Genomic DNA, 144,179 nt, shown 5'->3' on the forward strand with positions numbered 1-144,179 from the left:
TCACGGCAAAGGGCACCAAAACAGAACAATCCAATTGATCAGGGAAATCACATAGCAGACAAAGAGGCAAAGCTACATGCCACCAAAACCAAAGACCTGTCTTGCACACTCTCGTTGATGTTATTAGCACTGCCCCTCAGTTCCCCAAACTACTCTTTAGAGGAAACGCCTTCTTTACCACAGGTGGGGGGCAAAGATCAAGAAGGTGTGGATTTTTAAAACAACAAGATAGTGCAGCCAAAACAAGTGAAACTAGATATCCTCACTTCCTTACATAACCACTTCCATATCAGCCATAAACTACTGACCCAGCTACTCTCTCACTTCATTGCTCTTCCCAACCTTCACAAAATTGTCAGAAATCTCAGCATACTGCCACATCTGCCAAACAACTTCACCCCAAAACTGCCTCAAAAGCCCCACATTCCTACTCATCAAGCATGCAGACAAACACCCGAGCAGGATCAGCAGATAGTTTTCACCCACATGCCCCCAAATGGGCAAAATACTTGTTAGTCTTCGTTGATACATTTTCAGGCTGGGTGGAAGTCTTCCCTAGCACCTTTGAAAAGGCCGAAGCTGTAACCAAAGCCCTAGTAAGTGTAATCACTCCTTGGTTGGCCTTCCCACATCATTAACATCAGGTCACAGTGCCACCTTCATATCCCAGGCAACCCAAGGGGTATGAGCTGCTCCTAACATTACTTGGTAATCACACATTTCATATCGACCCCAGTCATCAGGCAAAGTAGAATGCATGAACAGCCTAATCAAGATGCACCTCACTCAACTCATGATCCAAACTCGAACCACCTAGATAGATCTTTTACCTGTTGACCTCCTCAAACTCCACTCTGTCCTTCATAAACTCCTCTTCTTCAGCCCCCTTGAGATCATGAACAGTCGACCCTATACATCTTAGGAAATTTTCCCTCTCCCACCTCACTCTTAAACAACTATCTCCCCATTTTAAACCAACCCTGACACATAATTGGACAGCATGTCCAATAAAGTCTACCTCAACTGTCAGTAGAGCCCACATCCCCATGCTTTGCTCCAGGAGAGCGGGTCTATCTAAAAGTCTGACACCCTTAATCTCTCCAACCCCCGTGGACTGGTCCCTATCTAATATTACTAAGTACCCTCACAGCAGCTAAACTGGCCACATCTCATTTTGGATTCACTTTTCCCAACTTAAACCCGCACCACAACCTCCAGAAACCAATTCAACCTACCTTCCTCACTTCCCCAACTCTAAGCAGCAAAGAAACACCTACCACCAACCACTGCAACTGCGAAACTCAAGAGAATTTGGAGCTGTTATTTTGCAAACTTCCAGGTGAGACCAATCTTACTTCAAATCCCTAATATGTCGACAGTCTATTGGGTGGCTATAATTGTTTTCTTTGTACTAACCTTTACCTTCCTTCTTTCTCTGATTCCTTCGGCTATAGCAGAGAGTGCCCCCCTCCCCCCATATTGTGCCCACTCTTCAGCCACTGCTTTATCTGGTGGCACAAAATCGTAAAGCTCATGCTCACAGAGTTCTTCAAAGATTTGTCACTTCTACTCCAAAAATTACAAACTTCCTACCAAATACCCATTTACGTTTTCCAACTGTTGCTGTGCTTCTCGACCTCTGCCTCCAAAAGAGATTTCTTATCATACACCCCTGAGCAAATATATTTCTTCACTTTTATCATTCTCAGAATCGCTCACCAAAATTAAAATGAACTCCCCATTTTCACTCCACAGCTACTCCTCATCCTGTGTACACATGCCCCTCAGAATACCCTACTCCTCCTAGCCAACCAAACAGCTCAAAATCTCAAAATAGCCTTGTCCCAACCCATCCAAGCTACCCAACCCACCCATCCCACCCCCCAGTGGCATGGCACCTGCACGTTAGTCTATGCTGTCTCCTGGACAGGATATACCAATATCTCAGCTCCCCTACCTCCCTTCTATGTCCTTTCATCTCAAAATCTAAATGTGCAATACACATCCCCATAATAATCACTCTTGGGCTCATGGGAACCACTGTAGGAGTCACCTTTTTAGGTCTCTCTCAACACCAATGCCCTCAGTTAGCCACCACCCTCGTGCATAGCAACAGTCCCTAGCCGAAGTAGTCCTACAGAATAGGAAGACACTTAATGCTTTAACAGCCACCAAGGTGGCACTCATGCCTTTCTAGGAAAAGAGTGTTGCTTCTACATCAATCAGTCAGGACAAGTTCAAAGAGTTATCAACAAAATAAAAAAAAAAAAAATCAAAACTTTAAAAATCCCAATTCCGCAGGAGGTTGGGTACCTTGGATTATACCTCATTTCATGTCTTCCCTTTATGGACACAGCCATCTTCGGCCCTTGCCTCTTCAGAACCTTCTGCAATTTCATCCAAAGAACCATGTGCAGCCTGAGACATACATGTACAACGTTTTACTGATGAGACAACTCACCTGCACGCCCCTAATTCCAAATTCTCAAGAACCCCGCACCTACGCCAAGCCAGAGAGAGAGTGGCACCATCCCCCACAACGTCCCACAACAGCAGGAAGTAGCCAGACAATCATCGCCCACATTCCTGCTCTCCCTCACCATATCAAAAAGAGTTGGGAATGTTAGCCCCATTTGACAAAGTAGCCCACCCGGGACATAGCCCACCCATGACCCCGGTTGGCGCAGGTCTCCCCTGCCAGGATGAGAGAGCTCGAAACCCCGCCCCTAATTCAACAGGATGTACTAACCTCAAAACCAACCATGAGAATATCACGAGATTATCAAACATCTTGTTTAACCTTGCGACACGCCCATTTCCCCTTCCCCGAAACCTCCCAACAGGGCAAAAGTCAGTAATCTTCTACCCGACGTCCGTGCTCCAGGTCGAAAGAATCTTTCCTAACTTGGGCGGGTGGGTTGAAGTCTCACTTTAGGTCCCCACCATGCCAAAGATCTCGTAAACTACTCTGCTTCAACTTTGGTCTGTCTCTAAGCCACACTGAACCAGGACCTAATACTTTTCATGTGTTTATTAACCATTTGTATATATTCTTTGGGGAAATGTCGCTTTATATCATTGTCCCTTTTTAACTGGGTAATTTCTCTTTTTATTATTGAATTGTAAGAATTCTTTAAATATTCTGGATACAAGTCTATTGTCAGATATATGATTTGCAAATATTTTCTCCCATGACATGGATGGTCTTTTCACTTTTTTGATTATCTCATTTGCAACACAAAACTGTGAAATTTTGATGAAGTCCAATTTATGTTTTTTTTTCCTATTGTCATTTGTGCTTTTGGTGTCTGATCTAAGAAACCATTTCCTAATCCATGGCATGAATATTTACTCCTATGTATTCTTCTACAAGTTTTATACTTTCATAGAATTGTCAGAACTTTGTGTGAATTGTCCATCTCCTCATTTCTAACTGCTGACAAGTAATTTACCTCCCTTTATATTTTAATGCTTTGGGGACAAAATAAAACAAGACTTCCTGTTGGATTCAATCTTAAGTCAACAAGTTTGAGATTTTTGTATCGTCTATGAAAGAGAAGTGGACAAGTTCTTACCTACTTACCTACTAGCTGTTAGTGATTTAGTTATTTTTATAAATAATTTGAAGCCACATGATATTTTAAAAAAGATTTTCCTCTTTTGAATTTGAGAATATGGAAAACACTAATGGAATCTTGTAATTACCATGATTTCTCATGATCAAAAATCAAAAAACAAAATATGAAAAACTTACATTACTTACTCTTTCCAATGGAGTTTCCAAACTTCAAGGATTGAAAAATTAGACAAAGAAAGATTACCAATAAATGTAGAAATAATTCATTTAATGCATTGATGTCATTAGTATATTACTGTTCACTGTAAGCCATTTAAACTGATACTGGCATTCTATCACACCAGCTAACACTCAAAATGGACATTCACAGTACTTCTAAAAGACTTTAGACATTTACTGAATAAAAAGCCCATATTTTCTAAGCAGTGGGAATCCCTGAATGGGTATAAAATTGTGTTTTATGTGTCAGTATGTTAGGTTTATGTGTGTTTGTCTTTATTTTTTCTGAATAAGCTGTGAAAATGAGTAACATTCAGCTGTTAATCAATATCTCCTGAAAATAGGAAGAAAGAAAAAAGGAATCTGAATTAGCTGCTGTTGTTAATAAAATTATTGGGGTTTTCTTCATCATAAATTAAAAATGTTTTTAATGTAAAAATGTATTAAGTTAATGGACTTACTGTTTTACAGCCCTTGTATTAAAGAAACTCTGTCATGGCTGTCTTGGAAATGATAATCATTGCTGTTTTAATATTTTCAAACTGGGGAAATGTATAACATACAAAGCTGTCCACATGTCAATTTATATCACCAATGAAATGAAGAAAATCAAATGCATTAGAGGTTTGAACAAAGGCTATGACCTAATTTAATATCCTGCTAGAGGTGTAGAGTTGACACTATATACTCACGTATTAAAGTTTTCTCTGACTTCTAAGAATCTATGCCACTAAAATCACCTGTCCAGAAGAGAATGTTGCAATTTTTGATGGTCATATACTCTTCAATAGTAATATACTATGGTGATACCCTAAAAGATATGTCCATGTTCTAAATTCTTGGAACCTGTGAAAGTTGACTTACTTGGGAAAAGGCTCTTCGAAGATGTAGTTAAATTAAGTATCTTAAGATTAAGAGACCACCCTGGATTATCCGGGTGGGAATTAAATCCAATGACAAGGGTATTTATTAGAGACACACAGAAGAAAAGACAGACACAGGAGAAGGTGATTTGAAGACAGATGCAGAGAATGCAGCTAACCCAAGGAAACGTGCAATTGGAAGAAGTTAGAAAAGGCATGGAACAGATTTCCCCCCGGAGCTTCTGTAGTGAGTGCGGCTCCACCAACACCTTGATTTAGGACTTCTGACCTCCAGGACTGTGGGAGAATTAATTTCTCTTGTTTTAAACTACAAAGTTTGTGGTAATTTGGAGGTCCCAGGAATGTAATAGAGCCTGATAGTCATATTTCCTCATTCCCACATTTTCCACTCTATGTATTTCCTCCAAACACAAAAAAGTATTAATAAAATAAAAAGTGAAACAAAAGTAAAAATAATGCTTTCTTAATTGCAACATTGTATATTGGATCCTGGTGCTATAAAGGACATTACTGGTAAAACAGGAGAATTCCAAATAAAGTCTGTGGCTTAGCTAATACTATCATACCAATGTTAATATACTAGTATCACTAAAATTGGGTGAAATCATAAACAGAGAAATGTTAATAAATACCTTCTCTTCCATAAAATATTGTTGGAAGATCCAGAGTAAATAATAAGTAAAATAAGAATAGACTTTAAGAAAAATTAAATTATGCTATATGACAGTTTTGGTATATAATAATTAGAAATAGTGATATTCTGAATATGGATCAATTTATGATGTTCACTAGATTTCTTTACATGATCCATTATGGGAATGATTTGCTTTATGAACTACTGAATACAATATGTAATGTGGAAAATCTATACCTATGGGAAAATTTTTTTTAAATTTAAAAAATTAAAAAAACATGACAGGCAGTTGTTTTAATGGGGTTTAAAATAAAACCCTAAGGTAAGGTGACAAATATAGCATCCCATGAAAAAGTCATTCACTGAATAATTCTTAGCCAATATTGCAGAAAATAATTTTAAGTCAGGAATACATAAAACTCTGTAGGATATAACCATTTAGATAACTTTATAAAAACAAGATCTTTCAAATTGGAATTGTTATACTAGCATTCAACATGATGGAAAAAGACAATGAATATCTCCTATATCCACAGAAGTATATTGGTTCTATCAAGGTAGAGCACTGAGTGGAATGATAAAACTGAAGAGGAGTCTAACATTTGAATTTACAAAGAAGAAAGAATTCCAAATTCAGATTTTTCTGTGATCTCAAGTAGATATGTTAGGCTACACAGCAGATACATTTGACAAAATAAATACATTAATCTTTTCCTTCAACATAACAGATTTTTCAATAATGAATTTTAAAAAGTACTATTGGTTTCTACTTCTGCTAAGAATGGTGTAAAATTCTATCACACTATTTTGGCTTAAAAATATGTATATAATTTGTAGTCATAATGCAAAAATAAGCCAACTGAAGCACTCTAATGTGAATTCCCATTGTTGTGGCTTTTCATCTGAGGGCAATTGCAGTAGGCGCAATGTGCAAGCTGGCAGGATCGCTGATGGAAAAACTGTAGCTAGGGATGTCACAGGTTCAGAGGAGAGTGCAGCAATCAAAGAAAAGAGAAAGAAGTGATTTCCAAAATATACATCTCTCAATGGTCCCAGAATCAATCCTGTAAAGTATAGATTCAAAGTAGCTCAGCTAAAGACCAAAGAGCTGAACTAGACTGGAGCTATTACCAAAAAAAAAAAAATTGCAATTCAAGTCCAAACAAGGTAATTGCCTGCTAAAACAAAAGAAATAACACTCATTTGAGATGAATAACAGAATCTATGTTCTCTACCACTTTTTAACCTTATCAGTATCTAGGATATGATGCAAAATTACCCAACATAGAGAAAAATGAAACCCATTCTCAAGAGAAAAGAAAATTACCTGAGGTCAAGCTCAAGATGAATCAGATGATGTTGGAAGTGGGAGAAAAGGGTTTGAAATTGGCTCATATAACTTGCCTCAATTTAAAAAAGGTTAAGTGTACGCTTACAGAGCTAAAGGATGGAAATTATTGGCAGGTAAACAACAATGATAAAGAACTAAATGGAACTTTGAGAATCAAAATTATAGTATATTAAATAAAATTTCCTAGATAACTGAATATCTGAATGTAGATGACAGAAGAAAAAGTAAACTTGAATACAGATAGAAAATCATTCAATATGAAGAACAATGAGAAACAGGATAGAAAAATGTGAACAGAACTTCAGGGGTCTATTAGATAATACTTTTATATAATTGTGTTCCTTGAAGGTAAAGAGTGAAGGAGCACAAAATTCTAAAGAAATGATACCAAAACTTTCCTAAATTTGATGAAAGGCAAAAATTTAGATACAGGATACTATACTAAAACCTAGCACAATTACTAAAAACCCAAAAGCCGACACTAAAAAACACATCATTGTCAAATTGTTAACAGTGAAAGGTGGACCAAAACTTCACACTATCAAGAAGCATGTGAGCACACACATACATTACACACTGCATAAAAAAAAGTTTTATTAAAGGCTAAATTCATATCAGAACCCATGAAGGCCAGAAGAGTATAGAACATCTTAAAAGTTTTTAAAGAATTTTAAAAACCATCAGTACTGAGTATCACTATTAGATTTTTGGAGCACCTTCAAAGTTTTGGAAGAGTTAAAAATAACAATACTAGATGTTACTGTTGACTTTTGGAATAGAGGCGCTGCCTACAGTTGGGCTTTTTCTACTTCTATGCATAAGGAAGCCTGCATGCAATGCACCGGGCTATTTTATTTTAAAAATGAACTATTGTTGCATTGAGAAATTTAGACAATATTCTTCATGCACACCTTATTAGATGACAGAAGTTTAGCAGCTGTAGGTAAAATTGTATAATATTAGATTTTCATTACCTTCTATTCACTCTTGCTTTCTCCTATCCTGAAAAACTTAATGACAGATAAAATTAATTTAAGAAATGACATAGCTGCTCCCAGAGTTATTGTAACTTAAACCTATATCTCTGTGCATGGAAAACCTTATTTTGTCCTATAGGATAAGAATTTCAGGTATCAATGCCAAAGGGAGAAAATATGAGAAGAGAAAACAGTCATTTCTTAAGCCCCTGCAATCATTGCACATAAACAATTGCATTTTCCACATATAAAAAACTACCATGTTCAATGTCAAAAGAGCAATGCAATATAGAAATGCTAGGATATGCATTAAAAAAACATACTTATCTACAGATACTGTCTATCACTAGTCCAGCAAAGTAACGGTTTAGTGTCTCACACACACTTAAACACATAGACACACACAAACAAATTCAAGCAAACACACGTAGTTATAAAGATAAATTTGTCCTGGAGGTGTAAGCAGTTTGAATACATTATTCAAATCAAACAGTTGTATATTCTGGAGGAAAAATTATGTTTGCATCTCAGGTGAATGCTGCCAGTATTTATAAAATAGTTGCATAATAGCCATTAACCTGCAGCAGACATAGTGCTAAATACCATTTCGATGCTTAAGCTTTTTTTTATTTACTCTATGTGTGTCTGAAGACCCACAAGGTCAGAACTATGGGAAGCTGTCAAGGAAAGTTAGAACGTCTGTGTCAAAAAGACAGAGTGTTTTCCGTGGAAATAAATTTGGAGACAGAACAGATCTATACAGAATATTTCTTTCTGATAGCCTTTTTACTTTCTGCTGACTTGCAAAGGCTCTCTGCTTTATGATTTGAATGACTTGCAAACCTCTTCAGCTACCAAGATAAAATAAATAAATAAACATGGGAGTCCATTCTTTGTTTCTTAAAGATGTTTTCTTATTAAACATAATGCAGGCTGCATGTACCATCACTTTACAGATTTTCTTCAGAAATCCTTGGGCTATTTTTGGATTTTTTCATTTTTTCAGGGTTGCAGATATGTTGTTTAGGTTTCATTTAGAATGGCTGTGGGATTTCCTCCTTTATTAAGAGGATTCCAGAAAGTTGTTTCCTAAAAAAGCCAATTACACTAAATTTTGATATCAGGAACTAAAGAGCAGTGTGCATTCATAGGACAAAGGCTCAGACAAACATTTTCAATGATCATTGCTTGATGTTACTTTTTGAGTTTTGGGAGAGAGCCATGCAGCCTGTGTTTCAGGTCTCTCTACCTCAAACTCATCTGTGAAGGTGTCTACAGGTATACCATTCATGCCAGTTCTCATGTAGCAGTAAATAGGACATAAAGCAGCATGAAAATTTCCACAAGGGTAGAATATTCAGGAAAAAAGGACAAAGGTTAGGACTATCTGGAAAATTAGCAATCACATTTCAATTTATCAGTATCATCAAAATCAATTCTGCAAAGAAAGCTTTTTTCATTTGCTCTGTTATTTTTATGGTGACTTGAACTTATTAAAAGTACAACAGTTTTACAAAAAAAAACATTTTCATATTTTCACATATTACATAGGTTAATATACATTATAGTTAAAAATAAGAAAAATTCACAAGAGGGCTTCACAGTTTATAAATAAAATGTCTTTTTATTTATATCGTCTGCCGATTTAATCTTTGCCAAGGTCCTATGATGTATACAAGATAGATAATCTTATCCCCATTTTAACGATGAGAAAGCTAAGGCCCAGAGAAATGTTCATTGACTCAAGTTTTCAAATCTAATATGAAGTGGAACAAGAAATAAAATTGATCTAATTTTTCTGATTCAAATTCCAGGGCATAATATAAAAAAGTTGGGCTCTAAGTTTGGATATATTTTGCTAGAAACTTTAATCTATCATTCACTATTTTTTTATAAACTTTTTTTTTTAAGATTTATTTTTTATTTATTTCTCTCCCCTTCGCCATTGCCCCCCCCCCCCCTCCCCAGTTTTCTGCTTTCTGTGTCCATTCACTGTGCTTTCTTCTGTGTCCCCTTGTATTCTTGTCAGCAGCACCCGGAATCTATGTCTCATTTTGTAGTAGCATCTTGCTGCATCAGTCTCCATGTGTGCGGCACCATTCCTGGGCAGGTTGCACTTTTTTTGCACTGGGTGACTCTCCTTACAGGGCGTACTCCTTGCCCGTGGGGCTCCCCTATGCGGGGAACAACCCTGCGTGGCACAGCACTCCTTGGGCGCATCAGCACTGCACAAGGGCCAGCTCCACACGGGTCAGGAGGCCCTGGGTTTGAACCGCGGACCTCCCATGTGGTAGGCAGACACCCTATCCATTGGGCCAAATCCACTTATCTATCAGTTACTATTAATAACTGAAAATAAATTGTATGATAGCTCTCTGAAGCCCATATTTATCAACTATTAAATGGAAATTAAAAATATATATCTTACAGAATTGTGGGGCAGATTCAATGACCTAATGGATGCAAATTAGAAAATATTTACTCAACTACCATAGCTATCACCAGTATCACTGGCATCATTATCATCAGCAGCAGCATCACTGTACACTGACCTAATAAATAGACATGTCTTTCATTCTCTCTGACTGGAACTATTCTTTCTTGTTAAGCCAGGAGCTCCAGGGTAAATCAGTGTTGCAGCTTTTGTAGCTTTTTTTGTGCTCTCTAGCACTTAGCACAGTGTATAGCAGTCTTCAATATTTGAGAAGGAACAAATAAACCTCAAAATACATGATTTGATGAAGTACTAGGTGTATTGCATATATTCTTCTCTTTCTAAAATAATATTAAACCATAGTTAAAATTTTATAAACATTGAGTAACTATAATTTATTCTATTCACCTTTTAGAGTTTTTTTTTAGAGATTTATTTTTATTTATTCCCGCCCCCCCCACGCCCCGGGCCCTTGCGGCTTGCTTGCTGTTTGTTCTGTGTCCATTCCCTGTATGTTCTTCTGCTTGTCTCCCTTTGCTGCATCGTCTTGCTGCACCAGATCTCCATGGGCATGGGCCATCAGCTCTCTGAGGGCACAGGCCAGCTTGCTTTCACAAGGAGGCCCTGGGACATGAACCCAGGGCCTCCCATATGGTAGATGGGAGCCCAATCGATTGAGCCACAGCCGCTTTCCTAAGTTTTAGAGTTTTAAATTGGATTACATTGATTAAGTCTGACAAATAACTTTGAGATTCGAATGATCTGATGTCATAGTTAACTTACTTCTCTCGAGTTAATACTTAAAGAGGAATCTGTAGGAATTTTTCATTGAGCTTATGACTATGAAGATTTGTCATTATAGTTGTTCCTCTTATAATTTATTCCTCTTTAGTATTTCATCACAAATACAAGTACTTAAATACAAAGTTATTCAAATATACATAGCCACCCTTATTTTCAATTTTCCACTAAAGTCTCAGATTAGCCTTTTGTGGTCTCTCTCCCCTAAATGCTATACAGTTCAGTCTTAATAAGTTTTCCACTTTAGAACATTTTTGTTATCTCTCCCCAATTTGGTAATTTATTTTTAAATAATATTTTTCCCCTCAAAATCAACACATTCCAATATTTTTGAGCACCTATAATGTTCCAGACATGTGCTAGAAGCTGGGAATACAGAGATAAATAAGACCTGACGTTTATCATCAAGAATGTAATTGTAATGTGACATAAAGTAAATATTTGATTGCAACGAAATTCAGGCATGGCAAGGTTATAGAAGAGAGAAAGGACAGTTCATCTAAAGTTTTGAGATAGGTAAAAGTTAGGAGTTGTAGTCCATGGGAAAAGAATTAAAAGGAAGTCTTTCCAGTGAACACATCCTGTATTAGTAGATTTTAGGATAAGAATGAGTCAAGGATTTCCAGGAAGACAGTGTCAGAATAGGTAAGCCAGGCTCAACTCTCTCACAAAAACAATGGGGGAAAGGCAAAAGTCTATCTGAATGAGCTGCTTTGGGGATCTGCAGACCAGGCGAGTGCTGCACATCCAGGATAGAAAGGGAGGGAGAGACAAAGAGGCCAAAAGAAAACCATGAGTTACTTGCCCCTGTGGTTGGGACTGGTATGTATACCCCTCCCTCAAGGCAAATAGCCTCTGTAAAACCTCTGGCTCACTATAGGCAACTGAATGGGGAAAGAAAGTTCTCCTCACTGGGAGGAAGAGGGGTCTGATAGAGGGTGAATAGTGGCTTCTATTCAGTGAGTTTGGCTATATGAGCCCCCTTTGAATCTGAAAAATACCTCAGCCAGCACTGAAGCTGCCCCCAGGGATATAGGAGGGGCAATATGATCAGGCAGGCTATCATGCCCAACCACCCTGGGAGAGATTGGAACTAGTTGAGAAGGAAGACAGGAGAGAGAGACAGCAAACTGTTAGAAGCCCAACTCACCTGAGGGAAAAGAGCAGGAAGAGCCAGATAAGGTTTCAGAAGCCTACCTAACTTGAGGAGTCAGTGTAACTCAGTGGAGGAATGTCTTCCTCACATATACTAGGTTCCTGGTTAGATTCCCAGTATCTCATAAGAGAAGGGATCCAGAGAGTGACCCAAGGGGTTGTAAAGCACCCAGCTGTTACCTTGTAACACAGAACTTATAGACTGGTATTTTTTTGTTTTAGGTTTTCTATCTATTATTTTATATCTCTTAATAGTGTCATTTTATTTTTTATTCTATATTTTAGTCTCCAAAACCAGGTATCTTTACTGTGGATGGTAAGCTTCAGGGTGATTGATTGATGAACTGGCAGCCTGAGATGGTTCCTAGAGGCTTAAGAGGGAAGCCTACTTTTCTGGAATTGTTTTTTGTTTTTTCATTGTTTATTTCCTTTTTTCCATTTTCTTATTTTTTCTCCTAGTTTCTCTATTTCTTTTTTATTTCATTTTTCCTTTTCTCTTGTTTTTCTTTCCTTCCACCATCTTTTGTTTGGTCTTCTTTTTCTTCTTCTTCTCATCTTTCTGGAGCTTTATTCTATTTTTTTTTCTGATTTCATTTTTTCTATTCCAACATTTTATTCTTATTCCCTTGTATTTTTTAAGACTTCTCACTTTTATTACTTATTTTTTTCTGTCTCTTTTATGGTTCCTTTTCTATTCTTTTTATTATTATCATTATCCTTTTTATCATTCCTTTCCTATTCTATGGTCTTAATATTTTTTCAGGATAACATGGACAACTAGAAGGATATAGAATAAGTGGAGGCAAGTGTCAAAGAGGAACCTTAGCACAAAACAGAACAAAATAAAACCCTGGAGTAGAAGGAGAAGCTATCCATCTGATTAAGCCCATCAAGAAAAACAAATGCCTAGACACCAACAAAAAATACAAGTAATACTAAGAAACAGGAACACATGGCCCAGTCTAATGAACTAAAAAAAGGAGGAGATGCAGAACATCGAATAACTTATCAAGGATATCCAAACAAATATCATGAATCAACTTAATGAACTGATGGAAGAGATAAAGGATAAAAAATGTTGGAAGCACAAAAAAGGCAGATTTGAACAGGCAGAGGAAAGAATTAGTGATGTCAAAGATAGTATATATGAAATCAGACAGAACAGATAGTTTAAAAGATAGAAAAAAGTCAGCAGGGACTCAGGGAAATGAATGACAATGCAAAACACACAGCAACACACACATGATAGGCATCCCAGAAGGAAAAGTGAGAGGAAAGGGGACAGAAGGAGTGTTGGAGGAAATAATGACTGAAAATTTCCCAACTCTTTTAAGGGATATGGATGTATATGTTCAGGAAGTACAGTGGGCTTCAAACAGTATAAATTCTACCAGGCCTACCCTGAGACATATACTTATCAAATTGTCAAATGCTCAAGACAAAGAATCCTGAAAGCAGCAAGAGAAGAGAGATCCATCACATACAAGGAAAGCTTGATAGGATTAAGCACTAATTTTTCATCTGAAACCATGGAAGTGAGAAGGCAGTGGTATGACATAGTTAAGGTGCAACAAGAAAAAAAATTGTCAACCAAGAATTCTGTATCCAGCAAAGTGTCATTCAAAATGAGGGAGAAAATATTTATGTAATCTAAAGTTTCTTTAAAAAAAAAAATTTAAAAATAATTACAAATGAGGGAGTGTTCAAAATATTCACAGAAAAACAGAAATTAATAGACTTTGTCAACAAGAAACCTGCCCTTCAAGAAACAATGGGAGTTCTTCAGGGTGAAATTACAAACAGGAGAGAGAAGGTTGGAGGAAAGTGTAGAAAGGAAGATTATTAGTAAGAATAACTAAAATGATACAAAGGGAAATAAAAAAATATGACATATATAAACCGAAAGAAAAATGGCTAATGTAATTAATACCTTGATAGTAATAACATTGAATGTTAATTGATTAAACTTCCCACACAAAAGACACAGATTGGCAGAATTGATAAAGAAATATGACCCCTCTATATGCTGTCTACAAGAAACCCATCTTAGACACAGGGATGCAAGAGGATTGCAAGTGAATGGTTGGAAAATGACTTTAAAGGCAAACAGTAACCAAAAAGGGCAGGAGTAATGTATTACTCAGTCAAAGGCATACTGATGCAAAATACCAGAAATTAGTCAGTTTTTACAAAGGGTGTTTAATTGGGGTAGAAGCTTACAGCTTCAGGCTATAAACCTTAAGTTATTTCCCTCACCAAAGTCTTTTGCCACATGTTGGAGCAGGATGACTGCTGATGTCTGCCAAGATTCAGGCTTCTTGGTCTCCTTTCTTCCTGGGATTTGCTTCTCTCTGGGCTGAGTGTTCCTCTCTTCCTAGGGCTTGATTCTCTTTCCTCTGTGTGCTTACTTCCTGGGGCTCCAGCATCGAACTCCAACATCAAAATCTCCAACTCTGTCTTTTGCCATGTCTTTTATCTGTGAGTCCCCAGTCACCAAGGGGTGAGCACTCAACACTCTACTGATGTGGTCCAATCAAATCACAATTATAATTGAATCATGCCTAGGTACAGACCAATTTACAAGCATAATCCAATATCTATTTTTGGAATTCATAACTATATTAAACTGCTACAAGTAACTATAATAATATTGGAAAAAATAGAATTTAAATGCAAAACTATTGTAAGAGACAGAGAAGAACACTATATATTAATAAAAGAGGTAATCTATCAGGAAGAAAGAACAATCAAACATTTATGCATATAACCAGGCTGCCCCAAAATACATGAAGCAAACATTGGAAAAATTAAGTGGAGAAATAGATGCCTCTAAAATATTAGTGGGGGACTTTAATATACCATTATCCCCACCAGGCTGAACATCTTGACAGAGGGCCAATAAAGAAACAAAACTTGAATAATATGTTAGAAGATCTAGACCTAATAGACATATGCAGAACATTACATCCAAATACAGAAAGATATACATTCTTCTTGAAGCACATGGATTGTTCTCCAAGATAGACTACATGATAAGTCACAGACCAACTCTCAAAAAATTCAGAAAGATTAAAATTGTTCAAAGTAAGTTCACTGAACACAATGGAATGAAGCTGGAAATTAATAAGGATAAGAGAACCAGAATAGGCACAAAGACTTGGAAGTTAAACACGCTCTTAGATAATCAGTGGATCAAGGAGTAAATTGCTAAAGAAATCAGTAATTACCTTGCAACAAATGAAAATAAGAACTCAACATATCAAAACCTATTGGATGCAGCAAAAGCAGTGCTAAGAGGGAAACTTATAGCCATAAATGCCTATTTGGAAAAGAGAAGAAAGAGCTAAAAATCAAAGACCAAACTGCACACCCAGTGGAATTAGAAAAAGAACAACAAACTAACCCCAAAAGAAGTAGAAAGAAGGAAATAAAGATTAGAACAGAGCTAAATGAAATTGAAAATAAGAAAACACTGGAAAATATAAAAATCTGGTTCTTTGAAAAGATTAATAAAATTGACAAACCCTTGGCTAGACTAACAAAGAAAAAAGACTTCCAAGTGAATTGGGAGGTCATTCCAGATGTTACACTTATGCACATCTCTGCAAGATCTCATTGAATGCCATAGTAAATATTGCCTCAAATAGTGGGACTCCTGGGGCTCTGGAGACAACCAGATACTATAAGCAGGGCAGACAGCTCAGGAGTCTGGCGCCCTGTCAGTGGGTCCTACTTTGGAAGTTATGCTACCCAGTGTTGACAGAGTTGGATTCAGTTGTGGTTTCTTTATACATGGCTCTTCTGCCCCTTATATTTGAACCCATGGTTAGTACTAGAGTTGATAGGTTTATGTCCAAGAGACTTAAATCTTTGGTCTGTCCATATGCCAGTTGGGCCCTGAATCTCAGCAGACTTATAACACCTCTCTAGTTCATTGGACTCATCCAGGCAACTAACAAGGAAATAGTGATGGACAACAACCATCCCAGGGAACAGAGAGAGTCTAGAACTGCAAGCAAGATAGTCCCATCAGTCTGCCTAATGGGATCTAAGGTCCCTCTCAGTTAGAGGCAGAGTGGGCATCACCATCCCAGATTCCTCAGGATTCAGGAATGAACCATGGACTAGAGTAGACTTACTGGTATTCTACTATAGATTTATTGTGATTCTAGCAATGGAAGAACTTTTATCATTGATGCAGAGGCAGTGGCCACTGGAGATTCTGAGTGGAGGAAAAGGGGAAAAATAGGTATAATATGGGGACATTTTTGGGACATTGGAATAGTCCTGAAAGACACTGCAATGACAGATATGGGTCATTATATATCTTGTCATAACTTAAAAATTGTACAGAAGAGAGTTTAAATTATAATGCAAACTATAATCAACACACACATTGACAATGTTCCAATATGTATTCATCAATTTTAACAAATGTACCACACTAATGAAGGATGTTGTTAATATTGGAAAGTATAGGAGGGGTAGGGAATGGGGCATAGGGAAATCCCCTACATTTTCTATGTATCATTCATGTAATCTAAGTATCTTTTAAGAAATTTTTTAAATTAAAGAAAACATTGGGATGAAGCAAAAGCAGTGCTGAGAGGGAAATTTATAGATGTCAATATTAAAAAAGAATAAAGAGCTAAAATCAAAGATCTGACTACATACATGAAGAAACTAGAAAAAGAAAAAAGCTAATCACAAAGCAAGCAGGAAGAAGGAAATAAAGCTTACAGCAAAGATAAATGACATTTTAGAAAAAATTAACAAAAGCAAAAGATGGTTCCTTAAGAAGATTAATGAAATTGGGAAACTCTTACCTAGACTAACAAAAAATTAAAAGAAGATGCAAATACATAAAATAAAAAACGAGGGAGGGATATCACCACTGAACTCACAGAAATAAAGAATATCATAAGAAGACACTTTGAAAAACTATATGCCAATAAGATGGATAACTTAGATGAAATGGACAAATGTCTAGAAATAAACAAGCAACCCACATTGATGAAAGATGAAATTGATGAACTCAACAGACCAATCACAAACAACAAGTTTGAATTAGCAATTGAAAACCACCCAACTGGGACTGTGGGAAAATGGCATCAGATTAGTCAGACAAAGCTCAGCTCTCTCACTAAAGCAATGGAAAAAGAGGCAAGAGCTGCCCAAGGGACCTGCTTTGGGGGTCAACAGACAAGGAGAGTGCTTCACAACACCCAGGAGAATGAGGGACAAAGAGATAAAGAACCTGAAACAACAAACTATTAATTACTAAACCTCCCAAAGCTGGGAAGAGCTCCTCTTCCCCACAGTCAACATATTAAGTGGGAATAAAATCCAGGGTACTGACTACAAAGAGATCTGGACTCTTCCTTCATGTCAGCTGTTACAGGGAAAAGGGAGAGGGATGCTGGTACTTTTCTTGAATTCACCAGCAGAGTCTGCTTGGAAGCTCTGCTCTGACCTGACCAAAACAAAGGAAAACAGAGTAATACACCTCCATGGAAAGGTGCACCAATGAGTACCTTCTGCTAGCCAGTCTGGAAATTGCATGGACAAAAACTGCAATTGGGTCTCTCTGTTCTATAACTTCTGGGAGAAAATCTGTGATCCATTAGTGAGCCCTGGCATAATTTTTATAACTTCCTGGGCAATTTTAAAGACTTAGGATAAGTTAAACCAAATATCAAAGAAGATATTGAAAAAATAGTAATAATGGGCAAGAGAGAAATTGACCATCAGAGTAAATTCATCTACATATTCAGATATCCAGACATCAGCAAAAAATGAAAAACCATATTAGGAAACAGGCAAAGTAACACACCAAATATCCTGAAGAGATACAGTATTTAAGACAATTAAGGGATAATCACACAATTCTCCTAAATCAATATAAAGAATGGAAAGAAAATATGATTAAAGAGATTAAGGATATTAAGAAGGCACTAGGTGAGCATAAAGAAAAATTTGAAAGTCTGCAAAGAAAACTAACAGATCTTATGGGAATGAAAAACATGATGGATGAGATTATAAATACATTAGAGGCACATAAAAGCAAATTTGAATTACTTGAAAAGAGAATTAGTGATTTCAAAGAGGAAATATCTGAACTGGAAAAAAAGGAGAAAAGAAAGAGAAGAGAATGGGAAAAATGTAAAAGGGTTTTAGGGAACCGAATGACAACACAAAAAGCAAAACATATGCATTATCAATATTCCAGAAGAACAAGAGAATGGAAAAGAGGCAGAAAGAATATTTGAGGAAATAATGACTGAAAACTTCTCTACTCTTATGAAACATATAAATATCAATTACCAAGAAGGACAACACATCCCAAACAGAATAAATCCAAATAGACCTACCCAGAGACACCTACAAATCAGAATGACAAATATCAAAAATAAAAAGATGATTCTGAAAGCAGCAAGAGAAAAGGAAATCATCCATATGAGGGAATCTCAATAAGATTAAGTGCCAATCTCTCATCAGAAAACACGGAGAAGAAAGTGGTATGATGTGTTTAAAGTACTGAAAGAGAAAAACTGCCAACCAATAATTCTGTATCTGGCAAAGCTGTCCTTCAGAACGAGGGTGTTCAAAGTCTTCACAGACAAACAAAAGCCAATAGGATATGTAATCAAAATATCAAAATTATAAGAGATACTAAAGGGAGTGCAGCAAACCGAAAGGGAAAAACAAGGGTGAATGACCGGCAGAATAGTGTAGAAATTAAGATAATTAGAAAGGGTAAATTAAAGGGTAAGAAGATAGGCAATACAACAATATGACAGCAGAAAGCCAAACTCAAAATGGAGGAAGTAATGACTTCACAGTCACAGTAAGAACACTGAATGTTAAAGGCTTGAACAACCCAATCAAAAGACATAGACTGATAGAATGGATTGAAAAATTATGAGCCATCTATATGTTGTCTATAAGAGACTCACCTCAAACATAAGGACACAACCAAGTTAAAAGTAAAAGGTAGGAAAAAGATATTCCACACAAATATTAACCAAAAAAGAGCCAAAGTAGTGATACTAATATTGCACAAAATAGATCTTAAATGCAAAATTGTTATAAGGGATGAAAAAGGTCTTTATATAATAACAAAAAGGACGATTCAGCAAGAAAAAATAACTGTAGCAAATATTTTGTGCACCTAATATCAGTGCCCATAGATACATGAGGCACATGCCTAGAAAGCTAAAGGGAGAAATAGATGTCTCTATAATAATAGTTGGAGACTTCAATACACCACTCTCAGTATTGGACAGAACATCTGGACAGAGGATAAATAAAGAAACAGAGAGCTTAAATAATATAACAGATGAACTAGACCTAGCAGACATCTATAGAGCACTGCACCACAAAACATCAGGATATACATTCTTTTCAAGTGCCCATGGATCCTTCTCAAAGATAGACCATACGTTGGGTCACAAGACACATCTCAGTAAATTTTAGAAGCTTGAAATTATACAAAACACTTTCTCTAATCTTAATAGAATGAAGATAGAAATCAATAATGATGAAAAAAGGGAAAATTCATAAATATATGCTGATTAAACAACACACTTTTAAATAATCAGAGGGTCACAGAAGAAATTGCAAGAGAATTCAGCAAATATCTTGGGATGAATGAAAATGAAAGCACAGCATATCAAAATCTATGGGACACTGAAAAGGCAGTGCTGAAAGAGAAGTTGTAGCACTCAATGCTTACATTAAAGAAGAAGAAAGAGCTAAAATTGAAGACCTAACTGCATACTTGGAGGAACTAGAAAAAGAACAGCAAATTAATCCCAAACCAAGCCAAAAAAAAAAAAAAGAAATAGTAAAGATCAGAGAAGAATAAATGAAATCGAGAACAAAAAAGCAATAGAGAGAATGAACAGAACTGAAATTTATCCTTTGAGAAGATCAACAAAATCGACAAGCCCTTATCAACTGACAAAGAAAAAAAGAGAGAAGATACAAATTAAAACCAGAAATGAGAGGGAGAACATTACGCAGAACCCTCAGAAATAAGAGAGCTCATAAGAGGATACAATGAAAAACTGCGTGCCAAAAAACTAGAAAATGTAGTTGAAATGAATAAACTCCAGAAACACACAAACCACTTACACTGATCCTAGAAGAAATAGGAGACCTCAACAAACCAAACTCAAGTTATGAGATTGAAACAGTCATCAAAAACCTCCAAAAGATGAAAAACCCAGGTCCAGATAGCTTCATAGTTGAATTCTACCAATCATTCAATGACAACTTAATACAGATCTTGCTCAAACTCTTCCAAAAAATTGAACAGGAAAGAATGCTACCAAACTTATTCTGTGAAGCCAACATCACCCTAACACCAACACAAGATAAAGATACTGTGAAAAAAGAAAATTACAGACCATTATCTCTAATGAATATAGATGCATAAATCCTCAACAAAATGCTTTCAAACAGAATCCAAAAGCACATTAAAAGAATTACACACCATGATCAAGTGAGTTTTATCCCAGGTATGCAAATAGGTTCAACACAAGAAAATCAATTAGTGTAATAAACCACATTGATAAATAGAAGAAAAAAACACATGATCCTCTCAATTGATGCAGAAAAGGCATTTGACAAAATACAGCACCCTTTCTTGATGAAAGCACTCCAAAATATAGGAAAAGGAGGAAGTTTTCTCAATATGGTAAAGTACATGTGTAAAACTTACAGTTAGCATTGTACTCAATGCTGAAAGACAGAAAGCTTTGAGATCAGGAACAAGACAGGGATGCCGACCATCACCATTATTATTTAATATTGTGCAAGAAGTTCTAGTTAGAGCAATTAGACTAGAAAAAGGAATAAAAGGCACCTAAACAGGAAAGGAGAAAGTAAACTTTCACTATTTCCTGATGACATGGTCTTAAACCTAGAAAATCCTGGAAAATCCACAACAAAGCTACTAGAATTAATAGATGAGTTCAGCAAACTGGTGGGATGCAAGATTAATATGCAAAAATCAACAGTGTTTCTATATACTACTGATGTGCAATCTTAGGAAGAAAGCAGAAAAAATTTTCCATTTGTAATAGCAAATAAAACAATCAAATATTCAGGAATAAATTTAACCTAGGACATAAAGGACCTATGTTCAGGAAACTACAAAAGAATCCAAAGAATACTTAAATAAATGGAAGGACATTCTGTGTTCATGGATTGGAAGACTAAATATTGTTAAGATGTCAATGCTACCCAAACTGATTTATTTATTTATTTATTTTACTTTTTATTGGTTTTTCTGTAGGACTTTTCTTTTTTTTTTTTCAAATTCTACTCAATTTATTCTTTTTTTTAAAATAATACATTCAAAAAATATGAGGTCCCCATTCACCCCCACCGCCCTCACCACCACTCCCCCACAGTAACACTCTACCCCATCATCATGACACATACATTGCATCTGGTGAGTACATATCTGGGCATCGCTGCACCCCATGGCCTGTGGTCCACACCATAGCCCACACTCTCCCATGTTCCATCCAGTTGGCCATGGGAGGACATACAATGTCCAGCAATTGTCCCTGCAGCACCACCCAGGACAACTGCAAGTCCCGAAAATGCCTCCACATCTCATCTCTTCCTCCCATTCCCTGCACCCAGCAGCCACCATGGCCACTTTTTCCACACCAATGCCATATTTTCTCAATTACTAACCACAATATTTCATGAATAGAATATCATTAAGTCCACTCTAATCCTTACTGTATTCCTCCTTCCTGTGGACCTTGGCTTGGTTGTGTCCATTCCATATCTATGTGAAGAGGGGAATTAGATTCCACAAGGATACTGGATGCAATCCTCCTGCTTTCAGTTGTAGGTACTCTAGGCTCCATGGTGTGGTGGTTGACATTCTTCAACTCCATGTTAGCTGAGTGGGGTAAGTCCAATAATCAGAGTGTAGGAGCTGGGTCTGTTGAGGCTCAGGGCCTGGCTATCATATTGTCAGTCCAGAGATTCAGATCCCCTAGATATATCTTAAACCCCAGCACCAAATACAATTCCAGTAAAGTAGCATGAAAGGCTTGTGAAAAGAGATCCCATCTGAGTCCAGCTCCATCATGCAGAAACACCAGCTCCAGAGAAGGGCCAACTGACATGGCAGTGAACTCCATCTGCCATGACCATAGAACCTGTGGGTCTCTTTAGCCCTCAAAAGAACCAATATTTGGGGTTGTATCTACTTTATCTGTCTCTGAGACTCTGCTCAGGTGTGCATAAGGGCAATCCTTCTGACAACCTCCAGACTCTTTTTTAGAGACTCATAGCCATATAAACTCATTTGTCCTTTCCATTTCCCCCTTACTTTAGGTCAAACAACATTTTTAGCTCCTGTTATTATATGTAGACAGGGGTATTCTGCTGGTCCACGTTGAACCTTTAATTCAAGGTCATTTTCTAGTTACGTCATCAGCTGGTACTTGGTAGTGATCCCTCAGTGCCAGGGAGGCTCATCCCCGGGTGTTATGTCCCACGCTGGGGGGAAGGCATTGCATTTACATGCTGAATTTGGCTTCGAGACTGGCCACATTTGAGTAACACAGAGGCTGTCAGGAGGGAGCTCTTAGGCACAGTGCTGCTCTAGGCCTTGTTCTTATTTCAGGTGTATAGGCTCACAAGCATAGTCATTAGTAACAGGGGCTCACTGTTGGACCCTCATTCCTTCCTGGTCATTGCCATTGCACCTGGGGGACTGCCACTCCTCCCCTAGGGACCACGACAGAGCTCCCCCTGGGCAGGAACCCAGTACCCCCCCCAGCTGTTGTTTTTAATTGTTTCCACTATGAATATATCCAAACATTTCCATGCACCCTGTATAATTCCCTGTCAACCATACATTGCCTGTCAATAACATCCCATACCAGTATTCCTCCGCTGCCATTGTTGAACCACTCTGTGATCCAAAACTTCCTGAAAAGTGAAGCCCAATATAATGTCAGGTTCCCTTACTAGTAAAATGGAATATAGCAATGAGTTTAAAGGTTAGATATAGAATACATATTGATTTGGAAAAATTCTACATCCTATCTTTTTCTTTTCATTTTTCCTAATTATTGAGCTTCTCTTCACAGGAGCCCTAGATCACAGTAATTCATATATACAATATGTAGTACTCCCACATATCCATTATAAAACCTTTTCCCTTCCACAGCGATCATCTTTTAACTTATTCATATCATATTTACTGAAACTGATGTACAGATATTGAGACAATAGCTTTCAAACAAGGTAACATTTGTGTTTACATTGTGGTTTATACTTTAGGCTAAACAGTTTTCTAAATATTTTAGTTATCCTATCTTTTACAGTATGGTTTACATTATTAGTCTGTCATGCCCTATATGTTTTTGGTGTAGTATTACATGTTTTATATCCATCCTTGTGTACCCTTGTGAAACATTTCTTTTGCCCTCACATTTACTTTGGTTCCATCTATTCAATATCTATTTCCCCCTCCCCTAGGGGTCCACAGTGAGAGTCAATCTTCATTTATTGAGGAGCCATGTTCAGAGATACTTGCAACAGTGTTGAGGGCTTGACTTGCTCAACTTCCCTAATGCCCTGGGAGCCACCCTTTCTCTTGAGAGATACAGTTCCCTCTATTTGATGGCATTAGTCCTCCCCAGAATGTGGGTCTACCTTCACTCTCATTATATGGGTCTCTACCCAATGGTATAACCCACTCTGGCAAAATGAGCATTCAGATATTCCCTAGGAGTCTGTCCTGCATCAGAATATCCCCTTTAAGTATCTTAAACAGGTAAATTTCTTAATTGTATTTTGAAAAGGTTTTCTCAGCATTATACTCTCAACCAACACCTGACAATCTCCTATGTTCATATGTTGCCACACCCTCCCCCCAATTTCTTGGGCAATATTACCCATCTGCCCATCCCTAGCCCCCCTCAAACACCCAAAGCCCCACCCAAAGGTAACCGTATGGCCCAATTTTATCTCTTCCTTGTACACATACTTACCTCCAGCTTATCATAGATTTCACCCATGTAGATGTCAGCTTACATCCTTCCTCTACCCCCAAATTTCCTGTAAGCCTATCTTCCAGTCTCTCTGAGACAGCTTGCTTTTTTCATATCATTGAAGTCATGTAGTATTTGTACTTCAATGCCTGGGTTGCTTCACTCAACATAAGGTTCTCAAGATTCATCCATGTTATCACATGTGCTTGTATTCTATTTGTTCTTTTTTTTTTTTAAGATTTATTTTTATTTATTTAATTCCCCTCCCCTCCCCCGGTTGTCGGTTCTCTGTGTCTTTTTGCTGCGTCTTGTTTTTTTGTCCACTTCTCGTCGTCAGCGGCATGGGAAGTATGGGCGACACCATTCCTGGGCAGGCTGCTCCCTCCTTCGCGCTGGGCGGCTCTCCTTATGGGTACACTCCTTTCGCGTGGGGCTCCCCTACACGGGGGACACCCCTGTGTGGCACGGCACTCCTTGTGCGCATCAGCACTGTGCATGGGCCAGCTCCACACGGGTCAGGGAGGCCCGGGGCTTGAACCGTGGGCCTCCCATGTGGTAGAGGGACGCCCTAACCACTGGGCCAAAGTCCGTTTCCCTGTATTTGTTCTTAAAGCCAAGTAGTATTCCATTGTATGTATATACCACATTTTATTGATCCACTCATCTGTTGATGGGCATTTTGGTTGATTCCAACTTTTGCTGATAGTGAACAATGCTGCTATGAACATTGGTGTACATATATTGGTTTGTGTCCTTGTTTTCAGTTCTGCTGGGTATATACCCAGCAGTGGTATTGCTGGGTCATTTGGCAAATCTATGGTTAGTTTTTTGAGAAACCGCCAAACTGTCCTCCAGAATGGTTGGATCCTTCTGCATTCCCACCAGCAGTGGATGAGTGTTTCCATTTCTTCATATCCTCTCTAGCATTTGTATTCTTCTGTTTTTTTAATAGCTGCCAATCTTATGGGAGTAAGATGGTATCTCATTGTAGTTTTGATTTGCATTTCCCTGATAGCTAAAGATTTGGAGCATTTTTTCATGTGCTTTTTAGCCATTTGTATTTCTTCTTTGGAGAACTGTCTGTTTAGATCTTTTTCCCATTTTTTAAATGTGTTGTTTAACTTTTTTCAAGATATAGGAGTTCTTTATATATGCAAGTTATAAGTCTCTTATCGGATATATGGTTGCCAAATATTTTCTCCCATTGTGTAAGTTCCCTTTTTACTTTCTTGACAAACTCCTTTGAGGTGCAGAAGGCTTTAATTTTGAGGAAGTCCTATTTATCTATTTGTTCTTTTGCTGCTCATGCTTTTGGTGTGATGTTCATGAAGCCATTTCCTATTACAAGGTCTTGTAGATGTTTCCCTACACTGCTTTCCAAGGTCTTTATGGTCTTGGCTCTTATATTTAGGTCTTTGATCCATCTTGTGTTGATCTTTGTATAAGGTGTGAGATGGTAATCCTCTTTCATTCTTCTACATATGGATATCCAGTTCTCCAGGCACCATTTGTTGAATTGGCCATTCTCTCCCAGTTGAAAGGGTTTGGTGGCTTTATCAAATATTATATAGCTATATATATGAGGTTCTATACCAGAACTTTAAATTCAATTCCATTGGTATGTGTGTCTGTCCTTATGCCAATATCATGCTGTTTTCACTACTGTAGCTTTGTAGTATGTTTTGAAGTCAGGTAGTGTGATTCCTCCAATTTCATTTTTCTTTTTCAATATGTCTTTGGCTATTCGGGGCCTATTTCCTTTCCAAATAAATTTCATAGTTTGTTTTTCTAGTTCCTTAAAGAAGGCTGTGTTGATTTTTATTGGGATTGCATTGAATGTGTAGATCAGCTTTGTTAGGATAGACATCTTAATAATATTTAGTCTTCCTGCCCATGAACAGGGAATATTCTTATATTTATTTAGGTTTTCTTTGATTTCCTTGAACAGTCTTATATAGTTCTCGGTGTATAATTTTTTACATCTTTACTTAAATTTATTCCTAAATATTTGATTTTTTTATTTACTACTGTGAATGGTATTTGTTTCTTGATTTCCTCCTGATCTTGCTCATTATTGGTGTACAGAAATGCTACTGATTTTTGCGCATTGATCTTATAACCTGCGACTTTACTAAACTCATTTACGAGTTCTAGAAGCTTTGTTGTAGACCTCTCAGGGTTTTCTCTGTATAGGATCATGTCACCTGCAAATAATGAAATTTTGACTTCTTCCTTTCCAATTTGAATGCCTTTTATATCTGGTTCTTGCCTCAGTGCTCGAGCAAGTACTTCAAAGACAATGTTAAATAGAAGGGGAGACAGTGGGCATCCTTGTCTTGTTCCTGACTTTGGAGGGAAGGATTTTAGGATTTCTCCATGGTAAACGATGTTGGCTGTAGGTTTTTCATATATACTCTTTATCATGTTCAAAAAATTTCCTTGTATTCCAATCTTTTGGAGTGTTTTTATCAAGAAAGGGTGCTGTATTTTCTCAAATGCTTTTTCTGCATCTATTGATATAATCGTGTGATTTTTTTCCTTCAATCTGTTTGTATGGTGTATTACATTGATTGATTTTCTTATGTTGAACCATCCTTGCATACCTGGAATGACTTCCACTTGGTCGTGGTGTATAATTTGTTTAATGCGTTGTTGAACACGATTAGCAAGTATTTTGTTAAGTATTTTTGCGTCTAGGTTCATTAGAGAAATTGGTCTGTAATTTTCCTTTCTTGTGGTGTTTTTGTTTGGCTTTGGTACTAGGGTAATGTTGGCACCATAGAAGGAGTTAGGCAATGTTCCTTCTGTTTCAAGTTTTTGGAAGAGTTTCAGCAGGATTGGTGTTAGTTCTTTCTGGACTGTTTTGTAGAATTCACCTGTGAAGCCATGTGGCCCTGGGCTCTTCTTAGTTGGGAGGTTTTTTTTTTTTTGTTTTGTTTTGTTTTCTTTTTTTTAAAGATTTATTTATTTATTTAATTCCCCCCCCCCCTCCCCTGGTTGTCTGTTCTTGGTGTCTATTTGCTGCATCTTGTTTCTTTGTCTGCTTCTGTTGTCGTCAGCAGCACGGGAAGTGTGGGCGGCGCCATTCCTGGGCAGGCTGCTCTTTCTTTTCACGCTGGGCAGCTTTCCTCACGGGCGCACTCCTTGCGTGTGGGGCTCCCCCACGCGGGGGACACCCTTGCATGGCAAGGCACTCCTTGCGCGCATCAGCGCTGCGCATGGCCAGCTCCACACGGGTCAAGGAGGCCCGGGGTTTTAACCGCGGACCTCCCATATGGTAGACTGACGCCCTAACCACTGGGCCAAAGTCCGTTTCCCAGTTGGGAGGTTTTTAATGACTGATTCTATCTCTTTACTTGTGATTGGTTTGTTGAGATCATCAATTTCTTCTTTCATCAGTATGGGCTGCTTATGTGTTTCTAGGAATTTGTCCATTTCCTCTGAATTGTCATTTTTGTTGGAATATAGTTTTTCAAAGTATCCTCTTATGATAGTCTTTATTTCTGTGGGGTCAGTGGTGATATCTCCTTTCTCATTTCTTATTTTGTGTATTTGTATCTTCTCTCTTTTTTCTTTGTTAGTCTCACTAAAGGTTTTTCAATGTTATTGATCTTCTCAAAAAACCAGCTCTTGGTCTTGTTTATCTTTTCAAGTGCTTTCTTATTTCCTATTTCATTTAGTTATGCTCTTATCTTTGTATTTCCTTCCTTCTTCTTCATGTTGGATTACTTTGTTGTTTTTTTCCTAATTCCTCCAAATGTGCAGTTAGTTCTTCAATTTTAGCTCTTTCTTCTTTTTTGATGTATGAATTTATGGCTATAAATTTCCCTCTCAGTACTGCTTTTGCTGTGTCCCATAAATTTTGGTATGTTGTGTTATCATTATCATTTGTTTCAAGGTAGTCATTGATTTCCTTTGAGATTTCCTCTTTGACCCACTGTTTTTCTAAGAGTGTGCTGTTTAATTTCCATATCTTAGTGTGAAATCTGGGCCTCTGGCCCTTGCAGATTTCCAGCCTCATTCCACTGTGGTCAGAGGTATTATTTTGTATGATTTTGATTTTTCTGAATTCATTAAGCCTTTCTTTGTGGCCTAGCATATGGTCTATCTTGGAGAATGATCCATGTGCATTTGAGAAAAATGGATATCCTTCTGTGTTTGGGTGTAATGATCTGTATATGTCTATTAGATCCAGCTCCTCTAATATACTGTTCAAATATTTCATTTCTTTAGTGATTCTATTTTGAGATGTTCTGTCCAGAGTTGATAGGTTGATAGTGGTGTATTAAAATCCCCCACTATAATTGTAGATGCATCTATTCTTTCACTTAGTTTTTCCAGTGTTTGCCTCATGTATTTAGAGGTGCCCTTGTTAGGAGCATAAATATTTATGATTGTTCATTCTTCTTGACAGATTGTCCCTTTCACTAATATGTAGTATCCTTCTTTGTCTCTCACAGTTGTTTTGCATTTAAAGTCTATTTTGTCTGATATTAATATAGCTACTCCTGCCTTTTTTTGGCTATTGTTTGCTTGTAAAATTGTTTTCCAACCATTCACTTTCAGCCTCCATGAATCTCTGGGTCTAAGATGTGTCTCTTGTAGACAGCATACAGATGGGTCATATTTCCTTATCCAATGTCCCAGTCTGAATCTTTTGATAGGTGAGTTTAATCCATTGACATTCAGTGTTATTACTTTCAAGGAATTATTATGTTAGCCATATTTTGATTGGACTTGTGTTTGTCATATTTTGTTTGTTTGTTTCTTTTCTTCTCTTTTTGTCTTTTTTGTTGCTCTTACACTCTCCTCTAACTCTGCCTGTCCTGTTTTTTCCTTTCTTCCTGCAGAACTCCCTTTAGAATTTCTTGAAGGGGAGGTTTCTTGTTGGTATACTCTTTCAGTTTCTGTTTATCTGTGAATATTTTGAACTCTCCATCATGTTTGAATGCTAGTTTAGCTGGATAGAGTATTCTTGGTTGGAAATTTTTTTTCTTTGAGTACCTTGACTATATCATACCACTGCCTTCTTGCCTCCATGGTTTCAGATGAGAAATCAGCACTTAATTTAGGGAGCTTCCCTTGTATGTGATGGTTTTCTTTTCTCTTGCTGCTTTTAGAATTTTCTCTTTGTCTTCAGCATTGGATAATTTGACAAGTATATGTCTTGGGGTGGGCCTGTTGGGGATTATGATGTTTGGGGTGTGCTGTGCTTCTTGGATATGTCCATCTGTCTCTTTCAGTAGATTTGGGAAGTTTTCAGCCATTATTTCCTCCAACACCCCTTCTGTTCCCTTTCTCTTCTCTTCTCCTTCTGGGATGCCTATTATACATATGTTTGTGCATTTTGCATTGTCATTCAGGTCCCTAAGTCCTAGCTGGATTTTTTCTATCTTTTTATCGATCAATTCTACTATCTGTTTGATTTCCAATGTACTCTCTTCCACATCGCTAATTCTCTGCTCTGCATCTTCTAATCTGCTGCAATTTGCTGCGAGTGTATTTTTTATTTCTTGAACTGTGGGGTTCATTCCCATCATATCTGTTATCTTTTTGCGTATGTCTGCAATTTCCCCTCCAAGTGTTGTCTTCATATCGTTAACCTCTTCCTTTACTTCATTAAATTTGTCTGTGATATATGTTCTGAGATCTTTAATTACTTGTGCAAAGTTCTGCTCGCCTTCCTGGTTTTTAGTTTGTTCATTGGATTCAGCCATGTTTTCCTGATTACTGGTTTGGTTTGTAGATTTTTGTTGCTGTCTGGTCATCATTTTATCTTGACAGGTTTAATCAGTTCCTTAGCTTCTTTGTCTAGTCTTGGGGATTAATTAGCTGTTGTTTTTGCGTAAGTGTTATATCTTCTCTTTGTCACTTTGTTCTTCTTATTCTAATTTCTTATTGCTGGCTGAGTTCACTTCGAAGGAAGGTATTAGGGCCAGGGAAAGGCAACTGTGTAAGAAAGGAAAATGTGTAAAGTAGTATTGGTAATAAATGTTACCAGAGCAACAAAATGAGATCTGGGAGAATGGATATTAGATTCATGTAAGTTGTGTAGAGTTATAGCAGTAAGTAGAGTAACTATAATGAGGTAGTCAACTGAATATGGGAGGAATCTGGTATGAATTAAAAAGCTATTGTTTTCATGAGAAAGGGAAAGAGAAAAGAAAGGCAATAGTTTCAAGAGTGGATAAAAGACAGAAAACAAAACAAAGGTATTAGAAATTAAGAGTTAGACAATTTGGGGATCAAAGAAAGAGAGGTGGAATATAGGAGAGACAGTACATGATGGAGGATATCAAGATGTGGGGGAAAAGGAATAGTGTAGGTAGCCAAAATCAATTCACACAGAAATGAGGCAATGGAGGATGAGGAAACCCAGCAAATGTGAGGTGTTCCCTGCAGCACCTATTGTATAATTAAGATAAAATAAAATAAGAAGAAAATGAGGGACAAGAGAGAAAAAAAAAGAGAGAGAAGAAAGAAAGAAAGAAATCAATTTGTAAAGATGAAATTAGATTAGTGGTTATGCAGGGCTGATGAAGTAATGTGAAGGTGGTGGAATCTTTCTTTTTGGAGTAATGAAATTGTTCTAAAATTTTTGAGATGATGAATGTACAACATTGTGATTCTGCTAAAAGTCATTGATTATACATTTTGGATAAATCATAAGGTATGTGAATATATCTCAGTAAAACTGCCAGCTATATACAGGAGAGGAAAAGAGAGGTTGAGAGGTGAGGAATTTTCTTTTTTATTTGTTTGTTTGGTTGGTTTTTATTTATTATTATTGAAATAATGAAATGTTTTAATAATGATTGAAGTGATGAATACATAGCTATGTGATTATAATAAATACCAATGATTGTACACCCTGGAAAAATTGTATGCTTTATTATATGTATCAATAAGATTTATTTGTTAAAAAATGATAATAACACCCAACTAAGAAAAGCCCAGAAACAGAGGGCTTTACAGATGAATTCTACCAAACATTCTAGAAAGAACTAACAACAATCTTGCTTAAACTCTTCCATAAAGTAGAAGTGGAGGGAACATTGTCCAACTCATTCTATGATGCCAACATTATCATAATACCAAACCACATAAAGAAGCCACAAGAAAAGTGAGCTACAGACCAATATCTCAAATGAACCTAGATGCTAAAATCCTCAACAAAATGCTTGCCAATTGTGTTCTACAAAACATCAATGAATTATACACATGATCAAGTGGGTTTTCATCTCTGGTATGCAAGGATGGATCAACATAAGAAAATCAATGCAATACACCGTATTAAGAGATGAAAAGGAAAAAATCACATGATCATCTCTATTGACACAGAAACATCAGTTGACAAAATACAGCATCTTTTCTTGATAAAAACAAATCAAATGATAGGAATAGGAAGCTGAGCACTCACCTCCAGTTGAGGACCCACCTCCCACATGGTTAGTCCTGGGTTCAGTTCCTAATGCCTCCTAAAGAAGACAAACAAACAATGAGCAGACAACAAGCAAAAACAAACAAAAAAAAATGAACAGGGACCACATGTAGCTCAAGTAGTTGAGCACCCATTCCCAAATGGGGGATCCTGGATATGGTTCCCAGTGCCTTCTAAAGAAAAGAAAAAAAAAAAAAAAACAGAATGAACAGTCAACATGCACAAAACAATGCACAACATAATTGTCTGTCATACCCAAATAGATTTACAGATTTAACACAATCCCTATAAAAATTACAGCAGCATCTTTTACTGAATTGGAAAAGTCAATTATGAAATTTATTTGGAAGGGCAACAGGCCCTGGGTAGCAAAAAAACATATTGAAAAAGAAAAATGAAACTGAAAGAATCATGTTACCTGACTTTAAAGCATACGATAAAACTACAGTGCTCAAAACTGCATGGTATTGGCACAAGTATAGACATACTGACCAATGGAATCAAATTGAAAGTTCTGATAAAGTACTCACATGTACAGTCAACTAATATTCAACCAAGCCCACTTAACTGGGAGAGAATGGCCTGTTCAACAAATGGTGCTTGGAGAACTGGTTATCTATATCCAAAAGAATGAAAGACGATCACTATCTCATGCCCTATACAAAAGTTAACTCAAGATTGATCTAAGATCTAAATATGAGGCAAGACCATAAAGCTCCCAGAAGATAACACAGGGAAGCATCTCTGAGATCTTGTATTAAGAAATGGTTTCATAAACTTTATATCCAAAGCACAATCAATGAAAAAAAAAAAAGTTGAGACCTTCCCAAAATTAAAACCTTTAGCAGTTCAAAAGAATTTGTCAAGCAAATGAAAAGACAGCCTACGTAATGGGAGAAAATATTTAGTGACCATTTATCCATTAAGGGCCTAATGTCCAGCGTATATAACTTGAAGCGTATACAACTTGAAGATAAAAAAACAAACAACCCACTTAAAAGATGGGCAAGAGTTTTTAATAGGCACTTTTCCAAAGAGGAAATACAAATGACTATAAAATACATGAAAAGATGGTCAACATCACTAGCTATTAGGAAAATGCAAATCAAAACTATAATGAGATATCATCTTAACCTATTAGACTGGCAGCTATAAAAAAAAAAAAAAAAAAAAAAAAAACCAGAATTGGAGAACCAGCAAGATGGTGGCAGAGGCAGAGTAAGGAGCTCCTAGAGTTGGCTCCTACTACAGGGCAGTTAGTAAACACCCAGAGCTCTCTGGAGCTAGCTGAAGCACCTGTTTGGGGGCTCCAGGAGGCCAGAAGAGCATCCTGCAATGTGCTTGAAGGAATGGAAGGAGACTGCCCATCTGCAGAGAAGACTCATAAGTAAAACACTCCATGCCTCAGAGGTAGATGCCCATCCTCCACAGGGGACACAAGCCACCTCGGGAGCTGTTCCACAGCTGGCATTGAATGCTCCACTTCCCAAAAACAGGGGAGGAAGAGACAGCTGGGCACGAACTTCACTTACTGATTAGTGAATTCAGTGGGCTACAGTATAATCCTGAGAACAGCTAATGTTTGAGCCTGTCCAAGTCAGAAAGAGATCAGAAGCCGTCATCTTAACTCCGCACCTGGCATGAGGGGAAGTGGGGTGGACTGAGGGTCCCAGTGCAGGTGGGGACTGGCTTCTTTCCATCCAGGATATATTGCAGTTCTAGCCTAGGCCCCAGTGCCACCTCCAGCAGGGAGGAAGCTGCAGGGACCTGCGCCAGCCTCTCCGGGAAGTTACCAGCCAAGCTGCAGAGGCCAGTGATTATCCTACTCTGGTGGCATGAGCTGCCCCAAGAGCTGTTCTGTGGCTGGAATTGGAAGCCCTATTTTCCAAAAACGGGAGAAGGAGACAGTTGGCTGCCAATTTCGGCTACTGATTGGTAGACTTGGATGGCTAAGAAATAACTGTGGGAACAGCTGGGGTGTGAATCAGCCCAAGTCGGAAAGAGGCCGGTAGCTGCCATTTGACTCTGCCCCAGCCTGTGGGGAAGCCAGGACAGAAAATCACAGTGACGGTAGGAACTGATTTCTTTCACAGAGATTGGCCTGCAGCCCTAGCCTAGGCTTCAGCCCACCTCTGACAGGGAAGAGGCTGGCAAGCCCTGCACCAACCTATCCAGGTAACACAGGTAAATTTGGCTGGCACAGACTGAAAATCGGAAGTCTACCAGGGCAACTGCAGTCATCTTGGACCCAAACTGCATAGATTGCTGCCCACACCTGCAGCTCCATCCCTGCCCCAGGCAGGTGAGAAAAGGATGTGAAGCTTCCTCAGTGTCTCTGGACAACTACAGTCTAAGCCTGCACAACTTGGATTATTCCACACATCTGTGACTCTGTCCCTACCCCTGGCAAAGAAGAAAGTGGAAGAAGCTTTGTTGGTCCCTGGTGCAATGAGGGCAGTTTGAGCCTCCACAGCTTATAGCACCAACTACATGCTTGGCTCCTCCTGCACAACCAGCAAGGGAGAAAGGGCAGGAAGCCCTAAACTAAAGAGGAAAAATTTCACCCAGAATAAATACTCTAGTAATCCAGATGCCAAGATAGCAATAAAAATTGCAATCCACACAAAGAAACAGGAATATTGCCCAGTTAAAGGAACAAGATAAGCCTCCAGATGACATAAAGCAGTTGAGACAACCAATCATAGATGTTCAAACAAATCTTAATAAATTCAATGAGATGGCTAAAGGGATTAAGGATATTAAGAAGACAAGGGATAAGCACAAAGAAGAATTTGAAAGCATACATAGAAAAACAGCAGATCTTATGGGAATGAAAGGTGCAATAAATGAAATTTTAAAACATTGGAATCATATAATAGCAGATTTGAGGAGGCAGAAGAAAGGACTGGTGAGTTTTAAGAAATGGCATCTGAAAGTGAACATACAAAAAATGGGATGAGGAAAAGAATGGAAAAAATGGAACAAGTTCTCAGGGAACTAAATGACAGCAAATGAAATGCAAACATACATGTCATGGGTGTCCCATGAAGGGAAAAGGGACAGAAGGAATATCTGAAGAAATAATGGTAGAAAATTTCCCAACCCTATTGAAAGACATAGATATCCATGCCCAAGGAGCATAACATACTCCCATCCGAAAAAATCCAAATAGACCAACTCCAAGGCACATACTCATCAGAACGTCAAATGCCAAAGACAAAGAGAGAATTCTGAGAACAGCAAGCAGAAAGCAATGCATAACATATAAGGGATAGCCAATAAGATTAAGGGCTGATTTCTAACCAGGAACCATGGAGGTGAGAAGACGGTGGTCTAATATGTTTAAGACACTACAAGAGAAAAACTTCTAGCCAAGAATCCTATATCCAGCAAGACTGTCTTTTAAAAATGAGGGTGAGATTAGAATATTCACAGATAAACAGAAATGAGAGAATTTCTAAGCAGGAGGCCAGATTTTCAGGAAACACTAAAGGGTGTACTAGAGCCTGAAAAGAAAGACAGGAGAAAGGCCTGGAAGAGAGTCTAGAAATGAAGATTATATCAATAAAAGTAACTGAAAGTGTCAAAAGAGTGGTGAAAATAAAATGCGACAGATAAAACTCAAATAGTCAGGAATAAACTTAAGCAGTGATGTAAAGCACTTGTATTCAGAAAACTGCAACTCAGTGTTAAAGCAAATCAAAAAAGGCCTAAATAACTGGAAGAACATTCCATGCTCATGGATTGCAAGACTAAATATCATTGAGATGTCAATTGTACTCAAATTGATATACAGATTCAATGCAATCCTGATAAAAATTCCACCAGCATTAAAAAAAAAATTGAAAACACGATCGTGAAATTTATTTGGAGGGGTAAAGGATCCTGAATAGCCAGAAACATCATAAAAAGGAAAAGCAAACCCTCATCTCCAGGTTTTAAATCATATTACCTAGCTATAGTGGTAAAAACAGCATGTTACTGGCATAAAGACGGACACATAGACCAACGGTACCAAATTTATGGTTCAGAAACAGATCCTCACATGTATGATCAAGTGATTTTTGACTAGCCTGTCAAACCCACATAGCTCAGGCAGGACAGTCCATTCCACAAATGGTGCTGAAAGAATTGGATATCCATAGCCGAAAGAAGGAAAGAGGACCCCTATCTCACACCTTATCCATAAATTAACTCAAAATGGATCAAAACACAAAAATAAAAGCAAGAACCATAAAGTTTCTAGAAGAAATTGTAGGAAAATATCTTCAAGACCTGGTGGTAGGTGATGGATTCTTACGGGAGAAAAGAGGTGGACTGAGATGGACCACCGCTATTAAATGTATGTAGAAGTTTAATTAGCTTTACTGTTAAAGTGTGGAAATGTATAGAGTGTATGGTAAGTCATAGTGAGTAACAGCTAGTTTATAAATGGAACTGAAAATGGTAATCTAGGTATATAAATGCTAATTGACAGAAGGCTAGAGAATAATCTAGGAACTGAATAGCAAGATAAACGAAGAATTGGATGAGAATTGTGGTTGATGGTATAGATGCAAGAGTGTCTTTTTGTGAGCTAGAGTAAATGTTCATCACTACTACAGGGTGTTGGGAAGGTGGAGAAGCATGGGAAAAATAGAGCTGGAGTGACCTATAGACTGTGGTTAGTAGTAATAATATGATATTCTTTCATCTATTTGAAAAATGTACTGTGTTGATAATGAGGCAGTATGGAAAATTTGAGCCAAATGTACACTATGGATATGGTAACAATTAGATGATATTATCTTATCTGTAGCAAATGTTCCACCACAGTGTGGTGTGTGATGGTGTTTGATTGAGGGGTGTTGTTTGGGAATTCTGCACATGTGCTCAATTGTTTTATAAGTTTACAACTTCTGTCACAAAAAATATATTTAAAAAATAATAATAGGGTGGGTTGGGGGTAAAACACACCAAATGCAAGGTAAGAACTCTGATTAGTAGTAAGATTTTGACAATATTATTTCATAATTTGTAACAAACGTCTCATGACAATGCAAGGTGTTGGTGGAGGGTTGATGTTTGGGACCCCTGCACGATGCTGCATGTTTACTTTGTAAGTTCACAACTTTTACTACACACTTAATAGTTTATATATGTCCATATATAAATGATATAAAGATAATAATAGGTTTAGTTGGGGGGAAATACTTTGTTTAGTAGTAATATTTTGACGATGCTCTTCAATCATTAGTTAAAAATGTTTAACAACTGTACAAGTTATTGGTGGTAGGGTGAGTTATGAGAATCCTGTATGATGTTATACGTTTGTTTTATAAGTTCACAATTATTATGATATACTTATTGTTTATGTATGAGTGATACACTTCAATAAATTAATTTTTTTTAAAAAAACAGAATTACAAGTGTTGGAGTTGATGTGGAGGAAGAGGAATCCTCATCCACTGCTGGTTGGAATGTAAAATGGTGCAGCCACTGTGGGGGACAATTTGGTGGTTCCTCAGGAAGTTCACTATAGAACTACCATATGACTCAGCAATCCCACTGCTGGTTATATACACAGAAGAATCGAAAGCAGAGACACAAACAGATACATGTACACCAATGTTCATATCAGCATCATTTACTATGGCTAAAAGTTGGACGCAACCCAAGTGTCCATCATCAGATGAGTGGATAGGCAAATTGTGGTATATGCATACAATGGAATATTACTCAGCTATAAAAAGGAATGAAGTATTGACACTTGGGACAGCATGGATGAATGTTGAAGACCTTGTGTTGAGTGAAGCAAGCCAGTCACTAAAGGACAAATATTACATGACCTCACTGATATGACCTAAGCAAATTGAGCACACTCAGAGAGCGAGAGTCTGAAAGCTAGGTTTTCAGGAGACAGAAAGGGAGTAGATGCTCAATATGGGCATAATATGGGTAATAATAAGAATAATATTACTATCCATAATATGGGTAATAGTGGTACAGGGATATGAGTGGGTTCAATGGTACTGGAATGTAAGGGTGAGCAGTGGGGGGGGGCGGGGGGGACTGGTCCATGGAACTGCAGGGAAAGATGGAGGAAAGAACAGGTGCCCTCTGGGGACTTGTAGGTCTGTGGTTAAAACTACAATGGTGGGGATATTCTTTTAGGAAATACAGCAGGGGAGGGTTATTGGTGCAGGGTGTCAGGGGTGGTGGGATATGTGGATCAGGGTACACCTGGGGCATGCTTCTACGGAATATGAAAGTGTTCACCTTATCATAGGTGTTACCTCAGTGGGTGCAGACCCACACAATAAACAAGAAAATATTTAACTCGCATCCTGGGAAACACTGCTAGGTTCTCAAATAGAGGGGCAAGAGTCTCTCAAGTACACAGGCAATGCCTAACAAAAGAAGACAGACCAATATGTCAAGCCCTCGATATTAATGCATATAATTATGAACCTTATTCTTCAAAAATTGAAACCTAGTAGTTACCATGGGTTCCAAGAGGAGGGAGAGGGAAGAATGGATGCAACATGGGGCATTTTTAAAATTTATTTTTATTGTCTTTTTTTAAAAAAGAAACATAGATCACACAAAATGTTACATTAAAAATTTTAAGATGCGGTGGACTTGGCCCAGTAGTTAGGGCGTCCATCTACCACATGGGAGGTCTGCGGTTCAAACCCCGGGCCTCCTTGACCCGTGTGGATCTGGCCCATGCGCAGTGCTGATGTGCGCAAGGAGTGCCCTGCCACACAGGGGTGTCCCCGCATAGGGGAGCCCCACGTGCAAGGAGTTTGCGCCCCATAAGGAGAGCCGCCCAGAGCGAAGGAAAGTGCAGCCTGTCTAAGAATGGCGCCGCCCACATGGAGAGCTGACACAACAAAAATGACGCAACAAAAAGAAACAGATTCCCATGCCTCTGACAACAACAGAAGCAGACAAAGAAGACACAGCACATAGACACAGAGAACAGACAACCGGGGTGGGGGGGGAGGGGAAAAATATATATAAGAAGTTCCCATATACCCCACTCCCTACCCCCACACACACTCCTCCCACATCAACAACCTCTTTCATCAGTGTGGCACATTCATAGAATTTGATGAATATATTTTGGAGATCTGCTACACTGCATGGATTACAGTTTACACTCTCTCCCAGTCCATTCAGTAGGTTATGTCAGGATATATAATGTCCTGCATCTATCCCTGCAATATCATTCAAGGACAACTCCAAGTCCTGAAAATGCCCCCATATCATACCTCTTCTTTCCTCTCCCTGCCCTTAGCAACTCCCATGGCCACTGTCTCCACCTCAATGATACAATTTCTTCCATTGCTAGAGTCACAATAGTTCTATAGTAGAATAGCCGTAAGTCCACTCTAATTCATATTTTATTCCTCCATCCTGCAGACCCTGGGATGGAGATGTCCACTCCACCTCTAAATTGAGAGGGGGGCTTAGATGCCACATGTATGTAATTCTCCTGCTTGCAGTTATAGACTCTCTGTTCAGCATGGGTATTTTTAAGGCATTGGAATTTTTCTACATGATCTTGCAATAATGGATACAGGCCATTATGCATTTTGCTAGAACTTATAGAAGTGTATGGTACAGAATGTAAACCATAATGTAAACCATTGATCATGGTTAGTGGCAATGCTTCAATATTTGTTCATTAATTGTAACAAATGTACCATGCTCATGTGAGATGTCATTAATAGAAGTAAATGTGAGAGGGTGTGGGGTGGTGTATATGGAATCCCCTATGTTTTTTCTGTGACTTTCCTCTTACCTAAAGTTTCTTTCAAAATAAAGTAAAAAAACTAAGACATCAGGGGAACATAAAGTAATTGTCACTATACATAAAAGATAGCAGATCTTATGGGAATGAAAGATATTGCAAAAAAGTTTTTTAAATTTTCTATTATTATTGTAGTTTATTTTTTTGGCTTTGTTTTTAGGGAGATTTTGGATTCCAGAAGATTCACAACAGTGGAAAGGAAGGATCACTGATGTGAGGTATCATTAGTGTGGGGATGTGTAAAAAGGGGTACACCTGGGACCTGTTTCTATGGAATATGAATGTGTTCAAGTGGCCATGAACGTGCTCAAGTTGTCTCAGTTGGTGAAGACCTACACAATAATTGAAAGGCTATTGAATTCCCATCCTGCAGAGTCCCACTACATTCTACAATAGAGTGGCAAGAATTCCTAGAATACATGGGCAGTGCCTAATGAAGGATGACAGACCAATACAGCAGACCCTTGGTACTGATGCTTGTACTTATGAGCTTTATTTTTGTGAAATTGAAATTTAGCCTAGTATTACACTCTGCCTAAGATTTACCTCCTAAAATTCTCCATTTTGCTTAAATGTGGCCTTTCTCTAAGCCAAACTTAGCACATAAACTTACAACCTTTCCCCCCAGTATGAGACATGACTCCCAGGGATGTGCTTCCCTGGTACTGAGGGATTATTATCAAGTGATAACTAGTAATGCATTTGGAAAAAGACCTTGACCAGAATGGTGGGGAAATATTAAATACAAATGAGTTTTTATGACTAAGAGATTTTAAAGTGAGTCAGGAGGTCTTTCCAGAGGTTATGCTTATGCACATCTTAGGAAAATCTCACTGACTGCTGCAGTAAATGGTGCCTCAAGCAGGGGAGACTACTGAGGGCTCTAGAGACACCAGGACACCACAGGCAGGACAGGCAACCCCAGAAATTTGGCACCCTGTCAGTGGTCCTTACCTTGAAATAGATGATAACCTATTCCCCTGATGTATCAGAATTGGACTTATTTATAATTTGGCTACACATGGTTTTTCTGCCCCTTTTGTTTAAACCTATAAGTATTACTATACCCATTAAGCAGGTGTCCCAGAGATTTAAATCTTCTGGCTGTTCATATACCGGTTGGCCATGAATCTCAGATGGGTTGCAGCCAACACCTACCCTCCACATCATTGGACAACTATCAAAAGGATGATGATGGACAATGCCCATTCCCCAAAACAGAGTATCTACAACTGCAAGCAAGACAAACCCAACCATCTGCCCCACTGGATCTAGGCTCCCTCTCAACAAAAAGTATATGGACATTCCCTATATTTTCAATGCAACATTTACATAATCTAAAACCTCCTTAAAAATAATCAAAAAGAAACAACAAAGGAATAAGTCAAACAAAGGAGGAGGGAAGGATGTTTCGGTCAAAGAGATTCAGCAAGAACATAAGCAAGAAAGAGCCTGATGCACTGTGGACTCCAACAGTTGTTCTAAGTGACTGGAAAAGACTTCAACGATGGGGAAAGGTCTGATATGACATGACAGATTTACTCCTTTGTCCTCAAGATGATATGGAGGTTTTGAGGGAGATTACAACCAAAGAATGTTATGGTCAGATACATGGTAGAGAAAGATGACCCCCCAAAACAGTGTTGAAAATAGAACAGAGGAAAGCATCACTCAAAAGAGAGAGCAGAAAGAAAGCTAGTCACAGCACAGAGTAAAAATGACATTGGTTGTGGAATAGCAATGAAGTAGCCAGATTGAAAGAATTTCCTGGATGAATGTACTGGAAGGGAAAGGAAAGAGGCATAATAGCAATGCCTAGGTTTCTGGCTTGAGCACATGGATAGGTATTAACACTGACTCAGATGATGAAAATTGGAAGAATATGTTTAAAGGGAAGTATACACTTACATTTTGACATCCCAACTTGTTTGTGCCTATAAAATATTCAAGCGGGAAAACTGGAGATACCTGAATATGTCTGAGATCTGGGATACAGAAACAGATTTAAAATTGAAGATGTATAGGTGAATGATTTTGAACTTGCACACTCTCCCATATACTGAATATACCTGTAAACCAAGAGTTCTTAACCTTTTTTGTTCCATAGACCCCTCTGCCAGTCAAGTGAAAACTATGGACCCCTTACTAAGTTCACACAATACTGTGTATTAATGAATATGTCACACCCTCACCAATGCTTTCCCACAAGAATAATGTTTTTTTGAATTTCAATTCAAGCTTATAGACTTCTTGTTAAGAACACCTGCCATAAACACTTCAAGAAAGATGGTAATTCTTGAGGATGAGATAGGGCATAGTACACCCACATTTGTATAGAACATAAAGATACACACAGTGGTAAGCTGTCACCAACTCATCTGCCTTCCAAGACCTGGATGTTAAAATTTCAGAAAATATTCAAGTCAGTCATTATAAACAATCATTATTAAAAGTTAAATTTTATAAATTTAGTTAAATTATTTTAAAAGCAAAGACAATAAATCAACAAAACTCATCACTTCCTACTTAATACATTTTACCATACAGTTCAGGTTCAATTGTATCTACATGGAGGAAATACACTTTAAAAGTGACTATTACATGTATCTTCCCAAGTCTGCATTCAGCAACGTATCGGTAGCTTGAAATTGATCATGATGGGATTATTTTTACCTTGGAAATCAACAAATGCTACAAATCAGGGCTTTTTTCCCTATAGAACCAGTTGTCATTTGCCAGATAACCCATGAAGACCAGATAGATAGATAGATAGATAGATAGATAGATAGATAGATAGATAGGACAGACAGACAGAATTTGAAGGGGTGCTTTTGCAAAATATATACCCTATTGCCTCTCCCCCCCCCCCCAAATTCTGAATGGCCTCCATTTTAGGGCATTGATCACTCATAGAGAGGCAACTGAAGCAAAAAAATGGATGAGCTGATCAAGGAATGAGTATAGTTCGAAAAGAGAAGCCAAGGAAATAACCCTGGGAAACACTAACATTTAAATGGCAAACTAGGAAGTACTGCAACTGGAACCTAGAGAAATAGCCACTAGAAAAAAGTTTTGGGAGAGACTGTCGTCATGGAAATTGAGGGAGAAGAATGTATCAAGAAAAAAGGAGTTGACATATTTTTTTTAAAGATTTATTTTTTTCTCCCCTCCCTCCCCCCCATTTGTCTGCTCTCTGTGTCCATTCACTGTGTGTTCTCCTGTGACTGCTTCTATCCTTATCAGCGGCACCAGGAATCTGTGTTTCTTTTTGTTGCATCATCTTGTGTCAGCTCTCCATTTGCGCGGCACCATTCTTGGGCAGGCTGCACTTTCTTTAATGCTGAGTGACTCTCCTTAAGGGTCGCACTCCTTGCACGTGGGGCTCCCCTACCCGGGGCACACCCCTGCGTGGCACAGCACTCCTTGCACGCATCAGTGCTGTGCATGGGCCAGATCCACACGGGTCAAGGAGGCCTGGGGTTTGAATCACAGACCTTCCATGTGGTAGGCGGATGCCCTATCCATTGGGCCAAGTCTGCTTCCTGCGGTTGATTGCTACAGTGAGATAAAATAAGAAAGACTAACTTTTTTTTTTTTAATTTAGCAAAAAAGAAAAAAGAAAAAATTCATGACCTTGGTTAAGGCATTTTTAGTAGAGTGGTAGACATGGAGAATACATTGCAGTGAGATGAGATGTAAGTGGGAGGTAAGGAATGGAGATATTTAACGTAACCTAATCATTTGAGACTTGACTGGGTAAGGAATAGAAGAACTAGGATAACAGTTATATATGATATGGGAAAAAAGGAGAGAGGATAGTTTTGGGTTTTGTTTTGCTCAGCTACAAAAATGTGACTGTCTTAATTGCCTTATATATTCCTAGTTTATAACTTTAGCTGACCTGAAATTTGACTTATAATTCCTTTGAATTCCAAGGAAACTCTCCACTAAACTTCTCCATAGTCATTTCAAAATGTTTATATTTATTTTAAAGTTTGACTTGAGATGAGATGATCTGGTTTAATTGACAGAGGCCTTCACACTTTATGAGTTCTTCTTTGAAGGAAGTAGATCTCATTAGATTATGAAAGACTCCAAGTTACATTGCTGACTTGACTGAGTTTGGCAAAAAGCCATCCTTGGCAGTCAGCACTACAGAAGCACTTTCCATAAATCAGGCATTTATTTTAAAGATCACATTTGTCATTTCAGGAAATGTAGACTTAAACTTTATAATCTTAAATCTTTGCTTTAGTTTTGCTTGAATAGGCTGAACTCGGTGAGGTAAAACATGGATCTCCTACTCCTATCATTGCAAACAAGATCTAACCTTCCTTTCCTATCCTTAAAAATATTGTTGGAAAAATTATCCAAACTTGAAAATAAGGCAAGAAGGTGCATAGCACTTTCATTCAATGTCAGAAGAGGCAAAGGACATCAATGGATAATCTACGAGTATGAACTTCATATATTTCACTATTTACTATTGGTTAGAGTTCCCAAAATTCATGAAGTCTGTTGTGAACTTACAGATACTTGTTCAGTAAAGATGTAAGCAATTTCTAATGAAATATATAATCCTAAAGCAATTTTGTCTTCAATCCAGCAATCTTATCCTTATAAATGGCTGCCTTGACTGCAGCCAAGCAGCTTCTCCTGGAAAGTCAACTTTACCTTCTTTGAAGTTTACAACTTGCAACCTGCTCTATAGAATTCAGACTTGTCAGTTCCCATGGATACAAGAGGGAATTTCTATAATAAATCCCATAAATATAAAAACACATATAAAAATGCGTGTATATATATATATATCCATATATCCTGTTGCTTGTTTCTCTGGAAAACCCTGACTAATGTCCTAGCTTCTAAAATGTTCTTTGAACCACTTACATGTTACTGATTCTCTCAGTTAATGAGATGTATAAAATCTTTGACATGCTATAGTTTCGTGATGGTCATGATTTTACCTTTTTGAAAATTATGCTTTAACAGCATCTTGGATAGATTTCATACCTCTCTGGTCCTTATTAGGGAGAAAAAAAATAGTCCAGTCTGTATAAAACCTATAAACTCATCTAATTTAAATCGCCTCACCTCCCCAATCATTATCCAGACCAAAGTCTCAAAGTTAAAGTGAGTAAAGGAGTTGTTCTACATTTTACTCCTAATTTCCCAATTGTGTTATTTTATCTTCAACAGTGACAGAAATTGAGAGGAAAAATGGGAAAAAGAGGAAATTTGTCTCTACTTAACTGTGCCCAATATAGTCTTCTGGACAATCTGCTGTGCAGTGACCCTATAAGTACTAGGGCCCACAATGAGATACATGAGTTTTTTGAAAGACATCATGGGAAGGTCCTCCCACTGCACAGATCCTTGACATGGGAGATGTACTCTGGCTTGATCTCTTTCTGTTGCAACTTAAAATCCCACTCCTGAACATTACACCTAGAGCTATATCCTGCCTTATTCATATTCAGGTTGCCTTTGAAGAGAGTAACAAAATGGAACCACTTCAGCCCCTTGAGCCATGAGAAACTCACATATCCATGCTGCCCTACTTATTTTGTTACTCTATTCAGAAAGGTGCAGAGCAGATCTACTTGCTTAAGTATATATATAGCCAGGGTAGAGATGACAATATCTCCTTTCGGCCTCCTCAAATCTCAAAAACTGGTTCTTTTAGTCCCTTATTCTTTCTTTTTTTTTAATTCCCCCTCCCCTCCCCCCGCCTTTGCGACTTGCTTGCTGTCTGCTCTCTGTGTCCATTCACTGTGCATTCTTCTGTGTATTTTCATGTCTCCCTTTTTGTTGCGTCACCTAGCTGAGCCTGCTCTCCATGGCACTTGCAGGCTGGGTGGCACTCCGCAGCATGCAGACGAGCCTGCCCTCGCAAAGAGGCCCTGGGACGTGAACCCAGGGCCTCCCATGTGGTAGATGGGTATCCAACTGATTGAGCCACGGCCACTTCCCCTAATCCCCTATTCTTTTGACTTATGTGAGAGGGAAAATAATGATCCCCAAAGATGTCCATGCCTAATCTCCAGGAATTGTGAATGGGTTGTGTTAAATGACAAAGGGATATTAAAGTTAGCAGATGAAAGTAAGGTTGTTGTTCAGCTAACCTTAAAATGGGGAAAATATCTAGTGGGCCCAATGTAATGACAAAGGTCCTGAAAGGTAGAAGAGGTAGTCAAAAGAATTGGACTGTGAAGTGATATGATAAGAAAAGGACTCAACCCATCACTGTTGGCTTTGAAGATGGAGGAAGGAAACCATGAGGTATAGAAGGTGGGCAGCATCTAGAACCTGGAAAAGTTAAGGAAATGGATTCTCCCCTACTATCTCCAGGAAAAAACAGCCCTGCTGATACCTTGATTTTAGCTCAATGAGACCCATTTTGGAATTCTGAACTGTTAAACTATACAATAACAAATATGCATTGTTTTAAGTCACTAAGTTTATGGAAATTTGCCATGGCAGCAGTAGAAAACTAATACAGCTTGAGTAGGCTTGAAGAACCCTCTCTTTTTCCATTCTGACCATAAACTTCTCCGAAGACTCAAATTTGTCTTCTGCTTACTTAGGCTTGGCAGTAGGAGGGAGAAGAACTGATGCTTAGAATGTTAACCCTCCTCTAGAAAGTGTGACTGAGATGTGTCAAGCCTTTTAGTCTCTCTTTTGAATGTGACATCTATTGAGGATTTAGCTGCAATTTCAAGAAGATAAGAAAGAATCTATGTAACTATAAATAGGAGAGGAAGAGGCATTTGGTCTAAAGTGCCAGTTGCTAACTTGTCCTTTAGGAACCAAGGGATCATCTGGAGAACTTGTTTAAAACATAGGCTAATAAACCTTAGACCAAACTTATCTAATCAATATCTCTGCAGTTGGAGGTCCAATGTGTGTATGTTTACTATCTTACATACACCAAAATTTAATAAACCCTGTCAACAGAAATACAATGTTTCACTTCAATGTTACTATCAAAGAAGCTTTAGACACTATGAGAAAGACAAAGTTTTTATTTTTAGAGCTAGCTGATATCTATATCTGCTGCCTCGCTTCACAGATCAAGGACCCGAAACACAGACAAGATAAGAGATTTGACTAAATTTGCAACACCTTGACTAACAAAGTTGCAGTTGGACATTAGATCTTTTGCCTCCCACTCTTAAGCCTTTTACTCTCCTTTGAAGTCATCTCTTAAAATCAAGAGAGAATGGTATCTTTTAGAAGTAGGCATTTATAGCAGGTTTGTTTCATCTCCACAGTAGATCCTTATTTATTGTTAATTATTAGTGTTTCAATAAATGACTGGAAACCACTCTGCCTTTATATTCCCATACCAACTGTGAGAACTCAAAGTGCTTATTCTTCATTATTTCCTAGCCAAATAATAACTACATGCACCCCCCTTCTCTTTTCGTGTCCAATGCTTTGTTTCTCCATATCTGGGTTATTGAATTGCCCTCTACATGGGACACTTTTTAAAATTCAACTAATCTCAGATTTCTATTTCTGACATGGAAAGTGTTTTACATGTCAATACTTCCATTGAATTTATTGTTAAAAGAAGTTAAAGGGCCTACTTTGATCCTGGAAGCCAGTCATTAAAACTCCTGCCAATTGGCAGACACTTGAAAGTTTTGCTTCTCGGCATGGAACCATAGAAAAGTTTAGTCAATTAGACTTGGCTTGATTTTTTTCCTTAGGGTGAGTTTTCTTCTTTAAAAGACTCCCCAGGAGGAAGAATTAGTAAGATGTCAAAGAAGGGAAAATTTAGATCTGAAGTAAAAATGGACAAAGGTATCATTAGTCAAGAAAGAAATTCAAGGTCTGCCTTGGCTTTGCAATCCAGCACTCAAACTCCCAGTTTGACTTCCAGGAAGAGTAGTGTCTTTGCACTGAAACAGGCCTAAGTCTTAGAACCATCTCAACCTACTTCCTTCCTTTTTGCACGTTCTCCTCGCCCGTGGTGTAGAAACGAAATACAAGTCTTATTTCCATTAACTTTAATATCCATTAAGAAGAACATCATCCCATTATACCACCCTGGGATGTTACCCTCTGGGATCAAAAACCCATTTCAATTGCAGGTAGACTTGCATGAAACTTCCATCCTCAGTTTAGGGCTCTTTATGCTTTCACAGTCTCTATTCCTTGACAAGCTGGAGATATATATATATTGCTGTAATAAATACTAGAAAGTTTTCTTAACATAATAAATAAATAGAAAAAACTGCCACTAGGAAAATGGAATCATTAATTCCTTTTCAGTGTGGTTTCTCCATGATTATCAGAGATGCAATTTAGTAGTTTCATAAAATGTGAAAAATATGAAGATTCCAGTGAAATTACATGTGTTTTATAATATTAAAATTGGGACTGAGCCTGGTTCTATTTTTTCTAGTTTACTCTAAAATGACTAAAAACTCTCAAAATAATATTTAATGAGGCATATTTAAAAGGTGGTTCCTTCCCCTAAAGTGTTTTCTGTACATATTAATTCAATCACTATTCTTCATCCACTATGTCTAATTAGTTACGACGTCTTCATGATTCAACCTTTTAATATGTGTCAAATTTGCTTACTTTCTCTTAGTTTTCCTTTCAAAATCACACACTAAAATGCCAGAACTGTAGCAGCCATCTCCTAGTTTATGTTCTTTATTTTGATTTTCTGTCTTCACCTTCTACAACCTCCACACAACTGTCAGATGAATGCAATTAAGGGTAGAAATAACAATACCCCTCCTCTGTCAATGCCACACCAGAATGCTTCAGAGTTGGTATTACCTGACCGTGTGTAGCTAACTTTTTCTGCTGTAATTCCATTCTTCTGCTTAGATCTTCCCTGCATGGACATCCATGTGCTTCCTATTTTGCTTGATTCTTTGGATCAAAAGCTGTTGCTGAAAAACCTTTAGTATTCTTATCAGCTATCCAAGTCATCATTAGCCTTAAAGTTCAATAGATTCTATGAATTTTTCTCATAACACTTCTCACCTATTCTCTCTTCTTTGAACTCCAGTATTAGTTATAACAAATGTTCCCATTAACATTGTATTTTCTAATATTTACTTTTGTTACTATTTGTTACTATTTTGTTACTACTTGCCTCGGAACTTCTTGATCTCAGCTATTGATTTATCTTTCCACTTTAAATAACTAATATCACTGGACAAAACATTGAAAACAATTCCCAGATATTAGACAATAATGTAACCCCTGAGAGAAGGAAAACAAATGTGTGCCCTGAAATTGCCCAGGTTACTGCCTGGAGAAAGTCTGCCGGCAGCAGCACAGAGAGAGAGAAACCCTCATGACCCTGGCAGTCTACCTAAGTTGAGGGAACATGGTTGAGAATTTGGAGAGGCAAAAGGGCCTAGAATGAACAGGATAGAGTACCAGAGAGAAGTTAGCTGCTAAGAAAGCTCTGGAGATCTCCAGAAAATTCCTTTCAAGGCTTCACCTGAGTACTAGATCAGCAAACGCTTATGAAGAAAGGAATCAAGACCAGAGAAAGAACCACCAGATAAGAGGCAGCAGAACAAAAACTGGAGGAGTAACTTAAAATGTGTCCAATGCTTAAATGTAAGATTGAAAACTATAAAACTTCTAGAAGAAAAATATACTAGAAGATCTAAGTAGTCAGGGTTTTGAGGAGAACTTGGGCCTTCTCAGAGCTTCCCTGTAGGTACTGCAGTATCCAACTTAGTGAGAGAGATACAGAAAACGTGTCTAGTTCCCTTAAAGCTCTCTCATTTTCAGGATGTCCCTTATTACATTTCTGGCTAATGTGTAATCTCAGACTATTTCTACATTTCTACAAAGTTTGCTACTTTTGCTGGCATTGCCACTGGGTGTGAGATTTTTGTCAACAACTTAGCACCCACCAGAACCAAAGCTGCTGGTTTACATAACCATTCCTAACCTTGTAGAAATACCATACTTTCAAGATGTGCTGTGAGTGATGGGTAAAGTGGGAGAAGACCTGGGGAAGAATACCACAGACTTCCTTCTATTCTTCTTACCCAAAGTTCAGCAGGATTTCATTAATAAACTCTTCTTAATTTGCTGTTTACCTTTGGTCAATCTCCAGAGCCCTGATATAATTGCTTGTGAAATTTGTTCTGTTTTATAGTTGTTTTCTTGGTAAAGGACTTTTCCCAAACTGGAAGTGCCACTGATAAGGCAATTAAGTGAGCCACTACTATGGGCAATTAGGTCTTGATCCTTCCATGGTCTTTTGAAATATGTCTCAAATTTCTACTGAGAAGTGGAGGCAAGACACATTTATCCTTTAGCTGCTGCCTCCCATTGATCAGAGTGATTCATGACTACTGGGATGCTTTCATGGGCAGGAAGTGAGAAACACATCTTACACATCTAAGGAGCAGTGTTGTTGTACCTGTATAAAGCTGTTTACTTGTATAAAACTGGTTGAAGCCTGTGCAGGGCTGGGCACCACAGCAATGGTTTAAATAAAAGAAACTTAAAAGTTCTGAAGTGCCATACAAGAGGCATCTAATACAAAGCCTCTTAAATAAATAAAATGTTTTATTTTCTTGGTTGTCAAAACAAATACTATCCAATGGGTTGGCCTAGAAAATGACAATTTATTGACTCATTGTTTGAGGCTAAGAGAAGTCCAAAATTGAGGTGTCAGTAAGGCAATGCTTTCTTCCCAAAGGCTGGCATTCTGGGGCTAGCTGCCAGTGATCCTTGGTGCCTCTGCCACATGGTGTATTAGTCAGCCAAAGGGGTGCTGATACAAAATACCAGAAATTGGTTGGTTTTTATAAAGGGTATTTATTTGGGGTAGGAGCTTACAGATACCAGGCCCTAAGCATAAGTTACTTCCCTCACCAAAGTCCATTTTCACTGGTTGGAGCAAGATGGCTGCCAACATCTGCCAAGGTTCAGACTTCCAGTGTTCCTCTGGACTCAGCCCCTCTGGTTTCTCCACAAAGTCAGCTGTAGACTATGAGGCTCTCTAGACTTTGCCTCTCTCCACAAGATCAGCTCTAGACTATCAGGCGAATGGTTCTGTCTCTCCCTGGGGGTTCTGCCATGTCTAAGGAGCCATCTCTATTCCTCTGTATACTTCTCCTGGCTCAGGTCCTCTCCTCCCAGGGCTTGCTTCTCTTTCCTATGCATGCTTACTTCCTGGGGGTCCCGCTTAAGACTTTAGCTTCAAACTCCAACATGAAAACTCCAACATCAAAAACCCTCAATCCTGTCCTTTACCATGCCTTTTTTTAATATACCTTTTTGAATCTTACTTTTTTAATATCTTTTTGAATCTTTTTTTTTATGCCCCCTGCCCCTTGTGGCTTTTTGCTTACTGTCTGCTCTCTGTGTCTATTCACTGTGCATTCTTCTGTGTTTATTTGCTAGTCTCCCTTTTTTTGTTGTTGTTGCATCACCTTGCTGAGTCAGCTCTCCATGGCGCTGGTGGGCTGGGTGGCACTCCACGGCACTGGCAGGCCAGGCAGCATTCCACAGTGCCCAGGCCAGTGGCTCTCTGCAGCATGCAGGTGAGCCTGCCTTCACAAGGAACCCTGGGACACAAACTGAGGGCCCCCTGTGTGGTAGACGGGAGCCCATCTAATTGAACCACAGCCACTTCCCTGCCATGCCTATTTGTGGGTCCCCACCCACCAAGGGGTGGAGACTCAATGCCCTAATAACATGGCCCAATCAAAAGCTGTAATTATAACTTAATCATGTCCAGGTACAGACCAGATTGCAAACATAATATCTGTTTTTTGGAATTCATAACCATATCAAGCTGCTATACATGGCAAGGCACGTGGTGGCCTCTTCTGGCCTCTCTGGGTTCCACTGATTCCAGTCTCTTCCTGTGGTTTTCTCTCTGTGTTTGAATTCCATTCTGCTTAAAAAGGACTCCAATAATAGGATTAATACCCATCCTGACTGAGCTGGGTCATGCCTTAACAAAGTAACCTCATCAAAACTCCTCTTCAAAATGGGTTTGCACCCACAGGAATGGATTAAGTTTAAAAACACGTTTTTCTGTGGTACAAAGCTCCATGCCACTGCACTAATATACCATATTCTTGAATAGCAATACTAGATATCATGAAGATGTTAGTTTATCCAAAGTAATTCATAGATTCTAAAAAAAATAATCCCACAAGCCCTCACAGCATTATTAATTTTTTTTGCTGAATTGACAAGCTGATTTGAAAATTTATAAAAGAAAAGAATTAGCAAAAAAGAACCAAAATTCTTCTGAAGAAAACCAACAAGTTGGGACTACTATTCTAATAATGATAAAGATATAACAATTAAGCCATTGGCAGGTTGCTGCAGGGATAGATAAATTTAAATGGAACAAAATAAAGAGCCCCAAAGCAGACTTATGCATATACAAGTTATGATATGATTTATTTACAACAGAACTATCATTGCAGGTCAATTGGGAAAATGTGATCTTTTCAATAACTGGTCTTGAGACAATAGTGTTTCCATATGGAAAGTAAGTGAAATGAGGTCTTATTTAACACAAATAAATTCTAAATGGATTATAGACTCAAATAATCAAGGAAACTTTAAAAAAAAGACCTTTGGGAATCAATGTAAGAAAATTTATGTTTGACAAAGACATAAGAAAGAATTAAGTTAAATTTTAAAAATACAATATAAAGAAAAATTCTAAGTATATATTTGATTCATACTCAATTACGTTAAAATTAAGGAGCTCAGTTTATTAAAAGTTACCATAAAGTGAAAATTCAGGCCACACACTTGGAGAAGATCCTTATATCACAAATAAACTAACATATTTAATTCACAAGTAAGTCCAACAAATCAATAATAAAAGGACAAACAATCCAAGAGAAACTTTCTAAGCACAAAAGAAATCAAACAATCCATTTTGTTGTTTTGATAGTCCATTAATGGATCATGATCCAAAGTTTGGAAAACCCTGTCTGCTTCAGATGATCCACAGACTTGAAGCATTAGTGTCAACAGAAATAGGTCTCTATATTTCATGTTTTGGTTACTTGTTTTGCCAGAATATAGATAGCATTTCCAAAATAAATATTTTTTCTTTTTAGTTTCAAGAGTCACTGAACAAATGCTTGTAAAAATTCAAATAATGAAAAAAATGGGGGAACTATGGGAAGATGGCATCAAATTAGGCAGGCAGGGCTCAACTTTCTCACAAAAACAATGGAGAAACAGCCAAAACTTGTCCGAGGTGCATACATGCTTTGAGAGTCAGCAGACCAGGACAGTGCTTCACAACTCTCACGAGGGAGAAAACAGAGAGACTAAGAATCCAAAATAACAAATGTGAGTTACCAAGCCCCCACAGCAGCAAGCAAGTGCTCTCCTCTCCCACTACCAAGATATTAAGGTGGGGTAAAACCTCTGGCTCACTGCAGGTGACTGAAAGGGGACAGACATCTGGATCCCTGTCAGCTGTTATAGGGGAAAAGGGAGGGAGATTCAGGGATGATTGCTTCAGTGAATTCAACCAAGAGAGTCTGCTTTGAATCTCATCTCTAGTCAGACCAAAACACAAGAAAACGGAGATTTCTTCTCCTATGCCAACAGGCTCCATCTGCAGGCTGGTCAGGAAATTGCATTGACAAAAATTGCTTTTGGATCTCTCTGTTCTCTAACTACTGGGAGAAAATCTGCATGCCATTAATGAATCCCTAGTCCCTAGCATGATTTTGATAATAATCTGGGCAATTTTAAAGACAGAATAAATTGAACCAAATTTCAAAGAAGACCTGTAAAGAAAAAATACAATAGGCAAGAAAGAGAAATTGGCCACAGAGTAAGAGTAAGTTCACCAACACATTCAGATGCCTAGACATCAGCAAAAAATTACAAGCCATACTAGGAAACAGGAAGAGATGGCCCAGTGACATAAAGTAACTGAATTATCCTGAATAGATACAGAATTTAGGACAATTAATCAGCAATAATCACATTACTCTCCTAAATCACTTCAAAGAATTTAAAGAAAATATGAAAAAAAAAAGGATATTAAGAAGACAATGGATGCACATAAACAACAATTTTAAAGTCTGCAAAGAAAAACAAGATACCTTATGGAAATGAAAGACAGGATGGATGATATTTTAAAAATACATTAGAGGCACATAAGAGCAAATTTGAATTGCTTGAAGACAGAACTAGTGATTTCAAAGACAGAACATCTGAACTGAAAAAGAAAGGGGAACAGAAAGAAAAGAGAATGGAAAAAATGGAACAGGGTCTCAGGGAACTAAAGAATAATGCAAAATGCAAAAACATATACATGATCAGTGTCCCCGAAGGAGAAGAGTATGGAAAAGGGGCTAAATGAATTATTTGAGGAAATAATGACAGGAAATTTCCCAACCCTTATGAAGGTAATAAATATCAATATCTAAGAAGGACAATGCACTGAAGACAGATTAAATCTGAATAGACCTAACCTGAGACACCTACTATTCAGAATGACAAATACCAGAGATAAAGAGAGAATTCTGAAAGCAGCAAGAGAAAAGCAAAAGCATCACATACAAGGGTAATTTGGTAAGATTAAGTGCCAACCTCTCATCAGAAACCATGGAGGTGAGAAGAAAGTGGTAGGACGAATTTAAGGCATTAAAAGAGAAAAACTGCCAGTCAAGAATTCCATATCTGACAAAGCTGTCCTTCAAAAATGAGGGTGAGTTCAAAGTCTTCACAGACAAACAAAGACTGATAGACTATATTACCAAAAGACCAGAGTTAATAGAGATAATGAAGGGGATTCTACAGCCTGAAAGTAAAAGACAAGGAAAGAGACTTGCAGAAAAGGATAGAAATGAAGATTAGTAAGGGTAACATAGAGGTTAAAAAGACAGTCATCATTTTCTATGACAATGGAAAGCCAAAAGATTAAATGGACACAGTAATGCCTTGACAGTAATAACATTGAATGTTAATGGATTGAATTCCAGTCTAAAGATATAGACTGACAAAATGGGTTTTAAAATGTGCCACCTATATGCTGTGGACATGAGACTCACCTGAAAAATAAGAACAAAACCAGGTTGAAAGTGAAAGGTTGGAAAAAGATATTCCATGCAAATAGTAATTAAAGATCTGAAATAGTGATACTAATGTCACAAAATAGATTTTGAAAGCAAAACAGTCATATGAGGTGAAGAAGGTCTTCATATATTAATAAAAGGGGTGATTCAACAAGAAGAAATAGCTATATTAAATATTTATGCACCTAACCTCAGTGCCCTAGATACATGAGGCACACACTGGCAAAGCTGAAAGGAGAAATAGCTGTCTCCACAATAAAAATGGAGATGTCAATACATCACTCTCAGTATTGGATAGAACATCTGGACAGATGGTAAAGAAACAGATAGCTTGAATAATATGATAAATGAACTAGAACTAACAGACATGTATACAGCATTATACCACAAACATCAGGAATTACATTCTTTTCAAGGGCTTATGGACCCTGCTCGAAGGTAGACTACAGGTTGGGTCACAAATAAGTCTCAATAAATTAAAAAAGGATTGAAATTAAACAAAATAGTTTCTCTGATCATAACAGAACGAAGCTGGAATTCAATAATGGATAGAAAAAGGGAAAATCCTTAAATATATGGAGACTAAGCAACACACTTAATCAGTGGGTCAAAGTAGAAATTACAATAGAATTCAGCAAATATCTTGAGATGAATGAAAATGAGGAGACAACATGTCAAAATCTGTGGGACACTGCAAAGGCAGGGCTGAGAAGGAAATTTATAGCATGCAATGCATACATCGAAAAATAAAAAGAGCAAAAATTGAAGACCTAACTGCACACCTGGAGAAACTAGGAAAATAGCAGTGAATTAATAAATCAAGCTGAAAGAAATAGTAAAGATCAGAGCAGAAATAAATTAAATCAAGAAAAAAACAACAGAATCAAAAAAACCAAAAGTTTGTTCATAGAGATCAACAAAATTGACAAACCCTTAGCTAGTCTGACAGAGAAAAAGAGAAGATGCAAATAAAATTAGAAATGAGAGGGGGGAAATTACCACTGACTCTGCTGAAATAAGAACGATCATAAAAGAATACTATGAACAATTATATGCCAAAAAAATCTAGAAAACGTAAAGGAGATGGACAATTTCCTAGAAACACACTAACCGTCTACACTGTCCCTAGAATAGAAGACCTCAAAAAAACAATCACAGGTGAAGAGATTGAAAGTCATCAAAAACCTCCTAAAGATGAAAAGCCTGGGACCAGATCACAGGTGAATTCTATCAATCATTCAAAGATGACCTAATACCAATCTTGCTCAAGCTCTTCCAAAAAATTGAACAGGAAAAAACACTATCAAGTTAACCAATAAAAATGAACTGAAAACTCTGAAACAGATTCTCACATCTAAGTCAGGTGATTTTTGACAAGGCTGTTAAGCCCACCCAGCTGGGCCAGAACAGTTTATTCAACAAATGTTGCTGGGAGAACTGGATGGCCACATCCAAAAGAAAGAATAAAGACCCTACCTCACACTTTATACAAAAGTTAACTCAAAATGAATTAAGGATCAAAAAGTAACAAGAACCATAAAATTCCTGGAAGAAAATGTAGGAAAACATCTTCAAGATCTTGTGGTAGGTGGTAGTTTCTTAAACCTTACATACAAAGCATGAACAACAAAAGAAAAATAGATAAATGGTACCTTCTCAAAATTCAGCACTTTTGTACCTCAAAGGACTTTGTCCAAAGGATGAAAAGACAGCCAACTCAATGGGAGAAAATATTTGGCAATCACGTATCCTAGAAGGGTTTAATATCCATGATATATAAAGATATTGTACAACTCAATAATAAAAAGACAAACTATCCAATTGAAAAATTGGCAAAAGACTTGAAAAGACAACTGTCTGGAAAAGAAATACAAATGGTGAAGAAACACTTGAGAAAATAATCAGCATCACCAGCGATCAGGGAAATGCAAATCAAAACTAAAATGAGGTATCATTTCACTCCTATTAGACAGGCCACTATTAAAAAGTTGGAAAACTAAATGTTGGAGAGGATGTGGAGAAATAGGAATGCTCATTCACCGTTGGTGAGAATGTAGAATGGTACAGCCACTGTGCAGGACTTTTTGACAGTTCCCATGGAAGTTGAATATAGACTTGCCATGGGATCCAGCAATACAATTACAAGGTATATACCCAGAAGTACGGAGAGCAGTGACACAACAGACATCTGCATACCGATGTTCATAGTGGTGTTATTCAAGATTGCCAAAAGTTGGAAACAACCTAGGTGTCCATTAGCTGATGAATGGATAAACAAATTCTAGTATATTTACACAACTTTATGCAGCAGCAAGAAGGAATGAAGTTGTGAAGCATATGACAACATGGATGAACCTGGGAGAACATTATGTTGAGGTATGCAAGCCATACTCAAAAGGACAAATACTATATGATTACGCTATTTGAGCTAAATATATTATATAAACTCATGGAATTAATATATAAGTCTCCAGAAAATAGAATGAGGGTAGAGAATGGAAAGCTAATGGTTTATCTATGCAGAATTGGTTAAAAGGTATGTAAGTCTTCGGAAATAAATGGAAATGGTGGGAGTACATCATGCTATTTGTGACTAGCAGAGCCATTATATGGGTAAGACAGTGATTGAAAGGAAAATCTTAAGGCATATATATTACTAGAAGGAAAGCTTAAAAAAATTAACGTGGGGCTATATAACATAGTGAAACCTCGTGTAAAATACAAATATGGGTGATATTGCATAGAAAAGACTTTTTACAAAATATAAATATACTAGAGAGAAGGAAACAGAATAGCAGCTATATAAGGCAGGAAAGCATAGAGAAATTGAGAGGTGATGAGTTGTTTGGTTGTTTTTAGTATTACTAATGTAATGATGAGAATGTTCTAAAAATAACTGGAGTGATGAATGCACAACTATGTGATTGTACCAAATACCATTGATTGTACACTTTGGATGGATATATTCTTTATTAATATCTTTCAATAAAATTGATTTGTTAAAAAAATACGTAAATAAACAGTAAAGACTTGCTTTATTCTTCCCTGCCTTCACTGCCTCCCAGGAGTAGCTTTTGTGTATATCTTGGTGTACGTGTGGGTGGTGTGTGTGTGTATATTTCTCAAATCTTTTTCTAGCCATTGACAAACACATTGCAAATGCAAAATTGTTATTATATCATGCTTATTCAATAAACTTCTTTTCTCAATGACATATCATAGATATCTTTCAAAATTAGTACCTATACTGAATTCAAACATGGGAAACTTAGATACTCTTGGTTTCATGACTTTTTGCATCAGCTTTTTAAGTAAGTAAGCCTCTATTTTATTTGTAGTGGTATATTCACATCTTTTGGCAAATCTATCTAAAATCTGTCTTAGGAATGATTTGATTCACATGTTCCTGTCAATTATTTAATACTCTAGGAAGCATTTTCAAACTAAAAAATTCTTGAGTACTTTCAGACAAAAGAAGGCATTTTCTAAAGATGTATTTGACTTTCTTTTAAAAAAAAATTATTCAAATTAGGTCCACAGGCATAATTTCTCCTATGGGTGATAAAATATGTTTTGCCTAGAGCTAGGATATGTGAATCAGCAGCTAAAGCAATGTGTGAAAACACATTACAGAGGCTACTTGTGGATATCTGAATTGCTGACAGCTATGGACTATTAACTTGAAATATGCGCTTAACTCAATTTTGCCTTCAAATGAAGAGCCCATCTTTGTAAATGTAAGTGTGAAAACAAATTGAAGCAAGTTCTGCCTATTTTCCATGATAATTTCACCTAAGTAAAATAAAAGAAACACCCAACCTTTCACCACCATCCAATAAATGAGTACAGCTATGGTTGGGTTTCATTAGAATGAATGCATGACCCCTTTTTCCTACATATTTGAATATTTCATTTTCACACCTTTCTGAAAAATACAAGTCTAACCTAGCTTGACTTACACTGCCTCTTGATACTTACTGTGGTGTCAAAATTCAGTTGTTATGTGGTATAACAGAAAGACATGCACCTGGATAGTAATAAAGGATTACCAAGGCCTGTCATGAGACCTGCAACTGCCCCTCTTCTTTCCCTTATGAATCACGGCAGCTGAGTCCAGATATGGCCTCAAATCCTTCTGAATACAGCAGTTCAGTGAAAAACCTCATGTAAAATATAAATATGGGTGATATTGCATAGATGTCTATGCAATGTATCTGATCCATCAGGGTTAGCATTTAAGAGAAAACCTGTTTGCTATCCCTGAAGCTCTGCTATCCATTTGGCACTGGGACGTTGGGCATGTATCTAGTTTTTTCAGAGAACAATGTTCCTAATTACGTCTAGTTATATCTGCTGTGAATTACATGAAACACATTGAAAGAACAGCCCAATATGGTTAGTAAATATTTGTTGAATGAATCCTTAGAAACATGCACACTTGGATTAAAAAAAAAAACAGCTTAAATTTTAACATGACTTTGAGATCATAGTAATTTTAGTCTTTTTCTTTGAATCATGAATTTTAAAAGAAAAAAACAAAAGCAGAATGTATTTGCTCCTATTTTTGGCCAAGTAACTAGCTGAATTTGTCTGAGTTTCTTAGGCAAATATATTTATATTTAAATTCCTTTTTGGACTTTTCCAAAAATTCAGATATTATACAAAATTGGGCTATTGGGAAGTTTTAGCCTTTCTCCAGGATTCTGATATTTTTCTTCTTCCTCTATCCCAGGGTTCTATAATTTAACAGACTTATGTTTACATACAAAACTAGCTGCATTTTTTATACCACATTAAAAGTAGAGGAGAGAAATATAGATGTTCTAGAAAGCTTGTCAATTCAGAGAAACCTATTAGCCTTGGAAAAAGAATGATGAGAAAAGATATAAATTTAAACATAGAGGAAAAAAGAAAAACCAGACATTCCTTTACTGATGAAAACCTAAAAGTTAAAGTTTCTCAGTGAGGGACATATTTAAAGCTAAATGTATGTGGGTGTCATGATGATGAAGTCTGATTTATTACTGGATGGTGAGCTGACTTTCCTTTGTACTTTGTCACTGTATACTCGAATTTCTTTCCATACTTTATTTATGGCCAGGATCTATCACCTGTGCTATATGTATCACCTGTGCCATTAATTAAAGTTTTAAGAAAGGACAAGACAAATCATGGAAATTTAATATGATGCTTAAACATTGCCAGGGTTAAAAGAATCATACAAAGGTTAATTTTTCCAGAAGTGTTATTATTTAATTTGTAAAATATGTTTTCTTTTCCAGTTCCAGGAAAATGGGGAAGAAACAGGAAAAAAAGACCATGATTTAACTTTAGGTCCTTCACCTGTCAGCCAAATTTAACTCTTCTATTCTCACACAACAGCATAAATGAAGATTCTTTGTTTTTTTGTGCTACTATGGCCCATAGTTTCTACTTCTTAACAGGTAACACAGGAAAGAACTAAAAATAACCATCAAGTTTTAGCAGTAAAAATAGAGAAGAGACAAAATAGAGCTTAGGAAAGAAAAAGGTCTTTACAACCTGAAGTCATACATATAATAGGAATCATTTTGCCCTATTTTTGTCTAGGATTAAGAAGGAATATTTGATGGAAGAAGTTAAGTTCCTTCTTAACCTAGAAGCTTTATAAACTAAAATAAAGCAGTCATCAGTGGTAAGATTTTGAGTACTTTTTAATAACTTTTCTAAAAATCGAGTCCCCCAAAACTTTAAACTGTGGAATTTCGAAGGACTCTAAGACATTAGCACAAGAGGAAGAAGGGCACTGGAATGGGGAAGAGAGCAGAGTAACCTTCTCAAAAACTTGGTCTCTGGCTGACATCTCAAGGGACATAAAGCCAACTAACGAATTCAGTTTTGGTGGGTATACTAAATAGTGACCTGATTTTGAAGGGGAATCAAGCAGCAGAGCTCTTAAATGAGGTGCTGTCCAAATTAGCCATCCTTTGGGAAGATGCAGGGGTGACAGTAATGCTGCTATTCCTCAAGCCGCCTGAGATGATCGTGTTTCCTGGTCTACCCTGACTGCACAGCACAGGCCCATCCCACCTCATTCCTTGCTCCTCTCTTCAACTGCATACCGAGGATGGGTGACGAGAGCTCTTGTTTGGCCAAGTATCAGCCTCAGTAGAAATGAGGGCAGGGGGCGCATATGGGGGATAGAAGAGGCAGAGAGGTGTATGTGTGTGTATACTGCCCACAGAGAAAGAGAGAGAGAGGCTGACAGAGAGGGAGGGAGAGAGGGGCAGACAGAGAAAGAGAGAGAGGGAGGCAGAGAGACAGAGAGAGAGAGATACACATAGAGACATACAAAGACACCCAGACAGACTTGGGGAAGTTTAAAGAGTTGGCTAAATCTTTAAAAGCTATTTTTAAGAAGTCTTTTTCCCTTAGCTGGACCTAATTGGATAAAAGGGAAATCAGCATGCTCTCTCTTACTTTTATATCTATGTATTGCTTTGTACTTTTGTAGCACAATGTGCTTTAACACATTGAGGGTGGAGAGAGTCAGAGTGAAGAACTTCACCAGTATCATTACTCCAAGGCTCAGCCTCCTCTAGCTAGAGTGATGGCAACTTAGTGTCTCAGGCCCAGCTGCCATCTTTTCGTAGCTCACAGTACCATCCTAGCCTATGACTCAGGTGGGTAGGTGCCCGGCCATACTCTCAGACTGACTGGAATGGGACATTTGCAAATTCTTGTTGTTCAAGTCTGAAAACATTCCCTTCCTTTCTTTCTCCTCACCCAATAGAGGAAATTCCTCCCAGGAGTTGAAGCACACCCTCAGCCAGAGCTTACTGGTGCCCCACTTCAGCTTCCAGTATTCTGCCACACTTAGGAGGGTGTTCAGACATCCTTTTCATTTCTTCTGACAGAGAGCCCAGAGTCCCAGGGAGCCATCCTTGGGAGCCCTGCTTTCTCCTGGAAATTGGTCTGTTCCTTTTGTCTTCCAGTCTTTGCTTTCTCTAAGACCCACTAGCAAACTCAGCTTCATTTTTCTGAAATTGCAGTCACTGCTGTCATTAGTATCATCATTTTGCCAATTTAAGGTACTTTATCTGATCTGTTTAAGAACTTCGTGGAATAACTAAGCTACTGTTGTTACCCTTCTATGGATTAGAAAACCACCATCAAAAGGTCAAGTGGCTTCTGCAAAGCACGTCAAATGGCTTATACAATGAGACTACAAACAAATGGATGAATGCATTAATGAATGACTTCCCCAGAGTGGCAGAGCCAAAACTAGATGTTGGTATTCCTGGCACTTAGCCTCTTACCTCCTTCTGATATGCAGAATTAAAATCTCAACCCCTTGCAGCTCCTGTACATCGCATTCAGCATCTCAAGGGACTGAACAACTGAGGGAAAAAGAATTCATACAAACCTGTTAAGTTTATAAAATAGTTGCTCACTCTAGTCTTTCTGCTTATTATTATTATACAGCACTTACTGAGAAGGTATCAACTCCATTTCACAAATAGGAAACTGAAGTCCAGAGAGGGTGACTTGCAGAGGTGCACATGGCTAATTGGTGGTAGATTAGATATTTGAACGCATACCAGATCGTAGGTCTTGTGCTTTTTTGGCAGATGAGATTAAAGCTCAGGCCTTCTAAGCTCACTTAGCTTCAAAGCAGGACACTTGTTTTGTAGCTAATAGACAGCTGAAACGCTTTAAATGACTTTGAACTCTTTGAAATATTAGACATATCCACTTTTACCACAATAGTCATATTGATCCCCCTTGTGGTCCTGTGTTCCCATCTTGCAGACACTGCTGCTGGATCAGCCACTTCAAAGAACTCAGCATTAAAATGTAAAATCTAATAGCTAGCAAGACTCTAAATCTCCCTGGGATATAGATTCAGTCGCATTACTGAAGTCTGCTGGAAACGTGACACTAATGACAAGCAGGAACTTCATAGCTCCCATTTTCCTTTGCTGACATTACAAATGTAGAACCTCTCATTTCCCCAAAAGTTCATTGACTTGATTTATGCTGCTGAGTGTACATATTTAGCACTGTTCTGGCAGCAGGAAATATTCTGCCTAAGACTTGTGGACCTGTTCGCCTTGTGCAGGCAGAAGTCATTCTAGGACAGATAAGCCATCCTTAGCCATTTCACCCTTACCCACTTCATACCCACTACACTCTGCTAAGCAAGCATTTGCCTACAAAGCCTAAAGGCACTGCTTGGGCACATGGGTCATTAATCACACCATCAAGAAGATGAAATGGATGGGCAAGCTTCCTGAAACAAAGGGAAATTGGACTGGAATGTAATTATTATATATGCTAGAAATTGGGAAAAGCTGGAGAATTGGAAATAAATGAAACCATAGAAAAAATTATCATAACTCATTAAAATATAAGCAACTGGGGCAGATCATCAATAAGAACTTAATAAGATTATATATCCATCACCCCTACAAACACTACAGGGGAATTGGCTACCCTGGGTAGGACAGGTCATAAGATTAAAAAAAGAAAACAGAAATGGAAGGCTCTCTCTTCCCTTTTCTCCTGCCGATCCAGTGAAACTTGATTTAAGCTTGAAGACCCAGTTCAAATATCACCTCCTCTGTGAAAGCTTCTCGTTTGTCCAGGAAGAACTCTTTCTTTGCTTTCATTCTCCCCCACTAAGGGTGGGGATTACACCTGTGTTCTTTGCTGCTTTGACCTATACCTTTAGTAAAGTGTCAAGCACATGGTAGGAGCTCAATAATTAAAGCAGAGTCAGTCATATCATTAATTATTCTTCCTCTCAATGTTCCCACATTTAGTTCATACCAGAGAATACTCTTCTCATACTTTTGTTCTATTCCACTCCCCGATTGCTAACTCCTTGGTGAAAAAACCAGAACCTACTCATCTTGGAGCCCAGCACCTATCGCAGCATTTGAATACAAGGGAAATTCTACAGATTTTTTTTTTGGCAGAACAGAAATAGTTGACTTCTAAGGTAATTCAATTCTAACATTTTATTATCTTAGAAAACAAGTTCTTATAAAACACAGTCCTTGAGAAATGTATAATCTGGTAGGGAGGAGGAATACCAATTAAATGATTAGAGACATTATGCAATTCAGGCCATGGAAGTGTAATTAGGCAAAAGAGTCACTGAGAAACAAGACTCAAGCAGGTAACTATTTAAATAAACTGGGAACAGTATGTGTCCCTAGAACTGAAATTTTGAAGAGGAGTCTATTTATGTCCCATTCTTCTTACTCCCCATCTCTGGTCAGATTGAAAAAGCCAAGTACATTTTTGTTACAAATTAGCTCTGAAGTCAGCAGGACCTTTTTGCTACTGCAGAGGTCACTGGGCAAACAGCCATCCAAGTTAAGAATTGAGAGCTATAACTCAGAACTAGAGAGGCTAGTTCTGTCGTGTCTGAAACCAGTACCAGTAATTAGCAAAATTTAAGGAAGTGGAAGTTTTCGAGCTATCGGTACTTCATCTACTTCTATATGTTCAACTTGCTGAGTTGGGGCATGAGAAATATGCTATTAAGTCAGGTCTTCCAATGATAAACCTTCCCAAATAAGTTAGGAAGTCAGAAAACTGGATAGGAGGTGATGCTCTTAACTAGAAAGAGGTCTGCTATGGCCAATAATCCCAATGACCAATATGGTTCCTGTTCCCAGAAGACAGTTCCCAGAGGGTTTTGATGTTGCCACTCAAACCCTAGTTCACAGAGTTCACAGATGGCCTTTACTCTCAGAATCTATCATTTCCTTACATGCAAAGATACACATGAGAAGAAAATGTCACTATATATAAAAGACAACAGATTTTACAGTTATAAAAGACATATTGTCAAAAAAATGTTTTAATACTTTTTTCATTTTTTATTATTCCAAATATTTTTTTAATTTTTGTATGTCATGTCTTATTTTTAAAACTATCATTATTTTTTCATTTTCTTATTAATTGTATTAGGTTATTCTGTTGGCTTCATTTTTGAAGAAGTTTTGGATCACAGAAGGGTTACAACTATGAAAGGGAAGGATCATTTGTGCAGGGTGTCAATGATGGGAGATATATGGGAGAAGGGTTGCCTGGGCATATATATAAGGCATATGAACATGTTCAATTGTTCATAGGGCATTGTCATGATGGGTGGAGATTCACACAGTAACCAAATGAATATCAAATTCCCATCCTGGGGAGCTCTGCCACATTCTCTAATGGAACAGCAAGAATCCTCTAAGTACAGGGGCAATCACTAGTGAAGGAAGATGGTCCTTATTATTGATGACTGGAGTTATGAACCTTTACTCTTGAAATTGAAATTTAGCCTAGTATAATAAAGTACCTAAGAGTTACCTCCTGAGAGCTCCCTTGTTGCTCAAATGTGGCTTCTCTCCAAGCCAAACTCAGAATATAATGCATTAGCTTACCCTTCCCACAGTGTGGGACATGACACCTAGGGATGAGCCTCCCTGGGATTGAGAGATTACTATGAAGAACCAACTAGTCATGCAACTGAAAAAAGAAGTTGAGCAAAAGGGGGAAAGGTAAAGATAAATGAGTTTATATGGCTAAGAGACTTCAAAGTGAGTCCAGGGGTCATTCCCGAGGTTTGCTTATGCATGTCTCAGCAGGATCTCGTTGACTGCCAAAGTAAATACTACCTCAAATAGTGGGGCTCCTGAGGGCTCTGGAAGCATCCAGACAGTATAGTCAGGGTAGATAGCTCAGGAGTTTGATAGTTTGTCAGTGGGTCCTACTTTGGAATTTATTCTCCCCTATGTGACAGAGCTGGACCCAGTTGTGGTTTCTCTAAGCATGGCTCTTGTGACTCTTCTATTTGAACCTGTAATTAGTACTAAGGTTGATAGGTGTACATCCAAAAGTGTAAAATCTTTGGGCTGTCCGTGTGCCAGTTGGACCCTGAATCTCAATGAAGTGGCAACTACTACTCTCCAGTTCATTGGACTCACCAAGGACAACTAACAAGAAGATGATGATGGACAATGACCATCCCAAAGAACTAAGAGAGTCTATAACTGCAGGCAAGAGATTCCCATCCATATGCCCAATGGGATCAAAGTCCCCTCTCAATTAGAGATGGAGTGGACATCACCATCCCAGAATCCTCAGGATTGGGTAATGAACTATAACTAGAATAGATTTACTGGCATTCTGCTATAGACTTAATATGATTTTAGCAATGGAAGAAATTACATCACTGATGTGGAGACAGTGGCCACTGGAGGTTCTGAGGGCAGAGAGAGGGAAAAGCAGGTGAAATATGGGGGCATTTTGGGGAATTGAGAACTGTCCTGAAAGACATTACAACAATAGATAAAGTCCATTACATAGCTTGCCATAACCTACAAAATTTTTCCTGGAGAGCATGTAAACTACAATGTAAACTACAATCCATGCTTAGTGGCAATGCTCCAAAATGTTTTCATGAATTGTACCACGCTAATGAATTATGTTGTTAATGTGGAAAAAGGTGGGAGGTATAGGGAATGGGGCATATGGAAATCCCCTATATTTTTATGTAACATTTATGTAATCTAAATATCTTCAAAAATAAACTAAAAACATATTTTTAAAAAGATACACATGATATCTGTGGGATTGCATTTTATGGACATGCAACATATACAGTTGCACATGCCCTGATGCTTTTTGTTCTACTATTGCCCTCCTGAAGTTCTTCATTTTTAAACAAGAGGCCCCATATTTTTAGTTTGCACTAGGCACTGCAATTTATGCAGCCAATTGTGGACTGAAAAAAAGCAGCCCACCTTGATATTTTTTGAGAACTGTTCAAGCCTCTTACAGCCTGAGCAAAGGATTATAGGTCTGAGAGCAAATGATTCAGAAACATTGTGCTGGATTCAGAAAGGAAGAAACCACAAGTTCACCTACAAGGCACTTTCATGCACAGCTCCCATACTCTCCAGGGAAAACTATATTTATCAGGGCAGCTACTTTTGTAGCCTTGAGGTAGTTGTTTTTGGTCACTAAGGTTGGTTAGTTCATTAATATACACAGAACAGCTAAAGGAAAAATCATCAAATTTAAAGTGCATCCTTGGGTCAATGACACAATCTTCTTCCTGTGCTCTGCTCTCCCTCTGCTGATGCCAATTTCCTTTTCTCTCTCTTTATCCAATTACTGCAGGTGTCTACTGTTCTCATCTTCTTTAACCACCCATGTAAAAATGTGCTTTCATTAAAGTCCCTGATAAATTATTTTCCACAGAATTAATGCAATAGTTTGGTGCAAAAGGAATTGTGGTTTTACACCGTGAATTTTAAATCATTATAACTAGGCTCAAACACATCTTTATTAATCAAAATAGAAACCATTACAATCAACACATTTTTGCCAACAAGAAATAAGTTTGTTTATTCCTCTAGCATAAAAATCCATGCTTAGGAATTTGATGAACTCTTGGAAAGCATTTTCTGCATCCTGCTGGTTGTGGAAGAATTTTCCCTGCAAAAAGTTGTCAAGATGCTTGAAGAAGTGGTAGTCAGTTGGCAAGAGGTCAGGTGAATATGGCATATGAGGCAAAACTTCATAGTCCAATTCTTTCAACTTTTGAAGGGTTGGTTGTGCGATGTGCAGTCAGGCATTGTGGCGAAGAATTGGACCCTTTCTGTTGATCAATATGTGCTGCAGGCATTGCAGTTTTGGGTGAACCTCATCAATTTGCTGAGCATACTTTTCAGATATAATGGTTTTACTGGGATTCAGAAGGCTGTAGTGGTTCGCACTCTCCCCCAGTACAATCAGTGGGTTATGGCAGGATATATGAAGTCCAGCATCTGACCCTGCAATATCAGTAAGGATAACTCAAAATCCCAAAAATACCCCCACATCATATTTCTTCTACTGCTCCCTGCCCTCAGCAACTACTGTGGCCACTTTCTCCACCTCGATGCTAAAATTTCTTCTATTACTCGTCACAATAGTTTTATAATAGAATATCAGTAAGACCACTCCAGTCTATATTTTATTCCTCCATTCTGTGGACTCTGGGATGGCGATGTCCCCTCCACCTCTAGATCAAAAGGGGCTTAGATTCCACATGTATGATGGATGCAATTCCTCTGCTTACAGATGTAGGCACTCTTGATTCCCTGGTGTGGTGGTTGACCATCTTCACCTCCCTGTTAGCTGACCTGGGTAAGACCAATGAACCAGAGAGTAAGAGTCACCACTCTGCTGAGGCTCAGGGCCCAGCTGGCACACGGGCAGTCCAGAGATTCAAGTCTCCTGAGTATGGACCATCCCTAGCACTAACCACAGGTTCAGTAAAAGTGACAGAAGAGGTATGTGTAGAAAAGTCACATCTGAGTCCAGCTCCATCACACTCAGTAGCACAAATTCCAAAGTAGGGCCCTCTGACATGGCACAGAGCTCCATATCCATCTGCCATGACTATATACCCTGTGGATCTCCATAGCCTTCAGGAGAACCAGTACCTAGGGTTATATCTACTTTGGATTTTTCTGGGGTCCTGCTGAGATGTGCTAGGTGCGACCCCTCTGATGACCTCCCGACTCTTTTTGGAAGACTCTTAGCCATATCAACTCATTCGTCTTTGCCATTTTCCTCTTTTATTCGACGTCAAACAGCAGACCACCAAACAGTGACCATGACCTTTTTTTGGTGAAAATTTGTCTTTGGGAAGTGTTTTGGAGCTTCTCCTTGGTCCAACTACTGTGCTGGTCATTGCCGGTTGTCATATAAAATCCACTTTTCATTGCACATCACATGAGAAATGGTTTGTTGTTTTGCATAGAAAAAGAGAGGATGGCACTTCAAAATGACAATTTTTAAAATTTCGTTCAGCTCATAAGGCACCCACTTAACAAACTTTTTTACCTTTCCAATTTGCTTCAAATTCTGAATAACCATAGAATGGTTGACATTGAGTTCTTCGACAACTTCTTGTATAGCTGTAAGAGGATCAACTTCGATGATTGCTCCCAGTAGGTTGTTGTCAACTTCCAATGACTGGCCACTATGCTCTTCACCTTTAAGGCTCTCATCTCCTTTGCAAAACTTCTTGAACTACCACTGCACTATATATTCATTAGGAGCTCCTGGCCAATGCATTGTTGAGGTTGAGAGTTGTCTCCGCTGCTTTTCGACCTATTTTGAATGTCTAGCATCATTTCACCATAGTCTAAAATAAATATAAAATACACAGAAAGTAATGTCATTAACAAAAAAAGTAAAGCAAGAAATGCACATTAAAATGATATATAGGGAAGTGAACTTGGCCCAATGGATAGGGCATCCGCTACCACATGGGAGGTCCACGGTTCAAACCCTGTGCCTCCTTGACCCGTGTAAAGCTGGCCCATGCGCAGTGCTGATGCATGCAAGGAGTGCCCTGTCATTCAGGGATGTCCCCCATGTAGGGGAGCCCCATGCGCAAAGAGTGCACCCCATAAGGAGAGCCGCCCACTGCAAAAGAAAGTGCAGCCTGCGCAAGAATGGCGCCGCACACATGGAGAGCTGACACAGCAAGATGACGCAACAAAAGAAACAGATTCCCGGTGTTGCTGATAAGGATAGAAGTGGTCACAGAAGAACACACAGCAAATGGACACAAAGAGCAGACAACCGGGGGCGGGGGATAAATTAAAAATAAATAAATAAATAAAATGATATATAACATAACCACATTTATTTAAGAATATATGCCAATTATCAAATGGCAGATATCAGTAATGCAAAACCACAATTACTTTTGCACCAACTATTATATGAGTTAATACTCTAAAGTATATAATATAGAACAATGTCTGGCATATAGCTAGCATTCACTGTATTGGCTTTTTTTTAAATTATTTTCTCTCTCCCCACCCCCTCATTCTTGTAATTGCTGTGTCTGTTCCTTTTCTTTGTTTCTTTAGGAGATACCAGGAACCAAACCCAGGACCTCTGATGTGGGAAGGAAGAACCTAATCATTTAAGCCACCTCCGTTCCCTGCTTTGTTGTGTCTCGTTATGTTTTTTCCTTGTGTCTCTTGTTGCATCATGCCAGCTCGCTGTGCCTGCCTCTTGTGCCAGTTCACTGTCCTGCTCATCATCTTTAGGAGGTACTGGGAACCTCTGCTCCCTTATTTTGTTGTGTCTCTCATTATGTTTTTCTTCTTCTATCTCTTATTGCATCATCTTTTTGTGTCAGCTTGCCAGGCCCACTTGCTATCTTCTTTAGGAGGTACCAGGAACCAAACCACGGACCTCCCCTGTGGTAGGCAGGAGCTCAATTGCTTGAGCCCACATTGGCTTCCCTGTTGGTTATTATTTTTATTGTCATTAGTATCAGTGTGGTTATTAAAATGTTTACCTTCTGAGGGATACATATATTCCTTAAACTGAAGAGAGTACAGTTTAACTGAAAGAGAATGTTGTAAGTGAGGCAGGCCTGTGTTTACTTTAGATTATATATCAGCTAATTCATATCTAAGCCTTAATTTCTTCAACTGTACAAAAGAAGGTAACACCTGTCTTGCAGAATATTTGTGACATTAAAGTAAAGAATGTAAATCAAGCTCATAACATAATGTGTGATTCCTGGTAGACACTCAACTAAGATGAGTTTCCATGAAGAATCACTACTTTCACAAAGAGAATTAGCAATTTTATAGGGGTAAGAATTATTAACCACAAAAAAGATAGTAGAAAGATATCTGGTGATGGAGAACACACTCAAACATTTTTTCCCCATACCACCCAAATCTCACTTTCTTCTGACTCATACCTTTTAAGTCTCAACTTGACTGTCACTTCCTTCAGACAGTCTTCATTGCTAGGCTTCCACAGAGCTGTCCTTCTGTCATAAGATGGCGCTGTACTATGGCTTTCTGTTTCTTGACTAACCCCTCCGCTAGGTAATAAGCCCCTGGAGGATTGGAAATATGTCTTTGTACCTAATATGGTTGCAACAATGTTTCCACTCTCACATGCTCCTCTGGAAATTTGCCACTTTCTCATCCATCAAGAGGTGGAGTCTATAGCCCCTTCCGGTAGACCTGGATGAGTCTTTATGACTGCCTTGGCTAACAGGGTAGAGTAGAAATAATGGATGTGACATCCAAAGCTAGGTCATAAACAGTGAGACAGCTTCCACTGGACTCTCCCTTGGGATGCTCTCCCTTCAAACTCACCCACCATCATGGGAGAAAGACGAAGCCACATGGAGAGGTACACTAAGAAGAAGAAATGAGGCTCTAGCTTGAACCACATTAAGTAGTTTCCCTAACATTCTCTTAATATATTCATTATATCATTCTAGCTATATGAATAAATACAGATAAAAATTTTAACCTAATAGCTAAAAGGTTAGCATATAATGTGATCTAAGTGTTTTTTTTTTTCAATCTAAGTTTTTAAATGAAGCAAACTGTCCCCAGAGGTCAGCACCAGAGCCACCTGGCTCCCATGAAAAAGTCCAAAGTAAAGGTGAAACTCCCAAGTTTGCAGTTCAGCGACTGATAAGAAACTTCTAATCTGCAGTACTTCTAACTGGGCACATTTCTCTGTTTTAACTTACCCTGCAAGTATTCAAGATATGATCCCAATAGCAAGAATGAAATGCTCCAGCAAAATTAGAGTGTTTAGGGGGAAAGCAAAGGCAGTTTAGAATGAGTAACATTGCTTCTGTAAGTAGTCTCTGAACTGTTAACTGACCAGACAACCCAGAAATGTAAAAAAACAAGCAAAAGCAAATGTGGTCCTCAACATAGTTTGTATTCCCTAAAACTGTTCTGATGATGGAGACATTAGATCTAGTAAGGAAGTGTTAACTGCTGAGTAACCATGAATTTCCATGAAGGGTTTAACATGCTTGTTCAAGTGATCTTTTGCCCAGGATTGTGTTTAGAGTTTCTGTCACGCTCCTTGTAAGTAAAGAGGAGGAGTCCACTATAATTTATGTTGTTGCTTTTGTTCTTATACTTCTAGGAACATGAGCTGTGGTATTTAGTATTCTTGTACCTAAACTATTTAGGTGCATGACAAATTTCATTAGAAAATAAATGACCTCTCAAATTGTGAGCTCCTGGAAACTCCTGGAAGGCCTGGAACATTCTCATTCAGCTTTATATCTCTGGGGCCTTGCATCTTGTAGATACTTCATAATTTTTTGTTGAATGATTGAAAAAAAGGCATCTAGAATAACAACATCAGTTACCATCATAGGGGAAAAAAAATGTTCATTCAAAAAATTCTGGAAAGTCTGTTCATATGGAGTAAAGGAGTTACCTGTTTCTCTGAAACTTTACAGTTTAATTGAAGACCATCCACTTCTAAGCTAATGCTACACAAATGATCTGTCAAAGGATTTGATGGGTTTAACATAAATTTAAGGACAGAAATCAATCTTTCTTTTCTTCTAGTCATATTATGGCAGTAACAAATGAAAGCTTAAGAACTACTGGCATTTGCTGTCTTTCAGTTCTTAAAATATTTAAGTATTTTGGTTTGTATTTTCTCACCAAAAATTAAAGTGTGAAATATGCATATACATGCTTTTTGAGTTTAAAAATAGGATATGTGTATATTTTAAGTATAGACATACACATATATGTAATTATTAAATATGAATATATGTTTTGTATGTATATATACATAAGCAAAATTAAATATGTAGATGACATGTATATAAAATTTGGATGGAAGAGAATAGAAAATATTTCTCACGTAAAACACTTACAGGCCTGTTCTCCTGCCAGACCTAGAACATGGTACTACTACTCATTGGAGCCACTCCTGCCTCTTGGCTAAATATATATTTATAAGGTATATTTAGACTTATCTTTGTTTCACAAGGGAGTATAATTTTAGACTGGTCTTCAGTGTGAAAAAGTAATTATCAGAACTTGCCACTGTGATGATCTTTTTTTTTTTTTTTAAAGATTTATTTATTTATTTATTTTCCCCCCCTCCCCTGGTTGTCTGTTCTTGGTGTCTATTTGCTGCGTCTTGTTTCTTTGTCCGCTTCTGTTGTCGTCAGCGGCACGGGAAGTGTGGGCGGCACCATTCCTGGGCAGGCTGCACTTTCTTTTCACGCTGGGCGGCTTTTCCTCACGGGCGCACTTCTTGCGCGTGGGGCTCCCCCACGCGGGGGACACCCTTGCGTGGCATGGCACCCCTTGCGCGCATCAGCACTGCGCATGGCCAGCTCCACACGGGTCAAGGAGGCCCGGGGTTTGAACCGCGGACCTCCCATATGGTAGACTGACGCCCTAACCACTGGGCCAAAGTCCGTTTCCCTGTGATGATCTTTTAAACGGTGAATATTTTTTCTCCCCAAGTTAAAGCCCACTTCCATCACCTGCTTAACATGATTACTTGTATAAACATTTTGGCATTTTGTTTTGTTTTAATAAAAATTTGCATTCAATAGGGGTCTAATGCAATATATTTAGGAAACATGAAATTAGCAATAATTCTAAGGCTATGTACACAAATATAGGCTATTAAGCATTAGAGTCAGTTTGCCAGAGAGAGCAATCAAACAAAAGAATTTTAAACAATGGTATATTTTATATTTTGGATATAGGGAGGGAGAATAAGGAGTCTAACTTGGAGACCTTATTCAAGAGGGCTGTTCACAAGTACTTCTTGAAGATTGGTCCATCACTCATCTGTGATATTTCTTAGAACATTCTTCAGGCTTCTCAAAGAATGTTCTTGGTGTTGTGATGGCAGCTTAACTGTTCCCAAGACCAAATCTCATATACCACTTTGATAAAAACAAACTTAAATGATAGATTATAGATTGCAGTTAAAAGAAATCGGATGCATGGCTCCTCCATGGATTCATTAGCATTATCACATTCACAAGTTAATGAAATAATTCTGGGAAATCTTTATACCCTAACCCTTTCCCAGTACTATAGATCAACATATTTGGAGTCTTTCCAGTAGCAGAACTTCAAAGTGTGGTAGATCAAAACCAAGGAACTGCCTCCAAGAGACCTGAAAAGCCTTTGCTTTGCATCATTCATAGTGGTAAGAGCATTAATATTTCTTGAAATCTTTCCTCTCTTCATATCACTGGGCAATAAAGAGTATTGGTAACATTAAGACAAGTGTTAAGTTATGTGATAATTTAACATAAATGTAGTTTCATTTTATTACAGATTTATTCTGGTAACAGAGCTAATAATTTGTATACACAAGTAAAATAAGTGTAAGAATCCACATTTGTAATAGACATATGATATATTAAAAATTTTTATATAAAATATGACTCCTATGAATATTTTCAACCTTAACTTTGTAATAAATGCTAAATTATCTGATATTTCCTCAGTAGAATTAATACTAGTGGAGTTTCACTTTGAAATTGTATTACCTATGCTGAGTATTTCTTAATTAAGGGAACAATAAATATACACACATGCACAAAGACATACATCCATTACTATATCTATATGGCTAGTTTCTTGAGCTATTTAAAACTAAGTAGAAAGTTAACATGAGATGAGATTGTTTTGTGTTTCTCCAACCACAATCATCAGTCATGTTCTATGGAATATCATTTCATATTACTTAATAAAAAATCAATTTAATAATTATAAAGAAAATTTGGATTTTAACACTCAGTTTACAACTTGAATTTTAAACCCAATATAAGTCACATTTCTTCCCTGCACTGTATTTTTGGATTTGGCCTGGAACTCTTGAAACTTTAGAGTGAAAGGGGTAAGAAGTGTATGATATAGGTCAAGGGTAAAATTTAACAAGTTTTTGCACTTGTGTATACCCATAAAACAATCAAGAAAATGACTATATCCATCATCCCCAACATTTCCTCATGCCTCTATGTAATCCCTCCCTCCTGTCTCTCCCTATAGCATCCCATTCTCAGAAAACCACTCATGTACTTCTTTGACTCTATTGCTTAGTTAACATGTTTTAAAATTTTCAATAAATAGAATTATACTTTATGTATTCATGCTTTTCTGGCTACTTTTACTCAGCACAGCTATTAAGAGATTCATCTATGTTGCATGTGTCAATAATAATTCCTTTTTACTATTGAGTTCTCCTTTCTATGGTTATACCACAATTTGTTTATCCATTCATCCATGGAATGACCACTGGGATATGCCAGATTTTGTTTGGAAACAAGTACAGCATACAGCTCCTATGCACATTTGTGTACAAATATTTGTGTAAACATACGCTTTCATTTCCCCCACGAAATACTTAGTAGTTGAAAGGCTGGGTCATACGGTGGATATATTTAAGCATTTAAGAAACTGTCAAGCTGTTTTTAAAAGAGGCTGTACCAATTTACATTCCAACTAGCAGGTATGAGTTTAAATTGCTTACATTCTCACCAACACTTGGTATGATCCGTCATTTAAACTTTAGATATTCCAATAGGAGGGTAGTGGTATTTTATAGTGATTTTCATTTGCATTTTCCTAATGACAATGATGATTTTTCATTTGAGTTTTTGCAGCAGTATATATTTTTTGGCAAAGTGCCCAAGGCTTGACAATTTTTAAAATGAGTTTTTCATTATTTCTGAATTTTGAGAGTTTTTGTTTATAATCTGGATTCATGTCATTTATCAGATATGTGATTTACAAATATTTGTTCTCAGTCTATGACTTGACTTTTCATTCTCTTTCATGTTCTTAATTCTAAAGCTGAATTAATCAAAGTGTTTTTATATATTTGGTGTTGTATCTAAGATATCTTTGCCTTACCCAACATCATATTTATGTTTTCTGGCTTACAGTTGAAGGTTTTCAATTAGATCTATGACCATTTAGAGTTAATTCTTGTATATCATACAGTAAATGATTTGGGATTTTTTTTTTTTTTTTTGCATGGTTTCCAATTATTCCTGCTTTATCCACTGAATTGCTATGGAAACTTTGTATAAAATCAATTGACTGTATATGGTTGGGTTTATTTCTCAACTCTTAATTCTTTGCCATTGATCTCTGGGTCTGCATGACACCAATACTATAATATCTTGATCTTTGAAATCAAGGTAATGTCAGTCTTCTAACTTTGCTCTTCTTTAACAAAGCTTGGTGTTTGGGTGATTCTATGTCCCTTGCATTTCCATATGAATTTAATAAGCGTGCTAATTTCTATAAATAAGTCTGCTGGGATTTTAATTGGTATTATATTTAATCTACTGATTTGGGAAAAAACTTGATATCAACAAAATTGAGTCTTTCAATCCATGAACATGGTATATCTCTCCATTTATTAGGGTCTTTCTTATGAAAAACATCTCATAATTTTGGAGTTAAACTGTACAAGGTATTCTTCCTTTCCAATTTGGGTGCCTTTTATTTTTTTTTTTTCTTGCCTAACTGCTTCTGGAGAGGGAACTTCCAGTAAAATGTTGAATAAGAGTGGTGACAGTGGACATCCTTGTCTTGTTCCAGATCTTAGAGGGAAAGCTTTCAGTCTTTTCCCATTGAGTATAATGTTAACAGTGGATTTCAAAATATATGAGGAAGCTTCCTTCCATTTTAAAGTGTTTTTATCAAGAAAGAAGGATAAATTTTGTCAAATGCCCTTTCTGTATCAATGGATATGTGTTTTTTTTCTATTTATTTTGTTAATTTGGTGTATTGTATAGATATTCTTATGTTGAACCACCCTCACATACTTGGGATAAAACTCACTTGATCATGGTGTATAATTCTTTTAATGTGCTGTTGGATTCAATTTGCAAGTTATTTTGTTAAGGACTTTTACATCTTTATTCACAAGAAATTGGTCTGTAATTTTCATTTCTTGTGGTATATCTTAATCTGCCTTTAACATTATGGTGATGTTGACCTCATAGAATGAGTTAGATTGTCTTTCCTCTTCCATTTTTTGGAAGAATTTGGGCGGTATTTGTTTTAATTCTTTGAATGATTGGTAGGTAGAATTCACCTGTAAAGCCATATGGTCCTGGGCTTTTCTTTGTTGGGAGGTATTTCATGACTGATTCAATCTCTTTACTTTTAATTGACCTGGTGAGGTCTTCTATTTCTTCCAGAGTTAGTGTAGTTGTGTTTCCAGGAACTTGTCAATTTCATCTAGGTTGTCTAATTTGTTGACATACAGTTTTTCTTAGTAATCTCTTTTGTCCTTTCTATTTCTGTGGGATCAGTAGTAATGTTCCCCCTCTCATTTTTAATTTTATTAATTTGCATCTTCTCTTTTTTTCTATTAGTCTAGCTAAAGGTTTTTCAACTTTATTTTTTCAAAGAAACAACTCAGTTTTGCTAATGCTCTCTGTGGTTTTTAATACTGTAAAAAATACTGTATGTATTTCTTTTCTAAGCTTTGTTATTTCTCTCTTTCTGCTTGCTTTGGCTTTAATTTGCTGTTCTTTTTCTTGTCCTGCTAAATAAAACTGCTATTATTACCTAAAGTTTTAATAAATAAGTGAAAATTGATATAAATAGTGTAATAGAAGAACTTTGGGGGAAAAAAAAAGGAGAACTAGTGTGGTAAGATAGAATTTTCACATCAAATCTTCATCTTCCAAATAAATAATGTATGAATTTGACAAGCCAAGACAGAGTAGAACATACTAGAAATACTAAATTATTTTATTGAATTCTTCTGCATTTAACATAAAATTCAAGTAACAGTGGCTTAAATCAGTAAATTTTTGCTTTTTGCTCATATAACAAGAAATCCAGAGGCAGTTAGTCCAGACCTAAACAATGGCTAAAACATGCTGTAGTCATGATTTCTGTGGTTGGAGAAGTATGTCTAAAGATAGATCTGGATCTAATTTTATAATCTTCTCACCTTGCACAATGTGCCTAATATCTCAGCATTTAGGTTCCCTCATCTAGAAATTGGGCATACTTATATCTACCTCAAATATTTGTGGCAATTAAAACACCAAGCTTCATACCTTGTACAGAGCAGAAGCTTAATAAATAAGTCTTAGTTCACAAAAGATAGAGTTATTAACTTTACATATATTTACACATGAAAAGTCTTCTATGAAATCCATTTTGAAGATGAAATGGGTATAACCCTCTGCTTAACATGAAAACTTTTTTCATCTCAGAGAATCAATAACAAATTGAACAAGCTACCTAGCTTTCCTCACCAATATTTCTCAGTTCTATTAAATTATAAATTCACATTTTCCTCTGTCCTCTAAAAAGCAATTTAAACATATTTCACTCTGTCTTATTAAAATGGTAACTTACTAGAAATGAGACACTGAAATTGACCCAGGTTCCAGCTGTTCTAAAATCATATTATCTTCTGTTTTACATATGTCCCAAGAAAATGCCATCAATGACATTGCACATGCATAAAAAGAAACAGCAGGAAAGAAAAGCAAAGAGAGTCTAAACTATACTTCCTAGGAAGCAAAAAGAAGTCTAATGTACAAGCAATCTAGAAAATTTTGATCAAGAGGGGGCTTATACACTATACTTATAAAACTGTAGCCCTCCAAATCATTACTGCCATCCTTAATATTATCCAGTATCCTTGCATAGCATTTTGACAATTTACAAAGCATTTTCCCATATATCACTTATCTCTGTGAAGTAGTCATTTCTCAGTTTACAGAAAGCGACACAATTTGTAGGATTCAAGTCCATCCCTCCATCTCAAAGCCACACAGCAGACCCTCCAAAGTGAAAGAGTGGGAAGTCATTGCCCCTATCAGGATGATGAGGTAAAAGTCTGTCTACTGGACGATGTGTAGGGTATGACTCCCAGCTATGGACACAAACCTAGGAAAATGAATCCATCAAAGAATAAAAAAGTATTACCTCTATTAAATGGATTCCTAGATAAAAAGCATGCCTTATTCCCTTGAAAGGAAGAAAAGACTAAAATAAAACTATTCTGATTAGATTAGGCATGGTATGTTTTGATGAGGAGTAGATGTGCTCAAATCTGTAAGACACCTTATTTAAACAAAGCAAAAGACAAAAGTAAGAATTAGGTTAAGAGGAAAGGACCAGATGCCCTCTCCGAAGTGTAAAAAAATAAGACCATGAGCCTTAAAGGAGCAGGCCTCTGAGGTGATGAGATGCCTCCCATGGGAGCATGTTTGCTTCATTATACGGAAGAAGTATTAGCAGGTGCATTGTTAGGAGAGACTGAAAGTCAGAAAAAACAGTTTTTTTTTTAAAGACTTAGTTTTATTTATTTAATTCCGCCCCTTCCCCCAGTTGTCTGTTCTCTGTGTCCATTTGCTGAGTCTTGTTGTCTTGTTTCTTTGTCTGCTTCTTTTGTCATCAGCGGCATGTCAAGTGTGGGCGGCGCCATTCCTGGGCAGGCTGCACTTCCTTTCGCGCTGGGCGGCTCTCCTTATGGGGTGCACTCCTTGCGCGTGGGGCTCCCCTACGTGGGGGACACCCCTGAGTGGCACAGCACTCCTTGCGTGCATCAGCACTGCACATGGGCCAGCTCCACACGGGTCAAGGAGGCCCGGGGTTTGAACCGCGGACCTCCCATGTGGTAGACGGACACCCTAACCACTGGGCCAAGTCCGTTTCCAGAAAAAAACACTTATTAACAATAGTTTAGAAAATCTTACAGTCCTTAAAAAAACTATGTCGGGGAGGCTGATGTGGCTCAACAGATAGAGCATCCACCTATCACATGGGAGGTCCAGGGTGTTTCAAACCCAGGGCCTCCTGACCCATGTAGTGAGCTGGCCCACATGCAGTGCTGATGTGCACAAGGAGTGCCGTGCCACGCAGGGGTGTCCTCCTTGTAGGGGACCCCCACGTGCAAGGAGTATGCCCCATAGGGAGAGCCGCCCCGTGTGATAAAAGTGCAGCCTGCCCAGGAGTGGCACCGCACACACGGAGAGCTGGCGTAGCAAGATGACACAATGAAAAGAGACACAGATTCCCAGTGCCACTGACAAGAATGAATACAAGCAGACACAGAAGAACACACAGCAAATGGACACAGAGAGCAGACAACTGGGGGCGGGGGGAGCGGTACGAAAGGGAGAGAAATAAATAAATAAATAAATCTTTTAAAAAATAAAAAAATTTTTTAAAAAACACTATGTATCTGGATGTTTCAAGTATATTCTTGATGTCTAACCTTGTAAAGTGCAGTCACCCTCTGCTTTGGAATAAAACAATAACCAAAACAATATACATTTAAAATATCATTCCTTGAATAATGTTGAATGTATACTCAAACACTAACTCAGCCATTACAAAATGAAGCTATACCTACTGTGTTCCTGGTTAATCGGTTGGAAACACTGCACTTCCCATAAAGGAAAACTGTCACTTCTTCAGACAAAATATGATGGGGAAAATACATCTTAATCAGACAGAAATGATTGGCTTTAGACTATAGCTTCTGTGTCAGGTATCAATTTATTACCTTCTCAACTCTAAATGCATCCTTCAACACCTGCTGTGTTAACTGAATTCTTTAAGCCTTCTCCTTTAAAGTGAGCACAATTTAAACTTCCTCAGTCGAGGGCGGTGGAGACACTTTGCAGAGGGATGAGGCTTCCAACTATTTTCTGCACCAGCCTGGCCCAGCAGTTTGAATGTGAGACTATCTGGTGGAACCTGTCCTATCCAAGACAGAGTAGAATATCTGTGGAGGCTATTCCAGCCTAGACAGGCTAGGACATGGCTCCTTTGCACCTTTGCAGCCTCCCCCTGAGCCTTTCCTCAGCCTATTTGACAAGGAAAACAGCCTGCACTTCTTGACTTTCTCAGCAAGACCCCATGTGGCCTATATGCAGCCTCCCCCACCTTTGGCCTGGAGGGCCACACAGCAGTCCTTCAGGCCTCATCCTCATTCAGCCTGCTTGCTCTGAAGATCTCTTGCTCCCAATGACATCAGACTCGCACTGCACACCCATGCTACCAGATGCTAAGCCCCTGTTCCCAGTCCACATTGCAGAAGGTAGGCCCTTGCTGAGCAGCTCCAAACCAGCTCCCACCTGGCTAAAGCTGCCAACTTCTCTGCTAATGTGATGGCCAAACTATATCTTCTCCATGGAAGTCTAAACCACTGCCAAGTTTATTCCTCCTTGGGTACTCTCTCTCAGCCCTAGGGTACTACACAGAGTCTCCATGAATGGTAAAGTTTCACTACTATCATAGTTAATAATTCTTCATATTACACTCCCCATGCTTAACCTACTATGCTTCCTATCTCCTGAGTGGACCCAGATTATTGCAGCTTTAAAATAGGAAAAATAGAAAGACAAAAACCAAAAACATTGAAATCAAGAAATAAGCATTAATTAAGTGCTATTTCTCATATGATGTTATTTTATAATATTTAATCCCAAAAAAATTCAGTAAGGTTAAATATTTGAAGTTCAGGGAGATTAAATAATTTTTCCAGGTTCATAGCTTAGTAAGAGACATAAACAGAATTCAATCTCCTGTTCATTTGAATACAAAGAGTTTTGAACTTATGAAGTTAAATATTTATGGCATTATATATTTATATCTCTAACTAGCTATCTATCTAAATAGTATCTGGCCTGCCAAGAGTGAATTGTACTGAGAGAATTAGATATTTGGGGAATAAAATTAGCAAGTCTAGTGGGTGATTATGGAAAGTCATAAGATAATAAGATAAAAAGTGGAACTTGATTATAAACATTCTTTATAGCTTGAATGACTTTAGACTCATCAGAATCACTGTAAGATTTCTGAGCAAAGGCATGAAAGAAAAAGATAAACATTTAGAGATAAATAGTCTTGGATGAGAGCAGAGCATGGATTAATAATAGCAAGGGATTCAGAATCAGGGAGTGTTTCTAAGTAGGGTGTGCAGAGAATCCAGCATAAAATGACAACAGTTGAACTCTAGGGAATCCAGAGGTTAGACTGATTTCAAAAGGACATTATTAGGATTTGGCATCAGCCTGGGAAAGAGGATGAATGAAAGACTGTTCTGAAAATAAGAAACATGTTATGGGAGAACCTCTGGAAAATCCTTCACAAATGACCTGAGACCCCATGTAATAATAATTCCCTTCTCATGGGAAACACATGAGATTATTATTGACTATTCAAAGCCAGATATTCGAAGGTAAGGGAATGTTATGACTTGATGTCTCCATTATTATTTTTTTCTGTGAGGGAAGCAATGAAAGGGAAAGGAAGGTTTTCTTCTCCTTAGCATAGTTGCAGCTGATTAGTCTCCACAGAGGCCTGCCTGCCAGGCGCAGGTAACCAACCCCGTGGTCCTATATTCCCATTGCCTAGTCTGATGTTTACTCTAGAATGTTCACAACTATTGAAGAAACAAGGGTACTAGCTCTAGTCTCTTGGCATTGCACTTTATAGAGAATTGAGTGAGAGCAAAATCCTTTGACCTGCCTCTCTATCTCATTATTCTTCAATGTTTGACTGCCTTCATAAAGAATCAAAGCACTGCCTTACCCATAGAGAGAAGACAATTTCAAATTTAGTCATTCCTACAGTAAAAACCCTGTGTCATAGAAAATAACAGAAGAAAAGGGATGACTTTGCTGAGAGATATGCTCAATTTGGAACATGCCTAACATACCACTATTTGGAGAAATAACCAGTAAGCAGAGATGGTGAAGTTGTATATGAGAATCCTGTATTTTAGGTAAAGGATTCATCTGTAAATGTACAACTTCTTTAATAAAAAATTAAATATAACATATCCACATTAAATTAAAATCAGCCCAGCATCATGAACACAGGTGTCTAACAGATGCTTTTATAAAATTGGGGGGGGGGGGTTACTTTTTCTCTTTAGGTACAGAGTAATACATATTTAACCATTTAAAATACAAATAGAAATGTGAACCATAATCACAGGAAACAGAGGTGACTACTGTTAAAAAGCTGTCAATGAGAGAGTAAAAAATGGAACAATTGGACACTTTAGAAAGCTGTCAGACACCATCTTAACCAAGTGCTCACGGTTAAGATCACCAGTGAAAAATCATGTTGCTACTGTGTAACCCCTAATGTGATGAGATGAGAAGGGCACTTCACCTCTGTGGTGTTCCCCAAAACCTGTAATCTCAAAACTGACAATGAGAAAAACAGACAAATCCTAGTCGACATTCTACAAAATACTTCACCATTACCCTGTGAAAATGCCAAGATCAAGGAAAGGTTGAGAATCTGTCACAGATTAAAGGAAACTAACAAGACATGACAAGTAACTGCAATGTGGTATCATGGATGGGATCCTGGAAAGGAAATGGAAAAACTAGTAAAATAAGAATAAAATCTATAGTTCAGTTGTTTTTGGTTTTTTAAATAAAACATCTTATATATCCTTCCGGACATTTTCATTGGTTCATACTTTTGGCAACTTATTTTTTCATTAATGTTATATGAACATCTTTCTATGTTAATAAATAATTCTATCATTTTTAAATACTTGTACAGAATATATTATTCAGTGCATTCTATACATTGTACCAGAATTTATTCATTCAATCCTTTTAGTTCAGAACAGGTAGGTTTTTTTTCTATTTGTCAATAATATAAGGAATATTATAACAAGAATCCTAGCAGTGAAATATTGTTGGACATCTTTTTGATTATTTATTTGAGATAAATTCCTAGAAGAGGCCTTTGTGAGTCGAAGGGTCATCTCATTTCTAAAGTTTTGCCCTTCAGAAAGTTTTAAGACTGCTCGTTTCCCTCAATAACAGCGAATAGCATTTTTGGTTTTGTCTTCATCAAAGTTGTAGGCAGAAAAAATGGTTTTAATATGTATTTCCTTGATTTCTAATGAGTTAATAAATGCATTTTGATGGCACCAGTGATTTCACTAAACCTTGTTTTTTAGCCAGTTTTTGTTCTCTCTTGTGAACATTTTCCATTCCCTACTTTTAAAATTGTTGTAACTCTAGTGTCAATGCCTATGAAAGGTCCCCCGAAGAAATCCCTGCTAGTCTCTAAAAATAACAGAAGGCACATTCTTAAGTTTCTTTAAATAGTGATGTCAGATATTCTAAAGAATACTTTGACAAGATGTTTCTAACTCTGCAAAGTATACACATCTGCATTCCAACCTCATTTATCATTGAGGACTTGGAAGCAGACAGCACTTATTTTTAAAGATAAATTAAAACTCTTTGTGAGGAAAGAAAAGCCACTGTTTTACAGATAGAACTGTAAATGTTTGGGGAAAGGATATATTTAGGCAGAGGGGTCACCTCTGTAAGGCATATTTGCCCTATCAAGTAGTTCCTCCTGGTGAAGTAGGTGTGAGTTGCTTATTAACTAAGTATAACAATACTTCAAGTCATGAATTTTAGCTAAAACCTTTTGTTGGAGCCTAACGGACTGGCTCTGAGACTCACTATAAATCTTGCCAAACCCAAAAATGCTGCAGACCAAACCAAGCTTCCCTCAGTCTCTGCTTTGGGATCCCTTCCATTCCCAACACTTGGAAAAGGTCAGGTGTCCTATGCTTAGAAATACAGATAACCTGACCCAAATAATGCGCAGATATTTCATTTGAGCCTTTGATACAGGACTTTTTAAATGCTAGCCAATTGTATGCCACATCACCCTTTTCTTATTTTTCTGCTTAAATCTTCCTTTTAGGAATAATTTTTGTCCAACCTTTCTACAACCTTCTACTGATGGAATGGTATTTAGAAGCTTTGCTTATCATTTTCCTGGATATAAATGAGAATGAAGCACTTTCTAAGAAACACAATGAAGTTATATTATTTTACATATATAATAATAAATTCTGATTCAATCATTTGTATTTATTATGTTAAGGGGCATGGCCCTATTATTACAGATACATAGTATGTTCATGCACTTTATTTCTAAGAAAATGCTGCAGTTACTGCTTAGACTGGAATCCATGAAGAATTTTGGGTTAAACATCTAGTGATACTTAGATTGACGCAACAACATTAACTGCAGCCAGAGCCAGTAAGAAGCAGTGGCTAGAGGAGGGAAATTGAGCCCCTCCTTAATCTTCATCAACTCCTTTAATGCCAAGCCATCTCAAACTAATATAAAATCTAAATTAACAATGCACTTTAAAAGTTAGTTCCCTAAGTACCCCCAGCCAGATAGTCATTCTGAAGCCTGCATGTTTAGACGTTGCAGAATTCCCACTAATCACAGCCAGAGGCAGCCCAGTCTGACATCCTTAAGGGACTCCCCTAGAAGCCGGGGGAACATCTCAACAGCTCCTATTCATATATGTTGAAACAGAAACAGGGCATTTGCATATTTCCCATCACTCACAGAATCAGGATTCTAATAGCCAGGATCACAGTTCTGTAGGAAGTGTCTAAAATTATTAGGGATTTGTAAGCTAATCAAGCTCAAAAAAAAAAAAAAAATCAGGCCTAGTTAAAATTTGAATGGCTGAAATGAGTTACCTGACCTAGAAACTCAATATGCCCCTAATCCAACTTGAGATACCTAAAAACTTTTGCAGAATTTTCTAGGTCTCCTTAACACTAACCTTCTAACTTGAGGTTAGAAGACTTGATTTGGTGTCATAACCTTCACACTAGCTGAAGTGATCTGGAGACAACTACCATCTTTTCTACATCCCAATTCTTATCTTTAAAAAAGTGAAAAAGTGCTGGGCTTGACAATTTCTAAGTTCCTTTTTGCTCTGGAATTCTACAGGTCTATCAATCTATAATTCACTGTTATTCCCACCTACACTTTTTCATCTAGAAAAGCAAATAGGAGCCTACCCTTTATAAGTTTCAGGGGCTTGAGCTGTTGATCATTAGTTTAGAACATGGTCTTACTCTGCCTAGGACAATTGCAAAATGCAAACACTTTCCTTCCTTATAGAAAACAGAGCTTACACAGCTCTAGCATTGACTGAAGGAAAAAAAAAAAGGAGGTTCACTTTCTAGGAACAAATGAAAAGTTGACTTCCAAAGCTCCCCCTCTATTTCTAGTGGACATGTGAATTAAAAACATACTTTTGCTGCTTTTTGTGGAATGTCAGGATGATCACTGAGAAGACTGCTCAGAATACGACCAAAAAAGAAATATGCTTCAATAGCTCAGGCTACCATAAGTGAAGATATTTGAGCAATTTAATATCAATATTGAATTGAAATAACCCGATGGATATTCTTTCACTATCTCAAAGGAGTATTCATAGAAGGAATTTTCAGTGAAGAAAAACATCATAAAGTTTTGGGTTTGATTTTTTGGTTTGCTTGTTTTTTGTTTAGCCACTGAGTCTTCTGATTCAATCTTCACAGTCATATCTCTTCATCCAACTCTCAAAGTTTCTTTTTAATTGAAATTATATAAAAATATACATAGCTTTGCAATGCAATTGTTCATTGGAAGAGTTCAGCCTTGAGAAAAATTAGTTCTTCCTGCAATATTAGGCTAAATCACATGAAATTACTGATATCCACTCATTTTTAAATATAAACTGTCTTTTATCATGATTTATTTTCCCCCACAAAGAAAAATATACAAGTCAACCATTATAATTCTGAACAGCAAATATACCCAATTAAACTACCTTATATTGGAATAGACAAGTATGCAGAATCTTTACACAGATCACTATATATTTGCAAAAAAAAGAAAGAAAAGAAATTACCTTTATTTGACCATCTGAGCCATGCTGAGGAACTCAAACAGCAAAGAGTTTGTGACAAGGAGGTCCATGGGATTAAGCTGTGGCTGCTGATGTGTTCAGTGTGAACAACGGCTTTATAAAGGTGGGTACTTCTGTAATTTTACATACACTAGATATGGCTATAACTGTGTTCCTTTCCAAATATCTTTTCCCTAGTTGGTCATGTTTTTGCAGGACATTCACATTTCTTTTTGAAAAATTCTTTGCAAAATATTTCAGAAAACAAGTTGCAACCTAATATGCTTTGCATGTATAAGTAAAATATAAAGAAAATAATATGACCACATTAATAGTTTTGAAACAGAGCTAAGCCAATTCTTTCAACCAGTATTCAAGCATGACTTCTCAACACAAGTCAGCATTTAATTACTTCATTTTATATGGGTTCTTTTTGACACTTAGCTACCCCCCCCCCTTTTTTTTAACAAAACTGATTTTCCCAAGTGTATAATTCAGAACTTTACTAAATTATTTTCTATTATAGGAACAATAATTTCTGAATTAGTTCTGAGAGTGACTTTAAATTTACTTTATTGTTGTAATTTTTTACTAGAGAATTTGTATGTTTATAGAAAACAAATGCAGAAAATACAGAATTCTTATATACCCTACTCACACATGCAGTTCTCCCTATGATTAATGTTTTACATTGGTGTAACACCATTTTACCATTGATGGAACAAAATATTCTATTATTAACTAAAATTCATAGTATATATTAGGTTCACTATACATGTTGTACAGTCCCATGGGTTTTTTCCCCCTAATTTTTACTTGGGTAAAACATATACCTTTAAATTCCTCCTTTTAGCCATGTTCAAATATACAATTGAATGGTATTAATTAAATTCACATTAATATGCTACCATTACCACTATTCATTACCAAGATTTTTCTATTACCCCAAGGAGAAATTCAGTTCCAATTAAGCTTTGGAAACCATCCCAGCACCTGGTAACCTGTATTCTAGTTTCTGACTTAACAAATATGCATTTTCTAATGATTTTATGCATATTCTAATGATTTTATACATGTGAGACCTAAGTCTTATCCTGAGCTTGGGCTTGCTCGTTTGTAGCCTTAGGAATTCCCCTAATTCAAAATACAGGAATTTGAATGCCCCCTCTATTCCCAATGAAATACTTCCTCCCCCTCAGGGTGTTCTATTGTATAATTTAAAGCAGGTCTCTTAGGATTGGGGAATAAAATATGGAATAGAGTGGATTTACTGGTATTCTACTATAGACATATTGGTATTAAGACATGGAAGAAATTATATCATTGACAAGGAGACAGTGGCTACTGGTAGTGCTGAAAGCAGGGAGAGGGAAAAAGAGGTATAACATGGGGGCATTTTTGGGACTTGGAATTGTCCTGAATGACATTGCAATAACTGATACGGCCATTATATATCCTGCCATAACCTACAGAATTGAGTGGGAAAGAGTGTAAACTACAATGTAAACTATAATCAATGCTTTGTGGCAATGTTCCAAATGTGTTCATCAATTGCAATGAATGTACCATACTAATGAAAGAAGTTGTTAATGTGGGGAAGGGTTGGAGGTGTGGGGAGTGGGATATATAGGAATCCCTTTTATTTTTGTGTAATCTAAGTATCTTTTTAAAAAATTAAAAATATATATTTTTTAAAAACAGGTCATACCTATACTTCTGACCGCTTTTTTTCTCCATTTGCTTCAGTTGTCTGCAATCTGTTTATACCTACAGAATATGTTCTGACAGGATGACCCAGAAATGAGTTTCTAGTTTAGTCTTTCAGGCTTCCACCTGATAGACTGGCACCAACATACAGGCACCCTCCAAAAAAAGGTCAGGAACCTACAGTGGGAGCTCAGGTTGGTTTCATACCATACCAAGGTGGGGATAGGGGAGAGGCCAGCTAAGGCCCCATGAGCTCCTTCTACCATTTTTATAGCCGAATTTTCTTGCTTTTCTCCCACCACCTTTAGTGTATTCCAGAGTTTAGGAAAAGATGGCTTTGCCAATTTTTACTTGTGGTTCAAAGATCCTGTAGAGTAAGAGAATCCTGGAGTATCATATGCTTCTGTCTTGGTTGACCACTCAATTACCTTTTTGGATTATAATTTTGGGTTCCTTATTTTATTATCCCAGCCCCTCTCCCTTTTTTTTTTATTCTTTTTTTTTTATTGATCTTGTAAAAATATTACATTGAAAAAAAATATGAGGTCCCATTCAACCCCACCACCCCCACCCCACCACTCTCCCCCCAGCAACATTCACTCCCATCATCATGACACATCCATTGCATTTGGTAAGTACATCTCTGGGCATCTCTGCACCTCATGGTCAATGGTCCACATCATGGCCCATACTCTCCCCCATTCCATCCAGTGGGCCCTGGGTGGATTTACAATGTCTGGTGATCCAGGGCAACTCCAAGTCCCAAAGGCACCTCCACATCTCATCTCTTCCTGCCATTCCCCATACCCATCAGCCACCATGTCCACTTTTCCCACTCCAATGCCACCTTTTCTCTGTGGACCTTGGATTGGTTGTGTCCGTTGCACCTCTATGTCAAGAGGAGGCTCAGATTCCACATGGATACTGGATGAAATCCTCCTGCTTTCAGTTGTAGGCTCTCTAGGCTCCATGGGTGGTGGTTGTCCTTCTTCAAGTCCATCTTAGCTGAGTGAGGTGAGTCCAATAAATCTGATTGTAGGAGCTGGGGTCTGTTGAGGCTCAGGGCCTGGCTATCATATTGTCAGTCCAGAGATTCAAATCCTCTAATTATATCTTAAACCCCAACACCAACTACAATTGCAGTAAAGTAGCATGAAAGTCTTATGAAAAGAGATCGCATCTGAGTCCAGTTTCATCACGCAGAAACACCAGCTCCAAAGAAGGGCCATCTGAAATGGCAGTGAACCCCTTCTGCCATGACCATAGAACCCGTGGGTCTCTTTAGCCCTCCAAGGAACAAATACCTGGGGATTGTATCTACTTTTTCTGTCTCTTAGACTCTGCTCAGGTGTGCATAAGGGCAATCCTTCTGACAGCCTCCAGACTCTTTTTTAGAGACTCGTAGCCATATAAACTCATTTCTCCTTTCCTTTTCCCCCTTTCATTAGGTCCAACAGCATTTTAAAGTCATGTTATTATATGTAGACAGGGATATTCTGCTGATCCACATTGAACCTTCAATTCAAGGTCATTTTCCAGTTGCATCATCAGTTGGTAGTTGATAGTGATCCCTCGGTGCCAGGGAGGCTCATCCCCGGTGTCATGTCCCATGCTGGGGGGAAGGCATTGCATTTACATGCTGAGTTTGGCTTCAAGACTGGCCACATTTGAGTAACATGAAGGCTGTCAGGAGGAAATTCCCAGGCACAGTGCTGCTCTAGGCCTTGTTCTTATTTCAGGCATATAGGCTCACAAGCATAGTCATTAGTATCAGGGGCTCACTGTTGGATCCTCATTCCTTCCCGGTCCTTGCCGCTGCACCTGGGGGACTGCCGCTGCTCCCCTAGGAACCATGACAATTAAGGGATAATCACACAATTCTCCTAAATCAATATAAAGAATGGAAAGAAAATATGATTAAAGAGATTAAGGATATTAAGAAGGCACTAGGTGAGCATAAAGAAAAATTTGAAAGTCTGCAAAGAAAACTAACAGATCTTATGGGAATGAAAGACATGATGGATGAGATTATAAATACATTAGAGGCACATAAAAGCAAATTTGAATTACTTGAAGAGAGATTAGTGATTTCAAAGAGGAAATATCTGAACTAGAAAAAAAGGAGAAAAGAAAGAGAAGAGAATGGGAAAAATGTAAAAGGGTTTCAGGGAACCGAATGACAACACAAAAAGCAAAACATATGCATTATCAATATTCCAGAAGAACAAGAGAATGGAAAAGAGGCAGAAAGAATATTTGAGGAAATAATGACTGAAAACTTCTCTACTCTTATGAAACATATAAATATCAATTACCAAGAAGGACAACACACCCCAAACAGAATAAATCCAAATAGACCTACCCAGAGACACCTACAAATCAGAATGACAAATATCAAAAATAAAAAGATGATTCTGAAAGCAACAAGAGAAAAGGAAATCATCCATATGAGGGAATCTCAATAAGATTAAGTGCCAATCTCTCATCAGAAAACACAGAGAAGAAAGTGGTATGATGTGTTTAAAGTACTGAAAGAGAAAAACTGCCAACCAATAATTCTGTATCTGGCAAAGCTGTCCTTCAGAACGAGGGTGTTCAAAGTCTTCACAGACAAACAAAAGCCAATAGGATATGTAATCAAAAGATCAAAATTACAAGAGATACTAAAGGGAGTGCAGCAAACCGAAAGGGAAAAACAAGGGTGAATGACCGGCAGAATAGTGTAGAAATTAAGATAATTAGAAAGGGTAAATTAAAGGGTAAAAAGATAGGCAATACAACAATATGACAGCAGAAAGCCAAACTCAAAATGGAGGAAGTAATGACTTCACAGTCACAGTAAGAACACTGAATGTTAAAGGCTTGAACAACCCAATCAAAAGACATAGACTGATAGAATGGATTGAAAAATTATGAGCCATCTTTATGTTGTCTATAAGAGACTCACCTCAAACATAAGGACACAACCAAGTTAAAAGTAAAAGGTAGGAAAAAGATATTCCACACAAATATTAACCAAAAAAGAGCCAAAGTAGTGATACTAATATTGCACAAAATAGATCTTAAATGCAAAATTGTTATAAGAGATGAAAAAGGTCTTTATATAATAACAAAAAGGACAATTCAGCAAGAAAAAGTAACTACAGCAAATATTTTGTGCACCTAATATCAGTGCCCATAGATACATGAGGCACATGCCTAGAAAGCTAAAGGGAGAAATAGATGTCTCTATAATAATAGTTGGAGACTTCAATACACCACTCTCAGTATTGGACAGAACATCTGGACAGAGGATAAATAAAGAAACAGAGAGCTTAAATAATATAACAGATGAACTAGACCTAGCAGACATCTATAGAGCACTGCACCACAAAACATCAGGATATACATTCTTTTCAAGTGCCCATGGATCCTTCTCGAAGATAGACCATACATTGGGTCACAAGACACATCTCAGTAAATTTTAAAAGCTTGAAATTATACAAAACACTTTCTCTAATCTTAATAGAATGAAGATAGAAATCAATAATGATGAAAAAAGGGAAAATTCATAAATATATGCTGATTAAACAACACACTTTTAAATAATCAGAGGGTCACAGAAGAAATTGCAAGAGAATTCAGCAAATATCTTGGGATGAATGAAAATGAAAGCACAGCATATCAAAATCTATGGGACACTGAAAAGGCAGTGATGAAAGGGAAGTTGTAGCACTCAATGCTTACGTTAAAGAAGAAGAAAGAGCTAAAATTGAAGACCTAACTGCATACTTGGAGGAACTAGAAAAAGAACAGCAAATTAATCCCAAACCAAGCCAAAAAAAAAAAAAAAGAAATAGTAAAGATCAGAGAAGAATAAATGAAATCGAGAACAAAAAAGCAATAGAGAGAATGAACAGAACTGAAATTTATCCTTTGAGAAGATCAACAAAATCGACAAGCCCTTATCAACTGACAAAGAAAAAAAGAGAGAAGATACAAATTAAAACCAGAAATGAGAGGGAGAACATTACGCAGAACCCTCAGAAATAAGAGAGCTCATAAGAGGATACAATGAAAAACTGCGTGCCAAAAAACTAGAAAATGTAGTTGAAATGAATAAACTCCAGAAACACACAAACCACTTACACTGATCCTAGAAGAAATAGGAGACCTCAACAAACCAAACTCAAGTTATGAGATTGAAACAGTCATCAAAAACCTCCAAAAGATGAAAAACCCAGGTCCAGATAGCTTCATAGTTGAATTCTACCAATCATTCAATGACAACTTAATACAGATCTTGCTCAAACTCTTCCAAAAAATTGAACAGGAAAGAATGCTACCAAACTTATTCTATGAAGCCAACATCACCCTAACACCAACACAAGATAAAGATACTGTGAAAAAAGAAAATTACAGACCATTATCTCTAATGAATATAGATGCATAAATCCTCAACAAAATGCTTTCAAACAGAATCCAAAAGCACATTAAAAGAATTACACACCATGATCAAGTGAGTTTTATCCCAGGTATGCAAATAGGTTCAACACAAGAAAATCAATTAGTGTAATAAACCACATTGATAAATAGAAGAAAAAAACACATGATCCTCTCAATTGATGCAGAAAAGGCATTTGACAAAATACAGCACCCTTTCTTGATGAAAGCACTCCAAAATATAGGAAAAGGAGGAAGTTTTCTCAATATGGTAAAGTACATGTGTAAAACTTACAGTTAGCATTGTACTCAATGCTGAAAGACAGAAAGCTTTGAGATCAGGAACAAGACAGGGATGCCGACCATCACCATTATTATTTAATATTGTGCAAGAAGTTCTAGTTAGAGCAATTAGACTAGAAAAAGGAATAAAAGGCACCTAAACAGGAAAGGAGAAAGTAAACTTTCACTATTTCCTGATGACATGGTCTTAAACCTAGAAAATCCTGGAAAATCCACAACAAAGCTACTAGAATTAATAGATGAGTTCAGCAAACTGGTGGGATGCAAGATTAATATGCAAAAATCAACAGTGTTTCTATATACTACTGATGTGCAATCTTAGGAAGAAAGCAGAAAAAATTTTCCATTTGTAATAGCAAATAAAACAATCAAATATTCAGGAATAAATTTAACCTAGGACATAAAGGACCTATGTTCAGGAAACTACAAAAGAATCCAAAGAATACTTAAATAAATGGAAGGACATTCTGTGTTCATGGATTGGAAGACTAAATATTGTTAAGATGTCAATGCTACCCAAACTGATTTATTTATTTATTTATTTTACTTTTTATTGGTTTTTCTGTAGGACTTTTTTTTTTCCAAATTCTACTCAATTTATTCTTTTTTTTTAAAATAATGCATTCAAAAAATATGTGGTCCCCATTCACCCCCACCGCCCTCACCACCACTCCCCCACAGTAACACTCTACCCCATCATCATGACACATAAATTGCATCTGGTGAGTACATATCTGGGCATCACTGCACCCCATGGCCTGTGGTCCACACCATAGCCCACACTCTCCCATGTTCCATCCAGTTGGCCATGGGAGGACATACAATGTCCAGCAATTGTCCCTGCAGCACCACCCAGGACAACTCCAAGTCCCGAAAATGCCTCCACATCTCATCTCTTCCTCCCATTCCCTGCACCCAGCAGCCACCGTGGCCACTTTTTCCACACCAATGCCATATTTTCTCAATTACTAACCACAATATTTCATGAATAGAATATCATTAAGTCCACTCTAATCCTTACTGTATTCCTCCTTTCTGTGGACCTTGGCTTGGTTGTGTCCATTCCACATCTATGTCAAGAGGGGACTTAGATTCCACAAGGATACTGGATGCAATCCTCCTGCTTTCAGTTGTAGGTACTCTAGGCTCCATGGTGTGGTGGTTGACATTCTTCAACTCCATGTTAGCTGAGTGGGGTAAGTCCAATAATCAGAGTGTAGGAGCTGAGGTCTGTTGAGGCTCAGGGCCTGGCTATCATATTCTCAGTCCAGAGATTCAGATCCCCTAGATATATCTTAAACCCCAGCACCAAATACAATTCCAGTAAAGTAGCACAAAAGGCTTGTGAAAAGAGATCCCATCTGAGTCCAGCTCCATCACGCAGAAACACCAGCTCCAGAGAAGGGCCAACTGACATGGCAGTGAACTCCATCTGCCATGACCATAGAACCTGTGGGTCTCTTTAGCCCTCAAAAGAACCAATATTTGGGGTTGTATCTACTTTATCTGTCTCTGAGACTCTGCTCAGGTGTGCATAAGGGCAATCCCTCTGACAACCTCCAGACTCTTTTTTAGAGACTCATAGCCATATAAACTCATTTGTCCTTTCCATTTCCCCCTTACTTTAGGTCAAACAACATTTTTAGCTCCTGTTATTATATGTAGACAGGGATATTCTGCTGGTCCACGTTGAACCTTTAATTCAAGGTCATTTTCTAGTTACGTCATCAGCTGGTACTTGGTAGTGATCCCTCGGTGCCAGGGAGGCTCATCCCCAGGTGTCATGTCCCATGCTGGGGGCAAGGCATTGCATTTACATGCTGAATTTGGCTTCGAGACTGGCCACATTCGAGTAACACAGAGGCTGTCAGGAGGGAGCTCTTAGGCACAGTGCTGCTCTAGGCCTTGTTCTTATTTCAGGTGTATAGGCTCACAAGCATAGTCAAGTATCAGGGGCTCACTGTTGGACCCTCATTCCTTCCTGGTCATTGCCATTGCACCTGGGGGACTGCCACTCCTCCCCTAGGGACCATGACAGAGTTCCCCCTGGCCAGGAACCCAGTACCCCCCCAGCTGTAGTTTTTAATTGTTGCTACTATGAGTATATCCAAACATTACCATGCACCCTGGACATATGCCCTGTATAGCTCCCTGTCAGCCATATATCACCTGTCAATAGTATCCTATACCAGTATTCCTCCACTGCCATTGTTGAACCACTCTGTGATCCAGAACTTCCTGAAAATTGAAGCCCAATATAATGTCAGGATCCCTTACTAGCAAAATGGCATATAGCGATGGGGTTTAAAGGTTAGATATAGAATACGTGTTGACTTGGAAAAATTCTACATCTTATCTTTTTCTTTTTTTTCCCCCTAATTATTGAACTTCTCTTCACAAGAGCCCTAGACCACAGCAATTCATATATACAATATACAGCACTCCCACACATTCACCACAAAACCTTTTCCCTTCCACAGCGATACTCTTACAACCTATTCACATAATATTTACTTAAAGTGATGTACAGAGTCTGAGACAATAGCTTTCAAACAAGGTGACATCTGTGCTTACATTGTGGTGCATACTTTAGGATATACAGTTTTCTAAATTGTTAGTTAACCTATGTTTTACATTGTGGTTTACATTATCAGTCTGTCGTCCCCTATATGTTTATGGTGTAATATTACATGTTTTATATCCATCCTTGTGTATTCTCGCGAAACTCCTCTCTTACCCCACTTTTACCTTGGTTCCACACATTTAACATCCATTTTCCCATCCCCTTGGTGCCCACAGTGACAGCCAACCTCCATTTCCCGAGGAGCCACATCCGGAGATACTTGCAACAGTGTTCTGGGCCTAACTTGCTCAACTGCCCCAATGCCCTGGGAGCCACCCTTTCTCTCGAGAGATACAGTTCCCTCTATTTGATGGCATTAGTCCTCCCCAGGATGTGGGTCCACCCCCACTCTCACTACTTGGTTCTCTACCCAATGGTACCACCCACTCTGGCAAAATGAGCATTCAGACATTCCCCAGGAGCCTGTCCCACATCAGACCATCCCCTCTGAGCATCCTAAACAGGTAACACTCTTAATTATATTTTGATACGATTTTCTCAGCGTTTTACTCTCAACCAACACCTGACGCTCTCCTATGTTCATATGCTACTCCTCCCTCCCCCCACTTTTTGGGCAATATTACCCATCCGCCCGTCCCCAGCCCCCCTCAAACCTGCAAAGCCCCACCCAAAGGCAACCCCTTGCCCCCATTTTATCTCTTCTTTGTGTTTACACTTACCACCAGCTCATCATAAATTCCACCCCTGCAGACATCGGCTCACATCCTTCCTCCACCCCCCGATTTCCTGTAAGCCTATCGTTCAGTCTCTAGCTCTCTGAGGCAGCTTGCTTATTTCATATAATTGAGGTCATGTAGTATTTGTCCTTCAATGCCTGGGTTGCTTCACTCAACATAAGGTTCTCAAGATTCATCCATGTTATCACGTGTGTTTGTAGTGTATTTGTTCTTACAGCCGAGTAGTATTCCATTGTGTGTATATACCACATTTTATTGATCCACTCATCTGTTGATGGGCATTTGGGTTGATTCCAACTTTTGGCAATAGAGAACAATGCTGCTATGAACATTGGTGTACATATATCAGTTTGTGTCCTTGTTTTCAGTTCTGCTGGGTATATACCCAGCAGTGGTATTGCTGGGTCATATGGCAAATCTATGGCTAGTTTTTTGAGAAACCGCCAAACTGTCCTCCAGAATGGTTGGATCCTTCTGCATTCCCACCAGCAGTGGATGAGTGTTCCCCTTTCTTCACATCCTCTCCAGCATTTGTATTCTTCTGTTTTTTTCATAGCTGCCAATCTTATGGGAGTAAGATGGTATCTCATTGTAGTTTTGATTTGCATTTCCCTGATAGCTAGAGATTTGGAGCATTTTTTCATGTGCTTTTTAGCCATTTGTATTTCTTCTTTGGAGAAGTGTCTGTTTAAATTTTTTTCCCATTTTTTAAATGGGTTGTTTATCTTTTTATTTTCAAGATATATGAGTTCTTTATATATGCAAGTTATAAGTTTCTTATCAGATATATGGTTGCCAAATATTTTCTCCCACTGTGTGGGTTCCCTTTTTACTTTCTTGACAAACTCCTTTGAGGTGCAGAAGGCTTTAATTTTGAGGAAGTCCGATTTATCTATTAGTTCTTTTGCTGCTCATGCTTTTGGTGTGATATTCATGAATCCATTTCTATTACGAGGTCCTGTAGATGTTTCCCTACACTGCTTTCCAAGGTTTTTATGGTCTTGGCTCTTATATTTAGGTCTTTGATCCATCTCGGGTTGATCTTTGTATAAGGTGTGAGATGGAAATCCTCTTTCATTCTTCTACATATGGCTATCCAGTTCTCCAGGCACCATTTGTTGAATAGGCCATTCTCTCCCAGTTGAGAGGGTTTGGTGGCGTTACCGAATATTATATGGCTATATATGTGAGGTTCTATATCAGAACTTTCAATTCAATTCCATTGGTCTGTGTCGATCCTTATGCCAATACCATGCTGTTTTCACTACTGTAGCTTTGTAGTATGTTTTGAAGTCAGGTAGTGTGATTCCTCCAATTTCATTTTTCTTTTTCAATATGTCTTTGGCTATTTGGGGTTGCTTTCATTTCCAAATAAATTTCATAGTTAGTTTTTCTAGTTCCTTAAAGAAGGCTGTGTTGATTTTTATTGGGATTGCATTGAATGCGTAGATCAGTTTTGGTAGGATAGACATCTTAATAATATTCAGTCTTCTTATCCATGAACAAGGAATATTCTTCCATTTATTTAGGTCTTCTTTGATTTCCTTGAACAGTCTTGTATAGTTCTCAGTGTATAAGTTTTTTACCTCTTTAGTTAAATTTATTCCTAAGTATTTGATTTTTTTATTTACTATTGTGAATGGTATTTGTTTCCTGATTTCCTCCTGATCTTGCTCATTATTGGTGTACAGAAATGCTACTGATTTTTGTGCATTGATCTTATAACCTGCGACTTTACTAAACTCATTTACGAGTTCTAGAAGCTTTGTTGTAGACCTCTCAGGGTTTTCTCTGTATAGGATCATGTCATCTGAAAATAATGAAATTTTGACTTTTTCCTTTCCAATTTGAATGCCTTTTATATCTGGTTCTTGCCTCAGTGCTCGAGCAAGTACTCCTAAGACAATGTTAAATAGGAGTGGAGACAATGGGCATCCTTGTCTTGTTCCTGACTTTAGAGGGAAGGATTTTAGGATTTCTCCATTGTAAACTATGTTGGCTTTAGGTTTTTAGTATATACTCTATATCATGTTCAAAAATTTTCCTTGTATTCCGATCTTTTGGAGTGTTTTTATCAAGAAAGGGTGCTGTATTTTCTCAAATGCTTTTTCTGCATCTATAGATATAATCATGTGATTTTTTTCCTTCAATCTGTTTATATGGTGTATTACATTGATTGATTTTCTTATGTTGAACCATCCTTGCATACCTGGAATAAATCCCACTTGGTCGTGTTGTATAATTTGTTTAATGTGTTGTTGAATACGATTAGCAAGTATTTTGTTAAGTATTTTTGAGTCTAGTTTCATTAGAGAAATTGGTCTGTAATTTTCCTTTCTTTTGGTGTCTTTGTTTGGCTTTGGTACTAGGGTAATGTTGGCATCATAGAAGGAGTTCGGCAATGTTCCTTCTGTTTCAATTTTTTGGAATAGTTTCAGCAAGATTGGTGTTAGTTCTTTCCGGAATGTTTTGTAGAATTCACCTGTGAAGCCGTCTGGCCCTGGGCTCTTCTTAGTTGGGAGATTTTTAATGACTGATTCTATCTCTCTGCTTGTGATTGGTTTGTTGAGATCATCAATTTCTTCTTCCATCAATATAGGCAGGTTATGTGTTTCTAGGAATTTGTCCTTTTCCTCTGAATTGTCATTTTTGTTGGAATATAGTTTTTCAAAGTATCCTCTTATGATAGTCTTTATTTCTGTGGGGTCAGTGGTGGTATCTCCTTTCTCATTTCTTATTTTGTGTATTTGCATCTTCTCTCTTTTTTTCTTTGTTAGTCTCACTAAAGGTTTGTCAATTTTGTTGATCTTCTCAAAAAAACAGCTCTTGGTCTTGTTTACCTTTTCAAGTGTTTTCTTATTTTCTATTTCATTTAGTTCTGCTCTTATCTTTGTTATTTCCTTCCTTCTTCTTCCTGTTGGGTTACTTTGTTGTTGTTTTTCTAATTCCTTCAAATGTGCAGTTAGTTCTTCAATTTTTGCTCTTTCTTCTTTTTTGATATATGAATTTATGGCTATAAATTTCCCTCTCAGTATTGCTTTTGCTGCATCCCATAAATTTTGGTATGTTGTGTTATCATTATCATTTGTTTCAAGGTACTCATTGATTTCTTTTGAGATTTCCTCTTTGACCCACTGTTTTTCTAAGAGTGTGCTGTTTAATTTCCAAATCATGGTGTGAAACCTGGGCCTCTGTCCCTTGCAAATTTCCAGCTTGACTCCACTGTGGTCAGAGATATTGGTGTGTATGATTTCAATTTTTCTGAATTCATTCAGCCTTTCTTTGTGGCCTAGCATATGGTCTATCTTGGAGAATGATCCATGTGCACTTGAGAAAAATGTATATCCTGCTGTATTTGGGTGTAATGATCTATATATGTCTATTAGATCCAGCTCCTCTAATATACTGTTCAAATGATTTGTTTCTTTAGTGATTCTCTTTTGAGATGTTCTGTCCAAGGTAGATAGTGGTGTATTAAAATCCCCCACTATAATTGTAGATGCATCTATTGTTTCACTTAGTTTTTCCAGCGTTTGCCTCACGTATTTAGAGGCACCCTTGTTAGGAGCATAAATGTTTATGATCGTTCAGTCTTCTTGACAGATTGTCCCTTTCACCAAAATGTAGTATCCTTCTTTGTCTCTCACAATTGTTTCGCATTTAAAGTCTATTTTGTCTGATATTAATATAGCTACTCCTGCCTTTTTTTGGTTATTGTTTGCTTGTATGATTGTTTTCCAGCCATTCACTTTCAATCTCCATGCATCTCTGGGTCTAAGATGTGTCTCTTGTAGACAGCATACAGATGGGTCATATTTCCTTATCCAATGTCCCAGTCTGAATCTTTTGATAGGTGAGTTTAATCCGTTGACATTCAGTGTTATTACTTTCAAGGAATTATTTGTGTTACCCGTATTTTGATTCGATTTGTGTTTGTCATATTTTGTTTGTATTTTTTTTCCTTCTATTTTTGTCTTTTTTTGGTTGCTCTTATACTCTCCTCCAACTCTGCCTGTCCTGTTTTTTCCTTTCTTCCTGCAGAACTCCCTTTAAAATTTCTTGAAGGGGAGGTTTCTTGTTGGTATACTCTTTCAGTTTCTGTTTATCTGTGAATATTTTGAACTCTCCATCATGTTTGAATGCTAGTTTAGCTGGATAGAGTATTCTTGGTTGGAAATTTTTTTCCTTTAGTACCTTGACTATATCATACCACTGCCTTCTTGCCTCCATAGTTTCAGGTGAGAAATCAGCACTTAATCTAATTGAGCTTCCCTTGTATGTGATGGTTTTCTTTTCTCTTGCTGCTTTTAGGATTTTCTCTTTGTCTTGAGCATTGGATAATTTGACAAGTATATGTCTTGGGGTGGGCCTGTTGAGGTTTATGACTAGTGGAGTGCGCTGTGCTTCTTGGATATGTACTTCTGTCTCTTTCAGTAGATTTGGGAAGTTTTCAGCCATTATTTCCTGCAACACTCCTTCTGACCCCTTTCCCTTCTCTTCTCCTTCTGGAATGCCTATAATACGTATGTTTGAGCGTTTTGCATTGTCATTCAGGTCCCTAAGTGCTAGCTGGATTTTTTCTATTTTTTATCGACCCCTTCTACTATCTGTTTGATTTCTGATGTACTGTCTTCCACATCACTAATTCTCTGCTCTGTCTCTTCTAGTCTGCTGATATTTGCTGCAAGTGTATTTTTGATTTCTTGAACTGTGGTGTTCATTCCCATCATATCTGTTATCTTTTTGCGTATGTCTGCAATTTCCCCTCCAAGTGTTGTCTTCATGTTGTTAACCTCTTTCATTACTTCATCAAATTTGTCGGTGATAAATGTTCTGAGATCTTTCATTGCTTGTGCAATGTTCTGCTCCCCTTCCTGATTTTTGGTTTGTTGATTGGATTCAGCCATGTTTTCCTGATTACTGGTTTGGTTTGTAGATTTTTGTTGCTGTCTGGTCATCATATTATCTTGACGGGTTTAATCAGTTCCTTAGCTTCTCTGTCTACTCTTGGAGATTAATTAGCTGTTGTTTTTGTGTAAGTGTTATATCTTCTCTTTGTCACTTTGTTCTTCTTATTCTAATTTCTTGTTGCTGGTTAAGTTCACTTTAAAGGAAAGTATTAGTGCCGGGGAAAGGCAATTGTGTAAGCAAGGAAAAAGTGTAAAGTAGTATTGGTGATATATGTTAACAAAGCAAGAATATGAGATCTGGGAGGATGGAGGTTAGATTCATGTAAATTGCATAGAGTTATAGCAGTAGGTAGAGTACCTATTATGAGGTAGATGACTGAATATGGGAGGAATATGGTAAGAGCTAAAAATCTATTGTTTTCATGAGAGAGGGAAAGAGAAAAGAAAGGTAATAGTTTCAGGAGTGGATAACAGACAGAAAACAAAACAAAGGTATTAGAAATTAAGTGTTAGACACTTTGTGGATCAAAGAAAGGGAGGTGGGAGGTGGAATATAGGAGAGACAGTAGATGATGGCATATATCAAGATGTAGGGGAAAGGGGATAGTGTAGGTAGCCTTAATCAGTTCACAGAGAAATGAGGCAGTGGAGGATGAGAAAACCCAGCAAATGTGAGGTGTTCCCTGCCTCACATATTGTATAATTGAGTTAAAATAAAATAAGTAGAAAATAAGGGATAAGAGGGAGAGAGAAAACAGACAAAGAAAAGAAAAAAAAAAGAAAGAAGAGAAGAAATGAAGAAAGAAAAAAGGGGGTGGGCAAAGGGTGGAGAACAGGTAGGGGAAAAAGAAAAAAACAGATATACACAGACTACAATTGCAACACCAACTACTGCAACAACAAGAACAAAAAAACCCTAAATAACTGAATAAAAAAAAAAAAAGACTTTGGGGGATATGCTGGGAGAAAAGACTAGGGGTTAATGCAATATTAGCAATCAGGACATTAAAAAAAGTAAAAAAAAAAAAGATAAAATGAAAATAAAAACAAAACAAAATGAAACGATAAAGAAAAAACACAAACGTTGTAGGCTAGGGCATTCAACTACCTCAGATGGACCTCAGGGTGTGATGGATTCAGGGGCAGAAAGTCTGAGATATTGAAGGCTCAAGAGGTGTGAGACTCTGGGGTGTGGGCCACCAGAGTTTAGGGGATTCAGATCTGGCAACCTCAAATCTGGTCAACAGGAAGCCTAGGAGCCCCGTAGTGTAACACAGCCCTCAGGGATCCCCGCAGCTGGGTGCCAGCCCTATGGGGAAAGTCAGATCCCCAAACTCTATATTATGTCTGAACCCTGCAATTCACTTACTCACTAGGGTTTATGTGGGTATATCGTCAATTCAGCTTTTGGACAGCTCCCCCCCTGTGTTCCCATAAGAAGGCCACATGAGGGCGCTTCTACACCGCAGCCAATTTAATGACACAGATCCAAAGCCCAGCCCATGGGCTGGGCTCCAGTTGGAGACTCTGAAAACAGATTCCAAAACCGGAGTTCCCAGGCTTCGCAAAATATTCCCCTCTCGGCTTCCAGACGTGTCCTCCTCCCTCGCCGCACCCTGTAACACCTTCCCAATTATGTCCCTTTATTGCCAACAATCTAATTCTGTTGCAGATCGGCAGCCGGGCTTGTGGGGGTGGGGCTCCAGGCGGAAGCGCTATTATTTGTGTCCGCAATAAAAAAATCCTCCGCTTTACAACAAAACACCATCTGTCTCCCCAAATCAATCCGCACAGGCATTCCATCCCATCAACCCCCCAGCAGCCCGCCCAGGACTCGCAAACTCGCCAGCACTGCAGAGCCACCAAAAAGCGGAGCCACCAAAAAGTGGAGCCGCCGCGCTGGTACCGTGGCTCCACCCACCCCCAAAGAAGGAGCAACCCATGTGCAGGTCTCACCTCCAGGAAACAGATCCCAAATTATATCTTATAGACCAATCCTCTCTGTTACCTTTCCACCAAATCGATGTCCAGACACTTCCTGCTCTGCAAAAATCCCAAAAAAGCCCATCCTCGGAGACCCTCCAGCGGCGCCCAGCCACCTCTTCCCAGGAGAGACTGCAAGGCAAGTTCACTCAGCCACCATCTTGCTTCCTCCCCCCCCCTCCCTTTTTATTTATTTTTTATTTTTTATTTTTTGCAGTTTCTGCTTTATTTACTTAAATGGATTTATGCTTGGAACTTAAATGTCATCAAGATAATCATAATAGCAGGTAGTGTTTCTGAATAATAGTTTTCTACACATCTAAACTGTATTAATGTCACAAAGATATTATAGTATTTAAATGAGCGATGTGTTCATACTCTGTATTTTCTCATATAAGTAATAAAGTTTAAACATTTTAATGGAGAATCAAAGCTCACATTATATTAAGATCCTAAGTATACCCTAAGGTTCTTAGACTCATTTAAATTAAATTAAAAAAAAAAAAACTCCTCTAGGATTTTGATTAGATTGCCTGGATCTGTATATTGGTTTGGAAGAAATAACATCTTTTTAATATTAAGCCTTCTCAAGCAATTTCACTGAATTTCTTAAACTTCTAAAATTTTGTGTCATTCTTTGCACAGTGTTCTCTTGGCAACTATGTAAGAGGAATGTCTCTGGTGCAGGGTGTTAGTAGTGGTGGGAATATGTGGGGAAAGGTGCACCCAAAGCATATAGCTACAGAATATGAATGTGTTCATGTGTTCATAGGGTGTTATCAAAGTGGGTGGAGACCCACACAATAACCAACAAAATATTAAATTCCCATCTTAGAGAGCCCTACTACATTCTCTAATAGAATGGCAAGAAACTGTAGAATACATAGGCAGTGCCTAATAAAAGAAAACACATCATTACACCAAACCCTCAATAGTAAGGTTCATACTTAAGAACCGTGTTCTTGTAAAATTAAAACTTAGCCTAATAATAGCTATTGGCTAAGAGTTACCTCCTGAAAATCAACTTGTCCCTAAAATGTGGCCTCTCTCTAAGCCAAACTCAGCAAATAAACTTACTACCTTCCCCCCAGCGTGGGACATGACTACCAAGAATAAGCCTCCCTGGCACCAAAGGGCTCAATACCAAGCACCAACCAGTGGTGTATTTGGAAAAAGACCTTGACCAGATGGGGGAAACATTAAATATAAAAGAGATTTTATGACTAAGAGATTTCAAAGTGAGTCTGGACGTCATTCCAGAGGATACGCTTATGCATATCTCAGGAGCATCTCAGTGCCACAGTAAACAAAACCTGAGAGCTCTAGAGAATCTGGGCACTATAGGCAGGGCACACAACCCATGAAAGCAGCACCCCATTGTTGGGCCTTACTTTGGAATATATACCATATTTCCCTAATGCAAAAGAGTTAGACTCATTTATAATTTCCCTGCACATATTCTTCTGTTCCTTTTATTTGAACCTATAAGAAGTACCATACCTATTAAATATATGTCCCAGAGACAAAATTCAGTCTGTTCATATGCTAGTTGAGTCATAAATCTCAGCAGAGTTGTAGCCAATGCCTACTCTCCAGTTCATTGGACTCACCTAGGAGAACTAACAAGAGATGATGATGGACAACATCCATACCAAAAAGCAAAGAGTATCTACAACTGCAAGCAAAACAGTTCCTTCCATTTGCCTGATGAGATCTAAGCCCCCTCTCAATCTGAAACACAGCAGGCATTGACATCCAAAATCCTCAAGGTTGAGGAATGAGCAAACATAAGGGAGGAATGCAAACATGGACCAGAGTAGACTTATTATTATTGTAGTAATGGAAGAACTTGTAATATTGAGATAAAGATAGTGGTTACCAGCGGTTCTAAGGAGAATGGGAGGGAAGAATAGGTGGAACATAGGGCACTGTTTAAACATTGAAATTGTTCTGCATGATATTACAATGATGGATACAGGCCATTATACATTTTGTCAAACCTATAAAATTGTACTGTGCGAAGAGTAACCATAATGTAAACTATAGACCATGTTTAGTAGCAATGCTTTAATATTTGTTTGTCATTTGTAACAAATATATCACAATAATGTAAGATGCTATAAATAGGGGAAAATGTGAGAGGGGAGTGGTGGGGTACATGGGCATCCCCTATATTTTCAATGTAACTTTTCTGTAACCTAAAACTTTTTAAAAAATAAAGTTAAAAAATATAAAACATTTTTTGTAAAGTTTTATCTGGAATTTGTACATTTATTTTTGATAAATGCAATGTTTTTCTTTATTTTTTCTAATTCATTATTAGAACTTTATAGTTTTTAAGCTCCATGCACTCTACTAAGGACCTTAATAATCTTACTTTGCTCTCACAAAAACCAAATGTGGTATATATTATTATTAGCCTCCCTTTACACATAAGAAAACCAATTCTCACAACTTAAGTAATGTTGGAGGTCATAAAACTAAGGCTGTTAAATTGTCCCTAGCCATCCTGAATTTTAGCTTAGCAATTTCACAACAGACAATGTATTGAACATTGCCAGTACTATCCAAACACCTGCAACTGGACACATGGCTAGTAATTTGAGGAGGCTTATATTCACATCAAAATTCTGAATATGGCCAGCAGGTGTAGCTCAGTGGTATCAGCACCTGCTTCTCATGTATGAGGTCCTGCATTCAATCCCTGGTACTGCCTTAAAAATAAAATTCTAGGTACATTCTATATTCAGAGAGTTATCATTTATTTTCACATTGGTCAGTTTCCTTTAACCATATGGACAAGTCACATGGACTAGGCAAATGCCTGATAATATAGACTTATCAAAAGTTTATGGCTTAAAGAAGATGAAATATCTTGAAGTTTTATTTATACCTTAAAAACTGGGATTTTCTACTGAAACTGTTGGCTTCATTTTCTAAAGAACTCTTTAGTTCTTCAGACTCTGTGATTCCATTGAACTTAGAGCATTTGACTGTGAGGAGAGAAACCTCCACTGTCATCAGCTCTGTCCTTGTCTGTTTTGAGTTTGATGTTTTGCACATTCTAGAGATCAATAGTGTTCTGGATTTTTGTAAACAACTGGATTTTGTAAAAAACTGGATTTTCTCCAGCTTTGTAAACAAGTGTCTTGTCCGAATAGGATGAAAGCACTGTCTTGCAAACCACAAGAGATCTAGTAAGTTTTTTAGTCTCCCAGAACTTTGTCTTCCCAAGACCTTAAGTCAGAAAGCAGTTCAGCAAACAGTAACTTCCTTGCTATATGGACTATTTTAAATTAAACTAACCTCCATGCTTTGGTTAAGCTTTTTCTCTATAATCCATAAACTGACCATGAATGAAAAATAAAACGAAAATGAAGATGAGGAAGAGGAAAGAAATCGACATTTGTGATCACTGTTTCTATCGCATTTTACAAAGATCTTAATTGCAGATTTCAGAACAAACCTCTTCAGATGAATAATGCCATAGAAGTGAAGTCACACCAGCTTTTCTATCTTTACTTGAATAAACTCTTTGAATGTTTTTATCCTTCTTTATTGTTAGTTTTGCTTTTTATTGCACCATATGATTATTGCTAAACAATAGATTTTTAAGTACTAAGAATTTCCCAGATATAAATTGCCCATGATGGCCATGTTGGGGCCATATAATTCCCATTTCTACTATGTTGGTCTATTTCAATAATGCATTACACAAATAAATGGGCTGTGGAACAATAATTAGGTTAATAATCATCCCACACCACTGGTGGGTTCCCATGCTTTGAGCAGCAATATATATTCTACAAGTCTTGAAACCCTAGATGTCTTTCCTTTCCTTCCATTATATATAATACAAAGGAACCCATTTTCATCATTCAGAAGAATAATGTTCTCACTTGGAAGCTTTGTTCTGATTTATAGCGTAAGCTAGCCTCTTTCAGAATAATGTGTTTTAAATATTAGTTCTTAAGGTTCTTCTCTCAGCAGGTCACTGAAGTTAGGAAAATACCACACTTCACAAAAGGCACTGAGTAAAACAAAGTTTTGGGATATAGTTTCTCCTAAATCTCTTCCTCACTCACAGGAAGCGTAGGGAGAAATGACACTTCACCCAGTTTCTAGTGCAGAGTTAATACACTATGGGCTTGTCTTACTTCAGAGCCAGAAGATGAGAAATGCCAGCAAACACAACAATGGAGTAACAGGAGGATTAAAATTGTAATAAGGAACTGAGTAGTGGAGAAGCAAGGAGTGGGTGAAGCAAGTCAGAGATGAATAAATGGGGTTGTGATACCTCATATCTAGAGGTTTGGGAAATTAAAGTAATACACTATTTTGCCACAAATAAAAGAGAAACAAGAAAACCTTTTTTTGAGGCTTCCATATTTTTAAAACCTTGTTTTTCTGCTCATATCAAAATATGTCTTTAGTACAGTCTATCTATGTAAGCAACCTTTATATCACTGATATTCAAGAAAGACATAATCGATGAAGAATATATTTGCCTAAGGGACATAAAAAAAAAAGGAATGCCAAATTTTTTATAACTTCTTATTAACAAGGAAAGAATAGAGAGTCATAAGTGGAAAACTTTGAAGAGCAACAGAGCCCTTTACTGATCATTCATAACCTGTTTATTGACCTGTTACCAGAACTTTAAAATTATATTACATTAAGATGCCTTGAAGTTCTCAAAAACAAGAGCTAGGTTTTCACACATTCCATACAAAGCTTTAGACTGATTCATGACAGATTTCATCTGCTCAAGACTAAGAGGAAACTAGATTAAGATAAGTATCAAGGTACTTAAATTGCCATAGATTTATTTGATTGCTCTAGAAAGTGTTTATCATTTAAATCGTGTGATTTTTAATATTTTATGTTTCTACCTGAATGCTTTAATAAAGACCTACACTTAAATTAGAAAAAATTTAACTGGGAAGATAAAACTCTTCAATAAAGTGGTAATCAGTAAAAGAGACAAAACTTTAGATTTAATTAGCATATAAAGGAAGTATAGGCTGATACAATATCTATAGTGGATGAATTTTTGGACAGCGATTAATAATGTGGATCAAAGCAGTAGAGAGAAGCCTGATGTTCAGTCTCTAGCAAGGAGACATGAAATCAAAACAACCAAAATCAGAATTAGGTCACATGTGTGGATACAAGATCCAAATCAGACACACATGTTTTTAGAAACTGGTGACATCAATGAAGCTACCAAGAGACCACCCACTGAAGTCTCAAAGCAACCCCAATCATGGCATTAATTGCTGACCCCAAGAACTCCCTAGACTTTCTAGTTGGGTTAGATTATTCTGAAGATAATTATGGAATCAGCTGCCTTTCCAGGCCCCAACCAGGTCAAGGATCAAAATCAAGGTGGTCAGCCTTATTCTTGACTCTGATTCATGCTTGGTTATTTTGAATGCTACCTTATATAAATCCAGAAAGTCTTTCTGAAGAAAGTTCACATGAAAAGTCTCAGATCCTATACCCCCACTGAAGCAAGTGTCTCTAAGAACTCAGAACAATGTACATCTAACTCTTGGCCCAAGAAGCATTTTAGAGACCCTGAGAGTTGTTGATATACACATTATTTCGCTTTCAACCCAGGCTCCACCAATGGGCCCAGTCACTCTTAATCCAATAGTGTTCCTGACACAGAAAGGGGTGAAGACAGCTGGAACCCTGGCCCACTCTGCAGTTTCCATTGCACGCCCTGCCTGAATGAGCAACCTGCCTACACCCTACACCTTTCTGCTATCTCCATGCCAAAGGCCCCATTTCTGCCACAGAACAAAGGAGACGTGGGCCCATTCTAAAGTGAAATGTACTGTCAACCTCCATCCCTCTATTAGAGTTATAGGGTTGAAAGGGGGAAAAATGTGAATCCCTGGAAAGAAAGGCATAGGATTCCAGAGAAGACATCAGATTAGCAGTTAGAGAGAACTAGAAGAGGAATTGTATAGATTTACATATAAGAATAGCAGGCTTGGATCCAGAACATAAAGTTTTTGTAAAACATAACCTTGACAAGGAAGTGAGGAGCCATATTTTTGTATCTCTTAAAAATTTTTTTTACATCTGCATTTTGAATCCAGTAGGGTTCTACCATTGTTCCTAGGATCTGCATGGTTGTTTTATGTGTCCTTCTTGATATAGATGTATAAAGGCTGGTAGATGCAAAAATGTGAAAGTATTTCTGGTTGCATACTATGGTATACAGCACAGGTGTAGAACTAGGTCATAAAAAAGCATCCTCACAGGTCAAAAAATGATTCTTTGATTTATTTAAATCTAACCATAGACACCAAGCATTTGGACCACAGAGTTACTGAGATCTTCTAGATGTTAATCATCAGTTCTTGGTTAACTATTTGGCATTATTTGAAAACCTTTCAACATCGTGATCAACTTCTCTTTAATCACAATTTTTTTATTTATTTCTCTCCCCTTCCCCCTTCCCCCAGTTGTCTGCTCTCTGTGTCCATTCACTGTGTGCTCTTCTGTGACCACTTCTATCCTTATCAGCGGCACCAGGAATCCTGTTTCTTTTTGTTGCGTCATCTTGTTGTGTCAGCTCTCCGTGTGTGCGGCACCAATTCTGGGCAGGCTGCACTTTCTTTCGTGCTGGGCGGCTCTCCTTACGGGTCGCACTCCTTGCACGTGGGGCTCCCCTACACGGGGGACGCCCCTGCGTGGCAGGGCACTCCCTGCGTGCATCAGCTCTGTGCATGGGCCAGCTCCACACGCGTCAAGCCCGCTTCCCTTTAATCATAATTTGTAGTCCTTTTTCTCATTTGTAACTTCAAGAACTTCCAGTTGTCTGGCTTCTGAAGGTAAAGGTGGAATTTGGGGAGAACAAATGTTCAGGGATTAATTCTCTTGGCCCTGGTGTGTTGCTCTCCAGCAGGTTTTAGGACTGTGTTTTTATGAAATCTGGTTCCGCCTCTCCTTTTATTCTTCCTATTCTAAAATTCTCTCCAAACTTTTGCTCTTCTTCTAGCCTCACACACAGATACATAAGCCCTATGATGACAGCATCATGGAGCAAATACATAAGCTCTATGAAGACACTGCAGGAGATACCACGGGCTTTCTTGGTTTTTAAAATTTAATTTAATTATAGCTTTAATGCAATAATTGTTGTTTGTCTCTTCCCAGCATTCTGATGTTGATTTTGTGGAAGAAATTTTTTAATGATCTTAAAAATATTTAAGGTTATTTGGCCCAATATATTTCAAAATTAAAAACATTCTTTTCTAGAAATTTCATATTTTAGTACATGAGTAAAGTGCTATAATACAAAGATTCTTGGGAGACAATTTTAATAACAAGAAAAGTACAGTAATCTGTTCAAATGTTGATCACGAGGGGACAAGTTAAATAATTATGGCTCTTAGATAAAATAGAATCTCATGTAGCCATTAAAACAAAGTAATAGCATTATGTATGCTGATATAAAACAATACCCTAACGATTTTAAATGAAAAAGCAATGGACAATATATGCTTATATTTGCAGAGAATGTGTATGGAATGACACAAACCAAACCGATAGCAGTAGTTGCCTCTGGAGATGGAAAATAAGTAGATAGACACCGGGATGGGAAGAATATTTCTTTCACATTCTTTTATACTTATTGAATTTTGTATCATATGCATATACTCTTTTATAAACTATTTAAATTTATTATTTAAAAATGAATTATTTCCCTTTGTGCCCAGTTTCATATAATAAAAATCATGCAGTTGGAAAAGAAAAAAAACAAACTTTGAAAATATATAAATGGTTTAATTGCAAAGGACATTTTAAGGAAGTGGACAGAGTCAGTATTTTGGTGTCAGACAAACTTAGATTCAAATCTTGGCCAGATTTCATTAATTAAATAGTTTCTCTGCTCTTCAGTTTTCTCCTATTTAAAAAAAAAAGGATAAAGTACAGACATCACAAAGTTATGATCAAATGAAATAATGAATAGTACCAAATTTGAGTCAAAGTAGGTATTCAACAAATTCTAGCTCTTTCTCCAGATTCAGTTACTGACTATATTTAGCATCAATCTTGCTCGAGTATGTTGTTGTATGGGGACGTGTGGTAGTGAAAACCACCAATTAAAACACAGCTATTGGTAGACTAGTTAAGTACTTAATTCATGCACAGGCTATGCTCTGAGACTGGCAAACAGTCTGTCTGTTATGTTTTTATACCATAGTCACAAAGGAATTTTGAATTTGAATTAGTCTGAAACATATTTTCTGTCTTTTAATGCACAAAGATAACATTTATATAATTTGTGCTACTATTCATGGTTTAGTCATGTAGTTTATCACACCTCCATTTATATTCTAGAGGGGTTCCTTTTTCCTATTTATTCTGGCAACTCTCAAAGGAAACTGGAAACTCAGGAGAGGAAGAGAGGGATTTATCTGTGATTGTTGTTAAGCATTGGTAGATTTTTTCTTTCTGCGTTTTTGAGAATGATGGTAGCTATGTTCAAAGTCCAGGGTTTATTTTATGTGCATTTAGTGATCCGATTGTTACAAAACCAACAAAGATACTGTCAAGGAGTTTATACCCACCAAAGATGCAGCATAAATATGTAAAATGAGAGGGGGAAAATACCCTGAAGTATGAAAATACTCTACCAAGGCGTTTTATACCCAGATACTAATGATAACGCACAGAAAATAAGCAATTGAATCTGTATGCTTCAGAAGAGAACTCTAAATATTAAAGTTTTAAAGGATTAAAGTGGTACAGAAATAGAACTATATGCAATCTCTGCATATGCATAAAGTTAAGTATGGAAAGATGATTGCTTGCTGAAACACAAAAATTTTCAGACTTTCTCATATGCTACTGTTCCAGTGAGACAATGCATGAGACTATGCAGTTCTGGCATTCGCATGTGCATTAATTTTATTTGCTTATTTTTATGTCCTAATAGCAGTAAGCCTTTGCCATAACTAACTTCAACAAGCTTTTTTATTTGAAATCTGTGTTCTTCATTATAAATGATTTGCCTCTAGTCCATTCTTTCAGTGAACTTAATCATTGGTGCTTTTTATATATAGCTTAAATAGAACATTTATTCTCCATTTTCCTCACTCATGGAACTGAAATTCCGGAAGTGAGCACTGCCTTTCAATAAGTTAGTCACAGAATATTTTTAGCAGTTTGAAAGCTGGCAGTTCCCAGAGAAGTGAATGAAGTTTGGTAAATCGTTGACCATTAGTTTCTCACTCTGATTGCCCTTGCTGTGTGTACATGAGGCAGTGACACACACTGCTTAAAAAGAGCTAAAACTGTATTTATGTATAGGAATAGCATCTCAGATTCTGCTTATAAATGGACAATCTTGCATTGATAGTAATAAACCTTATTATTATCCTGCCAGTGTATCTGATCCTGGAGAGTTCTTTTGGTAGAGGAAGAGCCATTTAAAAACACTATTCTCAGCAACATTTAGTACAGCCTGTCAGATTTTCAAACCAATTTATAGCTGTCAAGAATAAAATGATGTCCAGTGAAATGGAATCCAGAACCATTAACATGCCGGTGAAGTTTATCAATGCAACGATTATTTCAACATGTTATGTTGTTTGGAACTCTGATAGTACCTTCTCAGAAATGGTCAATAACTTCATGTCCAGCTAAGCATAGACAGGAATTTGATTCTTCCTCAAAAGTCCAAAGAATTTTATATTAAATTGAGTAAGCAAAAACAGATGCAAATGAAAATTCATTTTCTATTTTTTCTACTACCATTTCCCATTGCCACTACCATACCTGGACTTAAAGATGGCAATTTGCTTTGAGAATGTAGTTACTGCCCTCAAATACATACTGTACAGCCCCAAGGGAACTTAAACAGTATTGGAAGTCATCGAACTTTTCCTGAATTTGTCTCTCAATATATTAGACTCCTCCTCTCTGATTTATGATCATGAGCAGTGATGAGATTAAATATATAAGTACCCAGAGATGTATTTCCATACATCTCTAATAACTAAACTCAATTTCAAAGTATGTCCAAAAAAGAGGATTAAAATAAGATTTCCTTTCTATCAAATGAGATGATCATGAAACTACATATATTGTATATTCATGATTCAGGGGGAAAAAAACACCTTTATATACTGAAGGTGGAAAAAGGCATTCAACGATTTTATATTTATTGAAGTTTGTTTAAATCCAGTCTTAAAAGCATTCACAAGAAGAAGAATTCATAGTTTGGGAGGACAATTTTGTGCCGGTTATTCATTATTTTCTGCATATTACATTAATATAATACCCTAGTGATACATTGTATTGCATTTCTCTAAGTTATATCAGGAGGACTTCATATCCAAAGAATTATCCCTGTTGTGTTTATTCATTTATTCGTATTTCTTTGCTATTGTTACACTTTATACTTAAGATTTCCTTGGCATTGCCTTATCCTTATTCTGCCATCAAATGCCTTCAGATGTTACTCCAGAAAAAGCTTTAAAGATGCTCACATTAGAGCTTAAGGATCTGGGCAAAAAGGTATCCCAAATGTGGAAGCATATTGCTTCTCTGAATGTTAGGAAACACTATAAAATATTTCACAAACATAATTTTTCCAAGTCCAGGAGCCAAGTTTTTTTTCTCATAAACAATGTATCTTTATTGAAATCACCCTGTGTTTGCACAAAGGAGAATGAGCTGATATCTACACATGGAAAACTAATGAGACTCAGAGAAACTTGATATTCGCACACTATTGTCATCCATAACATAACATAATATAGGTTATCTTCACATACGTGCAAATACATAAACCGATTGAGACAAAAAGATAACTGGATCCTCGTTAGTGTGGTCATATTGGTAATTATCTATAGTAATTATATCAAACTTTGTGACATTGATATTGAATACAACACTTTGAAATTTACTACTGTTTTCAAGGAGTAATAAAGCGTGTTCTCTAGAAGATGAAGTGAATGGTAGCCACATGCTTTTCTTTCTACACTGTTTTCCTAGAAAGGTCAAGTGTACAAGGATCACATGAGCCTTCATTGGTTGAGAACAGGAGTGTAAACTCAGGCCTGAGATATCAGGAATATGCCTAGCAGAATATACAAATTCAGCAGAAATCCCTGACAATAGATTTATATAATTCCTTTATCTGAATTTAGTTTTGCTTTTTTAACAAAGGCTGTAAGTCTATTTGTTGATAGGAAAAAATAATTGCAAATTACCTGCTTTCTTAAAGGACTCATAATTTCCATGTTGAGAGTCATTATTGAATAAACATGATAAAGCTGAACAATTTCTAGAGACTCTTTCAGTCTGAGATTGCATGTGTCAGGAATTTTTATGCATCAATTCCTGCTTCAGTAACTCTTAACAGGCCACTCAAGAAAAATAAAAAGTCATAGGTTACATATACTATAAATGACTATGACAATAAAGGAGCTCATTTCTTAGACTCATTGACTTTGAAAGTCATCTGTGAATGAAAAAAAATTCTTAAATATCTTACCCATAAAGTTATGTGTGCTCAACCTTGCTGCTATAATCAAAATGATCCCATCAATAGATTTCATGAAGAAGAAGCTCAGGGCTTCATTTTTCCCCAGTGCTCTTCACTACGAGTTCTCATACTGTAATTACACAAAGAATCAAGTTTATACAATGAAAAGATGTAAAATAAGATGCATGAATTTAGTTTAAGTTTAGTCGAAGGAAAAGTAATAACTGATTTATTCTAAAGCATAATTCTAACTACATAAAGAATTAGGAAGAATGATCTGAATAAGCACACCAAAATGTTAAGTAATCCAGAAGATTCTTGTAGCATGAAAGTCAATGAGGCAACCCAGACAAAATTCTTTCAATTGGTTTTGGAGAGTCTGGGTGACTCTCAGTCCATCACTGCCCCACTAACTTCAGTGTCACAAAAGAAAAGGGGAGGTCCTAGTAGAGGATAATGTTTTATTACCTTATAATTTCTTGCCTCCATTTAACCTACTACCATGATCATATTCCTTTTAATCATCTCACGGAAAAGTACCAAAGAACATTCTAAGAAATCCCCACTTTAAAAATAAAAATCATATAAAAACTCTGAAAATAGACCTATTAAAGTATCTGTGTCAAGAATAGCTAGTTTTTAGAGAACCTCATGTAATTTAAAAGATTTTTTCAATTGATGGGTAGTTTTGCTTTATTACATATTTTCACTTTCCCTCCTTAAACTAGAGGATATTCCAATTTTCTCCAAATATTTAGCAGCCACCTATTTAAAACAACCAGAGTTCTTTCCCCTCTTTAGAAGACAAAAGGTAGACACAAATTCTTGACTTAAATGAATGCTCTTTCTTACTTTCATGTTTACTGATGCTATTTCTATGGAATACAGGAAACCTCTAACCATCCTAAACCTAAGGATCATAAACCTTTCCAGTATGTATGTGGCAAAGGTCTTCTGAGAGGCATTGACTGCACATACCCAGAAGTGTGTCACTGGCAAAAGTTTCACTTATCCCTGTTACCTCAGCAAAAGAGGCTTAGCAACTATAAGCAATCCAGCTTGTTACGTGTCACTTACTTCAAGTTAAATCATCTGACCAACAGAATTCCATTTGTGGGGGAAAGATTTAATTTAGTCTTACACTATCAGGAATATGATAGGCCAGGTATTATCAATTAAATAGACATGAAAACTGACAATCATTAATGAGAGTCAGAAGAAATATCAAACAATAGATTTAGACATTTAAAAAGCTCAGAGATATACATTATCATATGCATTAAAAAAACTAAACAATAAACATGAAGTTTTTAAAAATATAAAATATCAAATAATAAAATAGACAATAAAACATCAAAAAATAAGGTATAAATGCCAAAAACTAATGCAATTTTAAAAGTGAAAAATTCTTTTAAAAATACTGAATGAAAAGGTTTTGCAGCATAGACATAGCAAAAGGGTATTTAAGGGAGCATTGTGCTAGATCTGAATTATTCAAAATAAAACATGGGTAGAAAAGAAAACAGAAGATATGAAAGAGAAAGTAAAAGATATGGCAGGTAAAATAAGAGGATATAGCATGTTTAATCCTAGTTCCAAAAGAAAATAAGAATAAAAATATTAAGAGACAATAGCTGATAATTGCCTTATTCTAGTAAAAGCTGGATTCATGAACAGAGGAAGTAACAATGTATACAAGCCAATAGACATAAAGTGCTATACCTTAACATATTGTAGTAAAATTATAAATCAAAAAAATAGAAAAAGTTTTAGAAAACAGAGTAAAGACATCTCTTCAAACCATCAAAAACATTAGAACAGCAGCCTTTTCAGCAGCATCAAGAATGAAACCAGTGAAATAATATCTTAAAACTGATGTTCTTTACAAAATAAACATATAAATTAAAGGCACAAAATGTTTTAAAGCTGAAAGATGGAATTATGTATTAAAATTCCTACTATCAAAATCTGAAGTAACTACATTAATAAAAAGTAGAATTTAAGACTATTAAATTAAGAATGGAGATAAAACATATAATATGATAGTTAATTGATCAGAAAGGTTTTATAAACTTGCATGAAAAAAGAGCCTCAAAATATGTAACAGAAAATCGATAGAATTCAGGACTCTATTGACAATAAATCCATTATACCAGGAGAGTTGGTTCTCTTGATAAGTAAAGCAGACAAAAAATTAATAAGGATAAAAAAATATTTGAATGACCAAATTTAAAACTTTCATTTATAAAGATTACGATTTCCATCTAACAGAATATACATTCTTCTCAAAGGTAGATGGAATATATTATTGAAGGGCCGAGCTCATTAACCTGATGAAATTAAATTAAAAGCCAATATTTTAAAGATTTTTTCATATACCAGGACAAACAAATATACACATCTAAGTAACATATTAGGAATAATAAAATTCAGTAGAAATTTTAAAATATTCAGAATGGGATGATAATGAAAATGCAAAAATTTGCAAAGATGCCATGAAAATGGCTTAGAGAGAAATTAATACCCTCAAATTATATTTGACAAGAGAAATAAATGTCTCTACAATAATAGTTGGAGACTTCAATACACCACTCTCAGTATTGGATAGAATATTTGGACAGATGGCAAAGAAACAGAGAGCTTGAATAATATGATAAATGAACTAGACCTAACAGCCATCTATAGAGCATTGTACCCCAAAAGAGCAGGATTTACATTCTTTTCAAGTGCTCATGGATCCTTCTCAAAGATAGACTATATGTTGGGTCACAAGGCAAGTCTCAATAAATTTTAAAAGTTTGAAATTAAACAAAATATGTTCTCTGATCATAACAGAATGAAGCTGGGTATCAATAATGGACAGAAAAAGGGGAAATTCATAAATATAGGGAGATTAAACAACACATTCTTAAATAAGCAGTAAGTCAAAGAAGAAATTACAAGAGAATTGAGCAAATATCTTGAGATGAATGAAAATGAGAACATGAAATATCAAAACCTATGGGACATCACAAAGGCAGTGCTGAGAGGGAAATTTATAGCCCTCAATGCTTACATTTAAAAGAGTAGAAAGAGCTAAAATTGAAGACCTAATAGCACACCTAGAGGAACTAGACAAGGAGCAGCAAACTAATCCCAAACCAAGCCAAAGGAAAGAAATAATAAAGATCAGAGCAGAAATAAATGAAATCAAGAACAACAACAACAAAAAATAATAGAGAGAATCAACAAAATCAAAAGTTGGTTATTTGAGATGATCAGCAAAATCAATAAACCCTTAGCTAGACTGACAAAGAAAAAAAGAAAAGATGCAAATAAATGTAATCACTGACCGTACAGAAATAAGAGATCATAAGTGGATACTATGAACAACTGTATGCCAAAAAACTATCCAATATAGACAAGATGGACAAATTCCTAGAAACACGCGAACACCTACATTGACCTTAGAAGAAATAGAAGACCTCAAACCAATCAAGCAAAGAGAATGAAACAATCACAAACCTCCCAAAGATGAAAAGGCTGGGAACAGATGGCTTCACAGTTGAATTCTACCAATCACTCAAAGATGACCTAATACTGATCTTGCTCAAGTACTTACAAATTATTGAATAGGAGAGAATGCTTCTAAACTCATTCTATGAGGCCAAAATCACCCTAAAGCAAAACCAGATAAAGATACTATAAAAAAAGAAAATTATAGACCAATAACTTTAATGAATATACATGCAGAAATCCTCACAAAATACTTGCAAACCAAATCCAAAAGCACATTAAAATAACTATACACCACAATCAAGTGCAATGTAAGAATGTTCAACACAAGAAAATTAATTAGTGTAATAAACCACAACAATAAAGTTAAGAAAAATCATATGATCCTCTCTGTTGATGCAGAAAAGGCATTTGACAAAATACAGCACCCTTTCTTGATGAAAGCACTCCAAAATATAGGAATAGAAGGAAGCTTTCTCAATATGGTAAGGTGCACATATGAACAACTACAGCTAGCATTTTACTCAATAGTGAAAGACTCAAAGCCTTCCCACTGAGATCAGGAACAAGACAAGGATGCCCACTGTCACTGTTATTATTCAATATTGTGCCAGAAGTTCTGGCTAGAATAATTAGGCTAGACAAAGAAAGCACACTCAAATAGGAAAGGAAGAAATAAAACTCACTACTTGCTGATGACATGATCCCATACATAAAAATTCTCGAAAAATCTACAACAAAACTACTAGAATTAATAGATGAGTTCAGCAAAGTAGGAGGATATAAGATTAATATACAAAAATCAATAGTGTTTCTATACACTACTGATGTGCATTCTGAGGAGGAAATCAGAAAAAAAAATTCCATTTATAATAGCAACTACAACAATCAAATATCTAGGAATAAACTTAACCCATGACATAAGGGGCCTCCACTCAGAAAACTACAAAAGATTGCTAAAAGAAACCGAAGAAGAATTAAATGGAAGGACATTCCATGTTCTTGGAATGGAAGACTAAATATTGCTAAGATGTCAATTCTACACACCTGATTTACAGCTTCAATGCAATCCCAACAGCCTTTTTTTTTTTTTCGCAGAAATTGAAAAGCCAATAATCAAATTTATTTGGAAGGGTAAGGGGACCCAAATAGTGAAATATATCTTAAAAGAATGAAGATGGAGGACTCTAACTTCCTGACTTTAATGGTTATTGCTTAGCTACAGTGGTAAAAACAGCATATTACTGGCATAAAGAAAGAAAGACTGACCAATATAACCAAATCAAGCACTCAGAATTCAACCCTCTCATCTATAGTCAAATGATTTTTGACAAGGCTGTTAAGCCCACCCGGCTGGGCCAAAATCAGTCTATTCAACAAATGATGCTGAGAGAACTGGGAGCCATATCCAAAATAAAGAAAGAAGACCCATATCTCACACGTTGTACAAAAATTAACTCAAAATGGATCAAGGACACATATATATAAAACAACCACCATAAAACTCCTAGAAGAAAATGTAGGAAAACATCTTCAAGATCTTGTGATAGGCAGTGGTTTCTTAAAACATACACCCAAAACACAAGCAACAAAAGAAAAAATAGATAAATGGGACCTCCTCAAAATACAATACTTTTGTACTTCAAAGGAGTTGGTCAAAAGGGTGAAAAGCCATCCAACTCAATGGGAGAAAACATTTGGCGATCACATATCTGATAACAGTTAAACACCCATGGTATATAAGGAGATCATATAACTCTACAATTAAAAGAAACTATCAGATTAAAAAATAGGCAAAAAAACTTGAAAAGACAACAGTCCAAAGAAGAAATATAAATGGCAAAGAAACACATGAAAAATGTTCAAAATTTAGGGAAATGTAAATCAAAACTACAATGAAATATCATTTCATATCTATTAGACTGGCTGCTATTTAAAAAGTCAGAAAACTCTAAATGAAGAGAATATAGAGAGATAGGAACACTTATTCACTGTTGGTGGGAATGTAGACTGTATAGCCACTGTGGAGGACTGCTGAGCAGTTCCTAAAAGAAGTTGAATAGAGACTTAACATGGACCTGGAAATATTGCTGCTATTTATATACCAAGAAGAATTGAGAGCAGTGACACAAATAGACATCTGTACACCGATGTTCACAGCAGCATTATTCATGATTGCCAAAAGTTGGAAACCCAGGTTTTCATGAACTGGTGATTGGATAAACAAATTGTGGTATATACACACAATGGAATAATATGCAGCAGTAAGAAGAAATGAAGTTGTGAAACATATGACAACGTGGATGAACATGGAGGACATATATTGAGTGAAGCAAGACAGACACAAAAGGACAATACTGTATGATTGTGCTATTATAAACTAGATATATTGTGTGTAATATAAATATTGTGTGAAATATGAATATGGGCAAAACTGCATATATAAGTATTACAAAGCCTAAACAGAAAAATGGCAGAAGACCTGTACTATCAGAAGGGACCTTAATTATAAATGGATTAAAGTCTCCAGTGAAAAGGCAGAGATGGCAGAATGGACAAAAATTATGACCAAAATACATTCTGATTGAAAGAGACTCATCTTAAAGTGAAAGAAGGTTGAGGGTAAAAGTATGGAAAAAATATATACCATGTAAGTAGTAAGCAAAAGAGAGCTGGGTGGCTATTTAATATCGGCTAAAATAGACTAAGTCAAAAGCAGTTATGAGGGACAAAGATCATCATTATATATTGATAAAGGGGAAAATTCAAACTGAGGATGTAACAATTATAAATATACAGGTACCTAACAGAAGAGCTCCAATATATCTGAAGCAAATATTGATAGATTTGAAGGGAGAAACAGACAGTTCTACATTAACAGTGGGAGGCTAACACACCACTCTCTGTAATGGATAGAGCCTCTAATCAGAAGCTTAATAAGGAAGTACAGGACTTGATTGACACGCTAAATCAACTAGACCTACCAGACATTATAGAATACTGTACCCAGTGAAAATAGGATATTCATTTTTCTTGAGTGCACAAAGATCATTCTCCAAGATAGACCATATGTTGGGTCATAAAACAAGCCTCAAATTCAAAAATATTTGAATTCATGCAATGTATATTCTCTAACCACAATGGAATAAAGTCAGAAATTAGTAACAGAGGTAGAAAGGGAAAATTCACAAATATGTGGAAGTTGAACAACATAATTAAACTACCAATAGGCTAAAGAAGAAATCAGAAGCAAACTTAGGAAATAACTTGAGGTGAAAGAATATAACTTACCAAAACATGGGGTGCAGTGAAAGCAATGCTGAGAGGGAAATTTATAGGTCTAAATGTTTACATTATAAGAGAAGAATTTCAAATCAGAGACCTAACATCAAAGCTGGAAGAACTAGAAAAAGAAGAGCAAATTAAACCCAAAATAAGAAAAAGGAAGGAAATAAAGACAGAGTGGAAATAAACGAAATAGAAAAACAAAATAGAATGAGAGAATCAATAAAACCAAAAACTAATTCTTTGAAAGATCATAAGAGTCAACAAACTTTTTAGCAAGACTGACAAAGGTAAAAAGAGGATACCTAAAGAAAATCTGAAATGAAAAAGGTGGAAGCAGGGTAATGCCAGAAAGACAATCAATAGATGGCAGAAACTAGAGAGAAAATATGGCATTTTATTTGCCTAGTTGCAAATAATGTGTTCCCCTTGTTATCATTTCTTCATTTCTGGTCAGGCAGAACCAGCCAGAAGTTCTGCCACCAAGAGTTCAGTCTATTGGACTAGATACTCTCAATGAGTTTAGATGCTGACAGTAAGTTCTAATAGTAAAGTGTCGGAGGAAAGATTCCAAAATCAAGTGGAGTTGTGCTCCTTATAGCAATAGGAATCTAGGTCAGCTGATGGTCTAATATAGTAAATTCAGGCACACTGTGGGTACCTGGGAGAAAATGCTAGAGAATAATATGGTCCCACCTACTCAGAGGGTTCTATGCTTAAGAGAGAGCTGGCAAATAACACCAGGGCTAATCCTATTTGGTTCCAAAGCTTCTGTAACTATAGAGAGATTAGAACTGAAGCAAATGGGGAATCTGGCATCCAGGATCAGAATGGCAGCTCTGTGGTCAGAAGTGGAGGATTAGAATGGCAGGAAAAACTGCTAGAACAAGCATCAGAGCCAACTCTTGAAAGCCTGGATGGGACATGGTTAATGATCTGCCTCCTGGCCCAGGTGAGAAGTAATGCTGGGAACTGAGCCAATAGTTGGCAACCCAACAGTCTTGGCTGTGGAGTGGAGATTTAGGCTCATCAGTCCTCCCAACATTGGCTTGAGGATGATTCCAAAACTTCCAGTTTATCTAGTTCCCCTGTGAGTTCCAATGTTTACTTTCAAGAATAAATTACATTTAATAATATTTCTATCTCATTATCTGGAAGAACCATTAGGTCAATTTGTCTGTCATGGGAAGCTTGACAGAAACAGAATTAGAACCTGTGGGCTTTGGTGTCTCTAAGGCATTGTAAATGGTTTCCCTATAGCTCTCTACTCAAACTTAGAACAGTGCCTGGAAAATTAACTAGTAACTATCACATAGAGAATTTAGGTTCAGAGAAGCAGTGGAGTTTAGAAGAAAGAGTGTAGTAGACTTGGTATAAGAAGATCTGAAGTTTGAATCCAATTCCTTCGAACATTACTAGGTATTTTCAACCCTAGATGCTTCTCAGATTCACATGGGAGGTCTAGAAACATATGGATTCCCAATTCCCACTCTTTGAAACAAAGCCTATGGGAATAGAGCCTGGGCAGATATCATTTAAAGAGATTCACAAACAAGTTTGAAAAACCTTGTTCTAGCTAATGTTTAAAAGGCACACCACAATGTGTCAGAAATTTAGCTATCTCAACTATATTTAATGGGCTACTGGTTTGTGCTTCAGCAACCTCACAGTGATATTGTGAGGGTCCAGTCACAGTGGGAGCACACATGAAAGCAATGTAAACTGGAAACCACGGTAGCCGTATCAGGTAATTTGAATATCAAATAATGATTTAAAGCAGGGGTTCTTAATCAGGGGTCCATGGAAAGATTTCAGGGGGTCCATGAGCTTGAATTGAAAAAGAATCAAACTTATTTTTATTTTCCCTGACCTTTAACTGAAATCTAGTGCTTCCTTCACTTACGAATGTATGCAATAAATAAATTACAGTAGTATTCATTTTACCTGACTGGCAAAGGGGTCCATGGAACAAAAAAGTTTAAGAACCCCTGATTTAAAGGAACCCATTTCTTATAGACATGTTCTATATAAAGAATCATTTTTAAGTTATAATTTTACTTCCTTCATCTTGGTTGTGTTTGAGACATTGTAAATTTTATTTTAAGTTCGGTAAGAGCATTTACTATTTAAGGAATGAGCTATTTAAAGTAATTCCTTGTTGAACCTTCTATGATGCAAAGAATGTTTCCAAAATGCAGACAGACACTTCCAAAGCAATCATTTTCTAAAGCTTTGGGTGTGTATGTTGTGCTTTCTGGAGGTGGGTCATAGCTGCACTGCTGTCAGCAACATCTGGTAGTTTGCCTGGGGAACTGCTCATGCCTGGCCCAGATCACACTCATAATAGCTATCCCACTGGCCTCATAGGAAGGATGAGGCCCTTTCCTTTTGTTGTCCTCCAAGTGCTAAGAGACAAACAGGTGTCACCTCAGACTAATCACTCCTGGACTTCTCCCACAATAAAGCCTTAAATCAAATAGAGGATGCCCCCACGCACCCACCCAAAAAAGAAAAATACTCAATAGCTCTCAAAGCCTCAATGCTCAGGGCTGATTTATTCTACTTTTAGGGACCATGGTTCCTCCCACTAACTTCAAAAAAACATACATGATGATTTTCTCATGAAATCTTTTACATTTTTTGTCTTCTGGTAAATAACATCAGGCAATAAAATTATAAAAAGGTCTCACACAATTTGTTTTCTCAGAAACTCAGAAAAAAATAAATTTCTTCAAATGAGTTTCCTTTAAAAAGAATTTTATTGTGGTTTAAGATCAAGATTCAAGTCACTTCCATGTAAATCAAATCTGTTTCAGAATTCAGTTTTGCCAAGGTCATTGTGTCAATCTCTAATTGTGCTGACTGGCTGCAAGTGTGCTATCAGTGAGACGTGGTGGAAGGAAAAAAAGGAGAGTTGCTTGGAATGTTTCAACCATGGAATATCTCCAGACATAATTTCTCACTTATCAGGTTAGTACTGCCCAAAGAGGATCTTCTTAAAAGTGTTGAATATTTTGGATAAAAAAACTTCAAAGCTAAGGAATTCTCTGATTTCTTTCATCATTAATCCAGATATATTTTATAATTAATCTTGCAGTGGTAAGTCAGGAAAGGAAGGACCTCCCATGACACAAAGCTGCAAGGATTGAGGCAAGGGGGATATCAGAATGAAAAACAGTGAGAAAGAGCATGGATTATGGGTACAGTCTCAGTTCCAATGGTGACTCTGACACTACCACGTGACTGTCAACAAGTTAATTAGCCTATGTGGATCGCAGTTTCCACATCTGTAAACAGGGGTGACAATAGGGATAATCACAAAGATTAAACAATATTTTTAAAATTCTTAGAAGAATGCCTGGAAAATACTAAGTTCTATATGAGATTTGTAAGGTAAGGAATAAAAATAATGTAGAATAGACTCAAAAATTTGATACTGTAAGGAATCTTAGAGATGAGAAGGAAGGTATAAAGAGGTTGCAAGAACCAGAGTTAAGTGGTCCATTCATGATATGCACATAACAGCTCTGACAGGTTGTGTTCATTTGGTCCACAGCTTACTGGCTGACTCTAGAAGTCTCTAGAATGGTCACGGTCAAATGGGAATGATAACACTAAACTTCTTTGTAATAGAAGTGTGAGGAATACTGAACAGTAAAAAAACAAATGTTTTGCAAATGGAAAAGCACCAAGCATAGACTTTCAGAGCATATTCTCATTTTCCAAAAGTACATTTCAGATTTTAATCAGACTTTCTGAGGCTGGTGTCTATAGAGAAAAGTGGACTGTAGCCAGAGGGCTTGTTGAAATAGAGGGTTTGTTTTTTTTAATAACAGAAAATGAACTACTCTGAAAATTGCATTTGGCTTTAGAAATGTGTATAGAGTGGTTTATTAAATGGTGATCCAAACAGGAAATAGAAGCTCAAGCACTTGATTGTTATTTCCATCCTGCGTGACCTTGTGAATGTTACAGAATCTCTCTAGACTTCATTCCCTCACAGATGAGAAAAATTTTGCTACATTCCTAACAATGATTTCATTGGCAATTGATCCAAGGGTAAAGCCAGTCCTCCGTTTAAAAAAAAAATTGGCAGAGGGGCAGGCCACTGATAAAGGAACACATGAGATATGATATTAGATTTACAGCCTTTAGCACATGAATTGCCCCACAGTTATGTAAGGATGGAAACGTTAATTCTAGAATTTACTGTGAGTGAGCAATTTAGAACTGTAATGAGCCCCAGCTTGCAAAGGACCAGAATGAAGGTTTACCTGCTCTTCCAGCTACCACATCCAGGACAGGCACAGAACCCTTTCAAAGGATTGCGAGATTTTTCGAGCCCAGGTGATTTTATATGTACCTATGAGGAAACCAGGATTCAGGGAAAATATTACAGAACAGGTCAATAACAGAGCTTGTCCTAGTCCTGAGAGATTACCGACAATGCTGACACTTTTGCAGATCAATAAATATTGATCTAGATCTTTTGTGATTTCAGCAGACCCAGGCAGAGACAGAAAGAGAATAAATGATTATCATAACGGATATCCATTGACTCCAAGGGTAGGACGTGTGCCTTGTTAATTGAGGAAATATGTTCTCAACATGGGTTTATAAACAGTTGTTTATGCTTGTGCTCCATGCTTTCTAATAGGTCAATCCATTAAATAACATTTAGGCCACAGCCTCCATTGGTGGAAATATTGAAAAGCAGAGTCAAGTTGAAGGGCCTGTAAGGCTTACCCAGCTGAAGTCCTTAGCACTTCATGAGGCTTTTAGGACTTTGTAAGGCACAAGTGACTAGAACTTTAACCTTTTCCTCCCTACTTATCATTGCTTTCAGAAAGTATTCTAGCCCTCTAGTAACCATCCATCAGTTTCCCTTGCTAATTTCAAGGAAATTGAAGATACAAAGAATCCAAGAGGAAAGTTAACAATGTCCTGTCCCATCCTTTCAAATTCAGTGGAAAGGGAGCAGCAAACTTTTTTTAAAATTTGATTTTCTTTTTAAATACATTTTATTTTTTTTTTTAATTTTTTTATTTTTTATTGACTTTGTAATAATATTACATTAAAAATATATATGTGAGGTCCCATTCAACCCCACCCCCCCACCCCCCCCCTCTCCCCCCCCCCCAACAACACTCGTTCCCATCATCATGACACATCCATTGGATTTGGTAAGTACATCTTTGGGCACCTCTGCACCTCATATACATTGGTTCACATCATGGCCCATACTCTCCTCTATTCCATCATGTAGGCCCTGTGAGGATTTACAATGTCCGGTGATTACCTCTGAAGCACCATCCAGGGCAGCTCCATGTCCCGAAGACGCCTCCACCTCTCATCTCTTCCTGCCTTTCCCCATACCCTTTGTCCATTATGTCCACTTTTCCCAATCCAATGCCACCTCTTCTATGTGGACACTGGATTGGTTGTGTCCATTGCACCTTTATGTCAAGAGGAGGCTCAGATTCCACCTGGATGCTGGATGCAATCCTCCCATTTTCAGTTGTAATCACTCTAGGCTCCATGGTGTGGTGGTTGTCCTTCTTCACCTCCATCTTAGCTGAGTGTGGTAAGTCCAATAAATCAGATTGTAGGTGCTGGAGTCTGTTGAGGCTCAGGATCTGGCTATCACATTGTCAGTCCAGAGATTCAAATCCCCTAAATATATCTTAAACCCCAACATTAACTGCACCTCCAGCACATTAGCATGAAAGTCTTATGAAGGGAGATCCCATCTGAGTCCAGATTCATCACACATAAACACCATTTCCAAAGAGGGGCCATCTGCCCTGGTAGTTAACCCCATCGGCCATGACCATAACTCCCATGGGTCTCTTTAGCCCTCAAAGGAACCAATATCTGGGGGTTGTATCTGCTTTATCTGTCTCTCTGACTCTGCTCAGTTGTGCATGAGGGCAAACCTTCTGCCAGCCTCCAGACTCTTTTTTAGAAACTCGTAGCCATATAAACTCATTTCTCCTTTCCATTTCCCCCTTACTTTAGGTCAAACAGCATTTTAAAGTCATGGTATTTTATGTAGACATGGATATTCTGCTGATCCGCATTGAACCTTCCGTATAAGGTCATTAAATACATTTTATATTTATTTTTAAAAGATACTTAGATTACATAAAACATTACATAAAAAAATAAGGTATTCCTATATGACCCACTCCCCACACCTCCCACTTTCCCCCACATTAATAACAACTTTCATTAGTGTGATATATTCATTGCAATTGATGAACACATTTTGGAGTATTGTGGCAGCAGCCTTTTTGAAAGGACTTAGATTCACATTTCCAGGTACTCGTCAGCAGACCCAGGGACCACATTCTGATACTGGCATAGGGGAATGTTTTAGAAAGGACGAATGCAAAAGAAGCTGCATTATCTTCACATGTTAGAGAAGGTAGCTTCCTGCAGGAAGAGGAAAAGAGACTAGAGAACTTTTGGTTTACAATGAGAATCTGCTAGGTCAGATTTGGAAAATGTTGAAAAATGTTCCTCATAACCCAAGCAAAAGTATACAGAGACTTGGATAAAGAGGATGAGAAAAAAGGGTGAAGAATCTGGGAGCTAGCAGGGAAGAATATAAGCAGGGAGCATTCTTTCCATGGCTGTCTCCTAGAGGCAGAACCCCATTTTTTTTAAGGCAGTCAGACATAAAGGCAGCACAATTACCACTGGGTACAAAGGAGTTAGGGAATGTGCCTGATATAAACATGATAATATACCTAAAAAATAGCTTTGCTACTCAAAGCGTGACCCAGAATCAGCATCAGCTGGAAATTCAGAATCCTAGGGCCCAGCCTGGACATAATGGATTGGAATCTACATTGCCACAAGATCTCCATGTGTTTCATAAGCACTTTCAGGTTTGAGAGGCATCCATGCGGAGGACAGCCTAGGGAGGGGAAGAAGTGTCGGTGGGGGGGCGGTCAGAATCATTGATACCCTGGGTAGATTAGGAATAATCCAGAGGGTGGATACAGCCATGGACAGTCAATATCAGATCTGACTGGCCATGGCATCATGGGCCCAGGAAACTCATTTATTCACAACAGAGGTGAGAATTGGGGGAAGTATTTCCTTCTCAGGGTCCAGTCTTCTACAAGAGCTGGCCAAAGCAATTCAAATATCAGAGCACCAGACATGGAGAGGAAGGTTAAAGAAAAGACTCATTCCTACAAGGAACAACAGAAGTGCTCAGAAGGCAGAAGACTGGTCTTCTGAACTAAGCCAACATGGTAGAGGGAGAGAAGCAGCATGACTTGGAGACTACATGAGAAACCAGAATTTATCCCTGTGCATCGATGTCTCAGTCTTCCAACAGCAAAGCTACAACCAATCACAGGGGCCTCGGGGGCTGGGGTTTTCTGCTCATATGGCTTCAGGAACTGGACTGAGCAGTGGATTCCATTATTTGGGAGTGAGGAATTCAGAGAACTAATGTGACTTGTACAAACTTGGTGAAAACCAGTAAGTTTAGTTATTTGAGAGATAAATATCTCTTTACATAAAATTCCTTTTAAATTTATAGATTTAAATAGTTTATATTCCTAATACTTAAAAAGTTTAAGAAATGCTCCGCTTAGATTTCCAGATTTCCAGATAAAAGCAGCTTGCCTTCAACAACCTTAGGAGTTTGTGGTGCACCAAAATATTCCCATACCTCTCTGGACTGAAGGGAGAAATGAAGACAACATTAGTATGAAGACTTAAGTTCCACCACCTAAATGCTCCTACCTATTGACAGGAACTTCAGCCTCTTTGAGAAGTATTCCTGAGAATGCCTGGGAGATGCCTCACACAGCGTCCACAAACTCTGAGCTCCCTGGGCACTGCCATTCACCCACCAGGCCTCAGCAGGACATTCAGTGTCACCTAGGCACCAGGTTACCTGTCGTTGCCCACCTTCCAGAGCTCCTCTGTGTTCTGTACTACTCCTCTAGGGGATTGTTGCCTTGCCTAGCATGCCGTTGCTTGAGATACATGAATTAGAAAGCCCACAGGAAACTTATGACGGAAGATATTTCTTGAGCTTTGACTGTGTCAGAACTAGAATGTGTCTGAGGCAGAACTAGAGAGAATTTACAGACTTAGTCCATTCAAGTCCAGTGGAAATAGAGGCTGCCCTTTCTATTTTTCCTCTCTCCCTTATGTTACACACCTATGCACAAAATCTGTCTCCTTGTAGATTCTCTTCACCAAATAATTATTTATGCAAATACTCATAGGCAGGTATATATACATGGGTGGGGCCAATGGACTCCTGTGGCCCTAAAAGAAGTTTTCACTTAGACCTAGCAAGAACCAATTTTCTATTTTTGTACCAAAAGCAAAATTTCTGACATCCATCATAGTGATTCTTTCTTCCAAACAGAATATTTAATGGCAGTTTGCTCCAAAGGGAACAAAACATGTTAGATTTCAGTCTCTTTCAGTTTGCACAAACATGAAAAAATACTTTTTAAAAGGCATTTGACTACAATTAGTTTTTTTAATAGAGGACCCTACCTCTGTCTTACCAGAGATTTCTTTTTTAAAAATTTTACTTGCACTGGCACCAAAAACAGTATGTGAGTTACCACAAGTATTTGTCAATCAAAGACCCAAAGGAAAAATTTCAGCATTCTCCTCACTCAAAGCTCACTGTTATACTGTCAGCCAATTAAAAAAAAAAAAATTTTTTTTAAACACTTAATTTAAGTGACTTTACACAGAGAAATTTATCTTTAGCCTTATTTTGGTCTTAGATCTGTATTCTTAATGATGGAAAACAACAAATATCTGCAGGCATAAAGGTCAATCAATAAGGTGGTTTGGGAATTCAATGCTAAAAAGAAACTCAAGATTTCCTTCAGAGAAGAATGCAGTGGTTTCTGGCAGATAAAATTTAGAAGCACCATTTACTGGAAGTCAGATTTTTTTTTAAGCACCAGATAGGCGTCAGGCTAAGAGATAAGTAAATGATTTAGAATTAAGACATTGGTTTTTGTGGGAGATTTGGTAGGGGGAGAGTTCAGGGAAAACTCTGCTACTTTTATGGGTTTTAAAAATATTCTGCCCAAGAATATTTAGAGGTATTGAAGGGTTAAGGGGGAGGGGAGTGTTACATTCAAGTAAAATGGCAGTAGAGTCTAGGAAAGAAAGGTTGAAATCAAATTCTCCAAACATTTGAAAGAAAAGAAGCCAATTCTAAACATGTAAAAGATAAGGATTTAATGTTAAGACTGATTGTATGCTACAGAATGCTGATATGTGTCTTCAGAAGTCTGATAGTGCCTCTACCACCAGATTCTAAATGTCATGGCAATTCTGGCTTGGCACAAAAATAATTGTCTGAAAGATAAATGGAGGTGAGAATTCACCCATTGGTAGATTGCCCTTTGAGAACCATCCTTGTAAGACCAAGGTACTAACTACTATTCTTTCCTTTCTGTTAATTTGATATTAAGCAAAAGTGAAAATTGAGTTTACAGCCCAGAATGTAGTAAGCCAATTGATGTATTTAGATATGTTTGCATTGTAAAAATATTTATGGGGGGGTGGGGGGTCTTAATGGCAAAGGCATTAAATCTCCCAAGGTATATTATCCTCTCCCTTTCCATGGCTGTCTCCTAGATGTAGAACCCCATTTTTTTTTAAGGCAGTCAGATGTAAAAGGCAGCACAATTACCACTGGGTACAAAGGAGTTAGGGAATGTGCCTGATGTAAGTATGATAATATACCTGAAAAAGTAGCATGAGCCACCTTCCCTGCCTATACTAAATGGTTTTAGATTCATGGTACTCTGAGTGTTTTTGGGTAGTCAGATAAATAATCATAAAGCTAGATATGGGTTACAGTGCATGCATACATTTGAAATATCATTCCACTCAGCTACATAACGCATGGGATTCTCATTAGTCCAAGTACTTTAAACTCTGGAAAGTTGGTTTAAGCATTTCAGAGAAAGCTTGTTTCCTTTGTTTTTCTTCCTCATCAGATATCCAGGAAAAGAAATTCCGTAGCCGCCATTGTGAGTCCATTCCATAAATAATATGGTTATCAACAATCTGCTTACAGAGGCAAATAAAAATTTGTAAGCTTGCTGTTTACCTCTGTTTCAAACAGTTTTCTCTGAATAAAGTAGACCTTAAGCCAACTGTATCTTTCATGTCCAGTGGAGTACTCTATTTGACCTAAGCCTGTAGAATTTGTTTACAATATAATTTAGAAAACTACTCATTACCACAGAAAGCTAGATTAAATATAAGACAAGGCATCAAAGCCTTCCATAGCAGTCCTCTGCTCACTGTACTCTACTTCACTAACAGCAATTCCTGCTGCCAAGCTGTTCTGCCTGGTAAACTTATTCCCCATCCTTATAGCTCAACCTCAGGAGTTGTCTATTCCCAAACTCCCACAGATTTTCTTCCCAGCCCTGAGATAATCCATTGCTTTCTGTTGTTGGCTTCCTTCTCCATGCCACTGAAAATTTTACTATCTTCCCTAAAGCACTCCTCAGTCATTCTAACAATCAAAGCTATTTGTCTGTATCACTATAAATGAGAGTGTTTTACTTTTTATCTCTTGGCTTTTCTGTTTGACTTACTATCTTTTTTTTTCATACTATGAATGTGAAAACCTCATCTCCCTAAGGTCCTCTGCTTGGGTCTCACATTCTATACATAATAACTACTCAACAAATGATGCGTGCGCCATGTTGAAAGAGTGGAACACGGGAAGAGGGAAAACAAAACGATGCTATTCTTTCTTCCTCCTTCTCAGCTCTTTGCAGCTTGTTCTTCCTCACTCCTGGGATAAAGATGAGGGCAGGTCCCATCATTTTCTTGCTAATTGCAAGAAATGAAAACTCCCGAGGACCTCTTCAGAGAGCATCCAGTTTCAGTAAAGTGACCTTGTAGTAGCAAAGTTCCAAACTTCATTTTAAGTTAAAGTATATCCCTTCACCAACTTTGCTCTGCTTCACAATGTAACCTGCTGTCAAAAAACTTCCTCCGTCCCCCTACCTACACCTTGCCTCCCCTCCTACTCTACTCCTGTCTAGGCTGCTGTTGTGGGCGATTAAGGCAGCATGCATAGAATCTACCTTTCAGCAATGCCGGTAACATGGCCGCCCGAGCTCATACAACAATAGCTTAGGTCACCCTCCCCCCTTCTTTACAGAACCAGTTCCCGCCAAAAGTTCTTACCTCAAATCTGCCTCCCGCCCTAACAACAGCAGCGGCCAATCCCAGACCGCCACCTATCCTTACCCACCACCTCCCTCCTCCCTAGAGTTATATGCTCAGTCCCCTCAATAAAGTTTGGCAGCTTGATCAGAATACTGTCTTGTTGTCGTTCCTTGTGTTTCTCTTGTCCCATACCATTCTTTCCCTCCTAGGATCCGGAGCTCCCGTTGATCGTCCCGCTGGCCGGGACAGCTGCATTCTGAATTCTCTACGGTACAAGGGCTGTGCGGATGGAAAGAAAGGAAAAGAGCAGGAAAGGGCTTATTCTACTGGTACTCTTGTGACCTAGACATGGTCAGCTACTAACTAGCTACATATTAATAAATTGGTCCATTTTCTTAACTCCTGAGTTTGTTTTCCAGTGCTATGAAAATAGAATGAGTTATTACATGCCATCATGATACTCGATGACTTATTTTAGTATTTTAGAATTACTAGTATTAGTATTATTAGAAGTATTCCAGACTCATAGTTAGCCTTACCTTTATAAATTTTGAGTGGGTATAGGGCTAAGGATTGCACAACCTGTTAGATGGAATTCTCATTTGCAAGTGGTCTAGAATACCAAATGCTCACCCTCTAGTGCTCTGTCTTGGCCTTTTAAAACCCTCACATTGTCGTAGAATTTGAGAGAGGTTCAATTATTTGTGTATAGAAAGGCCAGGACTCAGGAATGATTTTGAGAAGGAAAAATGGTTTATTGACAGCCGGCGGGACTCGGGAGCTTCCTGTTGCAAACCAGAGCCCCAAACAAGATTTTCTGAACAAGATTTTCAAGTTTCTTTTATACAGAGAGGAAAGGTTAAATGGTCCTTTTGTTTCAGTTCTCAACAGGCTTGAATTAGCATATATATCTTCCACATCTTAGGTAAGCTTTTAGCATGGACTTCATACATTCTAGATAAGCTTTTAGCTTATCTTGGTTTGCATTTCCCTTGAATATTCAAAGTCTATAGAGTTTGCATTGATAAACTGTTTCCTGGGACTGAAGTCGTTGCCATGGTCACCAAGGGCAGGACTGCAGCCTCTTATCATCCCACACCCACAAGTCACAGACAGTTTAGGTTATCTCTTAAGAGACAAAGAGCCTCCCACCCGTAGCCCACATCAACATCTTTGCTGCATCAGAAGTTTTGCAATTCTTTCCTATGGCCATTTCCCTTCTATGTCAGAGTCACATCTTCTGAATTTTTACCACACTCATGAAAACTCACCTAAGCAAATGGGAAATTATAGATTCACAAAATGGATACAGAGTTTAACCTCACTCAGAATTTTCAGTCCTGTTTGCCTCAGTCCCATTGACTAAATTCTCAGTCATGCTTCACTTCTTTTTCCCAGACATTGGTATTCTCTTTCTAATTCCATATTAAAGCTTTGTCTTGCCTAGGATGAGTTTCTGCTGGGTCTCCCAGTCCCCAGGGAAGCAGTGGCTCTCTTCTAACTCCATAGTTGCTTTCCAGGCTTTTTTTGAAGGTGCTGCTATGTGCCTAGCACCTAAGCATACTGCTTAGAACATAGTGCCCAATAATTATCTGCTATTAAACTCCTCTTTCTATCTCTTTTTAAACTGACTTCTGCTTCATATTTGTGAAGACATATTTGTGTTCACCCCACCAACTCATTTTCCTCTTAGGCCCTAAGGAAGCCCATATTTTCCAGCCCTTTGCACTGAGGTGGGAAGAGGAATTTGAGACAGAAGTAATTACACCCAGGTTTGACCTCAAATGTTTCACATGATTTTCCACTTTTTCTACCTTTGCCACTGTCAACACTGGTGAAAACAAAAGACTCAGATATGCCGAGAGGCCCACAATTTACTTTTTCGGAGAAACTGCCTGAGAATCACCCAACCACATGAAATTTAATGTGAGGTATAAAATTTTGTATTCTCTCAGATTTTAAGTTTGACTTTTTTAATATAATGGCTAGTATTAATTATGATAACTAATACATCATTCAATGGCTGGGTTCCCAGATACAGTGAAAAGAACCCTTGTATGTTTAAAAAAAAAAAAAAGCTGTGTTTATAAGAACAAACAAAAAACTAAAATCCTGATATTAAGGCAGTCAAGTGATTTTGGACATCAGAAAATTTTAAGTTTTCAACTCAAATGGGGTAAAATATGTGAAAGTATTTTAGCCAGAAAGTTTGAGTTAGTATCCTATTGTAATTTACAATACCCTAGATGTCAAAAATAGTCACCGCTGAGAAGGAGTACATAGGCAGCACATAATCTTTCAATGTCAATTCACTATTACCAATCACTTTGTCTTTCTCACAGAGAAAGAGCCCAATCAAATATCAGAAAATAAGCCATCTTCATATATTCTACTTCCCTCCCAATATAGACAAGAACATAAATATTGGATGAATGAACAAGTATATGACGGATGAGGCTCGCATTAGAGTGGGGTAATGACAGTGCCACTTGATTTCCCTATACCTCCTTCTAATGATATATAGGTGGGCGTTTGTATTTTAATATCTAAGAAAAGGGGGCTGAAAAAAATTCTTTGGAGTAGAGGATGTGGTTCAGGCAGTTGGGTGCCACTAACTGCATCGGAGGTCCAGGTACAGTTTCCAGTGCCTCCTAGGAAGGCAAGCAAGACAGCAAGCTGGCATGACAAGCTGATGCAACAAGATAACACAACAAGGAAACACAATGAGAGATGTGGAAAGTGGGGAGCAGAGGTATCTCAAGTGATTGGGCACCTTTCTCCCACATGGGAGGTCCTGGGTTTGGTTCCTGATACCTCCTAAAAAGAAGACGAGCAGACACAGAGTGCACACAACAAACATATACAGAGAACAGACAGTGAGCACAAACAACACAGGTGGGGGTGGGGAGAAAGAAAATAAATATATAAAAAAAAAAAAGATTCTTTGACGTATAAAGGGGGAAAAGAACTGAAGCAGGATACTATTGTATTTCACCTGCAGTGTGGTGAATTCAAAATGACTAAGTGACTACAGGGTTAGACTAGTGGTTATTGGCTGGAAGAGATTTTGCCCTTCAGCTAGAAGTGTGTAGCTGCTACTGGCAATTAGTGAGGAGAGCCAGAAATGCTGCTAAACATCCTACACCACATCAAATAATTCCCACAACAAAAATTATCCAGTCCAAAATGTCAGCAACACCAAGGTAGAGCAACACTTGGTTAAATTTAGAGGGACTGGGGGGGAAAGGGAGAGAAATAAATAAAATAAATCTTTAAAAAAAAAAAATTTAGAGGAACTATATTTCCTTGTGAGCAGACCAAATGTTTCATGTGCAGATACAGGAAAACTTGCCTTTGTTAGTCTGTCAGTTCACTGTAATTTTCATCTTGGAGGGAGAGCCAGTATATAAAATTTTAGAAAGGATAAATAAGTCAATTGATTATTAAATTGGTAAGAAAAATGTAACCGTAAATTCTCTAAAGCTTACAGCCTTTAGCAAGGCCTAGTGTTAAGCAACATGGATGATCCTGAAAGACACGGCGAGTGAAATAAGACAGACACGAAAGGATAAATATTTTATGATCTCATGTATATGAATATTAGAATACACATATTTGTAGAATCAGAAACTAGAATACAGGTTATAGGAGGCTTGTGTAGGAGTAGGGTATGGAGAAATAATACTTAATTTGAACACAATTTTTGTTTGGCATGAAGAAAAGTTTTTGGTAGTAGATGAAGGTAAGGTTTGCACAACATTGTGAATGTGATTAAAACCACTGAATCATATATTTGAATATGCTTAAAAGGGTAAATTCTAGTTTTCTGAGAGAAAGCATCACCTGTTGATGCCTCGATTTTAGACTTCTCCTACCCTCAAAATCATGAGCCAATTAATCCCCATTGTTTAAGCCAATGCATTATATGGTATTTGTTTTAACCGCTGGGAAACTAAAACAGGGTATATATGGGAATTCTGTGATTTATACCTGATTTTTCTTTAAACCTACAAATTCTCTAATAAAAAATACACCCAAAACTATGCTCTTTAAAAATCTCTAGTCAAAGGCATGCATTAATTCCAAGTCCTCTCTTCCTCCAAGTCTTTTTTCATGCATTTGGAAAATTTTTATTAAGCACCTATCTCTGGACCTGGAACTCTTAGGTGCTGGGGATATTTCAGTGAACAGAACAGACAAGTTTCCTGCTCTCAATACAACTTCATTCTAGCATGATGACTTTTAAACTTTACTGTGACCTACAATAAGAAATACACGAGCTATTCTGTCCCAGACGTGCACATATTTAAATAGCCGAAACACAAAAGTTTCACAAAGCAGTACTCACTATTGCTACTACTCACTACACACTCAAATATTGTCAATTCTATTTTTTAGTACAGATTTTACAACCATGGAATCAGTCATGCCCTCAGTTTGAACATTTGATATATGTGTGTGGGAGGGGGAAATGCACAGATTTAGAAATAGTAGACTGAAGACAGTAAGGAGGGCACTGTGATGGGCAAAGACAGCAGGGCAACACTCCTTAGGTATACTTATCAGCAAGAGCCACCGAGGAGGGAGCCAAGACCTGAAAGATCATAAAACCTAAAATTTATGTGATAATGCATTGCTGGGGTTGCTTTTCATGTAATGACTCATATAAACCTCATGACCAACCCATAAGAGATGTGCTGTTAATATCTCCATTTTAGAATTGTGGAAACAGACACACAGAAGTTATGAGTGTTGTGCCCTAGGTCACAAATAAAGTGATGTTTAAAGTTAGGATTTAGTGGCAGTCTGTCTCCAGAGTCCATTTTCTTAATTATTATTCAATACTGCGTCTGACAGAAGGGGAGCCAGCTGTGTAAAGCTGTTGATTAAGAACTTGCCTTGTAGTAAGTTCTAAGGCCTACAACAAGAATAAACATGCCCTTGCCATGCAAACAGGCTTGGCCCCTGTTTAAATTTTTCTTCCCTACCATTCCTAAATGATGTTCCAGTCTTACTCCATATGTGACAAGCAAACTTACCATTTTTGCAGCCATTACCCTATAAGTCAACCTAAATTGCTGTTCATTTTCTACCAAGGTCAAAGTAAAGGTGTTCTGTAATCAAACTCCACTTCATCTCTCAGGTCTGAGGCAAGAAAAATTATTGGTTCTTGTTATAGAATAACGTCCTCCTTTTCTCTAAGCCACTTTCAAGAACTCAGCTTTCCCTGGAAGCAGCAATAGCAAAGGAATGGGAACCATGACCATTTGAAAGTTTTAGCTCCTCTGACCCCAAAGCCCCATGATAAAAACCTCATGTGGAGACTTGGTCCTATTTAGCTTTAGCCTGAGCCATATATGCCATGATGACAGAACTGAGTGTGGTCCTCACATTTCCTGAAAGATCCTAAATCATCTCTTAGTAATGCAAGCTGCAGAATCAATGGAGGTGACTTGCTCTGACTGATAGGGGAATAGCTGCTGCCATCACTGAAAAGTAGGGAACAAATGCTAAACTGTATGAGCAAGACAGGAAGGGAATGCTAGATTTGGGATTCTCTAATGAATCTGCCAAAAGGTACTAGACCTTGATGATGAATAGCCAGATTACTGAACATATTAAAGCTGCTAGTGTTGTGTTTAATAGTTCAAAAGAGTGCTCTGTAATAAATTCCATGGCATAGGAACTTCAAGAGAATAGACATCAAAGTTTTGAAGTATTTCCCCTACATATATTTTTTATTAATGAAGCTGTGAGCTTACAAAACAATCATGCATAACATGCAGAATTCCCATACATCACCCCTCCACCTACACCTTCCGTTATTATGGAACATTTGTTATAGATTATGAAAGAACATGAAAATATTATTGTTAACTATAGTCCATAGCTTACATTTGTTGTATTTTCCCATAAACCTCCCTATTGTTAATATCATGTATTAGTATAGCACATTTGTAATAGCTCATGAATCTCTGATATTTGTATGGTTAACCACAGTCCATCTACTACATGGTTCACTGTGTTATATAGTCCCATGCCTTGTATAATCCATCTAAAGTGTACACTCAGTGGCTCTCAGCCTCAGTTGTGCTGTCTGCCCTTCAGTATATTTTAGAATATTTTCCTTAGTCCATCCAATAGAAAAAAAAATCTCATACCCCTCTATTATTGATTCATAGCTTTGATAGTACCTTTGACAATGATGCAAGAATATTACAATATTGCTGTTAACTATAGTCTGTAAGTTACATTAGTTGTATTTTCCCCATGTATCCCCATATTCTTACCATCTTGGTATAGTAATGTACATTTGTTCTAGTTCATAGAAAAATAGTCCTGTGTTTGCACTATTAGCCCTAATCCTCAGCCACCCCCTATATTATACAGTCCCTAGAATATTCTCTAGCTTTCTTTCAATTGACATTTCCATCCCTATACTACCTCTTTACACCCACATTTATAAATCAGCAGTGTTAGTTATACTCATTGTGTTACCACTAACTCTATCCATTTCCACACTTTAACAAACAAGCTAATTAAATTCACTAGTTCATATATTACATTAATATTACATTAAGCATCAGTACCCCTTTGTAGCCCTCATCCTATCTCCTAGTAATCTATACCCTAGATTTTAATTCTATGTGCTTACTTATAGTATTCAGTTCATATCAGTGTTTGTCCTTTTGCATCTGGCTAGTTTCACTCAGCCTAATGTCCTCAAGGTTCATTCATATTGTCTTATGTATCATTTCTTCTTACAGCAGCACAGTATTCCATCACATGTACCACATTTTGTTCATCTATTCATTGGTTGATGGACATCTGGGCCAGTACTTTTGTATTGCCTGCAAAGCCTGTCTTCTTGGTGACAAATTCTCTCCATTTCTCTTTATCTGTAATTATTCTAAACTTGCCCTCATTTTTCAAAGATATTCTTACCAGATGTAGCAGTTTAATATTATTGCTGAATTCCAAAAATAAATATTGGATTATGCTTGTAATCTAATCTGTACCTGGGCATGATTGAGTTATGATTAGGGCATTGAGGGTGGGGACTCACAGATAAAAGGCATGGCAAAGAACAGAGATGAGGGTTTCTGATGTTGGAGTTAGATGCTGAAGTCTTAAGCTGGAGCCCCAGGCAAAGAGACAAAGCTGTTCGCCTGATAAGTCTACAGCTGACCTTGTGGAGGAAACAGAGGAGCTGAGCCCAGAGGAACCCAGAAAGCCTGAACCCTCACAGACGTAGGCAGCCATCTTTCTCCAACATGTGGAAATAGACTTTGGTGAGGGAAGTGACTTACACTTTATGGCCTGGTAATTATAAGTTCCTACCCCAAATAAATACCCTTTATAATGCCCAGCAGATTTCTGGGGTTTTGCATCAGCACAGCTTTGGCTGACTAATACACCAGATATAAGATTCTTGGCTGGCAGTGTTTCTCTTGTAGCATTTTAAATATATTATACCATGCCTTCTTACCCCCCAGTTTCTGATGAGAAATCAGCACTTGATCTTATTGGGCATCACTTGTATTTGATTAATTACCTTTCTCTTGCTGCTTTCAGAATTCTCTCTTCATCTTTGGCATGTGGCATTCTGATTAGTATGTGTCTCAGAGCAGGTCTAGTCATGTTTATTTGGATTTTGCTTCTTGGACATAGATATCTACATCTTTTAAAAGAGTTGAGAAATTTTTCCTAGATGTTTACTAGTTAAATTGTAGAAAATAGAAATATCTTTAGCTATTCTAAGGATAAAGATTTAATTGCAAGAACTGTTCTTATGCTCCCAGATTGACTCCCAGAACTGTTGTGAGAAACTGGCTTACCTATTTGTTGCTTCCTGTTATTGTAGATGATGTTGCAATTGCTTCCTGTTATTATAGATGTTATCTTATTGTAAATGTTGCAGTTGCTTCCTGTTATTGTAAATGTTTCAGTTCTGATAGCAAATAGCTGCTTGTTAGTTACCAAATAAATAGGATGTGGCAACTAAGGTTGAGGCTCTCAGTTCCAGAAGATGTGAGTCTTCTGGTCCCATCTTTATCTCCTCTCTTGTGTCTCCTTCTCTGTCCTTTATTTCTTTAAGTTATACACCACCTTCCCTTTGTGCAGACCTATTGTGAGCTGATCACAGCACAGAACATCATAGAAATGCTTCTCCAGGGGAACAGTTACTCTATTATAGCTAGGAAGTTGTAGTATCTGAAGTCACTGTGCCAACTTCTCATTCCAGGCTCATATGACCTGGGCCACAATCTGGATATCTGAGAGCAGCTACCAGAACTGCTGACTCCACTGCCATATGGTACGTGTTAGAGCCATAGCAGCAAAACAGAAACTTACACTGTCACCTCTCCCTGCTGAACCCAGTTCTGAATTCACAGTCCCATCTGGGAGTGTATCTGATTGGAGGAACCTAACTCTTATCCAGAACTTGAGTTTTTTAGTTTCCAAAATGTATACTACAAGGAATAATAGAAAGACCTAAGATAGCTGTTGAAGGAACCAGGGTACCATAAGTGCCACTGATACGGTCATCTGCTTCTCAAGAAGTATGGTATCTTAATGTGGCCTACCTTTTTTAGCTGCTTTATCAGCACATATAATAACTAGCTGTCAATATTAAAACTTTCTGAAAAAGTAATGCTCAATTCAGACACAGGTGTCTCCCACATAATACCTATATTTCTGAACCCAATTTTGTCTAAGTGCATATAGAATGAAAGTTGTATTTACAGCTTTATAGCCATTTATAAAGATGGCATTTTTAATTGCTTCTCAACTTGCAGTGCCCATAATATTTTAAATTTAAGTTTATCCAGTAGCCATATTCATTTGGTTAGTTGTTAAAAAATATTTAAAGGACTATGTTGGGGAGGTAAGAGGGAAATACAGTTGTAAAAGAGCATCCTAAATACATTGTTAAATCCTTTCGTATTTTTTAACTTGAGATTTCATTCCATATAAGTTCATAGGAATCTTCCACTTTTAAAATCTGCCCAGTACTCCCATTTTGTAGATAGGTATACCCCTCATATACAAATTTAGATTTTCTTTGTGGGTGGATCTGAAAACATTTTGTAGATAGGTATACCCCTCACATACAAATTTAGATTTTCTTTGTGGGTGGATCTGAAAACATTTTCCTTTTAATTGGTGTGTTTAGTCCAGTTACATATAATTGGTATGTTTAGTCTCAGTTCCATAGTATTTTGTATTATATTTAATGTTTCTGGGTATTCTATTTTCTTTGTTCTTTTGTGTATTTAATTTGGTATTTATAAAACCTTTTTCATTCTTTATACTAATATCTCAATATTCCTAGACCTTTTTTTACTATAGTTTTAATCCCTCCTATTATATATGTGGCAATTAATGAGCTTATTTTACTTTCCCCTTTCTCACCTATCCTTGCCTTTCTTTTTTTAGTTGTGTTATTTCTATTTTAATCAAAACATACCATCGCTACTCTCTTGTTCCCACCTTTGTTTTGGTCTTAAATCTACAAATTAAATATATTAAATGTTCATCACTATTCCTTTTCCTTTGTCATTCCCAGTCATCTCTTGGTCTGGTGAAGCTCGTCATCTAGTAGATTGCACAGGAAGACTTATGATTTCAGTATTCCTTAAGTTCTTCAAGTTTAAAATTATTTTTCTATTATCTCATACTTGAAGAATGTCTTCAGATATAAAATCTTTACATTATACTTTTTCCTTGGGTTTTGTGGTAATGCTCTTCCACTGTTGCCTTGCTTTGTGTTGTTTTGCTGTCCAAAGCCTAAAGCCGGCCCATTTTCCCCACCTTATAAGATACTTTATCATTTTGCCTATTTCAAGGATTTTCTTTAATAATTTTAATAGGATATGTCTCAGAGGTGACAATATATGGTAAAACCTCCAGAGTGAGCCCATTCAATATGTTAAATGCAAGAATTTTTTAATTTCTATGATTTTTATTATAGTTTTAAATGTTAATTATATTCTTCTATTTTCTGTTCATTCATAGGCATGTTGGATTTTCTTATCCTATTTTCTACATATAATGTTTTCTAATCTATTTAACTCTCTTACTTGGTCCAGATTTAAGTGATCACCATTATCCTATAGACATCTGGAAATCCTGCTTGATGCTTTTTTATATTAAAATGGCATTTTCCTATTATAAATTCCTGATACATAGAATTCAGTGTATTTTAGTACATTAATTCATGTCTAGGAACTTTGCTAAACTCTTATTCTATGCATACAATTATGTCATCTATGGATACTGACAACTTTATATCTTCCTTTTCAATCCTTAAATCATTTATATTTTCTTCTTCCTATATTACCATGCTGGCTAATGCCTTCAATAAAATGCTAAAGATGTGGTGATTAATGGCATCATTGACTTATTCCTAGTAACAAAGAAAATTTTCAGTGTATCACTACTAAGGAGAACTTTTGTCTGCATGCTTTCATACAGTGTATCTTTAGTGTAACAGGATAGTGTGTAATTCTTAGTAAAATATATCCTGTTTTCTCCAGAGTTAAAGTTCACAGCTAAGAATGAAAGATTTCAAGTATCACCAACTATTGACGGTATATCCACCTCCCACATAGCTTGCTGAACAGAACGGCAACCCTTAAAATTGGGCAATCTCAAGCCATAAGGTATACATATAAAACAATTTTGTTTCCAACAATAGCCTTCCCCAACCATGTTGTAGTGAGCTGTCCTGTCCCCTGTCTAGTGTATTTCCTTGTAATCATATTAATCCAATTCCTGTTTAGTTTTTTTTCCTTTTTTAATTTTTGTTTTAAAGATACATAGGTCACACAAAATGTTACATTAAAAATTTTAAGAGGTTCCCATATACCCCCACTCCTCCCATATCAACAACCTCTTTCATCAGTGTGGCACATTCATTGCATTTGATGAATACATTTTGAAGCACTGCTACATGGTATGGATTATAGTTTACATTGTAATTTACTCTCTCTCCGAGTCCATTCAGTAGGTTATAGCAGGATATATAATGTCCTGCATCTGTCCCTGCAATATCATTCAGGACAATTCCAAGTCCCAAAAATGCCCCCATATCACACCTCTTCTTCCCTCTCCTTGCCCTCAGTAACTTCCATGGCCACTGTCTCCACATCAATGATACAGTTTCTTCCATTGCTAGAGTCACAATAGTTCTATAGTAGAATACCAGTAAGTCCGTTCTAATCCATATTTTATTCCTCCATCCCAAGGACCCTGGGATGGCGATGTCCATTCTACCTCTAAATCAACAGGGGGCTTAGATCTCACATGGCTGATGGATGGGATTCTCCTGCTTCTAGTTGTAGACTCTCTTGGTTCCCTGGTGTGGTGATTGACCATCCTCACCTCCCTGTTAACTGACCTGGGTAAGTCCAATGAACCGGAGAGTAGGTGTTGCAACTCTGCAGAGGCTCAGGGCCCAGCTGGCACATGGGTAGTCCAGAGAGTCAAGTCTCCTGAGCATACACCAACCCCAGCGCCAACCACAGGTTCAGTAAAAGTGACAGAAGAGGCATATGTAAAGAGGTCACATCTGAGTCCAACACCATCACACTCAGGAGCACAAATTCCAAAGTATCTCTACATCAGCTGCAGCAAATGTAACATCCACATGTAAAAAGATCATTGCTGAAGAAGGGGTAAAAGGTTTGATGTTGGGTATATGGGAGTCCCCTATATTATATATGTGACCTAAAACTTTTTTGAAGACATAATAATAAAAAAAAAAAGGATGTAGACACTGAGGAAGAAATGGAAGAGATTGCCTTGCCACTGTACATACAGGGCAACACCTATTAGAGTGATGAAAGGCAAAACATCAAAAAAAATTTTTTTATGATATTTTTCATTTTTTAATACCCCAATTTATTTACTTTATTTTAGTTTTCCTAAATTATTGTGAATTCTATTTCTAATCTTTAAAACTATCATTACTATTTCATTTTCCTATTAATTGAATTTGGCAATACCTGTTTAGTTTTAATACGCATTAACTAAGGCAGTCCATTTTGTTTAAGATCCTATTCCCTTCTTTTAAAATAAATTCACAAGTAG

This window comes from Dasypus novemcinctus, chromosome 17 (assembly GCF_030445035.2).
Source record: "Dasypus novemcinctus isolate mDasNov1 chromosome 17, mDasNov1.1.hap2, whole genome shotgun sequence".
NCBI lineage: Eukaryota > Metazoa > Chordata > Mammalia > Cingulata > Dasypodidae > Dasypus > Dasypus novemcinctus.